Source organism: Salmo trutta, chromosome 7, assembly GCF_901001165.1.
Source record: "Salmo trutta chromosome 7, fSalTru1.1, whole genome shotgun sequence".
Taxonomy (NCBI): domain Eukaryota; kingdom Metazoa; phylum Chordata; class Actinopteri; order Salmoniformes; family Salmonidae; genus Salmo; species Salmo trutta.
Genome location: NC_042963.1, coordinates 14128169 through 14231741, shown reverse-complemented (window position 1 = coordinate 14231741; position 103573 = coordinate 14128169). Strand labels below are relative to the sequence as shown.

At 43.6% G+C, this 103573-nt stretch overlaps 3 protein-coding genes and 1 long non-coding RNA gene across 7 annotated transcripts; all 4 read right to left on the bottom strand.

Annotated features, from left to right (window-relative positions):
• Positions 1 to 9172: 9172 nt before the first annotated feature.
• On the bottom strand, positions 9173 to 9893 carry LOC115196980 (uncharacterized). Its single transcript, XR_003878940.1, has 2 exons — positions 9347 to 9893; positions 9173 to 9248 (listed from the first exon to the last, which is right to left on the bottom strand). It is a non-coding gene; the product is annotated as an uncharacterized LOC115196980 (long non-coding RNA).
• A 354-nt stretch (positions 9894 to 10247) lies between these two features.
• mon2 (MON2 homolog, regulator of endosome-to-Golgi trafficking) lies at positions 10248 to 56796 on the bottom strand. Of its 4 annotated transcripts, XM_029758059.1 has the most exons (35): positions 56318 to 56796; positions 43536 to 43599; positions 43189 to 43316; positions 41439 to 41570; positions 40917 to 41046; positions 40329 to 40426; positions 38714 to 38839; positions 35481 to 35675; positions 34953 to 35077; positions 34647 to 34786; positions 34262 to 34415; positions 33468 to 33658; positions 33102 to 33183; positions 31159 to 31340; positions 27140 to 27252; positions 26879 to 26983; positions 26561 to 26641; positions 26227 to 26391; positions 24837 to 24938; positions 24063 to 24065; positions 23176 to 23286; positions 22704 to 22879; positions 22308 to 22470; positions 21800 to 22093; positions 21336 to 21534; positions 20174 to 20829; positions 19520 to 19663; positions 17143 to 17160; positions 16602 to 16730; positions 15382 to 15572; positions 14696 to 14756; positions 14470 to 14593; positions 13970 to 14177; positions 11363 to 11445; positions 10248 to 10999 (listed from the first exon to the last, which is right to left on the bottom strand). In XM_029758059.1, exons 1-35 carry the CDS (start codon positions 56423 to 56425, stop codon positions 10836 to 10838), a joined length of 5145 nt encoding a protein of 1714 aa, XP_029613919.1. In that variant the 5' UTR covers positions 56426 to 56796; the 3' UTR covers positions 10248 to 10835. The 4 variants fall into 4 exon arrangements, with proteins under 4 accessions (XP_029613919.1, XP_029613921.1, XP_029613920.1 ...); XM_029758061.1 differs by lacking the exon at positions 17143 to 17160; XM_029758060.1 differs by lacking the exon at positions 24063 to 24065.
• A 1927-nt stretch (positions 56797 to 58723) lies between these two features.
• LOC115196977 (sodium- and chloride-dependent GABA transporter 2) lies at positions 58724 to 84268 on the bottom strand. The gene is made up of 15 exons (XM_029758058.1): positions 84185 to 84268; positions 78160 to 78360; positions 76452 to 76586; positions 75156 to 75296; positions 74660 to 74744; positions 74081 to 74213; positions 73005 to 73139; positions 71421 to 71524; positions 67117 to 67241; positions 66820 to 66932; positions 66486 to 66623; positions 65588 to 65690; positions 61621 to 61721; positions 61164 to 61334; positions 58724 to 60947 (listed from the first exon to the last, which is right to left on the bottom strand). Exons 1-15 carry the CDS (start codon positions 84189 to 84191, stop codon positions 60783 to 60785), a joined length of 1857 nt encoding a protein of 618 aa, XP_029613918.1. The 5' UTR covers positions 84192 to 84268; the 3' UTR covers positions 58724 to 60782.
• A 12124-nt stretch (positions 84269 to 96392) lies between these two features.
• Positions 96393 to 99676, bottom strand: LOC115196975 (3-oxo-5-beta-steroid 4-dehydrogenase). The gene is made up of 8 exons (XM_029758057.1): positions 99497 to 99676; positions 98849 to 99016; positions 98506 to 98622; positions 98259 to 98336; positions 97730 to 97852; positions 97344 to 97619; positions 96919 to 97001; positions 96393 to 96832 (listed from the first exon to the last, which is right to left on the bottom strand). Exons 1-8 carry the CDS (start codon positions 99587 to 99589, stop codon positions 96790 to 96792), a joined length of 981 nt encoding a protein of 326 aa, XP_029613917.1. The 5' UTR covers positions 99590 to 99676; the 3' UTR covers positions 96393 to 96789.
• Positions 99677 to 103573: the final 3897 nt, after the last annotated feature.

The window sequence follows — 103573 nt, the reverse complement described above, 5'->3', positions numbered from 1 at the left end:
ATCATCCTGTGTTGCAGCTTGTGACACTTATGCAGCTTATGACACTGCATAGGTACTGTGCATGTGCCATTCTTTACTTAAATCATGTCACTAGTTTTCATACTAGTATGGCTTAGTCTAGCTCTGTTCAACATTGTATAAGGGCAGGGATGGGCAACAGTTGTGCTCGCATACACACAAAACATTTTAGTGCCGCCCCCACCCCCCCCCCCCCCCCACCCCCCGAGAGCGGAGATTTAAAAAAAGTTTAGAGTTCATTTTGAGAATCTACAAATTTTGCTATGGGGTGTAGAGAAAATGTTGCAGTTCTAAAGCAAGTTTGCTGCAATTCTACACAGTTTGCAGTTTTTAATATGATAACTGAGTGAGACTGATTTAACAAAGTAAATCGGGGCCCACTGATGGTAATTCGACCATAATAAGTTTATATAGTTTAGCAGCCAGCTAACTTAACAATCAAAAATTATTTAGCTGTCATTGGCTAATTTACTGACTCTGACATAACAAGATAAAAACTGTTGATGCACAACCAAATTTCTTAAATTGCACCATGTGTATTTTACTATTTTAACTTTCAACAGTAAGTTGAGACCCCCACTGAGTCCCCCCCCCCCCAAAAAAACAAGAAAATGGATCAAATGGCGTTCAAAAGGAGAGTTGCTAGTTGCCCATCCCTGTATTAGGGGAAACTCCCCTGTCTGTCATATATTACATGAATATGACATAAGTATAAATGTTTTACTGAATGTTGTGAGGGCAGAATATTTACTTGAGACATGGTTGTGTAATTTTATCTTGAAACAAATGCTTGATTTAATCAAAAGTTCAAGTTACAACAAGTGTGTATCTCTCAAATTAACATTCAGACCTTAAAGGCTAGAGTTACATCAGATACATGTATTAGGAAGTGTTTAGGAGAAACACAAGACGCATTGGAATGTTGGAATGAAACTGTTGCCCTCTGTTTTTTTTTTGTCGTTTTGAAATGATGTTTACTTGTAGTTTACTGTTCCTATGTCACACAACTCAGGGAGCTATGTGACTGATTCTCATGCCGGATGTTGAACAGAATGTTTTCTCTGTTACAGAGTGTATTTTATCCTGTATCCTTGTGTTGTTGTGCAGTCTGGTATTTACACTTTGCTTGAACCGATACTCTGCAAACTAACCATTTATGGCGTTGACCTGAATCAATTTCTGTTCAGATACAGTATGAAGGATGTACAGTGTCTTGGGTTCCCACCTTTTTATGGATCAGAGGAGGGAACTAGCATCTATGTAAATTGAAATGCTTGATGCACTTCAGTCCATGTAGTATGTATATTCTTTATTCTATACAGTGGGCTGACAATGTCTCCTGGATGACCAGTCAAGAGCTACATTAATAGGCATTCCACCTAATGTAGGACCTCTACTGATGACACTGATGCTCTAAAGATAAACCCATACAGTCACTAATGATGTCAGAACTTGGGACTTGCAAGATGTGTCTGTGGCGTTTTCAGTGGATTCGTATCTGAGTTGTTTAAAAAACGTTTTTAGGGAGGTGTTGACGTCTACAACCCGGTTTCTAATCCAGTCAAATCAGTCTCTAGTCATGCATATTCCATGTTAACTCTTACCACTGTTTACCTTTGTTAGCATGTTTCTTTTCAAGCTGTTTCAAAGTGTTTCTGTTTTGATTACACAAACTTTACTCAACTGCTCTATGACTGACTCGCTCAAAACAATACAGAAAGAGACTCATGCAGAATGTAAAAAATAATTGTAAATACAGTACAATGTAAAAAGACAAGTCGGAAACAAGTCTATCCTTTGTAATACTGTATATGTTGGACATTTTTTGTAACTCCAAAAAACACTAAATGAATTAAACGGGAATTCGTAATGTTTTCAAAACGTAAATGCAGTGTAAAAAATTAAGGATTGCTTTTACAATTTATAAAAAAATGCTGTGTGAGCTATCATTCCAAAGCCTCTTTTCGTGTAAATGTTATAAGTAAAAATAAATGTACAAAGGGTACACACATCAACACAACGTACCATTGTGTATATCTACAACAACAGATTTAGATAGACCTACATTATGTAAATCAGATGGATACAGTACATACTGCACAGGACTCGTATAGGAAGCCTTTGTGTCTCGGGAGTGTTTAGGGCTCAATTACCAGATGGCACTAGACGTTTTTCTATAGACAGATGGAAGGTGGTGATTGATTCCCGAGTAGAGCAGCGCTTTGGTGAGCCCTGTGTGGCATGCAGGGAGGATTGGCCCCCTGGGGGAGCAGACAGCTGGAGTGCTGGAGACCTGTCTGGAAGGAGGGAGGAGGTCGACTGTCTTGGCTGTTCTGATACCAGGGCTCTCAATTTGTCTTTCCGTGATTCCTCACATCCAGACTCCTTGCCGGCAAGTGTCTATCCTGTGAAAATGTATGGGGAAAAAAGCATATACATTCTATCAATAATTTTGTCATTTTCATGTTTTTTCTGCATGATAAAATCGATTTCTAGTACTTCCCAAATTTGTGGTGATCTGGTACAAAATGCGCAAGGATGCCAGGGGAAAGACAGCTGAGCCATGTGTCTTTCTCCCGCCCCTTCAAACTCAATGCAAGGCATTGACATGACTAGCTTGTTTTTACTGTTTTACTGCCAGCTAACGGACGGCGAAAGGCAGGCAGTTTCAATGCCTTTCATGTGTCAATATGTCCCATTCATTTTCATTGCTCTCAAATAATGCATATTGGCGTGTAAAAAGTAATGGATGGACTTCACGTGTCATCTCTTCACACGTCATCTGCCGCCTTTTGGTGGTTATGCTCGATTTGCTGCTAGCTGAAGTAAACTGATCAGGATGGCTAACACATTGCATCTGAAACCGTTTTCAAAGTTGGATTTTCTAGGGGGTGATAGGGAATGGAAGACCAACACCTGATTTTAGGGACTTTAATCAAAGGAAGGGACAGAATGTAACACGATAATTTCAATCTGGGTGTTATAAACGGAAAGACTGGCTCTGTGGCTAAGCAACTAGCAGCCGACTCTAATGCTCACAGCTGTGGATAAGAGACAGTTACTGTGACTTGAACAACTTGCCTATAGCAGAGATTTGCCTGCGACAAGCCGGCTACTCAAGACCTTTTCATGGTCCAGAGTACCAGTGCCCCTCCCACACGCCCGCTGTTTGGTAAAACATTGCGATGCATTTTGGAGAACTGGTGTGACCTACATACAGTTGAAGTCGGAAGTTTACATACACCTTAGCCAAATACATTTAAACTCAGTTTTTCACAATTCCTGACATTTAATCCTAGTAAAAAATCCCTGTTTTAGGTCTGTTAGGATCACCACTTTATTTTAAGAATGTGAAATGTCAGAATAATAGTAGAGAGAATGATTTATTTCATATTTTATTTCTTGCATCACATTCCCTGTGGGTCAGAAGCTCCTGACAGCTGGTGTAACTGAGTCAGGTTTGTGGGCCTCCTTGCTCTCACATGCTTTTTAAGTTCTGTCCACAAATTTTCTATAGGATTTGAGGTCAGGGCTTTGTGTTGGCCACTCCAATACCTTGACTTTGTTGTCCTTAAGCTATTTTGCCAGAACTTTGGAAGTATGCTTGGGGTCATTGTCCATTTGGAAGACCTATTTGCGACCAAGCATTAACTTCATGACTGATGTCTTGAGATGTTGCTTCAATATATCCACATAATTTTCCTTCCTCATGATGCCATCAATTTTGTGAAGTGCACCAGTCCCTCCTGCAGCAAAGCACCCCCACAACATGATGCTGCCACCCCTGTGCTTTACGGTTGGGATGGTGTTCTTCAGCTTGCAAGACTCCCCCTTTTTCCTCCAAACATAACGATGGTCATTATGGCCAAACAGTTCTATTTTTGTTTCATCAGACCAGAGGACATTTCTCCCAAAAGTACAATCTTTGTCCCCATGTGCAGTTGCAAACCGTAGTCTGGCTTTTTTATGGCGGTTTTGGAGCAGTGGCTTCTTCCTTGCTGAGCGGCATTTCAGGTTATGTCGATATAGGACTCATTTTACTGTGGATATAGATACTTTTGTACCTGTTTCCTTCAGCATCTTCACAAGGTCTTTTGCTGTTGTTCTGGGATTGAATTTCACTTTTCACACCTAAGGAGGAGCAAAATGGAGACAGAACGCGTCTCCTTCCAGAGCGGTATGATGGCTGTGTGGTCCCATGGTGTTTATACTTGTGTACTATTGTTTGTACAGATGAACAGTGGTACCTTCAGGTGTTTGGAAATTGCTCCCAAGGATGAACCAGACTTGTGGAGGTCTGCAATTTTTTTGTCCGTCTTGGCTGATTTCTTTTGATTTTCCCATGATGTCAAGCAAAGACACACTGAGTTTGAAGGTAGACCTTGGAATACATCCACAGGTACACCTCCAATTGACTCAAATGATGTCAATTAGCCTATCAGAAGCTTCTAAAGCCATGAAATACTTTTCTGGAATTTTCCAAGCTGTTTAAAGGCACAGTGTATGTAAACTTCTGACCCACTGGAATTGTGATGCAGTGAATTATAAGTGAAATAATCTGTCTGTAAACAATTTTTGGAAAAATTACTTTTGTCATGTACAAGTAGATGTCCTAACCAAGTTGGCAAAACTATAGTTTGCTAACAAGAAATTTGTGGAGTGGTTGAAAAGCGAGTTTTAATGATTCCAACTTAAGTGTATATAAACTTCCGACTTCAACTGTAGATCATCCCTAGGAAACAGAGGGAAGATCTCCAAAGGTCCAATGAATTGCTATCTCGCCTGTCATGCAGGTCTTGTTACACAGTAGGGTAACACTCTGTTGTTGTTTTTGAGGGTGTGCGTTGCTTACGCAAAACCAGTCTCCAAGCCTTTAGCCCGTCACATGGGACCGTCTATTGTGCTTGAGGCTTTCCCATGGCAGCCTTTTGAGCCGCTGGAAAGTGTTGAATTGTAATCTTTATATTCTAACCAGCTTTGCCATCTATCTTATGCCTGCAAAGCAAGTGAGTGGGCTGCATGCACTGTCAGCCCACCGTTCGTGCCTTCAGTTTGCCCCGGGGTCCTCCTGGATACCTTGGTACCTAAACACCTCCTTTATGCCTAGGGTCAGCGGCAACCGTCTTGTAGCAGGCTGGAGCTTGTGGTTACACCCACCGCTCTTATCGTTTACAGAAGTAGGGTGTCTCCACCATTGGTGTCCAGCAGGCGCCCAGCGCATTTTCTTGGATAAAAGCAAGAGTATTGCGCTACAGCGGCAACGACCCCTGTATTTTTCTGTAATGGGAGGCGCCCTACCTTATTAACAGCTATCTTTGGATAGTGGAGGATATTGTATTGGACAATTTAATAGCAATAGTTACAGCTCAGAAGGCTACCTCTTGGGCACTGTTTTTAAGGGATCTCCTTATGGGAGATTTGCATTTTTTAATGTGTGGCCACCCCTCATACTTTTATGAGGTCTTTACCGACTTGATGTCACTGCACCTTCTTTGGAGCAATGCTGTTGGTACTACCCTCGGAGAGCATGTCTGTGTTACAGGAGTTGGCCATATCCCATAGTTAGACATCAAAACGAGAATTTGAAATAGAACTCAAGGTTACTATGAGAATATGAGTGAAATGTCTTACCACTTTTCCCTGCTCGCAAGAGCACAAGGAAGAGAGGCATGCTTGACAATGACCAGTTGGCGGGCGAGTGGCTACGTTTATGGAGGAGAGGGGCTTACCTCATTCGCCACTCTAGTTGTCTGTCACAACAGATGCTGTGTGATTGGATACTTTGAACCTCTGGACACGCCCAGGCAAATCCCATAGTGTGACATCTCACTCATATACACATAGAACTGGGGTTACGTAAGTAACCTTGAGTTATGGAGCAGCAGTGGCCGTTATACTGTATTGTTATTATCAGACCACATTATCCTATCCTTGAGTAGTGATTAAAATATGCACACACACCCATCCACCCATGTACATACGCACACAGACAATCTATATTGGATATCAAAGTGCTGTAGTGGGAGTCTGACACTCCCAAGTCCTCTGCAGGAGTCTGAGAGCCATCTGGTCCATAACCCTTACCCCACCCATTCCCAAACAGTCAGACCAGCATTGATCTGGCAATCCACTCCTACTCTCCCCATGCGTGTGTGGTCCAGATTGTTTAACAGCGATGACACAGTCAGTCACTCTCGTCTGGGTGAATTGTTTTTCCAAGGTCGTCACATAGCTCCACAGCAGAGAACCAAGGGAGTAGCTAGCTGACTAAGCAAGGCAAGGGTCGATTCTCATCATCCCTGCCTGCCGCTGTGAATGCGATGAGGGTACAGGTACACCCAGGCAGGCAGTAGGCACCTCACAATCAATAACTGAATCAATGACTGTATAGGGAAACTGGATAGATATTTTGAGTCCCCCAGCTAGAGGAAAATGGGAGCAGAGTGAGGGAGGGGGGCACAGTCACATGTGAGGCATGTGCGCGATTCAGACTAAGTAAATGTATGTCTTTCCTACGCACTTCTCAGTAGTTGGTATTCAGACTTACCTTATGCAGGTGGGTAAAGGGATTTTGAAGGCGAGGTTCCCTTGTGTGCGCTGAATACGATAAGGGTTGAGCAGTAGTTCTATAAATCTGAACACCAACTACTGAGAAGTGCGTAGGAAAGGTGAGTGCAGGAAAGGTGTACATTTCCTACATTTGAATTGGGCCTTTACAGCAAGTGTTACAGTCCCACTGTTGAAGTTGCACTATATTATAGTTAATGCTTGAAACCAATGTTGAAACCTATAAGGGTTTCGATATTTTGGGGTACAGGGCCAGAGAAAGCGAAAAGCTCTAAAAAGTGAAACATTTGTGGACGTCATGTCTTTGTTGGAGTTTTGTAGTGCCACCTGTCCTGTCTTCCCTTTTGTCTGTGCTTTCAGGACACCTTTCCTTTTGACTAATGTTAGTGTTGTTAGCAATGCAAAGGCATGTGGGGAATGTAGAGAATGTTTAGTTTACACACAAAGAGGCAGATCCTCCAGTCCGGTCCATCAGAAGGTGTAGCAGGGGAGGCAGCGGTACACGGTTCTGTTCCAGGGTGCAGATGTGATCATAATCATAGGAGGGAGCAGGCTGATTTTCCACAGGGAATGGGCTCTAATTTATTGCCTTGGGGTCTGAACGGAACGAAGCTGACTTATCTGCAGCCCGACTCAAATGTGAACGTCCACACAAGATGGATGACTGGGGCTGGATAGGCTGAGCTGGAGAGGCTGTCCATAACTCCTACAGTACCCTATAGCTACCCGCACTGCCTCATTCTGACTGATCTTTACTTCACACACTTTAGTTTGCCATCACTGGGAAAGCTGAGGCAGAAAGTATTTGATTGCTTTCACAATGTCTTTTGGTTGGTTATTTCTAACTTCTGCCACGTTATATTAGTGCTGATTTTATTGCTGATTATGTTCCTGGCATGGCGCAGCCAACTGAATCAGTAAAGGAAAGATCAGCACACCAGTGTTCAATATTGTTGATACCCATGTGTAAGCTCTCTCTGAAGAGGACTGGATGACATAACCATCTTGGCAATAAAAGGAGGTAGGCAGTCCTGGCCCTGCAGAATTCTCCACACACTATCGATCCTTCCCAAGCTCTATTACTAAAAGGTTCTGGCGAAAATGGTGCCCTAAAAATGAACATATATCTGCCAGCACCGTAATGTATGATAAATGGTGAAATCATAAATATTGCAGCGTGTCAATGTAGGAAGGTCAAGTGTCGTAGGACCCAAACTTCAGTCAGAACAGCAGCTTCACAAAGGAGAGCAAAACACAGTATCTCTGTGTGGGCTGACGCTGGCATCCTATTTCCTATAAAGTGCACTACTTTTGTCCATGGCCGATAGGGCTCTGGTCAAAAAGTAGTGCACTATATAGGGTGCCATTTTAGACACAGGCTCTGTCTTGGCTGAGGCTGGCAGCTCTGAATCTGAACTCCTGCTAGAGGACTTCAGCCTGCACAGTTTCAGACTGGGGCTTGCAGCCTGCTACTGCAGCCTATCAAAAACGCATTACCCATTCCAGTCCCCACCCCCCTCCATCACAAGACTTGGCTGCCATACTGATTCAGGGCTCAGCACAGCACAGGCAGATGCTACTGGGTGCAGTTGGACAGCAGCTAGCTAGGGTTTAAGAGGGTAACTCACAATGCATGACCCACATCAGCAACCAGTCACAACTCTGTTTTTAGAGACACAATGGTAAAGCCCTGTGCTGAGCTGCATTGGCCACGTGGTTCATGTGTGTAGGCTCTCTGTAGTACACACTGTAGCCTAAATACTGCAAATGTGTCTGGCTGTGGCACGTCGGGCAGTCTGATGATGACTTAAGTGAGTCAGATTGCGAGGTCAGTCAGTGGTGCCAAAGGAACAACACTGCACATTTTCTATCAACGTGCCTTGGTTAAATTGGCCACCTGCCTCTAGACCAGCGTTTCCCAAACTTGGCCCCGGGACCCCAAGGGGTGCACGTTTAGTTTTTTGACCTAACACTACACAGCTGATTCAAATGATCAAAGCTTAATGATTAGTGCACTCCTTGGGGTCCTGAGGACCGAGTTTAAGAACCTCTACTCTAGATGGTTTGCTTACAATAAGATGTCACGTGTTGCAATATTGCTCCCTCTCCCTCCAGTGACCGATGGTATGCTAAACATCAACAAAGGACGTTATGGTTAGCCATAAATGTAGCCTGCCTGCAGGCTGTATCAGGCCAGTTCCAGTTTTACCAGTGGGCAGTAGGGGCGCCACGTCACAGCTCCCGCCGATCATATAGCAAAAGCGTGACCTACATGCTTTCCAGATTGGAGAGACAGCAGCCACTTTGCCTCAGGGTGAAACTCAATATCTATACAAAATATGACTTTTTGGTCCACATTTTTATCCCTGGTGTACAATCAACTTTTTTTTTTTAAATTAGTATCTCAAACCAATCGGAAAAAAAGGCACTTGCATGCATTTCCCTGTAAAACCATACATGATAGCCTAGATAATATGCAATTAAAAAGGCAACCAGATCAAAGTAATGAAGGATATAAAAAATTATTTCCAAAAAGCTGTAGTTCATCAATGATATGTGACATGCAAAAAAATTAGACACAAGCAGCTTTTTACACCTTGAAAAAAACTGATTTTATTTGAGTTAAAAATTCCAATCGCTACCACTTACTGCCACCTCTGGAGCTGTAAGACAAAACGGAAAGATTGTTGCAACAATACAGTACTTCCACAGTTACAATGTAACAACGTAGCTGTTACAACTAACATATATTTAGCTTTACCTTTTTCAAAACGAATAAACAGGAAACTCCTCGGCTTGAAGTGGAATACCAGCACTAGCAAGGCAGTAGTTTGCGCAGTCATCTCCATAGCAGGCAATGTCATAACCCAACCAACAGCACAAACTACTACCTCAGCCAGTACATGGTCAAATGCCGATAGAACACACTGAAATAGCAGCACTCACAAGACAACATTTGCAAATTAGAACGAACACATTTGTCATCCATAAATTCCGATCTGATACATACGGTTCCAGACGACTGGGACTGGGTTATGTTCATCCGACCTCCTGAGCAGACAGTCGTCTCATGAGCAGAGTTGAAATTTGAGGGAAACCCCGCCCAAGACAACCCCTAGTCTACTCCTCCTCCTCCTTTCCTCTGTGCACCAGATAACGCTCCGTCCTCTCCCTCGTTTGACTCAACACAAACTCCAGTTTGTCGCAACAATGAAACACTCGTTTTTGCGAACTGTCACCTTGAAGATACATAATCGCAACCAAATAAAACATTCTTGCGCTTGCCCAATATAGATTGGATAGAATGCCGCGTTGACGTGCTAGTCGGGAACTAGGACATTTCCGACTTGCTAACTGGTTGTATACTGAACCAAAATATCAACGCAACACGCAATAAAGATTTTACTGAGTTACAGTTCATAAGGAAAATCAGTCATTCAGAACTCGTTTAGGATTGTGGGAAATGTATTTTCTATATTTTAGTCACGCAAGACTCCCAGAATGTAAACCACGTTCCAGCGTAAACTAGGTTTGGGATTTCTGAGACTAAGCAAACTCAAATACAATCTCACATGATTAAGAAAATGACACGGAGAATACATTCAAATCATATACAGGGTCAAGGACAGGACATCACTGAGGCACACAGAGAAATCAAATAATTGATTGTTGAACTGTCCCATTTATTTTACACAGACAAATACATCCCTTCTCACGTCGGCTAATAGATTACATGGAATGTTACAGTAAGATTTTTAATAAAATCCTGGCTGTTGAAAATGTCACAAAAGGTAATCCATACACCCCCCCCACCCCCTCTTCTTAAAGATCCATATAGCCCAAGTACTTTGTTTTTTCTTAATTACATCATCAACACTGTCACCACACACTGTACATCGACTCTCCTTTCAGGAAATCCAAATAAAACAAACGAAACCCAAAGAAAACTTTTTTTTTTTTTTTACTGTAGCAGTTAATACACAAGTCCAGCCAGTCAGAATAAGAATGGGAGGTGGCATCAACAAAAGTGTTTTAGAAGCATACATTGATGATGTCATGTGTAGCAGGTCAGTCGTCGTCGTGGGGGGAGCTCAGTTACCACGGGTTACTGTCTGTTAGATGGGCTCACATGGAGTAAAAGAGCCCGTCCGTCTATCCCTCTGTCCACTTGTATGAACAAGTGGATGTTTCGGTCTCAGGAGGACACATTCATTAGGAATTCCTTCATTATAAAAAGGGGGTTGGTCTGGTCAGGATTCTCCGTTCTGAACTCTGGAGACGGGGGGCTGCATAAAGTCTTTGAAGGGCCCCAAGGCCTCCTTCAGCGCTGAGCTGACCTCAGAAGAGGAGCAGGTAATGCACTCCACCAGGGTAGGGTACAGAGCAATCACCTGGGCCCATGTGGTCCCATCCACTGTAGGGGGGCACACACCATGGGATGGGGAATATGTGCAATGAATAGGAGATGTGGGGATAGGAGAGGCAGAGGGAAGAGGACAGATGAGAGGGAGGAGGGCAGAGGAGAGAGGAAGGCAAGGGAGTGGAGGACAGATGAGATGAAAGCAGAGAAGAAGAGACAGAAGAGTGGAAAGGAGAGGAAGAGAGATGTGAAAGAGAAAGCAATTAAATAAATCATTGTTTTCATTAGAAATGAAGAGGTAAATGTTTTTTTTGTCTGGATAAATTACAATATAAACAACCTCAAGGGCACTTTTGCATGCCTCTAGTAAAATAATGATATCTGTGTCTGTTTTCGAAGTTCTTTATTTCTACTCACCGTTTTCTGGCTGGGTCTTTTTAAGCGAGTCCATCAAAGTGCTGATAGCTTTTAAGACAAAGATGATTTCGGTCACCTGTTGCCTAGAAATAAAATATAAGGAATGGAATAATTGTACTTACATATTAATGTTGTGCATTTAAATATAACTTGCATTCAGAACCAAACAGGGGGCCATACAATGAGCACCCATCAATTAAAGCCCTATTTGCAGCAGCAGGCCTGAATATGTCATTTGTTACAGTCAGTGCGGCATTTGCTTAAGTAATAGAGAAAGACCACAGAGAAAAGGGACAGGGGGCAGTTTGAAAACAGAAACGTGTATCTGAAGGATGCCCATTTGATTATGCTATTAGCCTGAGAAGTTGACAACCAAGCGTCATCCTCTGTCCACTACGGAAGACTGTGAAAAGACGGTTACGCTACGCTGCAATGGTAAACCAACACAGTATACATTTTTGGATGACAGTGCATCAACCGGGGAACGGGCAATTCCACAGTAACAGAGTGACACAGACTCAGATTTTTCACTTTAAAAATGTATATAAACCAATGATTCCAAAGTTGCACAAAGCAACAGTAAAACATGTCGTCCCTCACGAATGATGCAGCCTTTGGGCCAATTGAGATAGCATGTGTGACTAACATATTTCCAGTTATTGTGTGTGACCACAGATGATCCATTATATTGACCAGATACTCAAGTGGCCGCTCTAATAATGAAAATAAATGTCTAAAAAAATGGAAGGCAGTTACCCTGTACTCCATGTCGTGTGCCAAATACTTTTTGGCAATGACAAGGAGCAGCAAGGAGTGGAATGTTTGCTAAAGAGACTGGTACTCAGACTAGAAGGAAGTCAGGAGGAGGCAAGATCAGGTGGGAACATTCTAGCCAATGAGAGAGAGGGCAGATACACATGTGAAAACAGCAATGGTGGAAAAAGTACTAAAATTCTTATACTTGAGTAAAAGTAAAAGATACCTTAATAGAAAATGACTCAAGTAAAAGTGAAAGTCACTCAGTAAAATACTACTAAGTCTAAAAGTATTTGGTTTTAAATATACCTAAGTATCAAAAGTAAAAGTTCAAATAATTAAAAATTCCTTATATTAAGCAAACCAGACGGTACAATTCTCTTGTTTTTATTTTATTTACGGATAGCCAGGGTCACACGCCAACACTCAGACATCATTTAAAAACATAGTATTTGTGTTTAGTGAGTCTGCCAGATCAGAGGCAGTAGGGATGATCATGGATGTTCTCTTGATAAGTGTGCGAACTGGACTATTTTCTGTCCTGCTAAGCATTCAAAATGTAACGAGTACCCTTTGGGTGTCAGGGAAAATGTATGGAGTAAAAAGTACATTATTGTCTTTAGGAACGTTGTGAAGTAGAAGTAAAAATTGTCAAAAATATAAATAGTGAAGTACAGATACCCCCAAAAAATGACTTAAGTAGTACTTTAAAGTATTTGTATTTAAGTACTTTACACCACTGAACAACCGGCACAACTCCAATATAAAGTTGCCGGGTTGTGACGTGTCCTATTTATCAGTACACTCATAACAACCTAAGCACTATGAAACTTCTATTCAATCAAATAAGCCACACATAGGAAATAAGGCATTACAATTTTTGTTAACCAAATTCGACACTCTCATTGACCTCCATACAAAAAACTCCTCGCTTAGTGAGCAAAAAATAAATAAAAAAATCTATAAAAAAACACCACCTGCTGGAGAAGACAGATTTTGCTCCCAGTTACTGTACCCCTCTCGCTTCCTCTCTGGTTTGACACACAAATTTCAGTTAATTACTATAGTTCCCGCCTTTGGCCAATCAGTGTAACTTTGCAAAGCCGAATCTGTATGGCAAGATGCATCATTCACCCAAGTTTCTTCAAAATTGGGCCAGTGCTGTCTGAGATATCGTGCGTGACTAACGAACGGACGGACGAGCGGAGACTTCATCGTGGGGGACAACAAACCACACAACTTTATGCATAAGAACGAGTTTGAACAATTTCCACAGAAAATTGTACAAAAACACATGTACTTGAACAGTGCAGAAGCAAAGTTTGGTAACGGAATGACGCCTTGTGCTGTTTGTGCTGTCATTCCGTTACCAAACTTTGCTTCTGCACTGTTCTTCAAGTAAATGTGTTTTTGTACAATATTCAGTGGAAATTGTTAAAAGTAGTCATTGTGCATAGTTGTATAGTTTGTTTAACTTTGCAATCATTGGTTTTTGTTTGACATACATTTTAAAGTGACAAATCTGTGTCTCAGAGTCACTGTTACCTTGGAATTGCCTGAATCTACCCCGTATGAATACCAAGAGAATGAAAGAAAGAATGAGAGAGAACCCAGAGGAACATGGACGGAGAAACTGCTGCCAGTTCTCAGCTAAAGTTCCAGTGTAAGCCCTGAAGTTGAATGCTAATTCTGTGTAATAGGAGCATAAACACTCTTCACAAAATCAAAATGGGCTGGGTTTTGGTGTGTTTACCCTCTATTACATCCCTATCCTGGGGGGGGGGGGGGGGGTCGTAGAGAGTTGACGATGGTCTTCTAGGGCTATTGTTTTAGTGGTGTTCGTGGACTCACCTGGGCAGCGGGCAGCGTCCACTCAGCCTCTCATCATCCACGTAGCGCCTCAACACGTCCTGGGACCTCTTGAGGAGCACGGAGAGGGCCATGCGGGAGATGTAGCCCTCCTGGGGCGTGGACACCTTGTTACTGAAGGAGAACTGGAGCAGCGTCTCAAAACACACCTTGGAGAACTCCTCCCGCATCCGCACATCTATCTCTGCCTCTGTGGATGGTAGAAAAGACGTGCTGAGAGGGGATGCAGTAGAACGGATCAGTGCTACACAGTAAAGCGCATCTTGTTATTTTCTTTAGGTGATGCTAGATATTTGCTATTGTTATTAATTATAGTATCAGTAAATAAAGAAAAATCTGATCCTGTTGTTGCCAGCAGAATAAAAAGGTATTTGGAGAGAGAGAAAAAAAAGAAGGTATGGCCCACGTTTGGTAATCTTCGGTGGAAAAAGCATGAGGTATTGGGAATAAGAGTGGGTAATTCTGACCCAGTGTTTTCTTACCTGTAAATGAGGAGGACTGTGAGTGAATGGATCCTTTATTTAGCATGGTCATAATCTGACCAACAAAGTCTTTGGGGATGAAGTTGGCAAACGGTAAAATCTCCGTGCTGATCAGCTGCACCACCTACAGAACACACAGAGAGGACACAAACAGACCTCCGTGACGGGTAGGTAATAAATGCAGTAATCTAATTGAAAGGTTGCTTGACATGAAGTCAGGTTTCACCTCAACGTCAATGGCTTCATTCTTCTGGAACTCCTGGATGGACACATTGTCTGGAGGTGTGCTGTAAAACAACAGAAATGCAGTGAATCAGCTACTGCTTTACTGCTAATCAAGCCCCTTCCTCCATGCATGGTCTATACTGAATCAATGACCGTTTCCCAGACTGAGGAAGATGCAGGTGCATCAAAATGTCAGTCTGTCAGACTTGCTTTAAAGGCGCAATATGGAGAAATCACGCCACCATTCCCTGGTTGCTAAAATTATGTAACGTTTGCCTAATTTCAGTTTATGTGACAAAACAAGCAAGTGTAGATTATCATTGTACAATCTAAACCGCTGTGAAATATATTTTCAATATCCCAAAATATCGAATCTTCAGCTGTTTGAACCTGGTGTACAACACCAATACTAACAAGACTCAGAAGCGAAAACTTAAGAATGGGAAGCATAGAAATAGCACACACAGAACGAATCAGACTTGCTTTCAATGAGAATAACAGATCTACAACTTTCATTTCTATGTGAATTTGATCAGGTTGCCCAGAAAGCTACATACTGGACCTTAAAAAAAATAAAAATAATCTTTGAATAAGGAAATACCAATACACAACGCAAGCTTTTTAAAAAGGTAAAAGGGAGTGCCTCAGATATTTTAGATGAACTGTCTGAGAAAAGGGGGTACCTACCTTTTGGTGAAGAGGAAATCTTCGAAGGCGTTGGCCAGCTCTGGCCACATGGTTTCAAACATCCCAGAGGAGGCATGCTGGCGGGCCACGGGCAGCCCGATGGACAACACCTTGAGCAGGGATGACACGGCCAGCTTCCACGTGCTCTCTGACGGACACGCATACTTCAGGCCCAGGGGCATCCGCAGGGTCTATGGAGGATGGAGAGAAACGACGGGGTTAGAACCCAATGTCTTCAATGTAGGGACAAGACTGGTTGCCAGGTCTGTTGGTGCATTAGCCAACACCTAGCCTCCATTTCCAGGCTATTTCCTCAGGATCCAAGGAGAGAGCAGGTGTGTGGGGGGGAATAAGATCACTAAGGTTAATATTTAGATGCAGTGTGATTGAATATGCTACACATTATCTCAGAGTCTCTGTGACAAGAGGGGGAGGGGCGATGGTAACACAATGGGAGTCTACAACATATGGACATGGCTGGTGCCAGATCTGCTAGTGCAGTTGAACAATTACACTGACAGACTCAGAGGAACACTGGGGGGGGGCTCAGTAATGACACAGAGACCTAGAGATGTAACATCAATCACGGACGCAACTAAACAACTGGAGCTGTTGAGGCATTGATGTTTTCCTTCTTTTTTTCATGGAAAAATAAGTAACGGAACAGAAACAGACCGTCTTTGTGACAAACGGCTCCCTTTTTCCATACACAGTGGGCTCCCCCAAGGTTTTATGGTTATGACCTTTCTCAGGAGAGAGAGAAAGAGAGAGGGGAGGATGGGGGTTGGTTTGAACATATCCATAGGGAAACTCTTAATGAGTTCTTGGCAGAGTACTCTTCTAGTTTTGGGAATTGCTTTAATAAGATGATACTGGAAGAGAGTGGTCAGATGGTCCCACACACATACATCAGGCCTCAATGAGAAAGAACTTGGGATGCCATTGACCCACAGGAAACAGAGGAACACCTGACAGCTTTGTGAAGGGATGTTGTTTCCCCACGACAAAGAGCAGCTCGTTTATGACAGAAACACTAGCGACTGGAGTATGATGATGGGCTCCAATAGGAGATATATAATATATTCAGAATGGTGTAAACATCTCACATTAGGGAGTAGCTCCACAACCACAACTAGGAGTTCCAGTTTCCGAGCTACTCCGTTTACACAAACACTTATAAACAAAGTTATATGTCTTGATGGTAATGTTGGAGACAGTACCTTGATGATGTTCTGAAGGACTTTCTCGTTGATGACAGCTTTGTGACAGGCTGTTTTGTGGTACTGGTCCACCACCACCTCCAAGGACCTTTCGGCAAAGGGCACGTAGTTTAAGGCAACCCATTCCGCCTGTAGAGAAAGACAGAAAAGGAACGAGAGAGCAAGAAAGAGAGAGTGGGATTAACTAAAGCTGAGAACCCCCCTCTACGTAAATACTAAGAGGACCAAAGCACCATAAAACTTGCAATAGAAAAACATCTACAAATATGGACGACACCCAAACACAGTCAGGAAGATAAGTGATATAAGGATGAGATGGACAGGTAGGTAGTAGGGACAGATAGAGGCATAACCACTTGTTAGTGGCAGACAGAACAAAGAGGGGTAGGTAACATGGAGTGTGTGATGTAGATGAGGCTTTTCACCCACTGCATGGTAAGACCTACTGTAGTAGCGATGGGACCATTGAGCAGTAGTACACAGCTGAATACAGTTGAGTAAGAGTACTAAAAGGGGCTGAAGAAGGGAGGTGGTAACTCACCGGTGCAAACAGTTGGATCTAAAGGTTGATCCAGATGGATAGTACGACACAAAAACAGAACAATCAGAAGATGAGAATTAACTTGTTTGCTGGCGCCTGGCGTTCTTATACCAACTTGTCGCCACTGACCGTGACAATCATGTTTGTTAATGGTTTGATTGAACAACAGACTGACGAAGTGACAGTATAAATGACTGACAGGTCAACTGACAGACTCGGAGCTTTTACTTCCGAGTGAGTGCGTAGCGTAGCGTTAATTAGCATAGCTGATTCTGCCACCACCATGAAAACAAACCAGCTCATCAATATAAAAAAAGGAACTGGTACACCAGTTGACAGTATTTATTTGTAGTCAGTATTTCTTTGTAAGTGTGAGTTAGAAAAACACTGAGTAAGATCCTAGCTTTTTATTAAAGCTTGGGTCAGCAACAGGCGGCCTGCGAGTATTTTTTTGTCCCCCCCAAAGTTTTTAGTAAAAGAAATCTATAATAATAGTAATAAATATATATACACACAGTGCCTTGAAAAAGTATTTGCCCCCTTTCTAAGCGAATGTTATCAGATCTTCAAACAAAACCTAATATTAAATAAAGGAAACCTGAGTAGACAAATAACACATCAGTTACATACTTTATTTCATAAACAAAGTTATGCAAAGCCAATGCCCCTGTGTGAAAAAGTAATTGCCCCCTTACATGCAATAACTGGCTGTGCCACCTTTAAATGCAATGACTCCAACCAAACACTTCCTATAGTTGTTGATCAGTCTCTCACGTTGCTGTGGAGGAATTTTGTCCCACTCTTCCATGCAGACCTGCTGTAACTCAGCAACATCTTTGGGTTTTCAAGCATGAACTGCTCGTTTCAAGTCCTACCACAACATCTCAATTGGGATTAGGTCTGGACTTTAACTAGGCCATTCCAAAATGTAAAATGTGTTGCTTTTTAGCCATTTTCATGTAGACATGATTGTGTGTTTTGGATCATTGTCTTGCCGAAACACAGCTATGCTCAGAGGGCTGGCCTGACATTCTCCTGTAGAATTCTCTAATACAGAGCAGAATTCATGGTTCCTTCTATTAAGGCAATTTGTCCAGGCCCTGAGGCAGCAAAGCTTTTCCAAACCATCACACTACCACCACTATGCTTGACAGTTGGTATGAGGTTGTTACTGTGGAATGCAGTGTTTGGTTTTTGCCATGCATAAATGGGACCCATGTCATCCAAAAAGTTATACTTAGGAAACATTCTTCCAAGAGTCTTGATGATCTTCCAGGCAAATTTGAGTAAACTTTTTGGACGAAAATGCCTGGCAAAAACCAAACACTGCATTCCACAGTAACAACCTCATACCAACTGTCAAGCATAGTGGTGGTAGTGTGATGGTTTGGAAAAGCTTTGCTGCCTCAGGACCTGGACAAATTGCCTTAATAGAAGGAACCATGAATTCTGCTCTGCATCAGAGAATTTCTACAGGAGAATGTCAGGCCATGTTTTGCTATTTGTAATGTCAGGTTCCCTTAATCTAATATTTGGTTTTGGTTGAAGATCTGATAACATTCACTATCAAAAATATGCCCATTTTTGGGGGGGAATATCAGAAACGGGGCAAATACATTTTCCCTGCACTGTGTATTCAGGATTTTAGTTTTTGGTCCCAAAAAAATACTGTAAAATCACCAGGAATTCAGCTTAAAATGTGTTAAATCAAAAACAGGAAAATCTGTTCCCAAGTATGAATCTAGTTGCCTAACCCTGTTTTAAAGATTCCCTTCTGTTTTGAACTTAGTGTGAACAAAGAAAGCATTCTCAACTAACCTACAAAAAAAACAGGGGCTGTACGACATAAGTGAATCAATAAAACGTAGATTTCATTGGGTCTCATTTGTCCTTCATTTTGAGAAAAGGGAAGAATCGTGAATTTGGTCTGTGACCTGCCGAAAACCGAAAAAAAGTAACCTAACTGCTAGCGTGCTACCAGCCTGAAGAGCTAGCGTGCTACCAGCCTGAAGAGCTAGCGTGCTGGATGAGAGAGAGAAAGAAGAGGGATGGTTTAGGGCTGCAGATGCGGTTTGAAAGACCCAGCTATGTGTCATGTGATTAGGACAATAGGGAAGGGCAGGGCACAATGAGGACCAGACAAAAGCAACGGGAGGAGCTTCGTGAAAGTCAGAGAGGGGGAATGACCATGCTCAGAAAATCTGGAGAGAAACAGATGACTGGCATCGAAAAAATTCAACAACATTCCATTAAATGAAAATATCCGACATCGACAACGAGAGAGAAAGAGAGAACGCTTGAAGGAGAGCGGAAGACAAACTTGCACACAAAGCAATAGAGAAAGACAACGGTAGAGAGAGAGATTGTGATTCGTTACCTGGTTGTATTTAGCGTTGGCCACATGTTTGGTTTCCAGCTTGCCGTACTGGGGGGGCTTGCAGGAGAACTCGACGAAGAGGAGCAGCTGTTCGAATATGGCCGGGTACATGACCTGCAGGCTCTCTGGGCCCACACAGATGGCCTGCAGAGGAAGAGACAGGAACCTTACCTACTACTGACCTCACTAGAACCAGGAAACCTCAGTCACCACTGACTCCCATCAGGGGATCATGTTAAACATGATCCCCACAATCGGATATTAGCCTCAATAGCACATATTAAGTGTAGGAGAAAAATAAAAATGACAAAATTGCCATGCTTGTTTCTATAACACAGAGGACAAAGACAAAGAAGAAACATCTACTCAAAAGGGAGCCTTTGAGCTTTGAACAGTATGTGGATCAAACTACTAGCTAAATCAGCACCTGGAAAATGCCTTTGGCTGTTCATATTTTTTATTTGTATTTACAATGACGGCCTACCGGGGAACTGCCTTGTTCAACAACAGATTTTTACCTTGTCAGCTCGGGGATTCGATCCAGCAACCTTTCAGTTACTGGCCCAACACTAACCACTAGGCTACCTGCCGCCCATATAACCACCCTTCATAAAAAACTAAGTTGTAACGTATCTGGTGTGGCAGCCCACCCACCTTCTGCAGCACGTCGAGTGCTGTGAGCACGGCCTCCTGCAGGCTGGTGAGGACAGCCTCGGTGTAGGAGGGCAGGATGAAGGGCGAGGCGTCGCTGCTGATGGGTATGGACACGGCCCCGTGGAGGATCACCCCCAGCTTCCTCAGGTCCTCCATGCTGAAGCCAGTCTCGATGTGCTGGTAGAGGGCAGGGACGATCTGGACTAACGCTGTCAGGAAGGGTTGGCTGGGGACGAAGGAGGGTCTGTCTGTCCCCGTCCCTCCACTAGGGGGCCTCGTGCTTTCCGTGCCCGTCCGGTACCAGGTGTTCCACGCCGACCACCACAGAGCTGCGTCCTCCAGCGCTGACTCTTCCCCCTGGGGAGGGGCCTGGAGTTCGGCTCCATTGTAGCGCGTCAGCCTCTCGAGCATGGAGTCGGAGCGCAGCAGGTGTCTGCCGGGTCCCGAGACGCTGAGGGGGTCGATGAGGACAGGGGGGACGCCCATCACGGCCAGGGCGAGGGCCTCGGTGGGCATGGCGGAGTCCTTGACGGGCGTGCCGATCTGGAGGATCTCTTGGAAGGACTTGAGTGCGGCCAGGGAGACCTCGTTGTTCTTACTGAGGGCAGCAGACTGGATGTGGTCCAGCAGCACCTCCCACGCCTTGAAAAAGTCACCTGTGGAGTAGACACACGATCAGATAAGAGGTCATTGTTGGGCTAAATTTATTAAAAAAAGGTACCGTATTGACTGTATAGTATTAAAAGGTATTGTATTGAAGATGCGTGGAGATAAATGTATTGACAGGAGGAGGAGTACGTAGAGCACAAGATCATTACTATTTACCATTGTCAACTGACTAGACTGACTGATGATTTTATGAGATCATATCTATCTACAGTGGCAGGCAACTGATGCAGGCACACACACAGTCTTGTACAGTTAACCTTGTGGGGACACACAACTCAGTACCATTCAAAATCCTATTTTCCCTAACCCCTAATCCTTACTCAAAAACCTAACCCTAATCCTAAACCTACCACCTAACCCTAAAGCCGAACCGTAACCCTTAACGTAATTCTAACCCTAACACTAATTCTAACCTTAACCCCCCTAGAAATAGCATTTGACCCTGTGGGGACTAACAAAACGTCCCCAGAAGAACAGTTAAACACGGTCACACCTAGCTGCTGCAGCAGGTATCTCCTGGTGTTGAAGATACGAGCCACCCCTGCCAGCGTCAGCACCCAGGTCTCCGCCCACTGTTTCTCAGCCGTGTCCCGTGAGTGGTGGATGAGGATGTTCCCGCCCCCTGACTCAATCTTCTCCTTGTCAGCCGTGGTGGAAGACTTCCTCACACAGTCCAGCAGGTGGAACAGCACCTGGTTATACACAGACATAAAAAAAATGGAGTCGACGTGGACGGCCACAGGGCAGATGGTCATTAAGGTGGGTATAAAGTACTAGCTGCAGCACTTGATCACGTATGATCATTAAACTGATAGATCCCAAAAGTACAATTCCATGACAGACGAGGGCCAGTGACTGAACATTTGACAACCTTTCAGTACGCCACAGGAGTCTACAGCCATGCACCATTCAAGACTGACTTTGTCTATGATCATTGTGACTGGCTGAACTGAGTACCTTCCAGACGACGATGTGCCAGGTGGACTGCTGCAGCAGGGTGCCGTGGGCAGCGATGGTGGAGAACATGGTCTGACCGGCGCTCTTCCTGACGGCGGGCCGGGGGTCCACACACAGCTGGCCCAGCTTGGCGTATAGACACAGCCAAAGGCAGTCGAAGGGAGGGGCCGGGTGGAAGGGCCTGTTCAGGGGCTCGCCCTTCTCCTGAGCCTGCTTCTGCAGCGCGGCCTCCTCCCTCTCTAGATCCTGGGTGATGGCCTCGCCCCTCTGGAAGAAGTAGTCGGAGATGTTCCACTGTTGGGGAAAACGGGGAGAGAGAGAGGTTGATTAAATCACTAGTCACTTTCAAAAGATCATGTTGAAATACTAGAAAAAGGTAACGATTTGAGGGGACGCAGCAGCAAGTATAAACTTTGTATAACCGCAGCAGCAATATGAACTAGAATGAAGTAAAAACTCAATACAATACAGAATATAAAACAATATATGCAATATGCTGCGGTTGTACCAGGAGTCCTATGGAGGTGAGGCTGATGTTGAGTTCCTGGTTCTGTAGACCGAAGCTGCCGGCTACGTCCACTACGATCTGGAGGCACATGCAAGGCATGGTGGGGAGGAAGTCCGTCACCACCAACTGCAGGCACTGGAAGGCTGTTCGGATCAACGACTCTCTAGGCGACAGGGGACAGACAGACACTTGTCAGACTCCGACATAAAACACAGAGTGAATAGCCTACTACTGGACAAGAGAGAAAATACAGCAGGTTAAGATGAAATAGGTGTTAAACAGGGCTACATCTCAGCTTTTAAATATGGATCACGGAGCTTTTCCCTCTGCATCGTCCATCCCCAGTCTCTCGCCCTCTCCCTTTTCAATGCTACCCCCCCCCCCTCTCCCTCTCACCCCTGGTCGTTGCGGATGGCCCCTATGACCCCCAGCACTAAGGGCCAGCCTGGACCCAGACTGTCTCCCTGGCTCTGGAGGATCTGCAGCACGCTTTCCAGCTGCTTCTGACGGATGTCTGCATGGAGCACGTTGGACAGCTCCTTCAGAGGGTTCAACAGCAGGAGCTGCAGCCTCTGACAGAGGGACAGTGAGAGAAAGAGAGACAGAAAGAAAGAAAAGGGACAGAGGGAGAGAGTAGGAAGTGGTTATAATACATAAACAACGACAAGCACACAAACCACTGCCTTAAGACATAATGTCAACTATGTGTGGGTGGGTTGGTATGGTGAATCCGACTAATAGCAAGTCATCTAATCACCTTCCATTGTAACAGCCACCCGACTTCTAGATAGCATAGTGTACAGTAGTTTCCTGTATTTGGGTTCTATGTAACTGGGTGAAGATGAGAGAGATGGGGTAGTAGCAGTACCTGGTTCTGTGCTAGAGGGGGGTTGTGCTTGTAGGCCAGGCCAGCTTTGATGAGGGAGGTAACAGCCTCAGCCCCCCACTCTCTCATCCTGGCGTTGGGGTGCTGGCAGACCTGCAGGTAACATCATTGGGTAGGGCACACACACAGGAAGAGAAAGAGAGAGAGAGATCAGACATCACACAGTACACACACAAGCATTGCAGAAGGAGGGGGAAAGAGAGTGGGGAGAAAGCGGGGGAGAGAGAGAGAAAAGAGAAAGAAAGAGAGCGATATTGATAGAGAGAGCAAGGGATCTGAGTCAGGGGCAGTTCAAACAGTATGCCCACCCGTTTCTCACAGCAGGTGGTTAAAACAGAATGTATGCCTGTGATTTTCTACTCGCACAACAGTGAAAATCAGGTCATTCCATTTGACAGACACGTAATCATGAAAGCTCTGGTAAAAATCAGCCAGCTTTCGTTGCTTTGCATTGCTGCACATTTCACTATTCCCCTGGGCTGTTAGATCCAGTGAATGAGATGCCACATCAGCACTCCCCCTTCACAGCCCACAAGTGTCTGTGTTGTCTACCTGTTGGCCAACGTCAAACAAGTGTGTGACTGGCCTAGAAAGGCTGGCATATCATTAGCGATGATAAGGTAAGATGCATTAAAATGTGCAGGTATGTGCATAGTATGCACACAAACAAAAACAGAGTTCCAGAAATGCAACTCATGTGTGCGAGGCAATTTTGATCAAACGTTAACAGCGAAGCAAACAGAAATCTGTCGCAAGCTGCACATCGCAAACTCTCAGCTCCAACACCTTGATTGCAGGCGGAGAGACAGACGGAATGAAAGAGAGAAAGAGAGAGAAAGCAAATGATTGGGAGAAGTTTCCGAGCTTACCTTCTGCAAAAACAGACATGGGTTGCAAAAGAGAGGGAGATAGAGAAAAGACAACTTAAAGAGGAACCGTTGGTTTCAGACAAACACACACCCATACACACAGAACTGCCACAGATACAGATGCAGTCAAATATATTGGCACCCTGGCACTTCACAATGGAGTGCAATGAAGCAGAGTGCTCCGTTCTCTTCAAAACTGCTTGAATGGATATTTTCACCCTGTATACATCCTGCAATTACACACAAACAAGAATCACTCATCTCCAACCAAATTAATTCTAATTTTGAATCATTTAGTCCAGGCCTTTGACAATGAAAAATCACAATTGCATATATATATAGTTCTTCTTGGTCTTGTGTAGTTGTAAATCAAACAAATACACCATTTTAATTTATTTTAGAAGAAACAGTGAATCGTGTAAGGGTGGCAATATATTGGACCGCATCTGTAAAGCTATAACACTATCACTAAATAGGGGACAGATGCCACTCACAGCATTAGAAATGGAAGAGTCCCTACCATGATACGAGAGGGCTTGAAATGTACGTACTGAAGGACATACACCTACAGGCTACAGCATAGCCCTCCCCACCCCAAAAAAAAACACTTCACTAACCTGGCCCTAGATCCATCTGTGCTCTTTGTCAAGGCATAACAATTGCAGAAGGAGTTGGCAAGAGAACAGAAACGGACTTGCACACAGTCTACCATTTCACTACCCTCCTCTTTAAAAAGGTCTAATGTGGTCTATAGATGGTTACTGGAAGACGTACCTCCAGCAGATGTCCAGTGAGGGGCCTCCACAGGATCTCTATACGGTCCATGTTGACCAGGCCCGTCTCCAGCAGCTTGGCTACCGCAAATAGAGACGGCTCCTTGACACAGGACGACGACAGAACACAGGGGTGATTGGTTTGGTGGATATAGGTATTAAAACAATAAAAAGGCCCAAGGAGGTATGGTATATGGCCATATATACCACCCGCCTGGATACATTTGGCATTTTAGTCATCATCTTAAGATGGCTAGGTGGGACAACTGCATTTCACAGGAATAGTAGGCATGGGGGGGTCAAGTGTGAGTGTTAGTTCACAAAAGGCTTTTTTGAAAAGGGGAGGAGGGGTGGCGGTGGGGGTCAGGGTGAGGATGGGGTGCGAGGGGGGTTTCTGGAATTATTTCAAATACTCTTTGAAGAGGTAGGGTTTAAGATGTTTTCGGAAGATGGCCAGGGACTCTCCTGTCCTAGGTTCAGGTGGAAGATGGTTCCACCATTGGGGTGCCAGGACAGAGAAGAGCTCGGACTGGGCTGAGCGGGAGCTGCCCTCCCGTAGGGGTGGGACGGCCAAGAGACCAGAGGTGTCAGAACGGAGTGCTCAGGTTGGGGTGTAGGGTTTGGACATAGCCTCCGTAGGCAAGTACATTGGTCTTGTAGTGGATGCGAGCTTCGACTGGAAGCCAGTGGAGTGTGTGGAGGAGCGGGGTGACGTGGGAGAACTTAGGAAGCTTGAACACCAGGTGTTGCGTTCTGGATAAATTGCAGGGGTTTGAAGGCACAAGCAGGGAGCCCAGCCAACAGCGAGTTGCAGTATTCCAGACGGGAGATGCCAAGTGCCTGGATAAGGACCTGCGCCGCTTCCTGTGTGAGGTAGGGTCGTACTCTACGGATGTTGTAGAGGATGGATACAGCATGGAGCCCTTAGCCGTGGTATATTGGTAATATACCACAAACCCCTGAGGTGCCTTATTGCTATTATAAACTGGTTACCAACGTAATTAGAGCAGTAAAAATAAATGTTTTGTCATACCGTGGTATAGGGTCTGTTATACCACGGCTGTCAGCCAAATCAGCCCTCAGGGTTCGAACCACCCAGTTTATAAGGTGGTATACGGCCAATACACCACGGCTAAGCGCTGTAACCAGGCACTCCCTGTTGCGTCGTGCTTAAGAACAGCCCTTAGCCGTGCTATATTGGCCATATACCACACCCCCTCGGGCCTTCTTGCTTAAATATACCACAGCTTCCAGCCAATCAAAATCCAGGACCCAAACTACCCGGTTTCTAATACACATTAAGTAACTCAAGGCTCATGCAGAAGACAGAGAGGTCATACGTTGTCGCTCTGGCTACATCTACAATAATGAAGTACCTGTGAAGTAATTACCTTGTTAGTTCCATAGGCCATCTCCATAGCCTCCAGAGAGAGGGAGCACAGTGCATTGATCAGGTGATGCAGTGACACGTCATCTAGGTACTGGGAGCTCTCAAAGAGTCTCGACAGGATGTTGGAGATGAAAGGCAGATCTGTCATCACAGCCGTGGTCAGCACCTGTAACGCACAGACAACACGGGGGAGTCAGAGAGCTGAACGGTGAAGCTGGTGTGCTGAAGAGCAGTAGCGAATAGCCAATGAAACCCTATGGGAGTTGTTGCTAATTGATGCAGAGAATTTGACTCGTTACAGCGTGACTGCGTAAGGCAGGGCGATAGAGTCTTACCGTGCTGGGCCCCTCTACTGCACGACCAGGCTTCAGAGCACCTCCAACCCCAGGCTTCAGGCCTAGGATCCACACCAGGTGCTGGGAGAGGAGAGGAAAGGGAGAGATAGATGGAGAACAGGAAGAGCATAAAAGGTGGTGAGAAAAGTCAAAGAGAGCGATTCACTCAGACCACTTCCGATATACCATAAAAAAATGTATTTAAATATTTAGGCTTGTCAATGGCCGAAAAAGACAGGAAATCCAGGCATGGCTTTAATACACTGTAGAGCTGTGCCAGTGTGTTTGTGTGGTGGGTACAGTATGGCGGTAGTGTACCTGCAGTGTGGCCAGCACCAGCTGCCAGGAGGTACCCAGCACTGCCCCGTGGCAGTGGGCCAGGTTCAACAGGGTCCGCATACACTGGATATTCTTAGCAGTCAGCTGAGTGAGAAAGAGAGCGGGAGAGAGAGAGAGAGAGAGAGAGAGAGAGAGAGAGACACCGTTATATCACACTACTGTCTGTACTGTATTATGTGAACGTCTAACATGTGCCCTCTAGTTGTGTTGTTGTAGTAATGTTGTGTAGAGGTCCCTTACCACCACAGTGCCTTGGGGCTGTACAGTGAGAGGCTGTCCCACAGCCACCACCTGCTGATGAGACTCACTAGAGGGACTGATGATCTGCACACTCTGGCCCTGAATAGAGTAGGCTGTGGAGCACACACACACACACATTTATTTAGAGTCTTCAACGAAAGCAACGACCACAAGGACTAAATCATTTGGAGGTCAATCAATATATTTACTCCTTAGTTGAAATGAGTCTTGTATTTTTTTTTTCTCCTCACAATGTAACTCAGACAGACACTCTGATGACAATAACATGAGTCATTTCCATTCATACACCAGACTGAGTGACAGACAAGCCAGCTACATGCTAGACTTGATTAATTAACTCCTAAGGCAAACACCCATCCTGCTGAAGCCAATTTGCGAGTTCTCTCTCACACCAAATATGCAAAGTGTGTGTGTGTGTGTCTGTGTGAGTGAAAGTATGTGTGTGTGTAAGTGTGAGAGAGAAAGGGCATGTTTGTGACTGCGTGTGAGAGAGTGTTTGTAATTGTCTGTGTATCCCCCCCCCCAACACATTCATCTTGGTGCTACTAAACAGATGGAACAGGGAAACAGTTCAGGCATAGCCAGGATTAATGATATACAGTGCCTTCGGAAAGTATTCAGATCCATTGACTTTTTCCACATTTTGTTACATTGCAGTCCTATTCTAAAATTGATTCAATAGTTTTTCCCCCTCATCAATACCCCCTCATGACAAAGCAAAAACAGTATTCAGACCCTTTACTCAGTACTTTGTTGAAGCACCTTTGGCAGCGATTACAGCCTCAAGTTTTCTTGGGTATGATGCTACAAGCTTGGCACACCTGTATTTGGGGAGTTTCTCCCATTATTCTCTGCAGATCCTCTCAAGCGTTGTCAGGTTGAATGGGGAGCGTTGCTGCACAGCTATTTTCAGGTCTCTCCAGAGATGTTCAAATGAGTTCAAGTCCGGGCTCTGGCTGGGCCATTTAAGGACCTTCAGAGGCTTGTCCCAAAGCCACTCCTGCATTGTCCAGGCTGTGTGCTTAGGGTCATTGTCCTGTTGGAAGGTGAACCTTCACCCCAGTCTGAGGTCCTGAGTGCTCTTGAGCAGGTATTCATCAAGGATCTCTCTGTACTTTGCTCCTTTCATCTTTGCCTCGATCCTAACTAGTCTTCTAGTCCCTGCCGCTGAAAAACATCCCCACAGCATGAGGCTGCCAGGTTTCCTCCAGACGTGACGCTTGGCATTCAGGCCAAAGAGTTCAATCTTGTTTTCTTCAGACCAGAGAATCTTGTTGCCTTTTGGCAAACGCCAAGCGGGCTGTCATGCGCCTTTTAATGAGGAGTGGCTTCCGCCAGGTCAGTCTACCATAAATGCCTGATTGGTGGAGTGCTGCAGAGATGGTTGTCCTGGAAGGTTCTCCCATCTCCACAGAGGAACTCTGGAGCTCTGTCAGAGTGACCATCGGGTTCTTGGTCACCTCCCTGACAAAGGCCCTTCTCCCCTGATTGCAGTTTGGCCGGGCGGTCTCCTCCAGGAAGAGTCTTGGTGGTTCCAAACTTCTTCCATTTGATGGAGGCCACTGTGTTCTTGGGGACCTTCAATGCTGCAGAAATGTTTTGGTACCCTTCCCCAGATCTGTGCCTCGACACAATCCTGTCTCGGAGCTCTAAGGACAAATCCTTCAACCTCATGGGTTGGTTTTTGCTCTGACATGCACGGTCAACTGTGGGACCTTAAATAGACAGGTATGTGCCTTTCCAAATCATGTCCAATCAATGGATTTTACCATAGATAGACTCCAAGTTGTAGAAACATCTCAAGGATGATCAATGGAAACAAGATGCACTGGAGCCCCAATTCGAAACTCATTGCAAAGGGTCTGAATACTTATGTAAATAAAGTATCTGTTTTTTTATTTGTAATACATTTGCAAACATTTCTAAAAACCTGTTTTCACTTTGTCATTATAGGTTGTGTGTAGATTTGCTGAAGATTTGTTTTTATTTAATCAATTTTAGAATAAGGCTGTAACGTAACAAAATGTGGAAAAAGTCAAGGGGTCTGAATACTTTCCGAAGGCACTGTATGTGGAGTATCACAGTGGTTAGTATGGAGATCACACACAGTCAGGACTCTAGAGCAGGGTTCCCCAACTGGCAGCCGCCGGGCCGTGGCTGAAACTAGTTGATGAACCCTGCTTTAGAGCTTAACACTCTCACACATACAATGCCTTGCAAAAGTATTCACCCCCTTGGTGTTTTTCCTATTTTGTTGCATTACAACCTGCAATTTAAATGGATTTTTAATTTAGATTTCATGTAATGGACATAGACAAAATAGTCCAAATTGGTGAAGTGAAAAAAAATTGTTTAAAAAAAATTATAAAACATTTTAAATGGAAAAGTGGTGCGTGCAAATGTATTCACCCCCTTTGCTATGAAGCCACTAAATAAGATCTGGTGCAAGCAATTACCTTCAGAAGTCACATAATTAGTTAAATAAAGTCCACCTGTATGCAATCTAAGTGTCACATGATCTCAGTATATATTTACACACACAAACACACCTCTGTTCTGAAAGGCCCCAGAGTCTGCAACACCACTAAGCAAGGGGCACCACCAAGCAAGCAGCACTATGAAGACCAAGGAGCTCTCGAAACATGTCAAGGACAAAGTTGTGGAGAAGTACAGATCAGGGTTGGGTTAAAAAACATATCAGAAACTTTGAACATCCCACAGGCACCATTAAATCCATTATTAAAAAATGGAAAGAAATGGCACCACAACAAACCTGCCAAGAGGGCTGCCCACCAAAACTCACAAACCAGGCAAGGAGGGAATTAATCAGAGGCAACAAAGACACCAAAGATAACCCTGAAGGAGCTGCAAAGCACCACAGTGGAAATTGGGGTATCTGTCCATAGGACCACTTTAAGCCGTACACTCCAGAGATAGGCTTTATGGAAGAGTGGCCAGAAAAAAAATAAGTAAACATGTTTGGTGTTCGCCAAAAGGCATGTGGGAGACTCCCCAAACATATGGAAGAAGGTACTCTGGTCAGATGAGACTAAAATTGAGCTTTTTGTCCATCAAGGAAAACGCTATGTCTGGCGCAAACCCAACACCTCTCATCACCCCGAGAACACCATCCCCACAGTGAAGCACGGTGGTGGCAGCATCATGCTGTGGGGATGCTTTTCATCGGCAGGGACAGGGAAACTGGTCAGCATTAAAGGAATGATGGATGGCGCCTAATACAGGGAAATTCTTGAGGGAAATCTTTTTCAGTCTTCCTGAGATTTGAGACTGGGACAGAGGTTCACCTTCCAGCAGGCCACGACCCTAAGCATACTGCTAAAACAACACTTGAGTGGTTTAAGGGATAACATTTACATGTCTTGGAATGGCCTAGTCAAAGCCCAGACCTCAATCCAATGGAGAATCTGTGGTATGACTTAAAGATTGCTGTACACCAGCGGAACCCATCCAACTTGAAGGAGCTGGAGCAGTTTTGCCAAGAAGAATGGGCAAAAATCCCAGTGGCTATGATGTGCCAAGCTTATAGAGACATACCCCAAGAGACTTGCAGCTGTAATTGCTGCAAAAGGTGGCTCTACAAAGTATTGACTTGGGGGGGGGTGAATTGTTATGCACACTCAAGTTCAGTGTTTTTGTCTTATTTCTCTGTTTCACAATAAAAAATATTTTGCGTCTTCAAAGTGGTAGGCATGTTGTGTAAATCAAATGATGCAAACCCCCCAAAAACCTATTTTAATTCCAGGTTGTAAGACAACAAAATAGGAAAAATGCCAAGGGGAGTGAACACTTTCGCAAGCCACTGTACACACAGAGAGACTTGCTAATTAAGTGTACACATAAACAACTACCTACTGTTTTATCAAGTTCCTCAGAGGCACATGTGTTTAATTATCACAGAGCTGATACCCTACTATATGTAGCAAAGCCATGAGAGAAGACAGCTATGAACGCACACAAAACACCCTCGGGGTACTGACCCTTGTTGTTGAGGTTGGTTGCGTTACTGCTAAGGACAGTCAGGGCATAGTGTGGGGGCAATGAGGCCTTGCAGATGGCTGTGATGAAGGCGTCACGGGGCGTGACCAGGCCCAGACGACCACACAGAGACGCCATGGTCAGCTCCGCCTTCAGGATGCTCTCTGTCGCCGTCTCATCAGTACTGGAGGGGGACGAGACACACAGAGGGTTATGGGTTTGGAACAAACACGGAGGAATGCTGCCGCAACGTTTGGACTTTTTGCCTTGTGGAGAAAAAAATAAATACATCTCAGAATACCGTTTCATCACCGGACACATTACACAACAACTTATGGTCTTGTAGCTTCAAGAAAAACTTTGGTTGCTCCTGAACTTAACACTGACCTTCAGTTTCACCTGTCACACCTTCAAGTTATTTTGAGGGGATACTTTACTGAACCAAAATATGAACCCAACATGTAAAGGGTTGGTCCCATGTTTCATGAGCTGAAATAAAAGATCCCAGAAACGTTCCATAAGCACAAAAAAAGTATTTCTCTAAAATGTTGTGCACAAATTTGTTTACATCCCTGTTAGTGAGCATCTCTTTTCCCAAGATAATCCATTCATCTGACAGGTGTGGCATATCAAGAAGCTGATTAAACAGCATGATCATTACACAGGTGCACCTTGTGTTGGGGTCAATAAAAGGCCACTCTAAAATGTGCAGTTTGGTCACACAAGACAATGCCACAGATGTCTGTGGGAGCGTGCAATTGGCGTGCTGACTGCAGGAATGTCCACCAAAGCTGTTGCCAGAGAATGTAATGTTAATTTCTCTACCATAAGCTGCCTCAAACATCGTTTTAGAGAATTTGGCAGTACGGTCAACCGGTCTCACAACTGCAGACCACGTGTAACCACGGCAGCCCAGAACCACCACATCTGGCTTCTTCACCTGCAGGAGCTGTTGAAACTGTGGATTTGCAAAACCGAAGAATGTCTGCACAAACTGTCAAAAACCGCGTCAGGGAAGCTCATCTGCGTGCTTGTCGTACTCATCAGGGTCTTGACCTGACTGCAGTTCGGCATCTTAACTGACTTCAGTGTGCAAATTCTCACTTTCGATGGCCACTGACACGCTGGAGAAGTGTGCTCTTCACGGATGAATCCTGGTTTCAACCGTACCAGGCAGATGGCAGACGGCGAGTACGGCGTCCTGTGGGCGTGTGGTTTGCTGATGTCAATGTTGTGAACACAGTGCCCTATGGTGGCGATGGGGTTATGGTATGGGCAGGCATAAGCTACGGACACTGAACACAATTGCATTTTATTGACGGCAATTTGAAGGCAAAGACATACCGTGACGAGATCCTGAGGCCCATTGTCGTGCCATTCATCCGCAGCCATCACCTCATGTTTCAGCATGATAATGCACGGCCCCATGTCACAAGGATCTGTACACAATTCTGGGAAGCTGAAAATGTCCCAGTTCTTCCACGTCCTGCATAATCACCAGACATGTCAACCATTGAGCATGTTTGGGATGCTCTGGATCGACGTGTACGACAGCGTGTTCCAGTTCCCGCCAAAATCCAGCAACTTAGCACAGACATTGAAGAGGAGTGGGACAACATTCCACAGGCCACAATCAACAGCCTGATCAACTCTATGCAAAGGAGATGTGTTGCGCTGCATGAGGCAAATGGTGATCACACCAGATACTGACTGGTGTTCTGATCCACACCCCTACTTTTTTTCTTAAAGTAACTGTGACCAACAGATGCATATCTGTATTCCAAGTCATGTGAAATCCATAGATTAGGGCATTATGAATTTATTATTTCAATTGACTCATTTCCTTATATGAACTCTAATCTTTGAAATTGTTGAATGTTAAGTTAATATTTTTGTTCAGTGTAAATACATTGACTTTGAGGTGATCTATAAGAAGGGCTGTTACCTGGCGTCCAATAGGAGTGAGAGGGCAGCCAGTAGACCACACCAACACGCACTGACCATCTCCTCCCAGACCAGATGGGCTCCTAACAGAGAAACAGCAGTTAGTAAGAGTGGACAAGAAATATACATTTATACAGATATCTATATTTAAACGCCACATCAGAATGCTGGTTTTGAATAGGGATGATAACACATTCATCACTGTAGTAAGCCTACATATATTAACGCCCTTAGGAACTGTAGGTATTGGATTGCCCACTAGAGGTCAATAAAATTGCAAGCTAGGGTTCGGCTCCTTGTGTGGGCCCAGAGAAGCGCCCCGGTCCTAGCCCCCGACCCTCCCTCATCCTCCTCCCCCCCTCTTCACCAGGCTCAGCTTGGGCGTTCTGGTCTGGGTTGGCCTCCCTGCGTACAGCCACCTCCTCCTCCTCCTTGGCCAGTTCTCTCTCTATCATGGAGGTGATGCCTCGGACCAGGTCCAGCAGGGCGCTGAAGGCCACAGACATGGCATAACCCTCTGGGATGGACGGGGGCTCCACCTTGTCCAACATCTCCAGACTGGGGCAGGGAAGAGGAAAGGGAAACGTATGATATGACGCATTGTGTACGAGTGTGTGCGTGTGTGTTTTCACTACTCAGTTGTAAGAAATGTTGCGTATGTCCCAAGGAGCTACATGTAAACAAAAACAGTCATTCAGCTCCCACTAACAAACACTCACTGGACTGCTGCAGGATCAGCTTTCCCTGGCCATGTGTTCATTACAGACACACGACAGAGAGAACAGAGTTAGGTCAACTAATCCACAGCTAAATCAACTCCTTCCTTCCCTCTAATAGGCATAGTGTGTGTCATGGGGTATTTGCTGTGTTTGTGTTCTCTCTGTTCCTGCCTCCGTCTCCGTTCCCTCACTCAAAGACAGCAGCTAGTTACATTTACAGGCCAACTCTCCTCCAGGGTGTCTAGGTTCATGGTAACGGCCGTAATTCCGTCCCCTGTGGTTTAAAATCAAACCGTTTCTCTCTGGTTCAACCATCTGTCTCCAATAGACTGTGTCCCTGTGTGTGATAATTGGATGGATGATTCAAACCTAGACAGACATAGCTAGATGTCTAGTGTGTGTGTGTGTATATATATATATATATATATATAGTACTACTCACTAGGTAGCCTTGGCGCTGCCCTGCACACTGACGGTCATGAGGGGGATCCAGGTACCGCGGTACTCGAAGGCAGCCTGAGTGGTCAGACTCCCACCCTGACCTCCTGCTCCTGGACCACCCTGAGCAGCCGCCTGGGCCCCCGACCCAGACCCACCTAGGGAGGGAGAGAGAGATTGAGGAATGGAAGGGGGGAGGGAAGGAAGGAAGCTGTTAGTATTGAGCTGGCACCAAAGCCTTCGCACCCTGCAGACCAGAACCTTCCATACCCTCGTGAGTTGCCTAATCCTATCCTAGGGATCCCTCTTCTTTACTTTCTTCCCAACTACAGTCTCAAGCTGTAACACCAGTAAAGACAACATTAGCTCCTTCTCAGTGTGGTCCTCACCAGCAGGGGCATTGGTAGCAGCAGGGTTGCCTGTGTTGGGGACGATGAAGAGGGACTGGATGAAGGAGCCCAGGGCGTTAACAATGTCCCGGAACACCTTGGTGGAGTGCTGCTTCATGTCATAGGACTGGCAGAAAGACCTGGAGGGGGGAGAGAGAGGGTGTAACGAACGTTGCTTAAAAAAATATATAGAATATGGAGGTTGTTGAGGTTGTGTGTGTGTGTGTTTGTGTGTGCAGTAAGGTTAATGTCAGAGGCGTATGGTGAGGTCAGTGATGTGTGTGTGTGCGCGCTCCTCCTCTTCACCGTAGCAGGTGTGGCTGTACACACAGCCTGTGGACGGACTCCACGGCCACAGCTCTGAGCCACTGAGGCTTCTCTCCATCCAGGAACTTCACCAGCAGGGACAGAAAGATCTCACACTCCGTCACCTACAACCCAGACAAACACACCTCAATCCCCAAGATAACTATCCACATATGGAGGGTGTCTACAATAAGATAACCCCAGGGACTCACCAGTAGGCTGTAGAAGTGTTTGATAACCCCAGGGACTCACCAGTAGGCTGTAGAAGTGTTTGATAACCCCAGGGACTCACCAGTAGGCTGTAGAAGTGTTTGATAACCCCAGGGACTCACCAGTAGACTGTAGAAGTGTTTGATAACCCCAGGGACTCACCAGTAGGCTGTAAAAGTGTTTGATAACCCCTTGGGACTCACCAGTAGGCTGTAGAAGTGTTTGATAACCCCTTGGGACTCACCAGTAGAAGTGTTTGATAACCCCTTGGGACTCACCAGTAGGCTGTAGAAGTTTTTGATAACCCCCGGGACTCACCAGTAGGCTGTAGAAGTGTTTGATGAGCACAGACACCACTCTGAGCAGCCTCATGCAGATGGGGAAGTAGGGTTTTTCTACAGGGGCAGGGGAGGCAGCGCCGCTGCTGCCCTGGCGGAACTTGATGTTGGGGGAGAACAGCTTGATGACCAGCGGACAAACACGCTCCTTCAGCAGGAAGCTGAACTCCTGGTGCTATATAGGGGTCAGAGGGCAGAGGTTAAAAGGTCAGAGGGCAACGGGTGGGGTCACAGTACAAACACAAGACACACACCTACAGTGAGATGACATAGTATTATATACATTGAAATATAATACTCAGTTGTATTGCATTATATTGCACTATACTTTACTGTATCATATTGTATTACGTCCTCACTGTCGTACCTCTGGGGGCCCCATGTGCATGTCATCAATGTCTTTAAAATGTATTTAATAAATCATTTTGACAGTAACCCTCCAAAAAGTCATTCATAAACCTTTTTAATTCCCATATGTACTAGGAAGCAAAGTGTTTTTCTTTAGGAATGTGACTGAAAAAGTGCCTCAGGCCTTGAACAAAAAAGAATGTAACAGATTGAAAGTATAAAGGGGATATCGGTGAACAAATGCCGTGGTCAAGGCTACAACGGCGCCAGTGCAATGACTGGAGCTTCCTCAAGTGTTCAAAAACGCATATCAGACCGAAAAGCTTCTTAGGTAGTTCTTAGTAGCATTTAAGATCAGAAAACAATTTCTCCGCAGAAGTGACAGTTACGGGGATGGTAAAAACAGCTTGATTGCCGTAGCAACATCAGGGACACTGGGCAGAAGGGAGGGGTGCTTCAAATACAGCAGTTCTGCAACATCTTTAATTGAGCCTCTCATTCTCCTTAATTACCGGCCTCAAAATGTTACAGAAAGAGATGAACTGTATAGGAAGCTCTGAGGACAGATGGTCTGGATACAGGACAGCCAATAAATTGCCAGATGCAAACAGATAATCAGTTCTTGAGGCCTTGAACAAAAAAAGCTGTTTGCGATTTCTTTCATACTGGTGAACCGGCATTTGAGTTGTGGTGTTGCAAATATCAACAGTCCCTTATCTCTTTTATATCCTGGCACGCATCACTCAAGACTACATTTAAATTGTGTGCAGCGCAATGGACATATAATGCACAATATGTCTCAGGAAAGACTGTATGGGTTGGCAACACTCAGTATAGAACAGTCGGGCCCCGCAGCCTGGACCTACAGGCCGTGGTGAAAACATTTGCACAAAAGAAAGAGGACTCCAGGAGAACAGGGTAGTCGCTCAAGTTGGATTTAATTTGATTTAATTTACCTTGAATATTGCAGACCATTAGTATAGGCTTTTAGCCAGCAAAACCTGCTGAGTTCAACAATAAAGTGTCTGAATTTATCCTCAAACCGACTACTTTTTCCCCCTCACTGTTAGGCTATTTGATATGTAATTTTTTGAAAAAGGTTTATAAATAGCAGATAACTACGGTATATAGCTATAGATAGTACACCGCATAATTAAACCATTTCTAGTAAGCTAGTGTTTTGAGCGTGAGCTGACTATTATTTGGCATTAATAGTTTTACTCACAACTTTCTATCCAAGCAGGGAGAGCGCGTGGATGGCTCATGTTATGCAGGTTCAGATAGCTGATTAGTACAGCTGTCCTGTATAGTCTATCACATTGGTAGCTGATTAGTATGCTGTTGCATCGGGAAATGTATTTTACAAATATGCAATGTTTCAACTTCCAACTTGAATTACTAAATAAGTAATTACAGTGGATTCGGAAAGTATTCACACCTTCACTTTTTCCACATTTTGTTACATTACAGCCTTATTCTAAAATGCATTAAATCGTTTTTTTCCCCCCTTCATAAATCTACACACAATAACCCATAATGACGAAGGAAACACAGGTTCATGTTTTTTACAAAATGTAAAAAAAAATAATGAAATATGACATTTACATAAGTATTCAGACCCTTTACTCAGTACTATGTTGAAGCACCTTTGGCAGTGATAACAGCCTCAAGTCTTCTTGGGTATGACGCTACAAGCTTGGCACACCTGTATTTGAGGAGTTTCTCCCATTCTTCTCTGCAGATCCTCTAAAGATGTCAGGTGGGATGGGGAGCACAGTTATTTTCAGGTCTCTCCAGAGATGTTAGATCGGGTTCAATTCCGGGCACTGGCTGTGTGCTGAGGGTCGTTGTCCTGTTGGAAGGTGAACCGTCGCCCCAGTCTGAGGTTCTGAGCGCTCTGGAGCAGGTTTTTATTGAGAATCTCTGTACTTTGCTCCGTTCATCTTTCCCTCGATCCTGACTAGTCTTCCAGTTGCTGCCGCTGAAAAACATCCCCACAGGATGATGCTGCCACCACCATGCTTCACCGTAGGGATGGTGCCAGGTTTCCTCCGGACGTGACGCTTGGAATTCAGACCAAAGATTTCAATCTTGGTTTCAGCAGACCAGAGAATCTTATTTCTCATGGTCTGAGAGTCCTTTAGGTGCCTTTTGGCAAACTCCTAGCGGGCTGTCATGTGCCTTTTACTGAGAAGTGGCATCCGTCTGGCTGGCATCCGTCTGTATCAAATTAAATGTTACGCTCCGAGTCTCAGATAGGGTTTTGCATAAGCAAAATGTAAGATATTCTACTGTCATAATTTTTTAAATAATAATACAAATGATATGTTATTGTCACATATACCGGATATTTGCAGTGAAATGTGTTGTTTTAAAGGGTCAGCCATAGTAGTACGGCCCAAATGGAGAAAATTAGGGATAAGTGCCCTGCTCAAGGGCACATTGAAAGATCTTTCAACTTGGTCGGCAAACCAGCGACCTCTCAGTTACTGTCCCAACACTATAAACGCTAGGCTACCTTTCGCCCTTAATATGGTGATTGATTTTTGAAGTACATGTTATATTGAATAGAAGATACTCTACTTGTTGTTTTACCAGTTATCAACATATTGTTCAAAGAAAAGAAAGCCCAGTGGTTATTTAGACTTTAGCTAATACATGTTCTTTTTTTTGCTGCGGTATTGTTTCGGGGAGTATCGTGATGCTAAACCTGGAATTGAAGTCAAAATTCTGGTATCGTGACCATGCGGAAACCTATTTTTCTAATGATCGGTCAGAATTGCAAGCCCTCGCTTGGGGAATTGTAGATTTTGCAAAAACAAAATTGCGATTGCAAAAATCCTGTGTATTATGTTGTGTGTTTACCTGCAGGAAGACCCCAGGGAAGTCATTGAGGACTGACTCCAGGAGCTCCAGACCAAACGTCCGCGTCATTTCTGTCATCCCCACCAGCCAGTAGGGGGCATCAGCATTCACTAGCTGACATAGGTCCTGGATAGAGACACACACAAATATAGGAATATAGACATGCACATAGGACAGCTGGAGACAGCTACTAGCATTGCCTCTGTGATACAGACTGTAAATCTAGGCTGTACATACACTACATGACCAAAAGTATGTGGACACCTGCTCGTCGAACATCTCATTCCAAAATCATGTGCCTTAATATGGAGTTGGTCCACGCTTTGCCGCCATAGCAGACTCCACTCTTCTGGGAAGGCTTTCCATTAGATATTGGAACATTGCTGACTTGCTTTCATTCAGCCACAAGAGCATTAGTGAGGTCGGGCACTGATGTTGGGCGATTAGGCCTGGCTCGCAGTGGGTATTCCAATTCATCCCAAAGGTGTTTGATGGGGTTGAGGTTAGACCTCTGCAGGCCAATCAAGTTCTTCCACACCAATCTCAACAAACCATTTCTGAATGGACCTCGCTTTGTGAACGGGGGCATTGTTATGCTGAAACAGGAAAGGGCCTTCCCCAAACTGTTGCCACAAAGTTGCAGCACAGAATCGTCTAGAATGTCTTGTATGCTGTAGCGTTAAGATTTGTCCTAGCCAAAACCATAAAAAACAGCCCCAGGTCATTATTCCTCCTCCACAAACTTCACAGTTGGCACTATGCATTCGGGCAGGTAGCGCTCTCCTGGCATCCGCCAGACCCAGATTCGTCCTTCAGACTACAAGATGGTGAAGCGTGATTCATCACTCCAGAGAATGCGTTTCCACTGCTCCAGAGTCCAAATGGCGGCGACCTCAACACCAGTCTAGCCGAAACGCTTGACATTGCGCATGGTGTACAGATGCTCAGCCAGGGAAACCCATTTCATGATGCTCCCTACAAAGTTATTGTGCTGATGTTGCTTCCAGAGGCAGTTTGGAACTCAATAGTGAGTGTTGCAATTGAGGACAGATGATTTTTACGTGCTACACGCTTCAGCAGTAGCAGGTCCCAATGTGTGAGATTGTGTGGCCTACCACTTCGCGGATGAGCCGTTGTTGTTCCTAGACATTTCCACTTCACAATAACAGCACTTACAGTTGACCGGGGCAGCTCTAGCAGGGCAGAAATTTGACGAACTGACTTGTTGGAAAGGTGGCATCCTATGATGGTGCCACGTTGAAAGTCACTGAGCTTTTTAGTAAGGCCATTCTACTGCCAATGTTTGTCTACGGAGATTGCATGGCTGTGTGCTTGATTTTAGAAACCTCTCAGCAACGGATGTGGCTGAAATAGCCAAAGCCAGTAATTTGATGGGGTCCCCACATACTTTTGCATATAAAGACAATCTGGCTGTATTTCATTCCACAAAGTTGTTCCCTCCCTTCTCCTTCCCTCCCTTCTCCTTCCTCATTCCCTCCCTTCTCCTGCCCTCGTTCATAGGGTAAACCCTATCTATACCCCCTCTTCTGATGGGCGAGAGGGTGCAGGTGGGGTACAGTGAGAGGTATGGAGGACTGTCTCCTGGAGGACATACCTGGAACAGCATGTAGGCGTCTTTAGCGCTGGGCCGCAGGGTGCTGACAGACCTCCGGTTCGTGTTACCCTGGACTGGAGTAGGCTGCTCCACGATGCCTGGAGGAGGGAGAACACATGGGAGAGACAGTCATTGGACACAGCTGTGGATACAAGCATGGAGGGATCAATCGCTCACAAGCAAACAAACAGACACACAATCCACATACCATCAAATAACACACTCAGAAAAGAGCGATCCAACACCTACTACAAGAGGGAAAAGCCACTTAATTAAATAGTGATTCTCAATCCTAGCTCACACACTAAACCAAGATGCAGAGTGGGAAGACAGCAGTGTGAAATCTGACGGGGCCAAACAAAAACCTCAACAAAAACTCATTATGTATTCATTGAACTCAGGCTTAAATCACCGGATAAGCTGCTTTAGGCAATCTAGGGAGAAACTAACTCCCTTCCCTTACTCTGTGACAGGTTCAAAGTTAGAGGAGGAGGGTAAGAGAGAGAAAGTGTGATGCAGAATACTGAAGGACAGAAACGGTTCAGTCCTAGAATAACTCCATTTCCAGTGAGCCCTCCCGACCCGAACCTTTGAAGCGCTCGTCCTCGGCGACCATCCTCTCAAAGACCACGGTGACGACCTGTCTCACGGTGGCGGCGGCCGTGTTGTTGGTGATGTTGTCCTTGGTGAAGTGCAGGCGGAAACACAGCACGATGGCCTTGGAGGGACGAGGGGAGAGGAGACACAGGCTCTGTTACAATATCCAGCCTAACAGAGGCTATCAAGCCACGTGCTGGGGAATACATTCTAAGTGGTATGCTAGTATGGACAATTGAACGTAGACAGACTGACTAAGGCACACATCTGGATTCACATGCACGTTGAAACCAACTTGGAATAGTACATGACTCCAAGGGCAAATATGAGACGTGTGTGGGGGACTAAGCATGGGCTATCTGACTGGACTGTGAATATATGAAATGTCTGCAATGTGGGGGCAAATATTAACCTTCTGTAACACGAGGCAAGATACCCGTGTTTGTATGGTGTGTGACTGTGTGCACGCAGGACAACATTTGGTGTTTGTATACAGTGTGCAGTTCGGGGTACCTTGGAGAGTATTTCGTCATGCACTACAGTGTTGGTGGTGAGCAGCACTAGGACAGTCTGCAGCAGCTTCAGTTCCTCCAGCCCGTTCTCCATCAACTGCCACAGCATGTTAATGACGTTCCCTGCTGCAGCCTGATGAACACACACAGTCACACACACACAGACTTGTAGCCTACTTGTACATCAAGGAGGCAGTCACGGTCACAATCAACTGGAATGTGACAGAACAGAGCAAGTGACAGCAGCACTAGAGCTCACAGACATGTACACACAGATCAACAAAGAATTAGACACAGGCACACAGGGGAGCAGCCGACCGGACCAGCTCTGAATACATCAGGGTCAGCGAGGCACGTGCCTTCATTACACCGAACCCAGCAACTGTGGCACTACAGAGCAGTGACTCAACACACATTTTCCTTGTGTGTCACATCCTGGGGTCAGAACAAACCAACAGAACTCGTACAAAACCAGTGGAACTGAGGGAAGTAGTCAGTTGAAGAAAATAAATAACCTGTCCTTCAAAAGTGCCAGCTAACAGGAACCGTGACAGGTCGTATTCTTCCGAAGGAAAAACTGACACCCGTTCCCGCATTAAAACCAAGACATTTAATCAATACTGCAGGAGCTTCGTTCCTCTTCCCCATGTCCAGTGTTTCCCCTGAGATTTCTTTCTGCAGTGGTGGCAGGGGTTTGGATGCATTGCTAACAGGGGGGAGAGGGGTGCAGTGCTACTAGCGTTAGCACAATGACATGCTAGCTGTCCCCATAGAGACTTGGGATCCAACAACTATCCATTTAAAAAGTGCGTCCTAGTAGTTAAGCCCTGGGCTTACAGACACACAGACAGTGATATATAGAGGGGAGGTGCTGGAGCGTGGCAGAAAGCCTCTTTTGAAAGGCTCCAGGCAGGGAGTCTGCTGATAGCACGTAAACACAGCCAGACAGGCATGGTGAACACAGTCAGACAGGCATGGTGAACACAGCCAGACAGGCATGGTGAACACAGCCAGACAGGCATGGTGAACACAGTCAGTCACAGTCAGTCAGGCAGGCAGGGTGTTCTTATTCACACAGTACGCCTGGCTGGCTAGCCGGTCGGTCCAGGTGTCCCTGATAACACCAGGCAAGTCAAGGAAATTGGCCTCAACCGAGGAGGGCCAGTCACAATAGCCTGGGTTCCATGTTGAGGTGTAGGTAGTGTTTTTACAGAGACGAGGCAGTGTGAAGCAAAAAGTAGAAAACCCACCCTCTCAGTTAGAGTCGGTGGTATTTAAAGTTGTATACGCCCAGGGTCCGAATAATGCGCTCGCCCTGCCCTGACTTCAAATGTAGGCCTTCATCCAGACCAAAGCACTGTTCAACGGTCTTAGAACGACAACGTAGAATGTCTTTTGTGTAGCAGCGACCATGCAGGAACAAGAGAGTACACCACCACTTTCAACTGTCCCGGCGTTTAGCACAGTGTGCATAGCACTGGCCTTAAAAAAATATATATGAGTCACAGCAGGTTTGACATCAGCTAGGACCATTTCCCTCCTAAATAATTCATTTCATCCTTCTCAATCACCACGGTACAGGCATTATACGCATTGATAATGCAATTCTAATGGATTATTAATCAAAGTGATTATGAAAGAGTTATGGGCGAGCCTAAAACATCCCCTTAGTCTCCCACTGACATCAATACATGACTAAAGTGAAACATCGGAAGTAAGGATTAGCCCCATAGTGGTCCTGTGTTCCTCACCTCAGACACCACCTCGTGGGTCATGAGTCTCTGGACAGCAGCCAGACACAGCTGGGTGATCTTGGGCTCCTTGGTGCCACAGCCCATCAGGAACGGCTGGACCACCTCCGAGCTGTTCTCCTTCAGGGCTAAGGGGGAGACGATACACGGGCACAGTTCACACATCAAATCAGGCAGCTGTCGTAGAACACAACCACACCTAGGGCAACTCTTTTAGAACGCATCCTTCGCTTGTTTGAATTAGGTCTAATCGCCGATCTGTACGTGGATAACTGGTTCAGCAAAAACATCTCTCTCGCACAAACGTACACAAGGTATTTATGGGTGTCCCTCCCTCCTTCACTTACAAGCCAAGATGTCGGTGTTCCTCGCGGCGATGGTCTTGATCTTGACGATCCCGGACTCGGCAGCCTATAGGAAAGCACAGACAAGAGGCCCATTAAGATTATATCTACTTGTACGTTCCTTATGATGAGACCGCTGACGATGCGTTACCACCTCCACTGTTATACCAGAGGTAGACGTCTCCTTGTCCTTATTAATGATCCTCAGAGGAGAGGGCAGAGAACACAAGCGTGGCCAGAAACATTGAGGTCTGTAAGCAGTTAACCTTGAGTAAATCCCTTTGCCTGAGAGGAGACAGAGAGGGAACCATATTGATTTCTCTTTTGTGGAGCTGTCTTGCCTGACATTTATTATTTCTGTAATTTTGTTTAACTAGGCAAGACAGTTAAGAGCAAATTCTTATTCACAATGACGGCCAAACCCTAACAGCGCTGGGCCAATTGCGCTGGGTCTATGGGACTCCCAATCTCGGCCGGTTGTGATACTGCCTGAAATCGAACCAGTATCTGTAGCGACGCCTTTAGCACTGAGATGCTGCGTCACTCAGGAGCCCCGAAAGTGAGATGCTAAGGTGTGAGATAGGGGAGAGATGGAGCGAGGAGACGGAGAGAAAAGAGAAAGATGGGGGAGGAGGAAAGTAACGGGGAGGAGAAGAGCGACTGTGGTGAAGGGAGTGAGAAAGAGAAAGCAAGGGAGTGAAGGAAGGAGAGAGTGAGGAAAGGAGTGAACGAGGAAGGAGAGAGAGAGAGAGGAGAGGGAAGGAGAGAATGTATGCCGTGCTTTCAGCAGTCAACAGAGGCCTCTTTCTCTCTCTACAGCAACTGCAGCTGTCAAGATATTTTCCCTCTCTCCAACGTCGCCCCCTCGTTCTCCATCGCTCGTTTTCCGTGCTTCTCTTGCCTTTTTCCTTTTCTTCCCACCCCTAAACCAACCACAACAGCAAGCAGATCATTAACAATTGCCTATGCACCGTGATACGGACAGGGCTTATAGCCTACATAAACATACTGTCAGTGTCCAATATTTCATAGGCTGACCCCGACCACGAAAATGTCACACCGATAAACAAAGGACTATTCACAGACTCCCTACATTTAATAATCAGAATTGAAATGACGTCAAGCGCCACATTTACCAGAAAGAAGTGTTTCGACATTGTTCCTTGGCAACTGCTCACAATTCTAGTCCTAAGTTAAATTGAAAAAAAAGAAGATTGGTGTACCAAGTGAAGACAAAACATCCTGTTATAGTCACTGCCTCTCTTCCATACTCAAACATGCATAGCTTAAGGAGTTTCTTCCAGGTAACGTGACCACAAAAGGCCTAGCTTGCGAACAGGGTGCAACACCTCAGCATGTCATTCATTTGACATGAATAACGACACTAACCCGTCAACCCATATTCATATGATGTTAAACCACTTAGGGAGACAGAGCGTGAGAAACTATCTGACCGTGGCTGCTGTACTGTGCTACGCTGCGGTGTTTAACCTCTCCTACCTTTTATACAGTAATATCACTTCATATTTCATTTGAACTGCCACAAGGACGCGAAGAAGAAGTCGGGAGTCAACAGGACAGGACGCAACCTTTTGAAACTGTTGGTTACCAGGCAACAGGGCCTTAACACTTCAGAGGGTGGACTGAGCCAAACTGTGTAGAACTACAGGCCCGATCACCACGCCACACCGCGAATTAAAGTTAATCTGGAGAAATTGAAGTCTCCCTCGTCTCCTTTGTTCTCAGTGTGGAGCGAGGCTGAGGGCTTTAACAGGGCAATAAAGTAACACACAGAACTTTATCCAATATTCATTCCGATCCTTCTGGTGTAGCCACTTTTAAAGCTTGCCAAAACGGATATATAGATATCGACGCTACGATGTGAATGAGAATAAAATTCAATTGGCTGTGGCTCATATTCAAAACGGGAAGCAGGCAGGCAGGTGACCGTTTTTTTGGTTGAGAACATTAACTGTGCCACAAAAAATGGTTAGGCCTCCACAAAAGGACAATAAAGTCCGTGTTGATGATGGGGGGGCGGCGGAGGGCCAACGGGTTCTTATTCTAGGTGTTGTTGATGGGGGGGGGTGGATAAACAGCAGTTGCGGAGCTGACACTTCCTCGTCATGACGTTAGTCTTGTTATCTTGGCTAATGAAGTTACAGCAGTTGGCAGGGGACAATGCTCGATTCTAAAAAGTTAGAACAATGAGGTTGTAGCCTAACATGCCTGGTTTAAAAATAAACTTGCTATGGGTTCTAAAATCCAGGCAAACAATGAACTGTCTCCCGCTGAAACCTTGTGGTTCAATGCTCTTGATCTTCCTACACAGAGACTTCAACCAGCCACATAACTAAGCAAGTCAGAGAGCCTTGAATCAGAAGCAGATTGCTGGGATTTCAAAGGAGAGAGTAGGGTTGCAAAGCTACCCATAATTGACCAAAATAAGCGTAATTTTGGTCATTAACAGAAAATCTATGGCAATCTTTCGAAAAAGCAATTACCGTTTGGTAACTTAGCATCTGCACAGATATTCAATTGTAAGATTTTCTGTGGAAATTATTCAGTTCTTGTGCAGAGTTGGTATGGTTGGTTTAGATTTTTGTTTGACATAAAATCTTAGTCTCAGCACTATTCTGTTTACGTGGAATTGCCCCCAACTGAGCCCAAAAAACTACAAGCTGACAGTTCCAAACTCATTTCTGAAAATGAAGGGCTTATGAAGCCACTGCGAAGGTCCATCCACAGTTTAAGCAGCTTGAGGGCAAATGGTGGGAGGACCAGGTCACACTGGTAGGCCTAACTTCACTAAACGTTTTATCCAAGGGGAGTTATTCATTAAGTTTGGCACCTGCCTGAATACAAACTCATTACATTCCTCTAGGAATGGGCACGGTTATTTGAATATTCGAACAGACGTTAGTATTTGAATACTTACGAGAGTATTCATTATGCCATTTGATCATTTTTTTGATGTTGCCTATTTTAACAATGAAAAGGCTTTGTCGAAATTAAATTGTCTATGTGACATTGCTACACCACGACATTTGAAATTCTTAATTCAATAAAACAACAAACTTTTGAATGTATTTTGTATGACGTGCGCCCCATAAAAAAGCCACCGTAGCCTACACAGGTTACATGTGATTGTTGATATTGTCGGCCAATCAAAATGGCACCAAGGGTAGCGAGCAACGTGGGAGATCTCTAATCAGCAGTGATGTGGTAAAAAAAAAGGTTGGTAAACTATAAACTCCAGCAGGCGATCAAGATAAGACGAACAACCATCGACATAAACAAAAAAAAAGTATGACATTTTTAATACTGTAATGTTTGCATTTTAATGTAGGTCTATAGGTAAGATATGAGCATCTCCACATGGCCTATTGAAACATATCTTAGTTTGTTTGGTAAGTTTAGTACAGATTCTCTCAGGGGACCCCACATGGGAACCATTGTACTAACCTCTCTCTGCTTGCTTCCTCTCTCTCTGTGTATTGCAGCATGCTTGCTTCCTCCTTCATGTACACTATAGTACCAAAAATATGTGGACACCTGCTCGTCGAACATCTCATTCCAAAATCATGGGGATTAACACGGAGTTGGACCCCCCCCCCTTTGCTGCTATAACAGCCTCCACTCTCCTGGGAAGGCTTTCCACTAGAAATTGGAACACTGCTGCGGGGACTTCTCCTGGCATCCGACAAACCCATATTCATCTGTCAGACTGCCAGATGGTGAAGCGTGATTCATCACTCCAGAGAACGCGTTTCCACTGCTCCACATTCCAATGGCGGAGAGCTTTACACCACTCCAGCCGACGCTTGACGTTGCGCATGGTGATCTTAGGCTTGTGTGCGGCTGCTCGGCCATGGAAACCAATTTCATGAAGCTCTACTACATCCCTGCTAATCAATGAAGTTAGATAACTTCTTAGAGATGCCCCGGTCAAGTGTAAGTGCTGTTATTGTGAAGTTAGATAAACGAGGAGGAGTAGGCTGCAACAAAAAACCAAGTAGGCTGCTGGATTGCGCCACCTTAAAAAGCATAAGATTGCAGATTGTTCTGAAATTGTTCTGAAATTGTTTCTGTTGTTACAAACAGATAAGATTAGCATTCCTGCAACATTATTTTGTTGAAATATAATTTGCTCTCTGAGAAATGAAGCTAATTGATTGCACGCAAATTGGCCATTTTAATTTATAGGATTCATATAATATTGAGTAAATATAGTACCCAACATCCGATTTGGACCAAACTTTTTTCTAACATTGAGTAATACATGAGGATTCCGAAGAAGTGGTCAAAAGCCATCCACGGATTGGCGTGGCGTGTGGGGGGGTCCCTGGGTGGCATTTGACAATTTTTTGGGATTACTAATGTATTAGTCAAATTGGATGTTAAGTGCTATAATTATTGAATATAATATGAATAAATTAAAATAGCCAATTAGGGTGCAATCAATTAGCTTAATTTCTCAGAGACTAAATTATTTTCAACAAAATAATGCTTAACTTATGTTAACTGTCATGGCTTGCTGAAATTACATGGAACAACCCTACTGTTATTCTGAATGGAGTTGTAGACAAGGACGAGAAGCGCAGCAAAACAGCCTCAATTAGCCTAGGTTAGATAGCCAGCTAGCTATCTTAGCTTCTTTACATCGATTTGATGCAGTCAAGACTGGCACAACTAGATGGGATGATAGATAACCTATGGCATCTACAAGTTTGTCAAACTAGCGCAAGTCTGTATGGCTACTCTCTCTCTCTCTACCATGTCAAACACACCAGCCCATACCCATCCTCACAATGCTGCAAGCAAGCAGAGGTGCACCTCTCTCCCAAGTCACGCAGGCTGCGCCGCTAGCCAGTTCTTAAGTTTCAACTTAGGAACTATCTGCAAAAATGTCCTGATATTATTTGAATAGTGAAATTATTTCAAATGCCCATCCCTACTTCCCTCCAAGACCAGCATCATTAGCTCAGCCACTCATAGACGGTCTCAGAACATGCTGAGAGAGAAACACACTGCAGATTTTAGCATTGGTTCTACTGCTGTATAGCCTACATTGAAGGGGCTAATTCAATGACTCCAAACCTTAGTCTCACATTTTGTCAGTTCGGTTTAATATCCATAAAAAGAAGTTTAAGAAGTTAACTTCTTAAAGTCCCAGTGCAGTCAAAAACTAGATTGTGTGTTTTATATACACATTTCTACACCACAAGGTTAGAATAATACTGTGAAATTATGGAAATTTTAATGCCCTTTTAGTGTAAGAGCTGTTTGAAGAGACCGGTGTGATGGAGTTTTGGCCTGCCTGGTGACATCCACAGACAGTAAATTACAAACTTCTCTGCCAACCACATCAAGTTCAGTTTTCCCCTCAGACCACTCCCAGACAGTACTAGCAAAATTGTTGCTTGAGAAATTGCTCTTTGCTAAGAAGCTATTTGTTTCTTTGACTATTTTAATTGATTACAATCACAGTAAGGTACTTAAAATGTTACCCAGAAATCATTTGATACTGAGATGAAAACGGCTCCATTGGATCTTTAAGTTTCTACTCCTCTGCTTGTTACTTTGTCAGACTATATGAAATCGTTGTGGCAAATTCAGTCATACAGGCGGGGTGTAAAGGAGGAGGCTGCATGATCCTTTTCATTAATACTGCGGTATTCTTGGAGATGCCACGTTTCACAGACAGTCGACAGGCATTGCAGTGTAAGGGCAATTCCGTGGGAAAGTCATCCTGAGCATCCACTAATAAAGGTCTGCCATTTACGAATGGAACCCTGTTATAATTATCCTTAAGGTCTATATCAGGGATGGGCAACTCCAGTCTTCGGGGGCCTGATTGTTGTCACACTTTGCCTCAGCCCCAACTAACACACCTGACTCCAATAATCATCATCATCTTCAATTTAGAATGTAATTCGTTTAAATCAGCTGTGTTTGCTAGGGATGGGGAAATAGTGACACCACTCCATCCCCCAATGACTGGAGTTCCTTATCTCTTGTCTAGGCTATATGTTGGGAGTTACAGAGCAGGATGCCAAAAGCAGGATGCTTTTCGGACAATTTTATGGCTTTTAGAAAGGGCCCACAGAGATTGGTTTTCCACTCACAGCTGTTCCCCAGTGTTAGTTATGAACACTAAGGACTCTACTCAAAACTGTGCCAGAGGAAGACCCGCAGGATCATCAAGGACGCCACACACCCCAGCCACAATCTGTTCACTCCCTTACCAATCGATAGACACAGATCTACCTACAAGCCATTAAACTGCTGAACACTTAAACTGGACTGACCACCTGCACTGACTCCAAACCTTAGCACACAGATAAACCTATCCACACACACAGACCAGACTCCTATTATGATTGCTAAATACTGCACAACTTAAAACACTTGCCCCTAATCGCCCCTTCCACAAAACACGTAAATATTGGACTATAAATTGTGCCTTCCTGTATTATACTTATGCTAAAATGATTATTATATTCTAATCGAGCCATTTACTTTATGTCCGTATTATTATATTTTCATATTGTTGTTGCATTATTGAGAAGGACCCTGCATTTCACTGGACAGTGTATACCATGTGTATCCCGTACATAAGACTAATAACATTAGACATCTTTAAGATTTGAATGTCTAGCATCCATAACGGCCGTTTTTGCGCTCTAAAGTAATAATGGAAATGACTATCTTTTCAAAATGATTGTTTTTGTGTTCAGCCAACCCTTTCCTTTTTAAAATGTTTTTATTTCACCTTTATTTAACCAGGTAGGCCAGTTGAGAACAAGTTCTCATTTACAACTGCAACCTGGCCAAGGTAAAGCACAGGACTGCGACAAAAACAACAGAGTTACACATAAACAAAACGTACAGTCAATAACACAAAATAAATGAAAAATAGAAAGATCCATGTACAGTGTGTGCAAATGTAGAAGAGTAGGGAGGTAGGCAAGAAAATAGGCCAGAGGTGAAAATAATTACAATTTAGCATTAATACTGGAGTGATATATGTGCAGATGATGATGTGCAAGTAGAGATACTGGGGTGCAAAAGAGCAAGAGGGGAAGTAATAATATGGGGATGAGGTAGTCGGGTGGGCTATTTACAGATTGGCTGTGTACAGGTACAGTGATCGGTAAGCTGCTCTGACAGCTGATGCTTAAAGTTAGAGAGGGAGATATGACTCCAGCTTCAGAGATTTTTGCAATTCGTTCCAGTCATTGGCAGCAGAGAACTGGAAGGAAAGACGGCCAAATTAAGTGTTGGCTTTGGGGAGGACCAGTGCAATATACCTGCTGGAGCGCGTGCTATGGGTGGGTGTTGCTATGGTGACCAGTGAGCTGAGATAAGGTGGGGCTTTACCTAGCAAAGACTTACAGATGACCTGGAGCCAGTGGGTTTGGCGACAGATATGTAGTGAGGGCCAGCCAACAAGAGCATAGAAGTCGCAGTGGTGGGTAGTATATGGGGCTTTGGTGATAAAACGGATGGCACTGTGATAGACTACATCCAGTTTGCTGAGTAGAGTGTTGGGGCTATTTTGTAAATGACATCGCCGAAGTCAAGGATCGGTAGGATAATCAGTTTTACGATCATATGTTTGGCAGCATGAGTGAAGGAGGCTTTGTTGCGAAATAGGAAGCCGATTCTAGATTTAATTTTGGATTGGAGATGCTTAATGTGAGTCTGGAAGGAGAGTTTACAGTCTAACCAGACACCTAGGTATTTGTAGTTCACATATTCTAGGTCAGAACCGTCCAGAGTAGTGATGCTAGTCGGGCGGGAGGGTGCGGGTAGCAATAGGTTGAAGAGCATGCGCTTAGTTTTATTAGCATTTAAAAGCAGTTGGAGATTTGATTCCTGTGGCACCCCCATAGAGACTGCCAGAGGTCCGGACAACAGGCCCTCTGATTTGACACACTTAACTCTGAGAAGTAGTGGTGAACCAGGCGAGGCAGTCATTTGAGAAGCCAAGGCTATTGAGTCTGCCGATAAAAATGTGGTAATTGACAGAGTCGAAAGCCTTGGCCAGGTCGATGAAGATGGCTTTACAGTACTGTCTTTTATCGATGGCGGTTATGATATCGTTTAGGACCTTGAGCGTGGCTGAGGTGCACCCATGACCAGCTCGGAAACCAGATTGCATAGTGGAGAAGGTAGTGTGGGATTCGAAATGTTGGGTGATCTGTTTATTAACTTGGCTTTCGAAGATTTTAGAAAGGCAGGGCAGGATGGATATAGGTCTATAACAGTCTGGGTCTAAGGTGTCTCCCCCTTTGAAGAGGGGGATGACCGCAGCAGCTTTCCAATCTTTGAAGTTCTCAGACGACACGAAAGAGGTTAAATAGGCTAGTAATAGGGGTTGCAACAATTTCGGCGAATAATTTTAGAAAGAGAGGGTCCAGATTGTCTAGCCCAGCTGATTTGTAGGGATCCAGATTTTGCAGCTCTTTCAGAAAAATCAGCTGTTTGGATGTGGGTGAAGGAGAAGGGTGGGGGTGGGGGGGGGGGGCAAGTTGCTGCAGGGGGTGCTGAGATGTTGGCCAGGGTGGGGTAGCCAGGTGGAAAGCATGGCCAGCAGTGGAAAAATGCTTATTGAAATGATCGATTATCGTAGATTTATCAGTGGTTTTCTATCCTCAGTGCAGTGGGCAGCTGGGAGGAGGTGCTCTTATTCTCCATGGACTTTATAGTTACCCAAACCTTTTGGAATTAGTGCTACAGGAAGCAATATAGCTAGCCTTAGCTTTCCTAACTGACTGAGTATATTGGTTCCTGACTTCCCTGAAGAGTTACATATCGCTGGGGCTATTCGATGCTAATGCAAAATGCCACAGGATGTTTTTGTGCTGGTCAAGGGCAGTCAAGTCTGGGGTGAACCAAGGGCTATATCTGTTCTTAGTTCTACATTTTTTGAATGGGGCATGTTTATTTAAGATGGAGAGGGAAGCACTTTTGAAGAGCAACCAGGCATCCTCTACTGACGAGATCAATATCCTTCCAGGATACCCAGGCCAGGTCGGTTAGAAAGGCCTGCTCACTGAAGTATTTTAGGGAGCGTTTGACAGTGATGAGGGGTGGTTGTTTGACAGCTGGATGATATCTAAGAGGGTGCCCATGGTTACGGATTTAGGGTTGTACCTGGTAGGTTCCTTGATAATTTGTGAGAGATTGAGGGCCTCTATTTTAGATTGTAGGATGGCCGGGGTGTTAAGCATGTCCCAGTTTAGGTCACCTAACAGTACGAACTCTGAAGATAGATGGGGGCGATCAATTCACATATGGTGTCCAGGGCACAGCTGGGGATTAAGGGGGTCCATAACAAGCGGCAACGGTGAGAGACTTGTTTCTGGAAAGGTGGATTTTTAAAAGTAGAAGCTTGAATTGTTTGGGCACAGACCTGGATAGTATGACAGAACTCTGCAGGCTAACTCCACTCCCTTTGGCAGTTCTTTCTTGTCAGAAAATGTTATGGTTAGGGATGGAAATTTCAGGATTTTTGGCGGCCTTCCTAAGCCAGGATTCAGACACGGCTAGGACATCCAGGTTGGCGAAGTGTGCTAAAGCAGTGAATAAAACAAACTTAGGGAGGAGGCTTCTAATGTTAACATGCATGAAAATGGCTCTCCATGTATTGACCTAAGACTTACAAACTCAGACTTTAACTAATATGTTCAGTCTCCCCAAAAAGCATTTCCATTTCATGTAACATCCATAATGCATATTTTGTTTATCCATTCTGTGAGACATTAAAGTTATTATTTTGCGTGCAAATGTAACACCCAAAACCCTGGAATCGCTCATAATGCATCAGAGAGCTGCTATGTGTGTCGTCAGACTAAAGTGATCAGAGCAGAACAAACAGAGAATCTCCCATTGGAGATTAGAAGGAAAGGAATTGAGCGTGAAGCTGTGATATAGAAAAATCAATGTGATTCTTCTCAGCCCTTTTTAACACAGAAAAACTGTAGAGAAAAAACGGCTGCTTGCGGTTTTTCCAGAGGTAAATGAACGGGATAGGGGGTGTGTGAGACTAGTCAAGGAGGTGTCTCGTTCCTGGCTATCTGAGTGAAAAGATTAGTCATGGGCACAACTGACATTCTCAGTTCCCATAGAAAGGTAAGATACAATTTTGATCGACATATCCGAATTAAAAAGAAACCCTACTTAGAAAGCCCAGCAAACGTTAGACTTAGTATAACCAGATTCTAGCCAGGAAACAAAAAGACAGAAATAGTAGGCTACTGATACTGTAGAGGTATTTTCCCAAGAGCAGTAGCGAGTCTTTCACTCCCTTACACATGGTAAGGTCTGAAGAAAAACAAACAAAGCCAGGGAGAGTTACACCTGGCAGCCTGCTGCCTAGCACTGACTGACTCACCTCAGTCTAGAGTGGAGGCCCACAGGCTCAACATAAAGGAGCAGTCATTTCAAAATGTGGAGACAGCATTACTTCTCTGACAGCTAGGCCTAGACTGGCATGACATCATAAATGTGGTGTGGACTCCTAGTGGGATGACTAATACAAACATGACAATTAAGGCCTTGTTTTTATCTAGATGAAAACATGTTGTCCTAAAGAGATTATATTACAGACCCTCCATCAGAATCTCCAAAGCAAGTGAAGACTGGCCATTAACAAGTGAATTATATTATCTTAGGCTCACTCCTTTTACCTAAACATTTGAGTTCAAAGGAGAATGCGGTCAATTCCTGTCATATAGGCCAGGGGTTTTCAAACTGGGGTCTGCAGCAGGTTTATGGTGGGATTTTTTTTATGTGAAAAATATTGTTTTTATGAAAATCGCTAGCTGAAACAGAATACGATTGTGGATACCATTTTTATGTCTCTGCCTCCAGTATGTGTCCAGTATGAAGGAAGTTAGAGGTAGTTTCATAAGCCAATGCTAACTAGCGTCAGCTCAATGACTAGAAGTCAACAGGAACAGTTAGCATGCTAGCTGTTCCTGTTCATCCAACTATGGGAAGTAGATAATTGGCTTCATTGTCAAAATCTCAAACTAAAATTATAGTAATTGGAGCTAATTGCAGGGTATTTCTGTATAGAAAATTATTACACTGACCTGCTAAGGTGTAATTTTCAGAATGGAAAAACAGTTTGTGTCAACTTAAATGAACAAAACCAGGTAGAAAACATGCAAAAATTGCCATTTATTTTTATAATACCATCTGAGAACTAACAATCAAATAAAAGCTAGATAGTCAGGGATAATATTATTATTTATTTTTTTAAACTGGGAATTCAGGGCACATGCACATTGATTTTGTAATAATATTTGAGCAGTGGAACACAACATTAGCCATGGTAGAAGTGCAGGAAATTAGTTATAAATTTGTAAAATTGTCTCTCAGCTCCATAACAAACTGTGTAGAATTGCTGGAAATGAATTTAACTGCAAAATTCTCTCAGCTCAATGGATATGACCTATACCATAACCCCACCGCCACCATGGGGCACTCTTTTCACAACGTTGACATCAGCAAACCACTCTCCCACACGACACTGTCTGCCTGGTACAGTTGAAACCGGGTTTCATCTGTGTAGAGCACTCTTCTCCAGCATGCCAGTGGCCATCGAAGGCGAGCATTTGTCCACTGAAGTCAGTTACGACGGCGAACTGCAGTCAGGTCAAGACCCTGTTGAAGATGACGAGCACGTAGATGAGCTTCCCTGAGACGGTTTCTGACAGTTTGTGCAGAAATTCTTCAGTTGGGCAAGCCCACAGTTTCATCAGCTGTTCGGGTAGCTGGTCTCAGATGATCCCGCAGGTGAAGAAGCCTGATGTGGAGGTCCTGAGCTGGCGTGGTTACACATGGTTTTTGGTTGTGAGGCCTGTTAGATGCACTGCCAAATTCTCTAAAACGAGGCGACGGCTTATGGTAGAGAAATGAACCTCCAATTCTCTGGTAACAACTCTGGTGGACATTCCTGCAGTCAGCATGCCTACTGCACGCTCCCTCAAAACTTGAGATCTGTGGCATTATGTTGTGACACAACTGCACATTTTTGAGTGGCCTTTTATTATCTCCAGCACAAGGTGCACCTGTGTAATGATAATGCTGTTTAATCAGCTTCTTGATAGGCAACACCTGTCAGGTGGACGGATTATCTTGACAAAGGAGAAGTGTTCACTAACAGGGATGTAAACAAATTTGCACAGAAAATAAGAAAAAAAAACTTTTTGTGTGTGTATGTAACTTTGTGATCTTTTATTTCAGCTCATGAAACATGGGATCAACACTTTACATGTTGCGTTTATATTTTTGTTCAGTATATTTTGACACATGAAGTAGAGGACCATAATAGCGTTCATGTCAGTAGTTAAACCCGGAAGAGAAATACTCTTCCATCAATCACAACGTTTTGGATGCAGTGGCAACAAAACATACTCATTTTGTGAATCATTAAATACATGTTAAAAAATGTGATCTTGACAGACACAAAACAACGCACGTCCCATTATTGAATGTAAAGTCATTATTTGACAACATAGCCATGCTACCGATCAAGCCTAACGTCACACCGTGGCACAACATTAATGCAGCCGTCACATCTGAATATTATGCATCTGATACATGTCGCGTCGCATCACTCGATGACAACATCAGCAATTGCATCAGAATGTATCATCAGTGGTGAGGTGGCAAATTATCACAACACCACATAACACACAGAGTGAAACTGCGTGAAAGCTGTACAGAGATTGCTAGCTAAAGTTAGCTAGACAGGCATGTATATCTACCTCTTTAACTGGGGGGAATTTCTTCTTGCATTCCATGGACAGGGACCGCAGATCCGTCTGCATGTTCTCGAGTAATTTCTTCACCGCTTCGGGGGTACTGGTCGACATTTTGGATTATGTATTCGATCTAAATATCAAATAATAAATAATAAGGAATGCAAATGCAGTCCTATGATACTGGTCCCCGGCCTACTTATTCAGCTCCTTCGAAAAAAGAAAAACGCTGTGGATCGCCGCACAAGCGTCCATTGACACAATATTCCAGTGTTCTGCTTTGTCCTATCCGTCTGTATGCATAATCGAAGCGATGACACGGCATAAGTTTCTCTTCAACAAAAAGCCTAGACGTTAGTGTGATAGATTATCATCATTAGCACAATTCTAACTACTAATGCCATTTGCATGGTTAAAATATGTCTCCGTTTCAGCCGTAGGTTTCACGGCTCCAGCCGTCACCATTGCAAGCACCGTTTCGATCCCACAATGCTTTGGTAGACATTGACACGTCACTTGTACTTCCGTAAACATGACCGGCTTCCAGCAGAATGATTACAGTGTCCCCTAGTGGAGCATTGTAAACAAATTGATGGGACGTCCAACTCCGAAGTCAGCACATTGAAGTTTAAATGTAAATGGTAAGGTTAGGATTAACGTTAAGGTACATTTTATGGTTAAGGTTAGGGTTTAGGTATATGGACGTCCCAAGGATCCCGGAGAGCACTAACATTTCTGTAGAGCAATGTACAGGTAACTGCCAAAATAATGGAACTCTTGAGTAAATGAGGGATACAAATTATGTTGAAAGCAGGTTCTTCCACACAGGCGTGGTTCATTAGTTAATTAAGCAATTCACGTGCATCACGCTTAGGGTCATGTATAAAAACGCTGGTCTGGACATTATTTTGGCTACCATGGCTATGCCACAATACGATGACAACGCCCCCATGGCCTGAGTGGTCACTGAAAGGTTTGATGAACATGACAATTAGGTAAACCACATGCCATGGCCGTGTGGCTCAGTTGGTAGAGCATGGTGTTTGCAATGCCAGGGTTGTGGGTTCGATTCCCATGGGGGACTAGTACGAAAAAAAAAAAAAAAAGGTACGAAATGTATGCATTCACTACTGTAAGTTGCTCTGGATAAGAGTGTCTGCTAAATGACTAAAATGTAAAAAAATGTCTGTCTCAGTCATTGGATCTCAACCCAACTGAACACTTATGGGATATTCTGGAGGGGTGCCTGAGATAGCATTTTCCATCAACAAAACACCAAATAATGGAATTTCTTGTGGAAAAATGGTGTTGCAACCCTCCAGTAGACTTCCAGACACTTGTAGAATCTATGCCAAGGTGCATTGAAGCTGTGGTGGCTCAATGCCCTATTTGGACAGTTTATGTTGGCGTTTCTATTCATTTGTCAGTTAGCCTAGTGGTTAGAGTGTTGGGCCAATAACTGAATGGTTGCTAGTTAGTTTGAATATTTGAGCAGACAAGGTAAAAAAATCTGTCGTTGTGCCCTTGAGCAATCTACTTAATCCTAATTTGCTCCAGGGGTGCCATAATGCTATGGTCGACCCTGTAAAAACATATTTCATTGCACCTATCTGGTGTACACTGAGTGTACAAAAGATTTGGAACACCTGCTCTTTCCATGACATACTGTAGACTGGCCAGGTGAAAGCAATGATCCCTTAGGTAACTTGTTGAATCCACTTCAGTCATTGTATATGAAGGGGAGGCGACAGGTTAAAGAAGGATTTTTAAGCCTTGAAATAGTTGAGACATGGATTGTGTGTGTGTGTGTGTGTGTGTGCCATTGAGGGTGAATGGGAAAGACAAAATATTTAAGTGCCTTTGATTGGTTAGTGTGTCCTGGGTTTTTCACACTCAACAGTTTCCTGTGCGTATCAAGAATGGTCCACCACCCAAAGGACATCCAGCCAACTTGACACAACTGTGGGAAGCATTGGAGGCAACATGGGCCAGCATCCCTGTGGGACGCTTTCGAAACCTTGAGTCCATGCCCCTACGAATTAAGGCTGTTCTGAGGGCAAAAGGGGGTGAAACTCAATATTAGGAAGGTGTTCCCTAATGTTTTATACACTCAGTGTGTGTCAATAAAGCTTTTTTTGTCAGTTACCTGTATTTGCTCAATAGTAAACACACACATACTAAATATGTTACATTAGAGATTTTTTGGAGGAAAAGGCATACAGCACACACATACCTCAATAGATTGATATCTGTTGGTTATTCACATACTCTGATGTTGATACTGTCACCATTTTCTGGCCATTAGAATGCATTCTCTCTCTCCCTCTCTCTTGCTGGGTTTTAGATGGAACAGTTGTCAAATATCTCTTGTTGGGGGGAAAAAATTAAGTGATATGACACACATATATATATATATTTTTTTAAACTTTTAATACAAATATTTGTATTTTACAATGTCAGTTGTAATGATGCATGAGAACAGTGTTCAGCTTTGCACTTGACTAGACATGGCCTTAGCAACACTGACAAACACATATTGGAAGTGTAAGAGCTTATACTGTTCAAAGTTGTTATTGTTCGCTAAGGAAAATAATGAATAGACAATACAAGCAAATAACAAAGACTATCTAGCATTGTGTGTGTGTGTGTGTGTGTAAACATAAAAGGTATGAAACTCAAGTTCTGGTCTGTCACCTCTAAACTGCTCACTATGATGGTATACTGTTGTACGGTACAATGATTTCCAATGCAAAATGTTGTACAACATTTTTTTTGGAACACAATCCATACTTCACTAGTTTTTAAGCCATGTTTATCATGTGCTTTATCACATTTTGGACTTGGTATACAGCTTAAAAATATACATGTGATTGTATACAATTTGTTTTTTAAATCAAGCCAAGGATGAGAGCAATGCAAATATCATTGTATTACATTTCAGAATAAAAACTGACATAAGACTATGATTAAAATGCTAATACACAATGATTATATGTCCAAGTACGATTTTGAATCAAATGCAATACATTTACAGTAAGTCTGACTCCATCCGAATCACAAACAACAACCTCAGGCTAGCATAGCCTACTATTCAGTCTCCTACAGGTCACTACAACAGAAACAGAGACACTTACACTTCAGGTGGGCTTCAGATTTCTTTTTGACACAAGTTTTGTGACATAAATCTGGATATTAAACTGTACAGGTTGTGCACATTTTAGCACATGCACATAATGTATTTGAATCTGAAGTCAGAGTGTTCGTATGAGGAATTGTTAAAGGTCCAATGCAGTCATTTTTATAACAATATCAAGTCATTTCGAGGTAACAATGAAGTACCATACAATGATTGTTTTCAAATAAGATGGTCAAAAAGAAACAAAAATAGCTTCTTAGCAAAGAGCAATTTTTCAAGCAATACTTTTTCTTGGACTGTCTGGGAGTGGTCTGAGCGGGGAGAGAAACTGAAAACTAGCTGTTATTGGCAGAGTGGTTTGGAACTCTCTTTCTTATTGGTCTATTAACTAGACTGGCGATGTCAACAATACAGGCTGAAATTCCAGGTGGTCTTTTCAAACAGCTCTTACACTAAAAAGGCATTATAAGCATTTTCACAATTTCACAGTATTATTACAACCTCACAGTGTGGAAATGTATATAAAACACAGGGCAATCTAATTTTTGACTGCACTGGGCCTTTAAATTATGTATTACTTATTGTAACCACAATGACATGATGCTTTTAGTTGGCATATGCCTATCTGATTCCTCCATTTGTCCTGGAAAAATGTTGTCAGTTAAGGTTTAGTACATTAAGGTAAATTAACAAACATATTGATTAGAATGATGTATTACATTCAACTCATATGACTGCAGCGAGTTCGACATAATGCACTAAAAGAATACCTAATCATAGCAAATTGTGTACACATATGCCGAGAGATGTCCATGAGAAAAGGAAAATAAAAGATGCTTCCTTAGAAAGCAGGTGTAATCATCAGACAAACATTCTCAAGTCTCAACCACAATGGACATATAACAAATCACTGAATCACACCATTTCAATGTCTGCTCAACTTTAGCCATTGTTGAAAGAAATCAGCAAAACACAGCTAAAGTTCCTGGTTGATAAGGCAACAGTGGGAGAGAGAAGTGGAGAGACCGACTCTCCCGTGGATGGAAGTGTAGATGGCGGGGAGCCAGTAGCATTGAGTGTGTAAACATAAGAGTGTACACGATTTAACAACAGGACAGCACCTGAAGCAGTAGTCTGTACTGTCTCGGAGAGACCTTGCAGGAGCGAAAGAGCTAAGGCACAGCAGCACCAGTGTCACTGCATCCGTGCTCATTTGGCCGCAGTTGTGCAGTTATGAGGTATCGTTGAAGAGAGGTCTGGGACGGGGCCGAGGCAGAGGCCATGTCAAGGGAATGGACATGGGACCTCAGAAGGTCTGGGTCCACGTTCCTAGCTCTAGCAGTTGGACTCCTTCTCGTTGACGGGGAAGTAGCCTTCCTTGGTGGGAGTGCGTCTCTGACGGAGGCTGTCCCCATCGCCAGGAAAGATGGCCAGCAGCTTCTCCTGCTCCTTCTTGGTTTTAGGTAAGTCAGTGGATGCCGTGGTCAGGATTGTAAAGCGCTACATAACAACAGAGGAAATAGACGACAAGTATTATAGATGCTTTATTGTCACATATAGGTGCAGGACATGATTGGTTTGTTATATTGGTTTGTATCGATTTCTAAGTTACAGTAGCTTAAGCCATGACAGACTTGTAGACATGAGACAATAGCAAACAGAGGGAAAAGTCAGTGGGGTTAAGGGGTGAAACAGTGGGTGGTGTGTGTGACTTACCTCTTTCAGGGTGCCTTCCACAGAACACATTTTGATGAGCACCCAGAGGGGAACGCAGAGCATGGAGGACAGGGCCAGGAGCCAGCCCAGGCAGTAGCCCCACCAAGGGTACACATACTCATTGTTGTACTTCAGAGGGGTGTACTTGATCAGGGAGAAGGCGAAGGTACCCTGCAGAGGCAAATAAATGCAAACAGTTGTGTCTCCTTGACAGTCACTGGTTGCTACGTCCTAGGTTGAGTCTATTTTTTTGGTTGATTGATTTAAAAACAACAATACTGACTTGCTTTCATTGGGGTCTTATCCTCTTTTTGAACCTTTCCCAATTTCTACAAAATCTCTGTGAATTTGATTAGCCTAGCTGTGCAATGTCAGATGCTTTTTCACTAGTAACCACCAGTGGGCACCCCTCAGTCAAGAGACATAACAGGGTTTTGTTCAGAAGAAAAAGACTCACTAAGCAAGTAGCAGGAGTGAAGAACATCCAGCAGTATTTGATAATAGGTCCGGGACGGTAGCCAATCATGTCCTCAATGTTGTCATAGAAACGGTCAGCACCTACAGGAACAGCGAGGAAAGAGAAGAAGAATGAGGCAGGAGTCAGCAACGGACAGATACTCATTAAAGTTTCAAGTTTATTAGTCGTATGTACGGGATACACATGGTATACACTGAGTATACCAAACATTACACCTTCCTAATATTGAGTTGCAAACCCGCACTTTTGTCCTCAGAACAGCCTCAATTCGTCAGGGCATGGACTCTACAAGGTGTTGAAAGCGTTCCACAGGGATGCTGGTCCATGTTAACTCAGTTGTATCAAGTTGGCTGGATGTTCTTTGGGTGGTGGACCATTCTTGATGCACACAGGAAACTGCTGAGCATGAAAAACCCAGCAGCGTTCCAGTTCTTGACACAAACCAATACGCCTGGCACATACTACCATACACCGTTCAAAGGCACTTATTTAATAGTTTGTCTGCGCCCATTCACCCTCTGAGTGGCCCACAAACATAATCCATATCTCAATTGTCTCAAGGCTTAAAAATCCTTCTTTAATCTACACTGATTGAAGTGGATTTATCAAGTGACATCAATAAGGGATCATAGCTTTCACCTGGTCAGTCTGTCATGGAAAGAGCAGGTGTTCCTAATGTTTAGTATACATCATCCAACGAAATGCTTACCTGCATGTTCCTTCAACAATGCAATAAGAAATAAGATAAGAATACGAACATAAAGTAAATGGTTCAGTAGAATATATATTTTTTGAAATGGTTAATACAGGAAGGCACAATTTCTAGTCCAATATTGACACGTGTTTTAAGGAGGGGGAATTGGGGTGCAAGTGTTTAAATTGTGCAGTAATCATAATAAGAGTCTGGTAGCAACAGTTGTGATGTGTGTAGAATGAATGTATATACACTGCTCAAAAAAATAAAGGGAACACTTAAACAACACAATGTAACTCCAAGTCAATCACACTTCTGTGAAATCAAACTGTCCACTTAGGAAGCAACACTGATTGACAATAAATTTCACATGCTGTTGTGCAAATGGAATAGACAACAGGTGGAAATTATAGGCAATTAGCAAGACACCCCCAATAAAGGACTGGTTCTGCAGGTGGTGACCACAGACCACTTCTCAGTTCCTATGCTTCCTGGCTGATGTTTTGGTCACTTTTGAATGCTGGCGGTGCTTTCACTCTAGTGGTAGCATGAGACAGAGTCTACAACCCACACAAGTGGCTCAGGTAGTGCAGCTCATCCAGGATGGCACATCAATGCGAGCTGTGGCAAGAAGGTTTGTTTTGTCTGTCAGCGTAGTGTCCAGAGCATGGAGGCGCTACCAGGAGACAGGCCAGTACATCAGGAGACGTGGAGGAGGCCGTAGGAGGGCAACAACCCAGCAGCAGGACCGCTACCTCCGCCTTTGTGCAAGGAGGAGCAGGAGGAGCACTGCCAGAGCCCTGCAAAATGACCTCCAGCAGGCCACAAATGTGCATGTGTCTGCTCAAATGGTCAGAAACAGACTCCATGAAGGTGGTATGAGGGCCCGACGTCCACAGGTGGGGGTTGTGCTTACAGCCCAACACCGTGCAGGACGTTTGGCATTTGCCAGAACACCAAGATTGGCAAATTCGCCACTGGCGCCCTGTGCTCTTCACAGATGAAAGCAGGTTCACACTGAGCACATGTGACAGACGTGACAGAGTCTGGAGACGCCGTGGAGAACGTTCTGCTGCCTGCAACATCCTCCAGCATGACCGGTTTGGCGGTGGGTCAGTCATGGTGTGGGGTGGCATTTCTTTGGGGGGCCGCACAGCCCTCCATGTGCTCGCCAGAGGTAGCCTGACTGCCATTAGGTACCGAGATGAGATCCTCAGACCCCTTGTGAGACCATATGCTGGTGCGGTTGGCCCTGGGTTCCTCCTAATGCAAGACAATGCTAGACCTCATGTGGCTGGAGTGTGTCAGCAGTTCCTGCAAGAGGAAGGCATTGATGCTATGGACTGGCCCGCCCGTTCCCCAGACCCGAATCCAATTGAGCACATCTGGGACATCATGTCTCGCTCCGTCCACCAACGCCACGTTGCACCACAGACTGTCCAGGAGTTGGCGGATGCTTTAGTCCAGGTCTGGGAGGAGATCCCTCAGGAGACCATCCGCCACCTCATCAGGAGCATGCCCAGGCGTTGTACGGAGGTCATACAGGCACGTGGAGGCCACACACACTACTGAGCCTCATTTTGACTTGTTTTAAGGACATTACATCAAAGTTGGATCAGCCTGTAGTGTGGTTTTCCACTTTAACTTTGAGTGTGACTCCAAATCCAGACCTCCATGGGTTGATAAATTGGATTTCCATTGATTATTTTTGTGTGATTTTGTTGTCAGCACATTCAACTATGTAAAGAAAAAAGTATTTAATAAGATTATTTCTTTCATTCAGATCTAGGATGTGTTGTTTAAGTGTTCCCTTTATTTTTTTGAGCAGTATATTTTTTATATCTGTGTTTTTGCATGTGCATTGAATGATTGACTAATTAATCTTATGCTACACAAAGATAGATTAAAAAACTCTAAACTAATCCAATCATTTAGCTAGATTTTCTTGGATCCTTTACTGAAATGGTTGTTCCAGTTTAGGCCTAGGTAGTCTCCGTCCACTGTTTCTAACACTGGCAGTCATTATGAATGGAGATTGCGGGTGACAAAAAATAAAAAAACTGTTGGATATCCTAACTCTGTCTGGATTCCAATAGGAATTATACATCATTTTGCAAGTCAGCATAATATGAGTTGCAAAATTCTGGTACATTATTCAGAAATTACGGTTGGAAGATTCCTGGAAATCCTTCAACCAGGATTTTTTTGAAAATCTGGGAATTTTGGGAAAGTTACTGACGTTTTGCAACCCCTCTTGCAGGTCTGATGTGGCCTGTAAACCATGAGTTTCAGGCCACTGTATTAGGGTAAAGCTAGACCTCAATATAAGGCCTTATGAGACACTGTATGTAATGTACACTGAGTATACCAAACATTAGGAACACCTTCCTAGTATTGAGTTGCAAAGAGCAGGTGTTCTTAATGTTTAGTATGTTTGGGTTTATTGTGATAAAGAGTTTAATTATAATGATAATATTTGCCTGGGAAATAAACAAATTCAGCAACCATATCTCTGTCACTAACAAATACAGTTATGGGTGATAACTGTACAATTCACTCGAAAAGGCAAGGCACCCTGGGAAATGATATTGGAGGCATGGCTTAGGTGGGGCGATGGTCAACATTTTCAAACTGGCACAACTCAAATCTGGACCCCCTACAGGGTCACAGTGACTATCGGGTTTGAGTAACGGCTACAAAATCACTTTAAGTAACTGTACTGAGATTTATTTAGTGCAACACGTTTCCTCCAAAGTTTTGAGTAACGACAGCACATTAAGGTTTACAGTGTGTGAGCTAAGGTGCAGAGAATCAGAGCAGGTGGTCAGTCCAGTTCAAGGGTTCAGCAGTCTGATGGACAGTAGATAGAAACTGTCTCTGAGCCTGTTGGTATCAGACCTCATGCTCCAATATCGTCTGCCTGACGATAAAGGAATGAACAGCTTGTGGTTGGTGTGTGTGGGGTCCTTGATGATGCTGCGGGCCTTCCTCAGGCACCGTTCCGGTACACAATACTAATTTGTAACAGCTAACTGTTCGCTAAAAGTAGTATCAATCGCATTAAAAATATTTATAATTCAAAACGATCTAACAACATCACATTCAGCCAGTTGTTCCTCTCCCAGAGGCCCTTTCACTTCTATTAATAGCAGACTACAGCTGGAGGGCAGAGGATGGCTCAATGAAAATACCCCCTTTGTTATGTTAATGTTCTTCTCAATGCATTCCCACATAACTTGGCTAAACACTCACCATAAATCCAAGCAATGCAAACAGTCTCAAAGACAGCCACAAAGAGCAGGCATGTCCCACTGGCAGCATAGTAGTCAAAGAGTTGGAAGACGTACATGCCTCCCTGGAGAGAGAAATGTGTAGCGTTACGGCAGGGCAGCTAGGGACACTTTTTCTATTTCATCGTCCCATGCAACCTCCAAGACCACATGTAGAACAACACGTAGAGTATGTGTTACGCCTCGATCACGTCGACAGCGGCATTGCATTTTGGTACACCAGAAGTACATTCATTTCCAATGGAACGCTGCGTTTGCCTTGCAGCCTCGCATTGCAGAGACAGTTGCGATGTGATTTATCAAACGTACGCGTCATACTGTGTGTGTAGACGGCTTGACAGAAATGGTAGCAGATGGTGAATGTTGAACTTTTGCTGCACACATATCCAGATGATTGCTGCGTACCATTTTGCGCAACAACACTGTTGGTGTGATTGAGGCGTTAGAGAGGCTAAACATCATGCACAGAATAAAGGTTCCTGATTTCAGTAACCTACAGTATGTGGCTCTTTTTCTTAGAACCTTTCAATTCACGTAACAATGTGACATTCTCCATCTGTAGCTCAGTTGGTAGTGCATGGCACTTGGAATGGCAAGGTAGTGGGTTCAATTTCCATGGTCCACCCATCCGTAAAATCTATGCACAAATGACTGTCGCTTTAGATAAAATATTCTGCTAAATGGCGTATGTTACAAGAAACAAAGCCCTAAATGAAAACCTTTGGGATTTCATTCTTGCTGCATATTCCAACTCCTCCTGAGACACCCGTGGAGAGTTGGGGTCAGAGACAAGGTCAGCCATTTTACCAGCGTCCATGAACCAGTCGGGGTCCTGGGTGGCATTGTGGGCTGTGGCCTACCTCTGTCAGCATGATGAGACCCATGAGGAATGAGACAATGGCCACCGCCAAGATGAAGAGCTCTCTGCGGTTCTTACGACGAAAGGTTTTAGGGTACATGTCCACCATGGCCGTCACCAGACTCTCCACACACACAAACTACAGCAGTGGAGAGAACAGAGGGGATGCTGTGTCACTGATTTTAAAAAACACCACCGTGGACTTTGTTAGAGCAGTATTTACAAGCATATTGTGTGTGTGTGTCAGAAAGAGAGTTAGTGAGTAAGAGAGAGAGTGAGAGAGTAAGAGAGAGAGAGAGAGAGAGAGAGGAGACAGAGCGCTATTCTAGCCTCACCTGGCTGTCCAGACCCAAAAAGACGATCATGATGAAGAAGAAACAGGCCCAGAGAGGAGAGAAGGGCATCATAGACACTGCACGGGGGTAGGCTATGAAGGCCAGACCAGGACCTGGTACAAAAAGGGTTAAGTGGTGTGCAGCGTTTCTACTAATTCACATACCAAAATATATTGCTGAAATGTACATAACTACGTAAACTAAAATACATGTTGAATTATGAAAAATGATGACCATTTCCCCAATGATGAACTGTCAAGAACGGTTTGTGTGTGTCTGTTAAAAATGACTACCAACCAGATTCTGCCACCTCTGAGATGGGCACGTTCTGCTCGTAAGACATGAAGCCCAGGATGGAGAAGATGGCAAAGCCTGCCACAAAGCTGGTCCCACTGTTCAGGAAGCATAGCGCCAAGCAATCTCTGTAACCCCAGAGAGGCAGTCATCAGCCAGGCATAGATACCAGCCATAACAGATATATATACTGTATGTCACAGTAAAAATGAACAACTTCAAAGATAAATCAATACCATATTGTGAAACAGATACTGTACAAAATACAGATAAAGACACAGAACAAATGCTTCTTACTGTCACGGTTGTCTTCGTCCTCTGACGATATAAAGAAATCGTCATCGGAAAATGTGGACCAATACGCAGCAGGTACGTGTATGCTCATTTTTTAGATTTATTAACTTTCAAAATAACACTCCAAAACAAACAAACCACAAAAACGAACGAACAACAAAACAGTCTGGCAAAGCCTAGGGCTGAACACAGCACAATCACCCACAAATCACAAACACACCCTTATATATGGGACTCTCAATCAAAGGCAGATAGACAACACCTGCCTTCAACTGAGAGTCCCAACTCCAATTAACCAACATAGAAACACACTCACCAGACTAGACATAGAAATACATAAACAGACTATACACCAAAACCCCAGAAATACTAAATCAAACACCCCCTTTGAACAAACACACCACCCTGAACCACATAAAACAAATACCCTCTGTCACGCCCTGACCAAACTACAAAACAATTAACCTTATATACTGGCCAGGACGTGACAGTACCCCCCCCTTAAAGGTGCTACCCCAGAAGCACCTTAACAAAAAAAACAAAAATACCCCCAAACAATACCCAAAAGAAAAATTCCCCCTTACTAAAGGGAGGGAAGGGAGGGTGGCTGCCGTCAACGACGGCACTGTGCTACACCCCCCCTCCCCAACCCACCTATATTGGAGGCGGCTCAGGTTCTGGCCGTTCCAGGCAGTCTGGGCAGTCTGGCGGCTCGGGGCAGTCTGGCGGCTCGGGGCAGTCTGGGCAGTCTGGCAGCTCGGGGCAGTCTGGGCAGTCTGGCAGCTCGGGGCAGTCTGGGCAGTCTGGCAGCTCGGGGCAGTCAGGGCAGTCTGGCAGCTCGGGGCGGTCAGGGCAGTCTGGCCACTCCGGCAGGTCAGGGCAGTCTGGCCACTCCGGCAGGTCAGGGCAGTCTGGCCACTCCGGCAGGTCAGGGCAGTCTGGCCACTCCGGCAGGTCAGGGCAGTCTGGCCACTCCGGCAGGTCAGCGCAGTCTGGCCACTCCGGCAGGTCAGCGCAGTCTGGCCACTCCGGCAGGTCAGCGCAGTCTGGCCACTCCGGCAGGTCAGCGCAGTCTGGCCACTCCGGCAGTTCAGCGCAGTCTGGCCACTCCGGCAGTTCAGCGCAGTCTGGCCACTCCGGCAGTTCAGCGCAGTCTGGCCACTCCGGCAGTTCAGCGCAGAGCGCAGTCTGACCACTCCGGCAGTTCAGCGCAGTCTGGCCACTCCGGCAGTTCAGCGCAGTCTGGCCACTCCGGCAGTTCAGCGCAGTCTGGCCACTCCGGCAGTTCAGCGCAGTCTGGCCACTCCGGCAGTTCAGCGCAGTCTGACCACTCCGGCGACTGTTGACTGACGGGCAGCTCCGACGACTGTTGACTGACGGGCAGCTCCGACGACTGTTGACTGACGGGCAGCTCCGACGACTGTTGACTGGCGGGCAGCTCCGACGACTGTTGACTGGCGGGCAGCTCCGACGACTGTTGACTGGCGGGCAGCTCCGACGACTGTTGACTGGCGGGCAGCTCCGACGACTGTTGACTGGCGGGCAGCTCCGACGACTGTTGACTGGCGGGCAGCTCCGACGACTGTTGACTGGCGAGGCTGGGTTTACGCACTTGCCGTTTAGTGCGGGGAGCGGGAACAGGACGAGTCGGACTGGGTGGACGCACTTCCGGGTCCGCACGAGAGACAGGAGCTGGAAACCCAGGGCTATGGAGGCGCACAGCCGGTCTAGATCTTACCTCCTGCACAACCCGCCTTGGCTCGATGGAACTAGTAGCCCTGCACGAGCGGAGTGCTCGTACAGGGCAGACTGGGCTGTGCAGGGGCCTGATGGTAGCCGTGCGTAGAGCGGGAGTTGGGTAGCCTGGTCCTCGGAGGCGTACCGGCGACCAGATGCGCTGCGCAGGCATCCTCCTACCAGGCTGGATGCCCGCTCTAGCACGGCACCTGCGAGGGGCTGGAATAACTCGCACCGGACTGTGCGTGCGTATGGGTGAGATATTGCGCTTCTCAGCGAAACATGGCGCTCCCCACCTCATACGCTCCTCCATATAACCACGGGTAGCTGGCTTCCGGCTCTTCCCTCGCCTAGCCAAACTACCCGTGTGCCCCCCCCAAAAAATGTCTTGGGGGTGCCTCTCGTGCTTCTCCCTCAGCGCGTCTCTGGCCTCGTACCACCGCCTCTCTGCCTTGGCTGCTTCTATTTCCCACTGCGGGCGGCGATACTCCCCAGCCTGATGCCAAGGTCCGGCCCCGTCCAGAACTTCCTCCCAAGTCCACTTCTCCCGCCAGTCCAGCTCGAACGCCGTCTGCTCCTTCCTCTGCTGCTTGGTCCTTTGGTGGTGGGTGATTCTGTCACGGTTGTCTTCGTCCTCTGACGATATAAAGAAATCGTCATTGGAAAATGTGGACCAATACGCAGCAGGTACGTGTATGCTCATTTTTTAGATTTATTAACTTTCAAAATAACACTCCAAAACAAACAAACCACAAAAACGAACGAACAACAAAACAGTCTGGCAAAGCCTAGGGCTGAACACAGCACAATCACCCACAAATCACAAACACACCCTTATATATGGGACTCTCAATCAAAGGCAGATAGACAACACCTGCCTTCAACTGAGAGTCCCAACTCCAATTAACCAACATAGAAACACACTCACCAGACTAGACATAGAAATACATAAACAGACTATACACCAAAACCCCAGAAATACTAAATCAAACACCCCCTTTGAACAAACACACCACCCTGAACCACATAAAACAAATACCCTCTGTCACGCCCTGACCAAACTACAAAACAATTAACCTTATATACTGGCCAGGACGTGACACTTACAACCTGTTATTAGCTTACTAGGTTATTATTAGGGTGTAAAACAGAACAAATCACTTATCAGTCTTAGATGGTTATACCATAGGCCATTTAGCTATTTGATTTAGAATTTTAGGACCCCTGTAGGTATGCCCCCAAAATATTTGTAAATTATTTGATACCATTTTTTATTTAATTGAAATGCATTGAATAGCACATTTATAAATGGCAAAATGTACAGTAAAAAAAAATCACAAGGAATAAGGTTTCGAAGTGGGGGTGGGACACTTTCAAGGGTTTATCTTTATTTTTACTATTTTAGGAACTCCTCCAAGACTGTTGGAAAAGCATTCCAGGTGAGGCTGGTTGAGAGAATGCCAAAAAATGGTCAAAGCTGTCATCAAGGCAAAGCGTGGCTATTTGAAGAATCTCAAATATAAAATATATTTTCCTTTGTTTAACACTTTTTTGGTTACTACATACTTCCATATGTGTTACTTTATAGTTTTGATGTCTTCACTATCATTCTACAATGTAGTAAATAGTACAAATAAAGAAAAACCCTTGAATGAGTAGGTGTTCTAAAACTTTTGACTGGTAGTGTACTTCCAGAATTTTTTAAAACCGGTACCAGGTTACCTTCAGGCGAGTCACATGACACTTGTCGGGTTAGTAGAACAACAAGAACAACAAAACAAGTTTGTTTTCCTGAGAGTCTAGTGGGGTCATGTTAGTTTGTAGCCCAAACGGTTTGGATGCTACAGACAGAAGTTGGCACATAGGTGGTACTGTACCAACTTCAGATGAGTCCCGTGGGACTTGTGGGGGTCATAGAGCAAAACGGAGAACACCATTGTGTCCGTTTGGACGCTACAGACGTTTTTTTTGTGAGAAGACCAATTTTCGGGATGTCAACAAGTCTGACAAACAGCATTGTAGCTCTGTCAATTTCCACCAAAGATTCGGAAGGCGGACATAGGTGGATTGAGACGCAGCTGATATCGCTAGCTTAAATAAACAGATTTTTATGGGGATTTTTTAATTATATTAATTAGATTGACGCATGGGTGCGTCAATCAACTCTAGGGGGTTTAAGACAGAGATACATCTGCTTATTGTTGGGTGTCGGTCATTTCTGACTAGGGTAAGTAGGATGTGTAGGTGTAAGCATGTGTTCTGAGGTGAGCCCTGACCTGTAGCAGTTGTTATTGTACTTGTTGTAGCTTCCCAGAGCAGTCAGACACCCCAGACAGATGGCATAAGAGAAGAAGATCTGAGTCCCTGCATCCATCCATACCTAGAAAGAAGAGGGAGAAACCATACCAATGCCTTTTCATTTGCTGGCAGAAACCATGGCACTGCTCCTGGCTAATACCTTTATGTCCCTGAAGCACGTCACTTTAGTCAAAGACAGCTATAAACCCCTTCCGGTGAAACATTTGGTGTGTACATATGACCTACACCTTCCTCATTCCATGGTAAAACCTGTCACCCCATTTCTCGTCACTTATGTGACCACCCACCATGTCCACCCCCCAGTATGCTGGCTCTCCATCGCTATGGCTCCCCAGCGCCAAGTGTGGTACTTTTCCACCACAGACTCTGTGAACAACCAGCACAACACAGTTCCAATTTGAATTAGGGTGCCCTTTGTTCTCCCTATTCACCAAAGTCGTGCTGAAGCACCGAGGGCACGTTTCAGTCAGCTGCCTAGCAGCCAGGATAACTTCTGCCTGTGTCCCAAATGGCACCCTATTGCCCATGTAATGCACAACTTTTGACCAGGGCCTATAGGGCTCTGGTCAAAAGTAGTGCACTTTATAGAGTGTGGGTTGCCATTGGGACACAGCCTTTGACTAAGCTAGTTCAGTGCAAAGACACAAGCGTAGGCCCCGGCCCCTAAGGCAGATGTTCCCATCATACAGACAGCTTGTCTCTTCCTTCAACACAGGGTTATATTCATCCATAGAAGGCCCCTGTGGATTGAAGAGGTCACTCATTTGGTTAATGGGGGCCAAAATGGAGAAGTGGTTGGTGAAATGTCTCTCTCTCTCTTTCATAACCAGACGAGAACTAGACCTAGGAGCTGTGCTTGCTGACCACATGCCTCATGTCGGTATTCATGAGGCATTTATCACCCGTCCACTCATCAAATATTCCTAGGGACTGCCAACTTTACAGATTCAGTCATTCTCTGGCACAGCATTAGTTTGAGAGACAACGTCCCCCTGGTTTTTCCAATGTCATGTTCTTCTCATGATCAGATGTGTTTTCATTTGTTAATGATCGATCTTGATCATCTCGATAACAATCTTGGTGATATTGAGTTAGATCCCTGAAAATGCTAAGCACAGCATAACAATCACTTCAACAGCTCAACTAATGAACATAATAATTAAGTGTCCAAGTTCTACTGTATGTGGCCACACATATTGTCATCATAAACTAGGGACAAGAGGTGTGACTGTGAGAGGAGTTTTTATTGCTGACAGGCAGAGGTCAGAGGGTAAGTCAGTCTATAGGGTTATTGTGTCAAGCTGTTGGGTTTTCCACTTCCCACAGTGATGGTATGTGTGTGTGTGTGTGTGTGTGTGTGTGTGTGTGTGTGTGTGTGTGTGTGTGTGTGTGGTTGGGGGGATTGGTTCTTCTATCCTTGTGGGGACCTAAAATACACGTGTGTGTGTGTGTGTGTGTGTGTGTGTGTGTGTGTGTGTGTGTGTGTGTGTGTGTGTGTGTGTGTGTGTGTGTGTGTGTGTGTGTGTGTACAGTACATGTACCTGTGGATCTGACAGGCGGCCCAGGTCTGGGTAGAGGTAGAACTTGATTCCTATGAAGGCTCCAGGCAGGGTGACCCCTCTGATGAGCAGGATAGACAGCATGATGTAGGGGAAGGTAGCTGTGAAATATACCACCTGAGGGGGATGGAATGGGAAAGGGAAAGGGGGATACCTAGTCAGTTGTCCAACTGAATGTATTCAACTGAAATGTGTCTTCCGCATTTAAACCAACCCCTCTGACTCAGAAAGGTGCAGGGGGCTGCCTTACTCGACATCCACGTTGTCGGCGCCCGGGGAACAGTGGGTTAACTGCCTTTGTCAGGGGAGAACGACGGATTTGTACCTTGTCAGCTCGGGGATTCGATCCAGCAACCTTCCGGTTACATGTATGTAAGTGCAGGACAATACAGCACCAAGGGTCACATATGGGTTAACCAAGGGTCTATTAATAACAAAAAGCAAAAAAGTCAATGAATGGTCTCTAGTCATCTCAGCTATCACGTTATCTGCCAGACTTCAAAAGGACCACATATCTAGAGTACTTGGCTGTCCAAAGGTGTGAAGCAACATTGTGAAAATGCATAGAAATGTCCTGAAAAAGTGACCTGACTGACCAGGAGCAACTCTAAGTCATATTCACTGCCATAGACTCTGATATGGACTGTTTCAAATCTAAGAAACTATCCTGTAAGAAAACCTTTCTATATGACTTCGCTGTTAAGTGGAACAAACTACCACAACAACTTAAATCTATGCTGACCAGAACTTATTTTTTTAAAGTATGTCAAAAGCTGGCTTATGACCGAACCATAGACCCATTTTCATGTCTGTATCTACAGTATGTAATGTATCTACGTCTGCATCTATGTAATGTATTGCACCATGCACTTTAAGGGACCACAATGGAAATAAGTCATTGACCTGATTGTGTAATCCCTGTCAAGGTTTCCAAATGGATGTACTGTGTGTATATGCATTTTTATAAAATCAATCAATGAAGTGCCCAGAGGTTCTTCCTGGTCAAAAACTGCATTAGGGAGGCTCACAGAGAGAGAATGTAGAATAGAGCCCTTTACCTTTCCAGTGGACTTGACTCCCTTCCAGATACAGAAGTAGACTAGTACCCAGGCTATGGCTAGACACAGCACCAGGTCCCAGTTGAGAGATCCTATATGATCTATGCCAGAGGAGATACGCAGAACCCTCCGTCTACACACACATGCACGCACGCCGGTGCACACACACACACACACACACACACACACACACACACACACACACACACACACACACACACACACACACACACACACACACACACACACACACACACACACACACAAATATGAGATGACTGTCAGTGTGATCATTATTTAGACATGAATATCTAACATGAACACTAAGCTCTGATATTACAGCAATAGTAATGTTGATGCTTGTTAACTATTTACATTAGGGGGGCATATCATGTATAGTATTTCTCAGGACATCACACAGCCCTCCAATTCAGCCTCAAGCCAGCCTGTTTTCGTATTCAGCAGTGCTACACTAGTTGGCAAGACAACGGCCATTTGGCTGAGGAATAAACAGTAGGCCAACCAAGCTCCTTAAGGAGATGGAGAAACAATAGACTCTAAGCAGCACTTAATACTTACTCCCAGAACTCAATGACAGGAGACGTGGCGTTCAGACGTAGCTGATTGAAAGAGCCATTCCTCCTCTGGAACTCCATGCAGGAATCTTGAGAACAGAGATGCATAACAAGTTCACACACACGTTTATTGAGGACACCGGCTATGGTTTTTCTAGGTAACCCAACTCTATTGTAACGTTATGTAAGGCTACATGAGACATCAAGTAGTCAGGGATATTTCTGTGTATGGTGGCATTTTGGAGTTTTCCTTATTCAATCTTGTTCCGAGGGCAACACTGTCTCAAGGGCAGAAACAATGTGAATGTTTAGGCAAATGCGATCACTTAAGTTGAAGTAATCCGAATTGATTAGGGTTGGTTTAGGGGTTGAGTAACATTCGAACCAGCAACTTTGCCTGTGAGCTTTCATCATACCAATCACATTAGTTCTGCCTTTAGGCAGAGCTTCAATGAGATTGAATAAGAAAAAGTCCACTGAGTGTATGGTGGATCTCTGACCTGTGTTCCATGTGTTGTTGCAGGAGGCCCAGGGCAGGTCCCAGGTGAAGGAGTAGGATAGGTAGAAGATGGCCCAGGCCAGGACGATGATGTAATAGAAGTTCAACAGAGCCACAATGACTTGTGTGGCGTAGCCCACTCCTTTAGCAAGGACAAAGAGGAGCATTATGTCACGGCTCCACCTGTCACCAGAGGGCGGCAGAGACCGTCCTAGAGACATTAACGACACTCAGGTGTGTTCAATTTACTCATTATGATTTCCCTGTTAAAAGAGGTGTTTTCTGTTGTCCTTTGCGGAACTGTGAATTGTTTCCTGCGTGTGGTTGTTTCCTGCGTGTGGTTGTTTCCTGCGTGTGGTTGTTTCCTGCGTGTGGTTGTTTCCTGCGTGTGGTTGTTTCCTGCGTGTGGTTGTTTCCTGCGTGTGGTTGTTTCCTGCGTGTGGTTGTTTCCTGCGTGTGGTTGTTTCCTGCGTGTGGTTGTTTCCTGAGTGAGTTTTTGAGACTTAGTGGTTGTTGGTTTCCCCCAAGTGTACTGTGATCCTGCGGCTACCGTTTCTCAGTAAAGTATTATGTTTATCCGTAACCACTGATTCCTCGTCTGGTCTCTTCTCTGCACCTGGGTCCAATTTTTTAAATATTTAACTAGGCAAGTCAGTTAAGAACATGTTATTTACAATGACAGCGTACCCCGGCCAAACCCGGACGATGCTGGGCCAATTGTGCACCGCCCTATGGGACTCCCAGTCACGACTGGATGTAATACAGCCTGGATTTGAACCAGGGACTGTGGTGATGCCTCTTGCACTGAGATGCATTGCCTTAGACTGCTGCGCACTCGGGAACCTTACCACATCACACATTGTGGTTAGCTATGATAATGCCTTTCAACGTTGAATACAATGACACATGAAAACCATGACTCTATTCGCATTGCTTTTGTATCTCCGACTCCACCATTTCTCACCCGGTAGCCTATCTGGTTCATGTGTGAATGTCTACAGTCATGTTGTCCTTATTGGGGGCCTATTGAATGACTGAAGCATTGGATACTTGGAAGTCTGCCAGTGTTGGTGGCATACCAACCATAACATCAACCTCCTGCTACTATCCTACAGTACATACCGGCAGACCCGCATGCACAAAAACACGCACTTACTGTAGATCATTCTCAGAATTCCTTCTCTTATTCTATTCAGTAAGCAGACATGCCCGGGTGTAGTTACCTTGAAAGGCATTCCTATACAGTGCACACTAAACAAAATTGAGTTCTAAACAGTAGATGTGAGAGGAAGATCACCTTCAAACAGTGGAGTGATCTTCCTCCAGCAGGTAATGCCTCCCTCGCTGGTGAACTGTCCCAGGGCTGTCTCCAGGAAGAACACTGGTATCCCACAGGTGAACAGGAAGATGAGGTAGGGGATGAAAAAAGCACCTGTTTGATAGAGGGGGGAAGGAGGGAAGTTAACAAGGTGTTGTCGCATGCATTAGAACTCCACTGTGATATGAGGTCAGATGACATAACCAATCGACAAGGATGCAGCATTTCAAGGATGGACACTAAAATTGTAGTGTTCCAAAGGTACCTATAAATGCTACCTTGATTTGTGAAAAAAAAAATTTAAGTCAGCATCCGACATATCCATCGCTGGGTGAAATATCCAAATAACGTTTATTCACCAAATAATGTTAAAATGTTTATCACATTTTTCAGAAAATGTCAAGTTTGCAGTTATCAGCCCGCTAACCAAGCTAGCTAGCTAATGATGAAATTGTACAAATATATTAGAAATGGGAGCTAGACATATAGGTCTACTCACTGGCAAAAACTGGTTGAATCAGCATTGTTTCCACGTCAATTCAACCCAAAAATTCTATGTGATGACGTTGAATCAACGCGGAAAACTGATTGGATTTTTAAAAAGTCATCAATGTAAGGGAATGTCGTTTTTCTTTACCCAACTTTTTACCTAAATCCAATGGCACGGTGACATTTTTGTATGATTTCGAGGTGAATTATCGTTAGTTGACATCTCAACCAAATGTAAATCAAAACTAAACGTTGAACTGACATCTGTGCGGAGTGGGTATGCATCAATCATTTTTTCTGATGAAATGATAAAGTATCTTCACCTTAAAGGCCGAGAGACATACAAACTATCAAGTACTATACAAACTATCAATACTATACAAACTATTAAGAAACTCAGAACTACTTTGTGCACTTGAGAACAGTTGCTCCAGAGAAGGAACAAAGACAACCTTCGTCAACAGCAGTGAACTTTGACCTGGGTAAGCCCCCGACCAGCTTGACATCAGAGTATCACATACCATAGCCCACCCAACAATACAGTAGGACAGCCAGTATGTATTTATCCATAATTCCACAACATATTGGCATATAACATTTTTTTTAACGTAAAAGAGCAATTCCAAAGTTTTCAGCCTGTTGAAAAATGTGTCTCCATAATGTTGTTGGATATAACAAATTCAATGAAATTAGTGTTGATATTTTGACTTCTCTCATCTTGCCAATCCAAACAGGAGTGTGTTGTTTGCTGCTATTGGACTTCATGTTTAATATGTTTTATGAGTGTAGTCTTGGCAGGCAACACATAAACATAAATACATATCAATCTAAAAATAGCAATTGTTATCCACAATCTATTAGGAGGATTTATTGCTGAACAACAATTTACATACCTCCAAATGAGCACTTTTGAGGTTTTACGTCACTACTCATCCTTAAACAGATTCCATGCCCTTCATAATTATTTTATAGCGTTAAAGCACAATGTCCTCAAAGGCTCCAGTGCCATTTAGGTTTATAACAACAGGCTTTGGGTCAGTTAACACCAATATAGTAGCTAAAATTATAATACATCTACAATATGAACTGTCACTGTTGTCCTGATCAATAGTACTGAAGTAGTACTCAATTATGTACCAATAATATGAACAAAATGACGTGACATGTTGTCACTGAGCACTGGGACGTTAACACCCACCTCCTCCGTTCTTGTAGCACAGGTAAGGGAAGCGCCACACATTGCCCAGTCCTATGATCTCCCCGGCAACAGAAAGGACAAACTCCACCTTGTTTCCCCACTGGCCCCTCTCCTTCATCTTCTCATCACTCTGCGGCACAATGTCCAGCGGCCGACTGTGGTCATTGGAGGGGTCCATCTTAGGCAGGCTCTCCATGTCGCCTGAGGAAGCAACACGTTAAAGTGAGTGGAGGAGAGGATAGACACCGGGAGAGTAACAGTATTGTACATCATTATGTAGGCTAACCCCACAGCCTAAAGTCTTGTATTGACTGTGTAGTTAATGTGAGCAGGGGAGGGGTTTCTGTGTATCTTTATCACACCCCTCGAAGATCAACAGGCTTATCATAAAGTAAACACAATTTCACAGTCTTAAGCCTCCCTGGGGACCATCTCCTGGAAATGAGGAATAGGGTGAGAAAAAGGTCTTTGAACGTGGCTCAAGAACATGGGGGTTATAGGGGGCATTATATGGACTCAAGCTATAAGTTATGCAGACTCCTAAGACAACAGCATGGAATAGTAAAAACAAAGGCTGTGCATGCATCCCCGTTGAATGTTTGGAACAAAGGTCAAGCAGCAAGAGGTGTGAGACAGGGACGAATTTCAAGACTTTCTGTAGTTCTCACGGAGGATTTACGGCAGGCACGAAAGTGTCAAACATGAAGTGGTGGGAAAAGTACCCATTTGTCATACTTGAGTAAAAGTAAAGATACCTTAATAGAAAATGACTCAAGTGAAAGTCACCCAATAAAATACTAACTGAGTAAAAGTATTTGGTTTTAAATATACTTATGTATCAAAGTAAAAGTAAAAGTACAAATCATTTCGAAGTCCTTATATTAAGCATAGCCAGGGACACACTCCAACACTCAGACAGTCCACCAGATCAGAGGCAGTAGAGATGACCAGGGATGTTCTCTTGATAAGTGTGTGAATTCAACCATTTTCCTGTCCTGTTAAGCATTCAAAATTATTTGAGTGTCAGCGAAAATGTATGGAGTAAAAAGTACATTATCTTCTTGTAGTGGAGTAAAAGTTATGTAAATAGCAAAGTAAAATATAGATACCCAAAAAACTACGTAAGTAATACTTTCAAGTATTTTTACTTAAGTACTTTACACCAGTGCAAAGCATGCATAGTCACATTGACATGTCATATATGCCACTCTGTCTCTCCCTGGCTAGAATGGGTCCACGGCTGTACGAGCTGGACAACTCGTAGCCGGCCAATGTTCAGGGCCAGTGATGCTGAAAGAGTTTCTCTCTGTACAGGAAACAGACAGCTCACTGACCGTGCTCACTGCTGTCATGTCTCATTAGCAAGGCCTCTTGCTGCCCTCTCTCTTGCTTTCGCTCTCTCGGTTTCTCTTTCACTCTCTCTCTCTCCCTCTCTGTCTCTTCTTCCCTCTCTCTCACTCTTTCTCTCTCCCCCTCGCTCTTTTCCTCTTTCTTTCTATCTCGCTATGCCACTCTTTCTCTCTCTCTCTGCCGCCCTTCTCTCTGCTTCTCTCCACTTTGGCTAGTCCAGTGGCCCCTCCTGTCACAGATCAAACCAAACAAATTCATGTTGAGTTTAGGTCCGCAACAACAGGAGAGATGGCTACCCCGCTGTGCCAGAAGCCTTGGAAATGTGCTCTGAGCTCAGCCTCTCGCTGGCAGAGCAGGGTGGGGTGGATGGGAGGGAGGGGAGAGAGCAAACATTTTCGGAGCCTGGGCCAAATTGTGGCCAGCGGTAAAAATAGAGTCCCTTGTTTTCAGAAGGTGTTTGGTGGGAATGAAGGCTTGGCATCATAAAGGACTGGAGACCCTTATTGGCCAGGGCTTCTTTGTGCTGCTGTGAAGGAGAGGAGAGCTCCAGGCTGCCAGGAAGCCTGATCACACTTTACCTTGGTTTTCACAGGCTCAGTGTGCGCCAAGGGGGCAGTGTGAGCCACAAGCGAAATTCCTTCACACTGAGATCTCTCCAGACTCCAGTCCAGGGGAGCAGTCCACACCTATTTTTAACTAGGTGAGAATAAACATTTGCCACATTATTTGTAACAGGACGGGACAGAAATAGCCAGTTTTCAGATAGATGTTTACAGAGAAGCTAGGGGAAGTGAGTGCTGTGACAAATGAAGACCAAGACTGAGGAGGACTGAGCATGCCAAGTCTCCAGCCAAGCCACTGGGCCAGCGTTCACGTCTCTCATAAAGGCCTGCACTATAACAGACTCACTGACTGACTACTGCGGGTAGTCTACTGGATAACACTCTTTCTGTCACCGTACTGATGGAAAGGCACAGAGCTGCTTTCCACCCATTAGTTATCACTTTGATGATCAAAACACAACACAATATAGCTAACCACGATGTTAGGGTTTCATCATGGTTTACGTTCAGGCTACAGTTAGTCATTTCAATCATAGATAGACCATAGATGGAGGAAGGACTTCATATTTCAGAAAACAAACTACAACTTTAAAGTGTTATGTCACTAATAATCAAAACCTTTAAGTAGAGTCCGATCGATATATTGCTTCACCAATATATCGATACGGGACAATAATTCCACGATATCTGACAAATATATTTTTTCTGCTTTATTATTATGGTTAGGAGACTAAAACACCCGGTTACCACAGGACAACGGCATCTCGCTTTCTCAGCAAAACCTCTCACAGACCTAGCCTGGTTCCAAATCTGCATGTGCTTCCGAAAAGACAATACGGCTGTGAAGTAGCACAGAGCCATGAAGGAATGACTGCTCAGCTGCAGTGTTTTCCCCGTAAAACCCAGGGGTTATTATGTGACTGTGTGTGCATGTTTGTGTTCATCTTGTGTTCCTAATGTTGTGTCATTCTGTGTGTGGGTTTGGATGCGTGTGAGTGTTCATGCGTGTTCAATCATGTGGTGTTCCTAGGTGTGGATTGCTGCTGGCCCACTATCTGCTTTTCTTATGCCATTGGCACCTATGCCGCTGTGGAATTCATCAAATGTGAAATAATCAATGGATGTTGTGAATATAGGTGATTACGATGCTTGCCATCATAACATTGATAGTCAGAGGAGTTGGACTGGAAGTTCCAACAGAATACCTATATTAACAGCCCTGTTCTCCTGACAGTTTTTCCTTAGGTGTTATAGGTGTGCCACAAAGCGCTGCGTGTTACCCTTAATGTTGGCACACAAAACAGAAAAGTATTTGAATTTTGGATCTACACTCGTTTAAGGACGTTACAGCATGTCGTCACATCCACCAGTGCTGAGAGTCCGCTGCAGCTGTTATTTCCGTTATAAACTCAGCAAAAAAAGAAACGGCCCTTTTTCAGGACCCTGTCCTTCAAAGATAATTCGTAAAAATCCAAATAACTTCACAGATCTTCATTGTAAAGGGTTTAAACACTGTTTCCCATGCTTGTTCAATGAACCATAAACAATTAATGAACATGCACCTGTGGAACGGTCGTTAAGACACTAACAGTTTACAGACGATAGGCAATTAAGGTCACAGTTATGAAAACGTAGGACACTAAAGAGGCCTTTCTACTGACTTTGAAAAACACCAAAAGAAAGATGCCCAGGGTCCCTGCTCATCTGCGTGAACATGCCTTAAGCATGCTGCAAGGAGGCATAAGGACTGCAGATGTGGCCAGGGCAATAAATTGCAATGTCTGTACTGTGAGACGCCTAAGACAGCGCTACAGGGAGACAGGACGGACAGCTGATCGTCCTCGCAGTGGCAGACACGTGTAACAACACCTGCACAGGATCGGTACATCCGAACATCACACCTGTGGGACAGATACAGGATGGCAACAACAACTGCCTGAGTGACACCAGGAACTCACAATCCCTCCATCAGGGCTCAGACTGTCCGCAATTCCTGCCTCAGTCTCATCCATTCCTCTGTCACCTGACCCGTGACCACCTGTTCACCCTAACTGTCAGTCATCCTACCTGTCCAGCTACCCACACAGATTCCATTAATCTTTAACTAATTGATGTCACTTGTTAAATCCACTTCAATCAGTGTAGAAGACAGGTTAAAGAAGGATTTTTAAGCTTTGAGACAACTGAGACATGGATTGTGTTTGTGTGCCACTCAGAGGTTTAATGGGAAAGACAAAATATTTAAGTGCCTTTGAATTTTTTATTTTCTACATTGTAGAATAATAGTGAAGACATCAAAACTATGAAATAACACATTTGGAATCATGTAGTAACCAAAAAAGTGTTAAACAAATCAAAATATATTTTAGATTCTTCAAAGTAGCCACCCTTTGCCTTGATGTGCTGCATCAGATGACCTGGCTTCCACAATCACCCGACCTCAACCAAATTGAGATGGTTTGGGATGAGTTGGACCGCAGAGTGAAGGAAAAGCAACTCTTTCAAGACTGTTGGAAAGCTTTCCAGGTGAAGCTGGTTGAGAGAATGCCAAGAGTCTGAAAAGCTGTCATCAAGGCAAAGGGTGGCTACTTTGAAGAATCTCAAATATAAAGTATATATTGATTTGTTTAACACTTTTTGGGTTACTACATGATTCCAAATGTGTTATTTCATAGTTTTGATGTCTTCACTGTTATTCTACAATGTAGAAAATAGTACAAATAAAGAAAAACCCTGGAATGAGTAGGTGTGTCCAAACTTTTGACTGGTACTGTAGATCTATGTGAAAACCCACCATATTGAATGTAATCAAAATGTACTGTCAAGGCACAAGTTCCTGGATCAGTCAAGGACACAACTAAGTGAAAACCACCAGTGAAAATGTAAACAATGAAATTGATTTCCACCACAGGATCAGGTCTGCTAGAAGGGCCCCGTATCATAAAGCAGAATGTTTTAAGAACCAGAAAATCAAGAACCAAATTCCAAACTATTACAAAAACTATTACTGTACTGAATCTTTTTGTATGCCCATCACTCTGTCCGTCTGACAGAACAAAACAATAATATTGTAGATCGGCCCCATTTTCCAGAAAAGTGCAGCAGCTTAGGATGGGCAACATACAGAGAATAACTTCCCCTGTGGCTCTGACTGCATCTATTGTGGTAACACATTACATATGGATGATCTGTATTCCTGTTGAGTAATTATGCAGTTACTCTAGCCACAATATATCAACAATATGGTTGCTAAGCTACATTTACTAAGCTACAATGCAGTAGCTTAATAATTATCTTGTAATTACATGGAGTTGGGGGATGGTCCCACTTTAAAATAACTACACCTTATAAATGCTTTATATAGCACAAATAGTCTTCATAAGCATGGCATAAACGCAAACTATCCGTAAGCGTATGTCATACTGTGATAAGGGTGTTTAAAGGGTGACATTACATCTCCTTGTGTTGGGTGTATTGCCAAATAAGACACAACCCAATTTAAATGTAACTCTAAAGACGAAAGAGCAAGGTAAATCATGCATGCTTCCAAAGGTATTAATTAGCCAAGGTTAACCAGGTCAGTAGGGGTATGTTAATAACCATCCCTATACAGTAACACATTGCATTTGAAATAGTTTAGATGTTTAATGCATTTGAATGTGGTCACCAAGAGAAAAGCTGTCAACCTTCACTTCTTAGATTATGTCCATGACTTGAATATCTTAAAGACTGGACACGTTCCATGGACAATACCTCCACTCGAAAGAGCAACATCTAGACTATTCCCAACGTCAGCTGCAGTTTTCAACATTATACAATCAGAAAAATGCCAAATAATTTGTCACCAAATGCCCTAATAAGGAAGCATCACCAAACCAGTGAGATATCTTCATAAAGACAAACCAAGCATGAAGCAGAGCCAACATCTAGAATTCCACAATACTCACAGAATATTCATTAAACTTAACCATTCAAAAAACGTATTTTTAGAAGAGCCAAACTCATGCCGACCTAAAATAAAGCAGGAAATATGTCACTGTAATTGTGCCTAATGGTTTCATCGGCACAGATGCATGGGAAAGAAAGCATTTTCTTCCCCCAGTGGTGCTCACCTTTCATAGTAAAGACAGTCTGATGGTTCGAATGGTTAGCCAGATATTGGTCTGTTGGTGTCTAGGTTTTACTATATAATGTGCATAGAGGGGCGGGGGATCTCGGTAACTCCAAACTTTAGTTCAGCCTTAAATGAGCTTCTCGTTTACTTTGCTCTGCACCCTCTTCTACCCCCCCTCTAGTCCCATTCAGAAACCCCCTCACTCTTTCACACACACACACACACACACACACACACACACACACACACACACACACACACACACACACACACACACACACACACACACACACACACACACACACACACACGCTCCATGCAGCACACTAGAGGTCTGTGCCGTCTCAGTGTGGTGGGCCGATTGCATAACCTTCGACACACATTCTCGCAGGGTCTCTCTTTCGGCCTATACACTCTTAGAAGTGAGGGTACAGTATCGTTCCCTGGGGTACAAAAATATCAAAATACACAATGTACCTTAATAAGAGATACACATAATGATCTCACATGGTACTGTTCGATACCTTTTAGAGTACATACAGAGTATAATGGTAAATGTTTGTACCCCATATTTTGAATATAAAGGTACAATCACACTCACTTACAAAAAATGGGTACAATGTGAAGGTACATTTCTGTTTCCTAGGGTACAAACAAATTTAGTGTATCCTCAATATACTTAAGAATACCCGACATAAGGTACAATTATGATTTTTGTTGCCACCTCAAGGGAACTAATGGCTTTGTCACTGTCACGCCCTGACCTTAGAGAGCCTATTTATTCTCTATTTTGGTTAGGTCAGGGTGTGACTGGGTGGGTACTCTAGTTTTTGTATTTCTATGTTGGCCTGGTATGGTTCCCAATCAGAGACAGCTGTCTATCGTTGCCTCTGGGGATCATATTTAGACAGCCTTTAACCACCTGTTTGTTGTGGGATCTTGTCTATGTCTAGTTGCCTGCGAGCACTACATTAGCGTCACATTTAGTTTTGAGCTTTATTGTTTTCTGTGAGTTTCATCGAATAAACATGTGGAACTCTATGCACGCTGCGCCTTGGTCTACTCATTTCGACGATCGTGACAGTCACGATGGTGACTGTGGTGGTACCCGAAAAAAGGCAAAATTGTACCATAATAATTATTATTATCATCATAATATTATATATGCTCTAGAGGTCGACCGATTAATCGGAATGGCTGATTAATGAGGGCCGATTTCAAGTTTTCATAACAATCGGTAATTGGTATTTTTGGACGCCGATTGTTTCTATTTTTTATTTTTTATACACCTTTATTTAACTAGGCAAGTCAGTTAAGAACACATTCTTATTTTCAATGACGGCCTAGGAACGGTGGGTTAACTGGGGCAGAACGACAGATTTTTACCTTGTCAGCTTGGGGATTCGTTTTTGCAACCTTCCGGTTACTAGTCCAACGCTCTAACCACTTGCCTTACACTGACTACCTGTTACGTGAGGGCAGTAAGAAGCCAAGGCAAGTTGCTCGCTAGCATTAAACTTATCTTATAAAAAACAATCAATCTTAACATAATCACTAGTTAACTACACACGGTTGATGATATTACTAGTTTATCTAGCGTGTCCTGCGTTGCATATAATCGATGGGTTGCCTGTTAATTTCTCATTGAATCACAGTCTACTTCGACAAACGGGTGATGATTTAACAAGCGCATTTGCAAAAAAAGCACTGTCGTTGTACCTAACCATAAACATCAATGCCTTTCTTTAAAATCAATACACAAGTATATATTTTTAAACCTGCATATTTAGTTAATATTGCCTGCTAACATGAATTTCTTATAACTAGGGAAATTGTGTCACTTCTCTTGCGTTCCGTGCAAGCAGTCAGGGTATATGAGTAGTTTGGGCCGCCTGGCTCATTGCGAACTGTGTGAAGTACATTTATTCCTAACAAAGGCCATAATTAATTCTGACATAACATTGAAGGTTGTACAGTGTAACAGCAATATTTAGACTTAGGGTTGCCACCTGTTAGATAAAATACCGAACGGTTCCGTATTTCACTGAAAGAATAAATGTTTTGTTTTCGAAATGATAGTTTCCAGATTCGACTATTTTAATGACCAAAGGCTCGTATTTCTGTGTGTTATTATGTTATAATTAAGTCTATAATTTGATAGAGCAGTCTGACTGAGCGATTGTAGGCACCAGCGGGCTCATAAGCATTCATTCAAACAGCACTTTTGAGCGTTTGCCAGCAGCTCTTCGCAGTGCTTCAAGCATTGTGCTGTTTATGACTTCAAGCCTATCAACTCCCGAGATTAGGCTGGTGTAACCGATGTGAAATAGCTAGCTAGTTAGCGGGGTGCGCGCTAATAGCGTTTCAAAGTCACTCGCTCTGAGACTTGGAGTAGTTGTTCCCCTTGCTCTGCATGGGTAACGCTGCTTCGAGGGTGGCTGTTGTCGATGTGTTCCTGGTTCGAGCCCAGGAAGGAGCGAGGAGAGGGACGGAAGCTATACTGTTACACTGGCAATACTAAAGTGCCTATAAAAACATCCAATAGTCAAAGGTATATAAAATACAAATCGAATAGAGAGAAATGGTCCTATAATTCCTATAATAACTACAACCTAAAACTTCTTACCTGGGAATATTGAAGACTCATGTTAAAAGGAACCACCAGCTTTCATATGTTCTCATGTTCTGAGCAAGCAACTTAAGTGTTGGTTGATTAATGAATGTATTTTTGCATATACATTGATTGAATTATTGATTGATTAATCTTATGCTACACAAAGATAAATATACATTTCTCAACTAATCCAATCAGTTAGTTTTTTTACACCCTTTGCTGAAATGGTTGTTCCAGTTGAAACCTTTACAGTCTTTGTGAAGGCAGGTTGTGGGTGAATAAACATTCCAACTGCTAGAAATATCCTAACTCTGGCTGGAATACAACAGGAATAATTACAAATCACTTTGCAAGCCAGCATAATGTGACTTGCAGGTAGGGTTGCACATTTCTTGTAACATACACAAACATCCCAGGTTTTCCAGAAATCCCGATTTGGAAAAGTCTTGGAAACAGGAGGGAATAAGGAGGAATGCCTTTAAGCAGGATTTTTTGAAAATCTGTGAATTTAGCAAGCCTACTTGCAGTCCTGATGTACCCTGTAACCCATGAATTTCAGGCTGTTGTATTAGCATAAATCTAGACCTCAAATTTATGTATTGGCATAAAAAGTTTCATTTTAATGATAAAATGCTACATGCCCAGATCTCATTTGATGAAGGCCACAGACTGAACATGAACAAATTTAAAAAAATGTCTCCGTCACTAACAAATACAGTCATAGGTGGTAACTCTACGATGCACTCGAAAGGCAAGGCACACTGGGAAATTATATTGGAGGCGTGGCTTAGTGGGAAATTGGCTTTCAGAATGTTATTTTGGCCACTGTTTATTGGAAGTGTTGTACCAGTTTAACTGGTCTATGGTAGAGGTACATTTTTGTCACTGTGGTTGTACTGTATAAAGGCAAAAAAGCACGCTGCCTATGGGAGGGCAGCTCCCGCTCAGCACAGTCAAAGCTCTTTGTCCTGGCACCCAATTGGTGGAACCAGCTTCCCCCTGAAGCTAGGAAAGCCGAGTCCCTGCTCAACTTCTGAAAGCATATAAAACCCTACCTCTTCCAAAATTATTTTAAGTAATCCCCCTCCTCCCCTTGACCTCCCCCCAAAAAATGTTTTACAAAAAAAATGAAATCTGAACCAGCACTGCTCTTGACTCCCCCCCTTCTAGCTCTGACTTTGCTGATAATTACTTTAGAGGGAAAGTGTACATACTATTCCTGTGATACAGTGCATTAAAAAAATGAAATATTACATTTACATAAATATTCAGACCCTTTACTCAGTACTTTGTTGAAGCACTTTTGGCAGCGATTACAGACTTGAGTTTTCTAGGGTATGACTCTACAAGCTTGGCACACCTGTATTTGGGGAGTTTCTCCCATTCTTCTCTGTAGATCCTCTCAAGCTCTGTCAGGTTGGATGGGGAGCGTCGCTGCACAGCTATTTTCAGGTCTCTCCAGAGATGTTCGATTGGGTTCAAGGCCAGGCTCTGGCTGGGCCACTCAAGGACATTCAGAGACTTGTCCCGACCCACTGGCTGTGTAATTAGGGTCGTTGTCCTGCTTGAAGGTGAACCGTTGCCCCAGTCTAGAGCACTCTGGAGCAGGTTTTCATCAAGGATCTCTCTGTACTTTGCTCCGTTCATCTTTCCCTCAATCCTGACTAGTCTCCCAGTCCCTGCCGCTGAAAAACATCCCCACAGCATGATGCTGCCACCACCATGCTTCACCTTAGGGATGGTGTCAGGTTTCCTCCAGACGTGATGCTTGGCATTCAGGCCAAAGAGTTCAATCTTGGTTTCATCAGACCAGAGAACCTTCTTTCTCATGGTCTGAGAGTCTTTAGGTGCCTTTTGGCAAACTCCAAGAGGGCTGTCATGTGCTTTTTACTTAGGAGTGGCTTCCGTCTGGCCACTCTACCATAAATGCCTGATTGTTGGGGTGCTGCAGAAATGGTTGTCCTTCTGGAAGTTTCTGCCATCTCCACAGAGGAACTCTGGAGCTTTGTCAGAGTGACCATCGAGTTCTTGGTCACCTCCCTGACCAAGGCCCTTCTTCCCCGATTGCTCAGGTTGGCCGGGCAGCCATCTCTAGGAAGAGTCTTGTTGGTTCCAAACTTCTTCCATTTAAGAATAATGGAGGCCACTGTGTTCTTGTGGACCTTCAATGCTGCAGAAATGTTTTGGTACCCTTGTCCAGATCTGTGCCTCGGCACAATCCTGTCACTGAGATCTATGGACAATTCTTTCGACCTCATGGCTTGGTTTTTGCTCTGACATGCATTGTCAACTGTGGGACCTTATATAGACAGGTGTGTGCCTTTCCAAATCATGTCCAATGGTGGACTCCAATCAAGTTGTAGAAACATCTCAAGGATGATCAATGGAAACAGGATGCACCTGAGCTCAATTTCGAGTCTCATAGCAAAAGGTCTGAATACTTATGTAAATAAGGTTTTTCTGTTTTTGTTTTTTTAATACATTTGCAAACATTTTGAAAAACCTTTTTTGCTTTGTCATTATAGGGTATTCTGTGTAGATTGATGAGGAAAACATTTTATTTAATACATTTTAGAATAAGGCTGTAATGTAAGAAAATGTGAGTCTGAATACTTTCCGAAGGCACTGTTTGTGGTTGTCCCACCTAGCTATCTTAAGATGAATGCACTAACTGTAAATCGCTCTGGATATGAGCGTCTGCTAAATGACTAAAATGTGAATGTAAATGTACCTGTGGAGAAAGTTACTATCTGTACCTATTAGTAAAAGTACAAAGGAGGCCCTTACAGGGCACCACCTCAGAGGCAAGCAGTTGTACCCGTTTAGTAACAAATGTAAACCTTTTTGTTCTGAGAGTATAGTGAGAGAGATGGGACTGCATTCAATATTATAGATCTAACTATATATATTGAACAAAAATGGAAATGCAACATGTAACAATTTAAAAGATTTTACTGAGTTACAGTTCATAGAAAGAAATCAGTCAATTGAAATAAATGAATTAGGCCCTAATCTATGGATTTCACATGACTGAGCAGGGGCGCAGTCGTGGATGGGCCTGGGAGGGCATAGGCCTAGCCACTCGGGTGTCAGGCCCACCCATTGGGGAGCCAGACCCAGCCAATCAGAATTAGTTTTTCCCCCACAAAACTGCTTTTTTTTACAGACAGAAATACTCAGTTTCATCAGCTGTCCAGTTGGCTGGTCTCAGATGATCCCGCAGGTGAAAAAGCCAGATAAGAAAAAACATGTTTGATTATGTGTGTGTGTGTGCGTGAGAGAGTTAGGCTACATGGAGGGAATTATTGGCTAGTTTGGTTCATCAGGCTGACACCCAGTCCTCTTATTGAGGGATGATGTAGTTTTGGCAATGTGAAGATAAGAATTCCGGAGTATGGTGTCTGTTAGGAAATGTACTACATGAAGTGCGGCAGTGGGGAAGGTGAAGGTTATTGCAGTGTCTCGTGTTATATACAGATGGATGGATTTCAGAATGAACCTGGAAGAATCCATTCTAGGGGTAAAGGTAAACTGTCTGGGAGGCATGAGTATTTGTAGATGAAAGTGCATAATTGGAGTTCATTAATGTCATAAATAGACAAGATATTGAGTTAAACAAAGGTGCAAATGAAGCCAGTTAATTAGAGGAGGTGGCTAGTCTAGCAAATGTCTTTCCTATGATGAGTAATTGTGTGGGTATGAGGCGTTTGTACTGGCCCAGACAATATTACAGTAAATTAGATATGGGTAAACTAAGCTACAGTATAGAGTTAGGAATCAAGCCTGATGAACCAAACCTCTAATCTCTCTGATGATACCAACAGATTTCATCACTTTGCTACAGACAAATTGAATATGATCTTTCCAGGATAACTTTTCATCAATTACAACTCTGAGGAATCTAGTGGATGTGACTTCCTTTTTTTTTCATTCCCAACAACTGAGATTCTGGCTCTTTTTATATATTTACAAAATGTCTCATTATTACTAGTGAATAGAATAAAGATGGATTTTCTTTTTACATTTAAAGATAATTTGTTTATCTGGAAGCATTCCGACAATTTGGCCATACCTGAGATGGCTTCATTAATTAGTGAATCAAAATTGTGTGATCAAATCAAATTGGTATCATCAGCAAAGAGAACGGGAAGTACGGTAGAAGACACAGCAGGAAGGTCATTGATATAGATTAGGAATAACAAAAGTCCCGTTATCAACCCTGTGACACACCACAGGACATCTTGGCCCTGATAGATGCACAGCCGTTTGCATGAACAAATTGTTCTCTATCATAAACAACCAATTATACTGTATGAATAATCATGAAAATGGTAATCAAGGAAAGGGAGATATCTGGTCAGTTGTACAACTGATTGTGATGCTGAAATGAGTCCTCCGCATTTAACCCAACCCGTCTGAATCAGAGGAGGGCTGCCTTAAAACGACATAATAATGCAATTTAGAAAGTAATATCATGATCAACGGTGTCAAATGCTTTGGATGAATCTAAAAAGATGCCAAGAGTGTATTAATTGTTGGTGTAACGATGTGCGCTGAGAGTCGGGAAGCAAGTTCAGGGAGTGAGTGGTTTAATAAATAAAAGCAACAATGAACACGAAACACAAACACACCTACATGAAACAGAGTCAATAACACCTGAGGAAAGAACCAAGGGGAGTGACAGATATAGGGAAGATAATCAAGGAGGTGATGGAGTCCAGGTGAGTGTCATGAGGCGCAGGTGCGCGAGACGATGGTGGCAGGTGTGCGGGATAATCAGCAGCCTGATGACCTAGAGGTCAGAGAGGGAGAAAACATGACAGTTGGTAAGGGCTGTAAAGTTGCAAAAGAGCCATATCTGTGGAGTAGTTTTTACAAAAACCATATTGGTGCTTATATAGAATACAGTGTTGATTTAAATGTTTCAACATTCTCTTATTCACCAATTTTGGGGGGATTTTAGAAAAACATGGTAGTACAGATATTGGGCGATAATTTGTAAAAGATCTTGACTCCCCAGATTTATAGAGGGTGATCATTTTGGAAAATGTTTGAATCTTTAGGAACAATACCAGTTTGCATAGATTTGGTGAAGATATACTGTACGTTAGAGGCTCAGTAATCGAGGAAGACACTGATTTCACCAAAGAGGCATCAATCTCATCATGACCTGCTGCTGATATCATTAAGTTACCAGTTACCTCCATCACCTCCGTTACATCTGGAAGATCAAACTGAAGCAGAGAAGGGAAATGTCCCTTAATGTAATCCAAGGGATTTCTATCAGTTTTCTACATTTTCTTTGACAGAGAGTAACACACATTCACAAAAAATTTATTAAATTCACATTGAATAACATCAGGTTCACTATAGGTCTTATTTTCAACAATACATTGAGATGGGATAGTTGTAGATGCCTTTTTCTTATTCAACAGTTGATTGAGGATTTTCCCAGTTGCCATCAAATTATTTAAGGATTCTTGGAATTTGTTGGTAAAATATATTTTGGGGGATATGTGAAGTAGATCAGTAAATTTGTTCTTACACTGAACATTAATTTATCCGGCAACAGCTCTGGTGGACATTCCTACAGTCAGCGTGCCAGTTGCACGCTCCCTCAAAACTTGAGACATCTGTGGCATCTGTGTTGTGTGACAAAACTGCACATTTTAGAGTGGTCTTTTATTGTCCCCAACACAAGGCGCACCTGTGTAATGATCATGCTGTTTAATCTGCTTCTTGATATGCCACACCTGTCAGGTGGATGGATTATCTTGGCAAAAGAGAAATGCTTACTAACAGGGATGTAAACAAATTTGCGTACAAAATCTGAGAGAAATAAACCTTTTGTGCATATGGAACATTTCTGGGATCATTAACTTCAGCTCATGAAACATGGGAGCAACACTTTACATGTTGCTTTTATATTTTTGTTCAGTATAGGTACAGTACAGACTGACACACACCGACATGCCTGTACATACTTAACATGTGTAAAAAGTATTCTGAAGTTTCTACTTTTAAATTTCAGACTTAATCTTCCCTTACAAAAAATGTATCAACCCCGACAAAATGTCCATTAATTATAATCCACATAATAATTAACATTCCCTGTTGCTACAGGTAATTTTCCTGCTGTAGAAAACTGGCTCAAAATAAGATTCTACATGTGTAGCCACACGCATGCATGCATGCATGCGCGTGCGCTCACACGCACGCACGCACGCACGCACACACACACACACACACACACACACACACACACCAAAGAGCCCCATCCCACCCCATCCCATATTCCTTTAGTCAAGTGAGATTTCTAAGCTGTCTGCACTGACTGATTGTAATTAAAACATCACTCCTGCTTAGTGAAGCCCCTGCTCCCAAACACATCCCTGATTCAGCTCCCAGAAAACAGTCTTTATTCCCCGACCGGATCCCTTCCTCACAGGCCCAGCACACCATTCAAAACATTTTCCCACCGCAGGGGGCTAGAGTGGCCCAGTTCAGGGCATTTGTTTGAAAGTCGTGGGTCTTAACAATCTAGAAGCCTTTTCTGAGGCTGATGTGTTTTGGTCTTTTGTGCTTTGCAGGTTCTTTTGGGGTCAGCGTGTTTTTTCCTTTCTTTCTACCCCCATTTTCGTTTTCTTTTTCAAATTGTATTATTATTCTAGCCAAAGACATAGAAGTTTGCTTTCCCACAACCTGTAGTTGTTTGACTTTGTTGTACTTGTTGTATTCAGGGTCTTGCAGTGACCGTAAATTAGAGATACAGATTGGCTTTGTCAGATAGCTATCTATCTATGTGGAATCAACAAATTATCTATCTGCATAATAGATTTTACTGTACTTCTTTACTACGTCTATTCTAGTTTACTACGTCTATTCTGCTTTACACTTCATTCCACCACCAAACTGCTTCTAGTTCATAATATATGCATAGAGATTATTTACCTGTATATCATTTACAACAGAACTGACTAACAGACAGAACTGAATAGTAGACAGTCTATAGCTCTGTACAGAAGACAGCAAGGACAGCAACTTACATAACCAATACTATTGTCTATGAAATTGTGTTTACCTGATACAACAACCCATTTAACCTGCCAAAAGGGTGGGATGATGTTTCATCAGTAGTTGTAACCTTTGGCAGAGTTGTCTTAATGCTTGCTTCTTGTAGTAGCTTGACATTGGATCCTTCATCTTCTCATTTCACTGTGTGCTGGGTCACCATGACTCAGTCCTTATACAAGGACCTAGTGAGCTTCTTCAAGTTTGTATTGGCGGATTGCAACCCACTGACAGATGCATACACCGCCACCTACTGTACTGGAGTGTGAAGCCAGTCACGACCTACCAGTATATTCTCCTAGCTAACCCTGAATTTCTATTCAAATAAAAAATAATTCCCTACAAGTCTCACGACTCCCATCACCCCCACCCAAAATAACAACCTGTTAACTGAACAACCTCTCCCTTACTACATCATACATTCCACAAAATAATAATACATGTTCAACCTTTTCCTGTACCATACCGCCATTACACATTCCTGTACCATTCAATCCTGTATGCCCTAACCCCATCCTATACAGCGTCACTTCCTCCCGTCGGTTCCCATTATATGACACTATTTCCTGTACAGATTTGAACTAGTAATCCCAACAGGATACATCTATAAGTACAGTTGAGAGGATTGTTGGTTTGACCATGGGTATGCCCAGATTGATCAAATAGAATGACCATCCCACTGGCTACATACGTCAGTTCAACAGTGTAATAACTTATTTACTTTTAATTGAGTTGTAAACTAATGTGAATTAAACATGGAATCAACAAATATTTGAACCATGTCATTGGAATTAGGTTAAAAGTGGGGTAAAAAAAAAAAGAATGATATTGAAATTCCTTTCAATGGCATCACATTAAATATTTTGCTTGAATTGACGTGGAAAAAACGTTGATTCAACCACTTTGTGCTTAATGGGATAATATCAAATACTCCATCCACTACCTCGTGTATATGATCAGTACAATTTTGTTTTAAAGGTCGACTTAGACATGATAAAGGGAGTCAAGACAATGTTAGATGTACAAAATGAAGCAAAACAACTGCTTCAGGTCACAATAGTTCAGTCGTTCAGTGCTGTTTGCCTGTAAAGCTTCATTAAATTTGCCCGCACATTCCATTCTTTAAAATATGTGTCAAGACCTTGTCCAGAATAATTGTCACACTTGGTGATTTCCACCGGTCTAAAAAAGCACAAAGAGAAAAAGGTGTCAACAACATTTCCTTTCAGTTTCCTGCTGTTCTTCACTGTACTGCCACAGGTTGCTGATCAGAGTGTGGTTGCATCCCAAATGACAACCTATTCCCTATGTAGTGCACTACTTTTGACAAGGGCCCATAGGACTCCAATAGGGCTCTGGTCAAAAGTAGTGAATAGGCTGCTAATTAGGACTCACACTGTGTCTGTCTGTCAGGCTGAAGACGCTGCCCTGTCTTCCTTGTTACAATCAGCCTGTCTTGTTCATAACAACCATGCTGTTCATTAGGAGGTTTAAGCATGCAGATCGAGGTCTCCTGTTGTGAAGGCAGGTCGTTTGGGCCTGAACTGTGGTCTGACTGAGACACAGTGGGAAGGTTTGTCCATAAATATTCCCATAGTGCCCTGCTTTATCTTAATTGGACCAATGCGTTGCACTAAGAGGCCATGATGACACATCTAAATGGTTGATGGATGTAAAGTCAGTGGTTGAAAAGCATGTAGTATTATCATGAGTACTCCACACATTTAAAACAATTGGAAATCCAGTGGCTCAGCTGGGCATTGAGGATTATGTCAAACTATGTCAAGTATGGGGACATGTATTACAGAGATATACACTGAGTGTACAAGACATTAGGAACACCTTCCTAATATTGAGTTGCACCCCCTTTTGCCCCTCAGAACAGCCTCAATTTGTTGGGGGTATGGACTCTACAAGGTGTCGAAAGCGTCCCACAGGGATGCTGGCCCGTGTTGACTCCAGTGCTTCCCACAGCTGTGTCAAGTTGGCTGGATGCCCTTTGGGTGGTGGACGATTCTTCATACACACGGGAAACTGTTGAGCGTGAAAAACCCAGCAGCGTTGCAGTTCTTGACACACTCAAACTAGCGCACCTGGCACCTACTACCAAAGACACTAACATATTTTGTCTAGCCCATTCACCTTTTGAATGGCACACAGACGCAATCCATGTCTCAATTGTCTCAAGGCTTCAAAATCCTTCTTTAACCTGTTTCCTCCCCTTCATCTACACTGATTGAAGTGGATTTAACAAGTGACATCAGTAAGGGATCATAGCCTTCACCTGGTCAGTCTATGTCATATAAAGAGCAGGTGTTCGTAATGTTTTGTGCACTCTGTATAACAGAAAACGATTTTCTATTGAATTGTTGCTTCTACCCTATTGCACCCTATAGGTTAGTGTGTCAGATAAACATTGATTGGTTAGGGTTAATGGTTAGGTAGCCTGGCCTGAGTAGCCGTCTGTTTCTACTCGCTTGCCAACTACTTGTCACACTCGACCAGTGTTCCCACTTAGAAGTCAGCTTGAAGTGCATTTATTGGTCGATAAACAAACACTAGTGGCAGTGATGTATTAACAGTGTTATGAGACTAGTGTTACATATCAGAATACTTCAGCATATTTGGGATCCTTCAGCAGTCTCCGGTTATTATACTTTTTTTAATGAGTTAAATACAACTAAAGCGCAATAGGGGTTGATTCTCAAACAGTTTTTCATGTGAACTGGTCATTGGTTTTCATTCATTGTCAAGTAGAGCCCCCTAGTGGTCTTTTGATGAGGGGTACTGCCTCACAAAATGACAGAATTAACTCAAAGAAATGCAGGCTACGACAGTATGGTTCCACACAAAAAAAATGAAACATGTTCAGTGAATTTGTCAAGGGTACAGGAATACATGGAGTTATATAGCCAGGCTTAATATTCATCCAGAAATGGGTATTCAGGATGGTCACTCCACCTGTTGGAAAAAGAAACAACACACTGTATCAACACCTAAACATAAAAACTGACTCAATATTGTAGCTACTAAAGTGCAATACTTACATTAAAAGCTCCACAAAACGGATGTCTTTGTTCAGCCCTTCAATTGCTTTCATTTCATCCTCAGTGAGTGAAAAGTCAAATATCTATAACAGAGTACAAAAAGGGGTTATATTTGAAATAGGTCACCATGCAGTATACACTGAGTGTACAAAACATTAGGAACAGCTTCCTCATATTGAGTCGCATCCCCTTTTGCTATCAGTGGTGGACCATTCTTAATACACAAGGGAAACTTTTGAGCGTGGCACCTACTACCATACCCCGTTCAAAGGGACTCCAAAGTGGATTTAAAAAGGGATTAAGGGACCATAGCTTTCACCTCGATTCACCTGGTCAGTCCATGTCATGGAAAGAGCAGGCGTTCCTAATGTTTTGTACACTCAGTGTATATTAGTGGTTGTTGACTATGTTAAATTCAGTTGAACCTGAAAGTTGTCCTTGATCCTGTGAGCGCTGAAGCTTTTGGGGATGACCACCACTCCTCTCTGGACATTGAATCGCAGGGCCACCTGAGCACTGTTCTTTCTGTACTTCTTTGCTATGGACACCAGGACCTCATCCTCTAACAGAGGAGGGCATTTCAGGTTCACCCAGGAGGCATCCCTTGAAGTGCCTAAGGGGCTGTAGCCGACGATCACAATGTTATTCTGACGGCAGTACTCAAGCAGCTTGGGCTGAGTGAAGTATGGATGGCACTCGACCTGTATTGAAAATATATACAGCACTTATTAGTTATGTGCGCAATTCTCAAATGAGGATTTCCAAATGTAGTTGCATAAGCATCTCAGCATTGAGAGAGAGTATGCCCCACCTGGTTGGACACAGGTCTGTGTTTGAGGCCAGGCTTTCTCAGTAGGAGCTCCAGCTGTCTCCTGTTGAAGTTGGAGACTCCCAGAGATTTGACCAGCCCTGCATCTTTGCAGGCCTCTAAAGCCTGTTGGAAGAGAGGAGACTTTAAAATATGTCCATTCATACTGATTTACCAGAATGAGAGAGACATAACCCAGAGAAAAGCACAATACAAATTCTAGAGACTGTGGAGAACGTTGGAAAGAGGTTAACTGCCTATTTATGGCGTTGTCCTTGACACAGAGATTAGAGCCAAGGCCATTGCAATTGAATTGATATTTGTGCCCAGAATATTTACTCTGGGTTTTGTATATAGGCTAGTGCCTACGCTGTTCTAATACTCTGTAATAGATTATCTGCCTTATACTGTTCATTATAACCACCCCATAAGTATGTTGATAGTTGAGATTCCTTCAGCTATTCTAAACACAATTGATTCTGATAATGAGACGAAGATGCAGTTGGCTATGGGCCTGGAAGACAGAACTCACCTCCCATGTTGCACATAGGTCTGTCTCATGGTAAATATACCGCCCATCCTCATATTTAGGATAAAACTCTGCACCAGGCTGAAATTGAGATACCGTGATAAGAATGACTGACACATCTGAAACATTTTGAGTTGACTTAAAATTAGTTCATGATAACTTTTTTGAATTGGTCTTTTACATTGGCCTTTAATGGTGGGTGCAATTTCAAACTGACGACTGTAGACTACAGTAGTTACAATCGGTTAACCTTGAATGCAGTGGGCATCTCGATAATGTATAGATCCACATAGTCCAGTTCCAGGGCCTTCAGTGTCCTCTCTAAGGCAGGCCTGACGAGCTCTGGAGGGTGGAAGGTGTTCCATAGCTGAGACAGGTAGAAGTTTACAGGACAAAGATTATCGCCTATTCCTGGACAAAAATGCACTTTAAATTGGGAATCCCCATTGAGCATGCTTCTAGTTCTGAATCAAGGACTAGGCATCTGTGCCAGTGTAACCGGCCCTTAAAATATAGACCTACTATGGTCCTGTGATAGAAAGTTTTAAGGGATGTTGAATTGTGTAAATGAACCAGCAATAAAACAACTTCACCTTTCCACAGTAAAAGATGTCTTCTCTTTTGACAGTTCCATCCGCAATTTTATCTCTTATGGCTTGACCTACTTCGTGCTCATTGAAATACACCAAAGCCCCATCAAAGTGTCTGTACCCAACATCTATTGCATGCTTCACACAGTTTAACGCTGTGCCTCTGGGTGTCTGTCAAAAAACAGAGTTAAGAAAGTGAACTTACATGAAAGAAATAAGTCAAGTTGATTTATATCTTAAACTTAGAGACATTAGGTAGGCCTACTTTATTTATTGCTAGTTAATGTTTAACCAGTCAATCACAGCAGTGAACATGGACTTTGTGCTCATATGAACATGGACTCATTTGATCTTTGATCCTCAAAACGCATTCTAGTTTACAGGTGGTTGACCTCGTCCCCAGGCTAAACGTGTCTGGGACTGAGATTAACAAGTGGCCTGCCTGTCAGTGAGAAATCCTAATTATGTTATCCAAATCAGACTGTCAGGTATATTCTTGAAAAATGTGAAATTCAAACATTGCTATTCTTGAATACTCCACAAACAATGTCATGTGAAGTTTTTGTGCTGGAGTACATTTTGTCAAATCTTTTTTTCCGCATGCACCTGGTGTTCAAACTGCTCTTTAAAAAAAAAAAAGGTTTCCCTTACCGTTCGTGGGTCTCCATAAGTCCCCAGTCCAATTAGGGGAATCCGGTTCCCATCACTGAGGGGAACACTGTGTTTCTCAGCAGTCAAGTTCATCTCTGAGTCTGCAGGACTATGGGAGAAGTGAGGCTAGGGCTTCTTTATATAGGAAACTTAATGGCTAATGTATTACTGAGCTACCTTTGATCCAGAGTGCAAAATTACCCGTCCAGCGCACAGTGCTCTGCTCTCTGTGTCACTGTACAAAATGGACCAGAAAACCCAGGGGAGAAGGACTGCCCCCTCTCATTGAAGCCATAAAGTTCAAGGCCAACTAGGGTAGTACAGGATAATGTTTTCAGAAAGCAGGATCCCCCATTATAGTGATATATTCAAAGTTTTTTCTTTATTTGTACTATTTTCTACATTGGAGAATAATAGTGAAGACATCAAAACTATGAAATAACACATTTGGAATCATGTAGTAATCAAAAAAGTGTTAAAAAAAGATTATTCAAAGTAACCAACCTTTGCCTTGATAACAGCTTTGCACGCTCTTGGCATTCTCTCAACCAGCTTCATGAGGTAGTCACCTGGAATGCGTTTCAATTAACAGGTATGCCTTGTTAAAAGTTAATTTGTGGAATTTCTTTCCTTCTTAATGCGTTTGAGCCAATCAGTTGTGAAAAGGTAGGAGGGGTGTACAGAAGATGGTCTTTTACCAAATAGGGCTAAGTCCATATTACGGCAAGAACAGTTCAAATAAGCAAAGAGTATCGACAGCCCATCATTACTTTAAGACGTGAAGATCAGTCAATCCGAGATGAAACTGGCCCTCATGAGGACCACCACAGGAAAGGAAGACCCAGAGTTACCTCTGCTGCAGAGGATAAGTTCATCAGAGTTACCAGACTCAGAAATTGCAGCAGAAATAAATGCTTCACAGAGTTTAAGTAACACACATCTCAACATCAACTGCTCAGAGGAGACTGCGTGAATCAGGCCTTTATGGTCAAATTGCTGCAAATAAAAGGGCAACTTGCCTGGGACAAGAAACACGAGCAATGGACATTAGACCAGTGGAAATCTGTCCTTTGGTTTGATGAGTCCAAATTTGAGATTTTGGTTCCAACCGCCGTGTCTTTGTGAGATGCAGAGTAGATGAACAGATGTTCTCCACATGTGTGGTTCCCACCGTGAAGCATGGGGGAGGTGTTAAGTGTGCAGGGGTGCTTGCTGGTGACACTATCGGTGATATTTAGAATTCAAGGCACACTTAACCAGCATGGCTACTACAGCATTCTGCAGTGATACGCCATCCCATCTGGTTTGCGTTTAGTGGGACTATCATTTGTTTTTCAACAGGACAATGACCACTCACACCTCCAGGCTGTGTAAGGGCTATTTTACCAAGAAGGAGAGTGATGGAGTGCTGCATCAGATGACCTGGCCTCCACAATCACCCGACCTCAACCCAATTGAGATGATTTGGGATGAGTTGGAACACAGAGTGAAGGAAAAGCAGCCAATAAGTGCTCAGCATATGTGGGAACTCCTTCAAGACTGTTGGAAAAGCTTTCCATGTGAAGCTGGTTGAGAGAATGCCAAGATTGTGCAAAGCTCTCATCAAGGCAAAGGATGGCTACTTTGAAGATTCTCAAATATAAAATATATGTTGATTTGTTTAACACTTTTTTTTGTTACTACCTTTTTCCATATGTGTTATTTCATAGATTTGATGTCTTCACTATTATTCTAGAAAATAGTAAAAAATAAAGAAAAACCCTTGAATAAGTAGGTGTGCCCAAACTTTTGACTGGTACTGTGTGTGCGTGTGTGTGTGTGTGTGTGTGTGTGTGTGTATTGCACCAGATGTATGTCCTTAAACTAGTTATAAAAAATGTGCATACTGAAGAAGTTAAGATAATTTAGTTGCTACGGCAGCCTGCAGTACCTCGAGGCCGTGTCTGAAATCTGTCTTGCCTAGTACTAAAAATACTAATGTGCACTAATAGGATTACATACTATTTAGAATGTACTGTTTATTAAAAACCTTTGCAGAAAGCAACAAATATCAAGATAGGCCTTCTACTCATCCATACCAAGAAGGCATCATCTAATGCGCATTTTTATATTATGATTATCAGCTGTTCTCAACCACAAAAGACGATTCCCTTTCTCATTAGTGTGCAGCGGATTCTACTTGATAAAAAGACAAAATTAATATGACACCTTAGCATTTAAGGTATACTCAATTTTCTAAATTTTCCATAGTAAAACATTTTTTTTTCTTGCATACCCAGAATGCATGCCTCCCCTGCCTTCCGTTTTGAAGACATTTATTTTAATTGTTAAAGCTGCCACTTGAGAATCCGGTCAATCTAATGGATCATTTGTGCTAATATCCAGAGCTTCAAATTGAGTCTTTACATAGGAATGAAGGATGTGACATCATTGTCCATAGAGTCAATGTAGGGGTGATGTTACATGTTTCTACATTTAAGTAATTTAGCAGACACTCTTATCCAGAGTGATTTACAAGAGAAATTAGGGTTAAGTGCCTTGCTCAAGGGCATAATAACAGATCTTTCACCTAGTCTGCTCAGGAATTTGAACCAGCAACCTTTTGATTACTGGCCCAACGCTCTTAACCACTAGGCTACGTGTCACCGTGTTCCAAGCTTGTAGTTCACTTTTGATTATTTAGTTGAACTAAAAATAACATTTTACACTTTAGGGTTTAGATTCACTCAATATTATTATTATTAATATAATTTTTGTTAGAATTATTGAGGTCAACAACTGAATGTGTATTTTAATAGGATTGCTGTCACAGGACCATTCCTATGACCAAAATAAAAACAAAAGACCCTCCCCATAATGAACAGCCCCTAAATGAATTACATTTAAAACAGCGCACATTTCCCTCCCATCACAGTGCTTTACTGCACCTCACCTCACTCATCTAAGATACCGCAGCTTGCATGTCGAGGAGCAGGCTGGGAAAAATATACAAGCGGCACTAGCCTAGACACGCTAGCCTTGCCCTCATGTGGGTGCTAACAAGCTAGCAAGCAAGCTAGGTAGTGATACAGTAGGTATCAACAGCCATTGTCAGCCAATCCAGTAGGTGACCGCAGCTGTGCTGCAGCAAGGCAAATTGGTGCTGTGATGTCGTTGCGGCAATGGCAAAACATCCTCTAGCGACTTCTAGCGACAAATGAAGAAGCTAATATAGCGGATCTCACTCAAAAATTGTTGGCAACACTGGTCCCCCTGTACACTTCACTTCCCTTCATTGAAAGTGAATGGGGCTCCGTTGTTTTATTGCCCCCAGCGTGGTATGTGGAATAGGCAGAGGTGGAAAAAGTACCCAATTGTCATACTTGAGCAAAAGTATAGATACCTTAATAGAAAGTTACTCAAGTAAAAGTGAAAGTCAGCTGGTAAAATACTACTTGTGTAAAAAAAGTAAAGTATAAAAGTATTTGGTTTTACATATACTTAAGCATCAAAAGTAAATGTAATTGCTAAAATATACTAAAGTATCAAAAGTAAAAGTATAAATCATTCAAAATTCCTTATTAAGCAAAGCAAAGGCACCATTTTCTTGTTTTTAAAATGTATGGACAGCCAGGCGCACACTCCCACACTCAGACATTATTTACAAAAGATGCATTTGTGTTTACTGAGTCCACCAGGACAGAGGCAGTAGGGATGACCACGTGTTCTCTTGATATGTGCTTGAATTTGACCATTTTCCTGTCCTGCATTCAAAATGTAACTAAAACTTTTGGTTGTCAGGGAAAATATATGAACTAAAAAGTACAATATTTTCTTTAGGAATGTAGTGAAGTAAAAGTAAAAGTTGTCAAAAATGTAAATAGTAAAGTAAAGTACAGATACCCCAAAAATCTACTTTCATAGTACTTTAAAGTATTTTTACTTAAGTACTTTACACCACTGGGAATAGGCATCTGGATTGAATTAATTTCATTCAAACATGCTGTTGTGCAGCTCGGGTGTATAACCTGCAAACAATCATAGAAATAGCTCATATATTTGTTGTGTGTCTGCAAACATAGACATTTTATGAAGTTA

Excerpts from the sequence above, each read along its gene's own strand:
- mon2 (XM_029758059.1), bottom strand. The coding sequence starts at position 56,425 with ATGTCGACCAGTACCCCCGAAGCGGTGAAGAAATTACTCGAGAACATG. Across the intron at positions 35,078-35,480 it reads AACACTTCTACAGCCTACTG|GTGACGGAGTGTGAGATCTT; the intron begins GTGAGTCCCGGG and ends TCTGGGTTGTAG. Across the intron at positions 24,939-26,226 it reads TGGCCTATGGAACTAACAAG|GAGCCGTCTCTATTTGCGGT; the intron begins GTAATTACTTCA and ends TCCTGTGTCAAG.
- LOC115196977 (XM_029758058.1), bottom strand. Across the intron at positions 76,587-78,159 it reads GTGCTACAAGAACGGAGGAG|GTGCTTTTTTCATCCCCTAC; the intron begins GTGGGTGTTAAC and ends TCTATCAAACAG. Across the intron at positions 65,691-66,485 it reads GTCTCATCATGCTGACAGAG|GGAGGCATGTACGTCTTCCA; the intron begins GTAGGCCACAGC and ends TTCTCTCTCCAG.
- LOC115196975 (XM_029758057.1), bottom strand. The coding sequence starts at position 99,589 with ATGAACTTGACTGCTGAGAAACACAGTGTTCCCCTCAGTGATGGGAAC. Across the intron at positions 97,853-98,258 it reads ACCTATGTGCAACATGGGAG|GCTTTAGAGGCCTGCAAAGA; the intron begins GTGAGTTCTGTC and ends CTCTTCCAACAG. Across the intron at positions 97,620-97,729 it reads ACAGACCTGTGTCCAACCAG|GTCGAGTGCCATCCATACTT; the intron begins GTGGGGCATACT and ends TTTTCAATACAG.